The sequence below is a fragment of the Sus scrofa genome, chromosome 17 (genome assembly GCF_000003025.6).
Source record: "Sus scrofa isolate TJ Tabasco breed Duroc chromosome 17, Sscrofa11.1, whole genome shotgun sequence".
NCBI classification, from domain to species: domain Eukaryota; kingdom Metazoa; phylum Chordata; class Mammalia; order Artiodactyla; family Suidae; genus Sus; species Sus scrofa.
Window position 1 is genome coordinate 3,844,400 of NC_010459.5, and position 144,179 is coordinate 3,988,578.

Sequence of the window (144,179 nt, forward strand, 5' to 3'; positions counted from 1 at the left end):
GTAAGTCAGGAATGAATCTCATTTTTTTTTTCTTTTCTATACATGGATGACCAGTTTTCACAGTATAATAGAGAAAATCTTTTCCAACTTCCTATCATATATCAAACTTCCATATACACATTGGTTTACTCCAGGCTCTAAATTCTTTTCTATTGTTCAATTTGTTTATTCCAGATCCAATACCATCTTTTTTTTAGTATAGTATGATGGTATTTTACCCATTTTACCCATTCAGTTCTTTCCCTTCAAGGGTATCTTTTTGTTTTGTTTTGCTTTGTTTTTTCTCTTGTACGTAATTTTAGATTCACATGTCAAGTTCTACTGAAAAAACAAATGAACAAAAAGAAACAAACAAATTCTAAAATCCTGTTGCCAACTTAATCAGAATTGTGTTGAGTCTAGGTCAGTTGGGGAATAGCTGGGATTTTTTTTTTTTAATGAAATCCAAACTTTCTGTTCATGAAGAGATAATCTCTTGCTCCTTGTTTATAGCTTTCTTAATAGCGTAGTGACCTAGTGACCGCGGAAATGCACTTCTCTGATCTCTTACTGTTGAGAACAAAGTTGATGTATGAAGGCCCTGGTTGCTGTCTGCCTGGATGCATCACTAAGGTCAGGCAGATGACATTACACTTACTCACGGTTGCTCCCAGCTGATGATTGAACACACAGTCCTGATTAATTCATGTCTTTTCTGACAGGTAGCTTTGACTTAGGTTCTCCCCATTGACTTGGCAGAAACTTTCTTAGAACTGCTCTGGAACTTTACCTATCTTACCCAGTCATTCTTCCTTCCCTCATTTCTTCCACAGTATCAAACTTGCATCCCAGTTTAAGGCTCTCCGACTCTCTTTCCCCTTCAGATATTCCCCCTAAGCAATTGCTAATTACATCTTAGTGCCTGCCTCTTGGAGCACCCAAACACAAACAGTGACTTTCAAAAAGTCTTACAGTTTTCTTCCAAGTTGCTTGCAGACTTTTATGAGATTTTTAATAAACATTTAAGATTTAAAAATCAGGAGTTCCTGCTGTGGCACAGCAGGTCAAGGATCTGGTATTGCTGCAACTGTGGCATACACAGGTTGCAGCCGTGGCTCAGATTTGATCTCTGGCCTGCGAAATTTCATATGCTATGGATGTGCTCCCCCCCCCAAAAAAAAAAGATTTAAAAATTGTACCTCGTGATTGTTCTTGAGGTAGAGAATTGAACATAAGGACCAGCATATATGTTTAAAGACTTGCCAAATTAATGCTATCGCCTACCTAAAATACATAGAAAAGAAGCAGAAAGAGTGACTTTTATAATCATGTTCAAGTTCCTGTGGATATATGGAAACACACTGGCTGTCTTCCACCACCCTCTCATAGCTAAACCTGAAGTTGCAGGATAATGAAGGAAAATAGCATTCTTGACCCCTGCCAATAGAAGGAGACTAAGGAACAGGGAAGTAGAATCATAGAGCAGCTGAGCTCAGGGACGGCACTCACACCTGGTTCTATAAACCTCAAAGTGAAAAAAAATCAAGTTCTAGACCCAGTCTTGGCTTCTCGGCTTATCAGCTTCCATTTAGGGATGTTGCCATAGTGAGACAGATTCTGTGGCTCCAGCTCAGCGATTCTGGAGATGGCACTTCCGTGTTCCTGCAGAGACAAGAAACCCCTGCCAGTACATCCTAACAATTGATCCCCAAGTAATGAAGACCATTCTCTCAGAACTTGGTGGAGAAACAGTGGATGGGTTTATTCATAAATCTAGAAGGAAGTCAAGAATGATCATCTCCTCTTCCTGCTGACAAACAGCCTTTAGTTTGAGTACCTATCTAATCTCCAGGCAGGATGTTCTGAAACAACCTCGAGAGAATAATAGAAAAATCTCTTAGAATTCAATTGCTGCCTTTGTTAAGTGCAGCAGGGACACAGCAGCAGCACCAAATCCTTGGCTGCTATGGGGACTGTATCTACAATGATCCTTACTGCAAAGCTCAGAGGCTCATCACTGCCAAGCCTCAAAGCTAGGACCCCAGCTCTCATGCACCCCTGCCTTGGCGGGGTGATTAAGTTCATCCCAGTTGGATTCTGCCCCAACTATGAAGGCCCCAAGGTGGCCCAGAGCCATTTGTTTTCGTTCCATTCTTAACACCAGTCTGAGTTTCAATGGACCCTCTCCTTTTCTCAGTCTCCTCCCTTCCATTTCCCCTTGGGTCCAGAAGCCTCAGTCCTGTTATTTACGAGCAAATATGTTGATTACTGGTCTTCTCTTCTAGGACTAAATCAGACTGTAGTGCATCACATTTCCTGAGACTTCCAAAGAGCTAGCAGGTAACTGTGGTTCTTTTTTATAATTCTTATTAATGACCATGAGAGAGAAGACAGTGAGTCTGAAGAAGGGCGAGTGATTTGCCTGAGGTTACACGAGTTACCTCATAAAATGCAGAGTTAGGATTTGAACCCAGGTTTCCTGAACTTCAGATTCTGCACCTTGCCATTGTTTATGTCTTTCTATCATGCTATGCACTTGAATTGCCCGTTTCTGCATCCAACCCCCAGGCTTCGTCATCCTAACCGAGTCTTTTCAGATGCCTCGGTGCAAAGCGTATGATCAAACCCCAACCACTCTCTCAGTCAGCACGTCCCCGACCCCAGGGCTCATTGTGTCCTGGATAGAGCGGGGGTGTTTCCTCTCACCATCTCCTACTACTCTGCCTTATTGATAAATTCTCAAAAATTACAAAGGCTTGAAAATCCTGTTTCTATTACAACATTTCTTTCTGTTACTAAGCCCTTCGATTTATTTTCATTCTATACAAACTACTGATGCCGAGATGCCAGGATTATTATTATCTGAGAGAATATTCAGCTATAGAAAATGATTTAAACTAATTTATTATATTTTCTGTCTACTACTTAAGTTGTAAATTGCTTCCATTAGCTTTAATTTATTAAACTATGCCATGAGAAGTCAGGAAATGCTGAGAGAGCCCAGTTAGTATGCGCTGGCAGCAACACTCAGGAAAGGTTATGCCTCCTCAACTAAGCAGATGCTTAAGTCATTTAAAGCCTTATTTGAAAGTTCAAAAATGAAATTATTACTGCACAGAGATATCGACACAGTGCTTAGATAAAGGATATGATGGGAAACAATGAGTAATACTTTTTGGGAACAAAGACCTTCTGATGGTCTATTAATAATTCCATGCTAAAACTAATAGTTACTCATATTAACTTCCAAATGAAGCACTGTTGAGAAGCACTGGACTGTAATATTATGGATGATGTTTTAGTAGAATAAGGTAATAACAGAGTTGAACTATTTTCAAATGATAGCCAGAGAGATACTATAGGAGCAAGGAGTCTAGTGTGTAAGAGAGATAGGGAGTGGGTAGAGAGCTCCATTCCTTCCAGTTGCTGACTAGGATGCATAGAGGGCTGATATTTCAGTTGGGTCCATGTAATGAGTCACAGTACCAGAAATCAGGATGTATGGGGTTGTCGTATTTATGGACTCTCTTAATATAATCAGGGATATGTTAGGGTTTTTTTGGACCCAGCTAGACTGAAAGGCAGATCTGCTGACCTGGATTAATTGGGACCATCAGACCCAGGATCCCCAGGGTTCACCAGGCTGTCAGGGAACCCCTGGAATAATCAAGTATGGAAAAAGACATCCAGAAGTTACAACCACTGTGTTACAGTAGAAGTAATAAGAAATCCTCTTTTTTAAGGCACAAGGACACTCAGCATCCTTAGGAAACAGGATGGGTACCAGGTTTATGTCTGTGCTGACGATTTGAGATCACAGCTGCTGGTGGGGATTGGGCTTCTAACATGTTTGCTCCTATTTCAAGAACTACCCAGTCATTAAGTAATAGAGCCTGTTTATTGGCTAAACCTTCTGCAGATTATGAATGATAAACTCAATACCTCTATAACTAAGGCAATTCTTCCTGTCCACCTCTTACCAATTATATTTTATTCACTTATTTACCCCATTGTACCCACGTAAACGCTTGCCTTGTTTGAGTTCTTAGAAAATGGATGGTGATGTTTTTGAACCTCACCTACAAGATGAGCAAGAATATTGTGTTAGCAGAAGGTACCAGGTACACTTAGACAGATCACTGTATAAGATAAAGGATTGTTGGTAGATTTAGAGGAGATAAGAAGCCTCCTTAGTAAGGGACATTATGGAGTAAAACAAAGTAAAATGAAGATCTGTGATGCAAAGGCAATGATAGGCATTGGGTGCTGGGTTAGAGCCTGAGATGAATGAAAGCGTTGAGGAAAGAGGAAGGTGGCTGAGAAACAAAGGGGCAGTAAGGCTGTCCTGGGGCACATTCCCATGGTGGGGGCTTCAACAACAGGGATGTCTTTTGAATTCCTAATGTTACTGGGAATTTTATCTGATTCTTAGATTCCTCAGGCTTTTTGTTTGTGGTATTTGGGCATAAAGGAATTCAATTCATGTTCTTAGTAAGCAATGCAGGAAAATAAATGGACTCTTTCAGCATTAAGATGAACTCCAAATTTAACTCAGAAGCCGCAGGAAGGGGAATCCCAAGCTGACCAGGTGAAGAATCGATTCTGATTAGTTCCCCAGTAAAATCCTGGAGAGACTAGGAGGGACCCAGGTCCCCCTCTGTTGGTGGGGAAGGAAATCAATTTAATGTTTGGGTTTAATTTTACAAGACTTTCCATTTCCAGACTATAAAAATCAAGAAGAAATTCTTTACACAGCTTATCTTCCTACTTTGTAATTTGGTAGGTATTTGGTATATAAAAATACACCTATTCAAATCTAAAAGGACTTCTGATCACTATAAAAACATTTAAAATCCTTCAAAATAGAAGATTCCTTAAATTAGCCTCCTACTGTTTACTTTCATATCCTAAAAAATGTATCTGAGACTCTAGGGGTGGGGGAGCTAGAATTTCAACACTCAAGAATTGCAATGGATACACAGAACTCCATCCATCATCCTCATTACCGATGCTTTTAATAAAGTCCCCTTCAGCAATTGTCTTTTGATGTTGAGAAATCCTTCTTTCTAATGACTCCTTACATAACACTAGTCTTTAAAAACGACCCTGGACTATGCCTCACATTCTTTTATTGATTTTAACAACAAGCCTGTAAGTACTTTTATTATCCTCATATAAACATATGAGAAAATGAGGCTCATGGATTGACGTCTGTGGAGTTTAAACTCATACATGGGAACCACCACCAAATGCATATCTGACAATCAGCACAGGAGGTACCCGTAAGTGAAGCAGGGGTCCAGCCTCATGGTCTGTGCCAAAATTCTTTCCCTAAAACTTTCCACACAGCACTGTGTATTTTATATGCCAAGGTGGGCCCTGCTAAAGCCATTTCAGAAAAATATGGAAATTAAAGCAGAATCTCTATTACTAATGATGCTGGCACCTGGCAATGTCATAACATGAATTATACAATAAAGCAAGGCAATTATGCCAAAATGATTAATCAGAACTACTAAAAAAACTTATAGTATTATTATCATATATTAAAAATTCATCCTACACAGATGTATAATTCTATACTCAGAATTATACCAACCCAGACTCACTCCTCGAGAATAAAATAGAAACAAATTTTCTGTCTCTCTTTCACCTTCTCCTCCAAGACAGCAATAATAATAACGTTAATTTAAAATATTTAAACAGTGTACCCAGCTTTTTGTATCAAAATCTAATATTATCACAACAGTGGCCTGTAAAGTAGGAGTTGGGGTGTAAATATCTCGGTTTAAAGATGAATACATGTGAACCATAAAATCATCACCACCCTGCTTAATTTCACACTCCTCGTTATGGGCTTCCTGTAGCTCCAATCCAGATTTGGGGACCTGCTCTCAATGGCTGTGGAGTCACAGAGAGCACTGTCACTTTCAGTATGATGGAGCTCATTGTGGAGCTAAGCAGCTGCCTGTTATTTTGCATCCTGGCCCATCAAGCAGCAGATAACCAGCTTTCCACCCCCACCAACCACAATCAGCAGGCGCTACTGTTTCCCTCTCCACAGCTTTATACTGGGTCCAGATGCCTCTTAACTCCCCCTTAAAATCTCCTGAGTTGGAGTTCCTTTTCGTCTAGCAATTGGTTTGCTTGTTTTCAGCCCTTCCTGTCTTCCTCAGGTTGTTAAAGTTTTACCCTTTCGTGGCCCTGCATATCAGAACCTCCCCTGGACCTAATTACGTTCTTTAGATCACAACCACTTCCCAAGAAGGGCCCAGTTTCTTCCTTCTTTCTTTCTTGTTTCCTATGTCTCTGTAACTGCACAGCCTGGTGCGGATGGTTGTGTCCTGTCAGATGCTGGCTTACTCACTTGATGAGTAAGTGATTTGGACTAAGTTCTTAGCAGGCCTCCTCTAGGACAGGCCAGTGTTCCTCCACCAGCTTTTTTTTTTTTTTTTTTTTTTTTTTTTGCTATTTCTTGGGCCGCTCCCGTGGCATATGGAGGTTCCCAGGCTAGGGGTTGAATTGGAGCTGTAGCCCCCAGCCTACGCCACAGCAACGCCTGTGTCTGCAACCTACACCACAGCTCATGGCAACGCCAGATCATTAACCCACTGAGCAAGGGCAGGGATCGAACCCGAAACCTCATGGTTCCTAGTCGGATTCGTTAACCACTGCGCCATGACGGGAACTCCCCTTCCACCAGCTCTTAAATGAAACCCCAGGCCTTTTCTAGAGTGAGAGGAAAGGAAAGTAACAACAGAGATAGAATGGACGTAAAGAGAGAAAAGTACTCAGCACAGGGGTTGCTGTTTTAAAGGCAGAGGGAAGTAGAGTCATCTGGGGCTGTTTTTCCTTCGTCACCAGAGGTTTCTACTGTAGCTCAGGACCAGTCTCTGCAAATCCGTCTTTGTTTCTTCCCTTTCTTTTCTCTCTGAACTCCTATGGAGGCCTCGAGCTGCTTCGACATGGGGCAGCCCTGGAAACGTCCCCCTTCTTGTTTATGTTTTTAACTTTACAAGGTTAATTCCTTCATCAAATGAGACTAAGCTGATTCCCACAGCATTGCTCCCTCCCGAAAGATTCGAGTCAACGACACGTTTTCGATAACACAGCAAAACTTCTACATGAATTGACAGAGTACTGGCACATTTTGAACCCCATTTTGAAAGACACTTGGGTGTGTGGGGGTCTCAGGGTCATGCCTAAATGAAAAGGACCTAGTCTAGAAAACAAAAGAAACTTCAAAATCATTCCATTTCCTTACTTGTATTCACACCGTCAAACGTGCAAGGGCTAGTGATTATTAGGGGCACCCGAATAGCCCTGGAGGTAATTCCTGCTCACATCTGGTCCTCACAAGCACACCCCGAGTTTTAGGTCAATTACATGCAATCGTTCCCATTTCATGTGCGAGGGTTTGAGAATTTAGAGGGTTAATGATTTCCCTAAAGAACCTGCAGGTTATAAATGGGGGTTTTCCCTTTCCGCCCACTACACTAACCACATCACATGGCTTCCTAATACACTCTAGCCTTTTTGTGAAATGACAAATATGCTTGGTAAAAGCACTTAAATTTTTCATGAACTGCTTACACTTTTCATCTAGGAAGAGAATAATCCACAGACGGAGAATGTTATGCATTTGTGCTTCATCTTAACATGATAGAATTTTTTTCCATATAACGATGAAAAGATGTAAGACTGTAATTCTATTTCAAAATGGAAAATACAACAAATGGTGTTCTGGCATCAGAACTGTTTGTTCTGTTGTCACACTGGGAACATAAGTTTATGGGTGGAGCTCTCCCAATCATAACATGAGTGCCCAGCCACTGGTGGGAAATTTTTACATGTTGCATGTGCTCCTTGAATTTCTTCCTTTACTTCCTACAATGTGGAATGAAACTCTGTTTTTATGTAGGAAATCAACTTTAAATCTGAATATGAAGATAAAAATAACTGACTAGTATTACTACAGCCCCAAGAGACCTTTCACCCCTCAATTACATTGTTACCTCATTTCTTCAGCATAAGAGGTTTAAAAATATCATAAACAGACTTACCTTGTAATCAGAATTTTTGGTGTATAATGAAGTGGTGATGAGCAGACTTGCTTTTCCTTGGATCTCTTTTCTTCTTTTCCTTCTTTCCTCCCCTCTCTTCTTTCTTCCCTTCCTCTCTTTCCTCCTTCCTTCCTGCCTCCCTCCCTTTCTTCTTTCCTTTTTTATTCTAAACACACAGGTTATTCCTTTTAACCCCTAATCGCTCAGCAGCTAACCTGGATGTGACATATTAGCTAAATCAGCAAGCCTTGACTTCTTTAATAGGCCCTCATTCAGAGTAACAGCTGTGTTTTCACTTTATTCTGCTGTTGAACTTTTAGAGTAGGACAATTTTATGCAATTTAATAAAATATATGAGCAATTTATGTCATTAATTTTATCAGTCTTTTTGGAAAATGAGGGTAAGCATGACATATCAAAGACATTTTTTGAAAAAACTGAAATGTTTTCCAGTAGGTTTGATTGAACTTACTTGGCCCTAGGGAGGTACTTAATGGATGATTAACAAATGTATTTCAATCTCTCTTTTTTTTTTTCCCTTTTCTTTCTAACCTAAAATTATGCTAGGCATGTAATTCTAAAGCTTTGCACTCAGGGAACCCCAAAGAGCTTCAGGGTTACATTCAATTCTAGTGTTTTAAAAATTCTTTGTGGGCCTGACATTTTTGTAGAAAAACCTGCAGCACAGTACTTTATGCAATAAATTAACACATACTTTATGCAAAGGTTTTAAAACCTGACCCAAGTGTTTCAGTCTCAACATAGTGCTGCCTTCAGAAAGCAAGTTCAACAGCCAAAGTAATACAAAAAAATAATTCCATGTTTTATTTGTATGCTTTTCAAACTGGAAAAGAATCTAAATATGGCATCCACAGCTGCAGTTACCAAATTTCCTCTATTCCATCCCCCTTTTTTTGCCTAAGGCCATTGTGTCAAAACACAGAGCAACTTTTCCTTTGTTCCCTTTAAGAGATTCGGTCTTACACAATGTATATTGTGGTTGCTAAACAGTCAAGACAAGTCTTTTGTGTGTGTGTGCCTAACGCTGCTGGGCCTGCAGTCAGGAGGGTGGCTGGTAAGGAGGGAAGATGGATATGACCTGGGAGAGGAACAAGGAAGCCACATAGATGAACTGAAACCTGCATTAATTTCTCCAACCTCCAACTCTGACGACCCGGGCGGCCTGCAGGGGAAGGTGGTGAATTTACAAATTATGGGTCTCAACATACATCTGGCTATGGTGGGCGAGAAACTGCAGGAGGCCCCAGAGGGAAGTTCAGGAGCTACAGGCTCTGCTGTCCCGCAAACCAGGTCAGTCAGGGGAGCAGCACCATCAGTGTGTGCTGTGTGGGTGCCCTGCTGCCCCACAACAACTCTCTGAGCCTAGAAAGGACTATGGCTGCTGCTCAACTCTCAATTTCCCAACCCCATTCAAAATGGCTTTGGTGTTCCATGATAAGCCAGAACTACATAGGAGAGAGAGAGAGTTTGGGAAAATCTAGTTCTATAGTAGCTATATCGATGCAATATCAATCTAATATCAGAGCTCCCATGTGGCTCAGGGAGTTAAGGGACAGAGAGAGGAAATGAGGGTGGGAGGAAGAAAAGATCACCTGATCAGAATCACTGTAATCTACTTGCCTAGCCATCTAGCATCAAAACGAATGCAAAGTGTACATTAACTTTTTTAAGAAGGAAAAAAGAAGAAGGAAAAAGGAGGTAGAAAATGAGAAAACTAGTTGACGTTTGAGAACCAAACATATTTCACCTCAGTTATATGAATAAATAATTTCAGCGAAAACTTTCAGTTTTTTTGAAAATTGTGAACCATTGCGAACCGCGGTAGTCTGTACTCAGGTAGGGCATTGAACGAGGCATGTGGCTTTTACAAATCACATAGCAATACTTATTATTAAGAGGAAAATTGGTCATTTGAATCCTTGGTAATTTGTGGGTGGTCAGGATTGCTGTGAGGCTTATGTCCAAACCAATCACTGGAAGAGATGCAAACCTACCATCACTGGATTAGAATAATAACTACTAGTCACTCTCCAGGGTTAGAAAAACTCCAAGACCCATATTAACTAAATGAAATCATGATCCTCGCAGAAAACAGGAAGTATATAGCGGTCAAGTAGACAATTAGCAGTCTTTCCACAGAAAGTACAATGAAGAGATGGCTATGTTGAGATATTTTTGAAATCACTCAAATGGAATATACCAATTTTAGGAATATATGTTTGGTACTAGACACAGCTATTTTTCATCAGGCATAGAAAGTGACACAGTCTGTTTTTTTTGTTGTTGTTGTTTGTTTTTTAAACTCTACATTTATTTTCCACTTTTTCTTTGATGAACATTAGTAATAGACGTTTTAAGTCAATTTTCTTTAATCAAAACCTGGGAGAGGTGGGTTTGGTTGTTGTCGTTTGAATATGTTTTGGGTATTTGTGGGCTTTGTTTGATTATTTGTTGTTTTAGCTCCTGGCATTCAAAACACCAGCAGAACACAAGGCTAAAAGAACAGATACTTCAGTAACTATCCAAAACAAGGAATACAGTCTTTACCGAATTGTTCAGGGAAACAAATGGACTTCTATAACCTTCAACAAACAAACAAACAAAAACGCCAAATTATTGGGGTGGGAAGAGTCTGCTTTTTACACATACCACATTATAATATTCAAATATTCGATGTTCAAAATAGCACAAAAAAAAATTAATCATAAAGCATACAGAGAAATAGGAACATATGATCTATTGAAAGAACAAAATAACCTGACAGAAACAGTTACTGAAGAAGTTTGGATGTTAGGCTTATTTGATAAAGACTTTAAAACAACTCCTTAAACATGCTAAAAAAAAAAAAAAAGGCAAAGAACTAAAGGAAACTGAAAACAGTGTACTAACAAAATCAGGATATCAATAAAGATAAAACTTTTTAAAAAGCCAAATAGAAATTCTGGATCTTAAAAGTAGAATTCTAAAATGAAAAATTCACTTGGGGGATGTAATAGCACACTTAAGTAAGCATACGAAAAATCTGACAGAGGGCAATTGAAATTACTGAGTCTGAGAATTGAAGAGAAAGAAGGTACTGCAGTACACTCAAAATATGCATTACAGGAGTCCCAGAAATAGCAGAAAATGAGAGAGCTAAAGGAAGGAGGGAAGGAAGGCAGGGAGGGAGATATCAAGAAATGCGTAAAACTTCCCAAAGTTGATGGAAGAGATAAATATACTTCATCTAAGAAGCTCAACAATGTCCATGCAGTATAGATTCAAAGATAACCACCCAAAGACACACTATAATAAACTGTCAAAAGACAAAGAGAATCCTGAAAGCAGCAAGAGGCAGTAACTGGTCATGTACACGGGCCCTCAAGAAGACTAACAGCCTATTTCTCATTGGAAACCCTGAAGCCAGGGATGGGGTTTTAACGCTAAAACAACAACAACAACAAAAACTGTAACCAAGAATTCTCTATCTGGCAAAACGTCTTTCAAAAATAATCGAGTAATTAAAACATTCCCAGATAAACAACTAAGATAGTGTCTTACTACTGGACCACCCTATAAGAAATATTAAAGAGGTGTTCCTCAGTTTGAAATCAAAGAACACCAGAAATTAGCTTAAAGTCATAAGAAGAAATAAAGCAACAGGAGGAGGAAAGTAGTTCAAAAAAAAAAAAAAAGTTCTGATAAGCACTGATAATTGCAGGAACTTTGAATTTCCTACAGTAAACAGGTATTATTTATATTACCAGGTTATTTTTTTTCAATTTGAAAATAAAAATTTTACAAATTATCTAGATCATTGTTTTCTTCAGCTGGTACAATTGACACACAGTAAGAGAGATTAATTACCACAGATTACCCAGTTCTTAGAGAGAAATCATACCAAGTTTCCTTATTCTCATCATTGTTTCCTACTGAGCAGTGATGCCTTGATTCTCCCTTAGACTGGGGGTGAGATACTAGGCAAATCACCTTCTACCTAGACTTAGTTTCCTGACTGCAATTCTATAGAACAGAAATTATAACGCTTACATAAAGAAGGAAAACCAATCAATCTCTGACTGTATCTCTTTCACAAGAATGCTATAGCAAAAACAAAAAAAAAAACAGCCAAAAAAATTTAACATAGAAAATAAAAAGCCATGTCAAATAAGTGATATATGAGAGTAATTGATATGATAGTATCACACAACTTTCCCCTCCTCCAATCTACTAAAAAACAAGTATGAAACAAAAAAAAATCCTATACTAATTCAGCCAAATCCTCCCTGCCTTCACTACAGTGCTGGATTTATTTTTCTGGCTGCACCCACTACAGAAGTTCCTAGGCCAGGTAGTGAACTAGAGCCACGGCATCGATTGGACCAGCTGAAGTGACAATGCCAGACCCTTATCTCACTGAGACACATGGGAACTCTGGTTCTAGACTGCTGTTGGATCCATGTAGCTACAGTACAACTGGATTTTCCAAAATTCTCTCTCTGCTATGTAGTTCTGGTTTGTCATGGAACACCAAAGCCATTTTGCATGGGGTTGGGAAATGGAGAGTTTAGCAGCAGCCATAGTCCTTTCTAGGCTCAGAAAGTTGCTGCAGGGCAGCAGGGCACCCACACAGCACACACCAATGGTTCTGCTCCCCTGACGACCTGGTTTGTGGACAGCAGAGCCTGTAGCTCCTGAACTTCCCTCTGGGGCCTCCTGTGGTTCTCGCCCACCTCAGCCAGGTGTTATGTTGATTCCACCATAAGTTCATCACCTTCCACCGCAGGGCACCTGGGGCAGGAGTAAGACACTAATGCAGGTTTCAGCTCACCTATGTGGTTCCTTGTTCCCCCTCCCAGTTCATGTCCATCTTCCCTCCTAAACAGCCATCTCCTGATTGCAGACTCAGCATCAGGCAAAAAAACAACAGACTTGCCTTGACTACTTAGCAACCACAATCCACTATTGTGTCCTTCTTTCCCTTACCTTTTTTCTACTTCCTTCCTTCCTTACTTCCTCCTTTTCTTAACCAGATCACAGATCACTACTTCCAAAGGAGTGAAGGCAACCCCTTATTCCAAAGTAAATAAGCCCTAATATAACTGGCACAGTTCAATTCTTTTCTAGACTGGCCTGGCTTTAGTAGATTATTTCAATTAAAAAATGGCCTTTCAAATTATTAGTTTTAAAGATACAAATGTCTATGCCTAAGCAGAAAATCAGTCTCCATATACCCTATAGCAATATAAATTTCACAGCGCATCACACTGATCTCAGACATCTCATACAGGCTGATAATGCAAAGGACTCTTTTTAATAGCATCTGTGTACCATGTGAGGGAGATACCTGGATGCAGAATTGAGGACAGAGAATTAATAACTAGTTAAAAGTAGAGAGAACCAGGGTTTGAGACAGTCTGTCTAGATTCAGAGTTCATTCTCTTAATCACAAAATTACACTGGTGGGGAAAATCACCTATGTTCAACAAACAGAAGTATATGCCACGGTAAAATGCATTTTCAGCAGGCATCTCCAATCATTCCAGTTCCAAGATAACATTTTTTGCTTTTGAAAATGAGAGGGCAGTGAGTCTACCATCTTGTTACTATTTGTGAGGTGAGACTTCTGGAGATGAAAAAATGCTTAAACCCACGCTTTCGCTTATTACCATTAAGGAAGGACTGATAGAGTCATTCTGTATTAGTACTATTTTTAATCACATGTACCTCTAAGTTCAGTTTAGGAAACCTGAAAATTGTGTTTCTCAGTACTGGGATTAGATTCAGCTGAACTTTAAAAGCAATCACTGGTCTTTCTACCTGTATACTGAGACAGCAGGGCACAGTCTTTGGTTCCAGGTTGAACTTGGTACTACTTTGCTATGCTCAGCGTCATCAGCCCTCTAGGGCTGAAGATGCTGTTCTTTCTGGTTATAAATATGGACTCACTTCACTTCACGAAAGACTCCAAAGAAGGGTCATCGAAACTTTCTTCTGTACCCATAATATTTGCATTCTGTTAATTAAGATGGAGTAAGAAGAGAAATTTATCTTTTAAACAGTGTCCTAGAATTTACCATGCATAACGAATTGAGCTCCATGTTGAAACTGACTTTCTTTTTTGATTCACTAATTATTTTGATGCATATAGCGATGATGAGTCTGTGCTTTCTCTCATATGTCTTGCTTTCGACTAACTTTATGACTCAGTAAAACAAAAAACACTGGAGTCCTGTTGTGTGGCACACAGGATTAAAAACCCAACTAGGATCCATGAGGTTGCAGGTTCCATCTCTGGCCTTGCTAACCAGGTTAAAGATCCAGCTTTGCCGTGAGCCCTGGGGTAGGTCACAGATGTAGCTTGGATCCTGTGTTGCTGTGGCTGTGGCATAAGCCTGAAACTGCAGCTCCAATTCAAACCCTAGCCTGGAAACTTCCATATATCTCAGGTGTGGCCCTAAAAAGAAAAATGAAATAAAAAAACCAACTGTCAGTACATGACCATGTCAAATAAACATGTTATTAGCCATGTTACTAATAACCACATTACTATATGAGCAGGTGAAACCTGATAATTCTCCATCATGGCCAAAACATATCATGAACACAGCTATCTAATAGCCAAGTTATTGCACAGAGAACTTGATAATTGAAAAAGATTTCTTCTTTGAAAATGTATATGAATTGGAGATTTTGTAAACATGGCACAAAAGAAAACCTTCTTCTATCATTATTCAAAAAGTAATTACATTAAAATCCATGAAATAGATTACAAAGAAGACAAAAAAATAACAAAAAATTGTAATCTTGCTGTAAAATTCACATTTCAGCCAATGTTTAGAATGTGTTTCCATTTTGACACCTGTAATCTAGAAGTCTTAAACTTCAGTATATTCAATTCAATACATAAGTAATTATATTAGAAAATTCCATTTAAAAACCAAGTGAAGTTAAAAATGGCTCAAGGAGTTCCCTTCGTGGCTCAGCAATTAACGAACCCAACTAGGATCCATGAGGAGGTAGGTTTGATCCCTGGCATCGCTCAGTGGGTTAAGGCTCCAGCATTGTCATGAGCTGTGGTATAGGTGCAGACGTGGCTCAGATCCACGTTGTTGTGGCTGTGGCATAGGCCAGCAGCTGTACCTGCAATTCAGCACCTAGCCTGGTAACTTCCATATGCCACAGGTACGGTTCTAAAAAGAAAAAAAAAAAGGTTCAAATATAGACCTTAGCAAGGATTAAGGTGATTGATGTTTATCCAGTGATATATTTATATTCATTTATTTATTTTAAATTTTGTTTCTTTTTGGCTGCCCTCAAGGTGGCATGCAAAATTCCAGGACCAGGGATCAAATCCATGCTACAACAGTGGCAACACAGTATGCTTAACCCGCTGCACCACCTGGGGACTCCACAATGATTTTTAAATAGTCTCTTTCTTTAGACAATATTCTTAGTCTGTTAAATGTTCAATAAACTTGTTTTAATGAAGCAAAATAATAAAAATCATTTTGCAACAATTTCATAAATGTGAATGAAAATACGATACATTATGTAGTGCAGGTGACTCCAGCATCTTCAGCATGTGAACAGGTTCTCACACCCCACTGTCTAATATTACATTCTTCAATAGATGATTCTCTCCCAAAACAAAACACATCATTCAGCCATATTGGACCAGTACCTGCAAAAATCAGATACATTGTTACCAATAACTATAGTGTTTCTGTCAGAGTGACAGAGCCATTAATTTATTCACTAATTTAACAAATATGTGACCATTGTCTACATACAAGTTCTATGCTCTGTATTAAGATCCAAAAATTAATCCCCCTGCTCCAGAAAATTTTATATTCTGTCAGTGTGTAAACAACTAAAACATAAAGTAATATGAGCCATAAAAAGGTATATACACAGTTCTATGAAATCATAGATGAAAGAATGATTGGTTTTCTCTGAGGACTTAATAGTTTTATTTTTAAAAAACAAGGAAGGAAATAAGCTTTAATAATAATTGACATATACCAAGACCTAGTGATCTAAGTGTATCTGTAAGTGACAAATATGGAACATAAGTGATTCTGGAGTTCTTTTTTTAGCTTCTAGTGTATTTCAGTTCACATGTGTCTGGTTTTCCAAATATATTATCTTTTTTTTTTTTTTTTTTTTTTGTCTTTTTGCTATTTATTGGGCCGCTCCTGCGGCATATGGAGGTTCCCAGGCTAGGGGTCTAATCGGAGCTGTAGCCACTGGCCTACACCAGAGCCACAGCAACGTGGGATCCAAGCACGTCTGCAACCTACACCACAGCTCACGGCAACGCTGGATCGTTAACCCACTGAGCAAGGCAGGGATCGAACCCTCAACCTCATGGTTCCTAGTCGGATTGGTTAACCACTGCGCCACGACGGGAACTCCTATTATCTATTTTTAATTAAACTGAGTCTAATACAATCAGCAAAGGGCTTACAAAATATCCTGCAAGAAGACCATAGACTATTAATTGCAAACACAAGCAAACAAGAAAATGGCAGAGCTAATGCTTATTCTTTGTCAGACACATTAGCAGGAAAAACAAGGTCTGTCAGCTGTACCTAGCTGTCAGCCTTTTAGCAGATAATCAACTAAATAAACTGCACCACCACTTTCAAGATAAGGGCATTATTTTATCATTGAATAAGAAAACACTGTTTTTCTGAAAGGAATTCATGGCAAGTAAAGATAACTTTAAAATGAAAGTTTGGAAATGTTTTTCTGGTATTCTCTAAAGATTTTCTAAGTGCATATATAAAAGTTCTTTCTTTCATACTTAAGGCATTGGGGAACAGAACCTTCAAAACACTTCGAATGAATGATTTCATTAGGTCTTGTTAAATATATAATATTGCAAACCTCCTACTGAGTTCTCAAAATATTTAATGACATTAAGAAACTGATGATTTAGCAGTGAAATTTCAATAAGCACCTTTACAAAACTGGTGGATGGCAAATAAATATCTTAATATTGTCAGCATAATCAACAATGTATTTTTTCTACTTGGAACAATTTGATATTAAAAGTTCTCTTTTCAGTCATAAGAACTATACAAAGCATATTTAGAAATAAATTTAAAACTTAGAAACAGATTTTATGAATCTCTCAAAGGTAAATGAAGACTCATTTTTTAAAGAGGCATACATAATGGCACATATAACTATGTCACTCATACGGATTTTTCAAATGCTCTGTGAGTTCAATAGATAAACTAACAATACATGCATGGCTAATAATGTGTATAATTGCATAGTAGTATGTGCCTATAATATTGAATAAATTAGCAGATATTGGACATTTTATAATCACAATGTGGATAACATTTCACTGAACCTTAAAAAGTGAATGGAGGTCATCCATGCATCAAAAACAAGTCATTCAATACAGTGGGGCAGCATGAAAATTCTTGATGATTACAATAGGTAATATCTCCTGGCATCTAAAACACAATGCATATTAATGAGGGGAATAGGAGTCTTTGGGAAGGTTGGAGAGAAAGTTAAGACCGTACTATACAAATTTTTAAATTTTATACTGTGAGTCACCAAAAGAAATAACATCATCAGAACTATATTTTAGAATTGTATGTCTGGCAGAAATGTGGAAGCTGGAGTGAAGAAGAAAAAAAAAAAATCTGTAAGCCAAAAGAACAGTTAATAGGATGTTTATTAGACATTTTCTGTGGAGACCATGTTTTTATTTACTCTTAGAATGAAGAAAATTGTGATTTCCACATTTAAATAAATAGATGCATTCGCTTAATTTTTAAATAATTTGTGTCTTCACTAGAAATATTCAAATACAAGACAGATCATATTTAGGTTTACATTATCAAGGTAACTGGGAATACTGTATTTTTCATTTCATATAATAGCAGTTAAATCATCAGAATCCAAACAATGTTTCTATTATACAAGTAAAGGTTTTCCTGGGCTGATGATTTAAAGAGTTGTAACCTGAAGATCTGTTTTCTGAAATGTTTGTAACAGTATCAAGTCTTTTCAACTTGAAATTTTAAGGCAGACAAAAAGGAAAAGATTAGGGGGATATGATCTCAAAGTCAGAATGCTTGCCAGGAACACTTTTTGGCTTTCAAATCCCCCTAATGTGTTTGTGTTTGTATGTATGGCATGTTTGTGTATATGTGTTTATTTTAAATATATAAAGTCTACATGAATTTGTGAAAGCCCAAAGGGCTACTCAAAAACATAGGCAATAAAAAAGGACAAAATAATGCCATTTGCAGCAACATGATGGAACTAGAGACTCCCATACTGAATGAAGTCAGAAGAGAAAGACCCCATAAGATATCACTTATATGTGGAGTCTAGAATATGGCACAACTGATCTATCTACAAAACAGAAACAGATCATGAACATGGCAACAGACTTGTGTTTGCCAGGGGGAGGGGGAGGGTGTGGGATGGATTGGGAGTCTGGGGTTAGCAGATGCAAACTATTGCATTTGGAGTGGAGAAGCAATGAGATCCCGTTGTATAGCACAGGGAACTATATCCAATCACTTATGATGGAACATGATGGAGGATATTGTGAGAAAATGGATATATATATACATACAAATATATACATACATATATATGCATGTGTGTGTGTATAAAACTGGGTCACTATGCTGTACAGCAGAAATTGTTAGAACACAGTAAATAAACCACAATAAAAAAAAATTTTTAAAAGCAACAAAAAACCATAGTCAAGTCATAATGATTGCACAAAAAGTAAAACCACCCCCATGCTAATATGGAAGGGGGCCAAGAGAGTGGGACATTTATAAAATGTATGTATTACATTTATGAACATCTATAAATTGTATAAATAAACGCAAGTAAAACTTTTGGTGAAAGCCATGGCTCTGTTGTGACTGGGAGCACAAGAGAGTATGGATCCATGACCTCCGTGATCTCTGTACCCAGGGTGCTGTGATGCTTTCACTTTACATTTTGTAGCTAGAGTCACTAGATTTTTATCTCAGCAGTGCAGTTTTCTATTCCAGGAAAAGGGAATGAAGAGTGAGAATTCTCTCAATGGCTGATGCATCCCAAAGGGCCCCCCACAGGGGCACCACAAGATTGGCATCATTTCGTCAGTGTGCTAAATCGTGAACATGAGTTTTAGAAAACACGGTCAAGGGTTCAGGAACATTAGAATGCCAACGCTGTAGGGATAAGAAAGAACATTTATGCCCACTCTTTTAAGAATTAATTATGTGGCAGAGAACATTCAAAGTACTTTTGAGCTGTTATTGTATTCTCAAACAACTTTAAAAAGTTAATAAATGCCATTAAGCTGTCATTATACTGTTGAGGAAAGTGAAAATCAGAGAATACATAACTTTGCCCAAGGTCACATAGTTCATGCATGATGAAGCCGGTTTTCCCACCAGGCATCTGCCTAATGCCAGTGTCTTTAATTAGAGACTTACTGCAATCACCTACATTATTAGATTCGGTCATTTAACCAACCTCTTTTGAGTGCCTACGTGAGTGAAAAAAAAAGTCAGAATCCATTCCCTCATGAACTGACCTTCTAGGGAAGACTTCTGTTTTACGTAAATGTCGCAAATGAGGTCAAATGTAATTAGCGGCAAAGCTGATTCTTGTATTCAGAACCCTTAACTCATATTCTAGTCCTTTTTCTCACCAAGAACATATGCATGCGATAAATATATTTCATCATATTTCATCTGGTCTCTTGCTACATGGAAAAGATTCAGACACAGTGAAAATGCTAAGTATTTTCACATATAATTTTAAAAATTTACTTCTAATAACTTTGTAAAATATTGGCAATTATTTCCATTTGACAGGTAAATAATCTAAGGCTCAGAAAGGATGCATGTGTTTCTTAAAATAATGAGAGAACAGAGTCAAGCAAAAGAACACGATGATATTTAAAACTTGGCACTTCATTGACTACAAAAGAGGCTAAATAGAGTTATAAAAATAATTTTCAAAGATTTGCTGTTTTATTTTTATATTAATATATTCAAAACTATTGAGCCCAAGGAAAAAATTTAATACTCACTTCCATCTCCTTCCAAATTGATTTCTGCATTAAAAACTAAGGCAAAGGTAGCATAAAATTAATAAAATGTTCTCTTCATGTGCACCTCAAAGATTAAAAAACGGATCTGTTTTTATTTCTTTAGGTAATAACTGTTACTCAAGGATTTTTGTTGTTGCTGCTGTCATTATTATTTTTTTCCTCTAAGCTCTCCTTATCAGGATTGGAAACCTATGCAAGATTGATGTATATATTTTAGATATATTTTTTTTCTGTCCTTTTTATCATCCATTTATCTATCTACCAAGCCCCCTATATATCTACAATTCTTTTATAATAATTGTAAAAAGAGGACAAATTGACCGATTTTGCATTTTTTTTTTCCTGTCTTTTTGCCATTTCTTGGGCCGGCCGCTCCCACAGCATATGGAGGTCCCAGGATATGGGTCGAATCAGAGCTGTAGCTGCCAGCCTACACCAGAGCCATAGCAACGCAGGACCGAGCCGCGTCTGCAACCTACACCACAGCTCACGGCAATACCGGATCATTAACCCACTGAGCAAGGGCAGGGATCGAACCCGAAACCTCATGGTTCCTAGTCGGATTCTTTAACCACTGTGCCACGACGAGAACTCCTGATTTGTATTTCTAAAAGCAGACAATAATAATCACGTTGTCCATGGCTTCTGGATTTTCACAAGCTTGGTTTGTGATGCTGCCGAGTATGCTTGACAGATAACATTTCCTCTTAAACTCTCTTTTTAAAAGACAAATATTGGATTTCTTACTGTGTCTCATTGGTACCAAACCCAACTAGTATTCATGAGGACGCAGGTTCGATCCTTAGCCTCACTCAGTAGGTTAAGGATCCATTATTGCCGTGAGCTGCAGGGTAGGTCGCAGATGCAGTTTGGCTGCTGCATTGCTGTGGCTGTGTACGCCAGCAGCTGCAGCTCTAATTGGACCCCTAGCCTGGGATCTTACATATGCCAAAGGTGTGGCCCTGGAAATCAAAAATGTAAAATAAGATAAAAGAAAATGTTGAATTTCTTTGAGGAAATTGAGTTTCTTTTATCTTGAGGAACCACTGCTTTTATTAAAAAAAAAAAAGTAATATATTTCAAACATTAGCCAGATATATAGTGACATGATGAGATTTGAGATTACCTGCTGAATAGATAAGTGGAGAAGCAAAAATCGCTAATGGTTAAAGTCTCTGAATGAATTTTAATTAAATCCAGTCAGGGCTGGGTGACACGCATTTATATCACTTTTTAGACTTCTAGGTAGGAAGGCTTTGTCAACAGCTTCTTTTAGAAAAGCATCATGGGGTTTTTTGGATCAACATTAAAAGTGAAATGGAAATCAGAATAGAGAATTGATAAACTTAAGACTATAGTTCTAGATTCTAGTTTTGCAGTTCTGAAGAAGCCACTCATTTTCCCTGTTTTATTATATGTGCAGACTGGAAGACTGAGGCTCAAATAAGACCGCACTTACTTTTAAAATTCTATGATTCTAAGGAAGCAAGCTCTTTAGAAATTAAGTTCTTAAGGTTAAAGAACTTGGGAGGACATTCTGTCAGTGGAGAGACAAATTACAGAATAATGTGACTTCTGCCACAACCACCATAATAGGTGTATAAATGTGGGCAAGTTTTGTGACAGTTTTGTCAGCTTTAGTTTTTCTCTGGAAAATGGGTGTATAATTTCTATTTCTCACAGGAACTGTGAGCACTAAATGGGACCATGCAGTCAATACTTGATGAACAATATTATTCCATATTTAGTATTTATTGTCTTTGTTACCATAAGTAACAAAACAGATAAATTAAGAACCATAAAAACTCCATTTCAAGTTCTATAATACCCAACATCTAAACATTTACATTTTAAAACTTCCAGTGTGTAGGAAGCAGTACATAAGAATTGGCGTTCTGACTTTTGATATATTTTATCTTTGAGGAGTTCCCATTGTAGACTGATGGAAATGAATCTGATTAGCATCCAGGAGGACACAGGTCAGTCCCTGGCCTTGCTCAGTGGGTTAAGGATCTGGGTTGCCATGAGCTATTGTGTAGGTCACAGACGAGGCTCAGATCTGGCATTACTGTGGCTCTGGTGCAGGCCAGCACCTGTAGCTCCGATTCAACCCCCAGCCTGGGAACCTCCATATGCCATGGGTGTGGCACTAAATAAATAACAACAAAAAATGATAACAATAACAAATAAAATAAGATATATTTTACCTTAACATTGCTTTTACTCCCAATCACTAAAGATAGTTCAGAGACAGTTATTAGTATTATTATTATTTTTAGGGCCACACCTGTGGCATATGGAAGTTCCCAGACTAGGCACTGAATCAGAGCAGCAGCTGCTGGCCTATACCACAGCCACAGCAACGTGAGATCTTTAACCCCCTGAGAGAGGCCATGGATCAAACCTGCATCCTTGATACTAGTTGGGTTCGCTACCACTGAGCCACATGGGAACTCCCCAGAGTTATATTTTTGATCTCCTTCAGTTTATTCTTATAATTTTTAAAACCCACTCAGAAAATAGATTATGGAATGTGAAAGGAGTAATGAATAAAATATAGTGTTTATGTTTAGAATTTCCTTTTGTTTCTGTTTTAAGTTTGGAGTTTTACCACCAAATCCCATAAACTTAGGAGAAGATGGGACTCCAGGTCCAGTTCTTACATCCTGCATCAGCATACAGGCTCAGAAATGCCCATAGCAAAGGCCAGGAGTACCACCATGTCTGATAAAGCTCATCTAAGTTGGCTAAGAGAGACCACTGGGTAAGAGATTGCAAAGCTTGCATAGGGAAAGAAGCAAAGGGCTTACTCCCTATTCCTGCTCCATATCTTGGCAAGCACCAGAAACTTCTCAGAGCTTCCTTAATTTAACCTTTTTGACTACTCAGGAAAAAGAAAGAACATTCCGTTTTGTGCAAAAGGTGCATCCAGATGAAAGAACCCATTTAAAGGAGCATGCTTTAAGCTTTGTTCCTATAAATCATTTTGCTTGCAGCTGCAAAGCTAATTGTTCTTAAAGCTAATAAGGATTATCTCTGGTAAGCCAGGTTTGCTATTTTAAAGTCAGAAGGAAGAAAAAAAAAGGAGAGGGGGAGACCGTGTCCAGAAAACTGTATTGTTTCTCTAATGGGAGAATTATACAAAGGAGATAAATTTAAACTTTTCGTATTTCATTTTGATAATAATGTACAACATAGTATTAATATGATTCTTGTTACTTTTGTAAGAGAATGAATGACACATAATTAAAATTCTAATGCATCTTTTTCCTCTTTCTTTTACTCCTCCACTCACATTTCTAAGTTTCCTTTCCAGTCTCTGTTCTGCATTCAAAATTGCTTTTCCTTTGCCCCCTGAGTCAAGGTATAAATTTAAGGTGAAGTGGAAAAAGGAGGAGGAGATTAAACAGTTATACTAACAAGGTGGTTTACCATGCCTAATCCAAAAACAGTTTACGATGAAAGTTCGTTTTTTGTTTTGTCTTGTTTTTTATTTGTGTATGTGTGTCTTTTTAGGGCTGCACGCATGGCATATGGAGGTTCCCAGGCTAGGGGTCAAATCAGAGCTATAGCTGCTGGTCTACGCCACAGCCACAGCAACATGGGACCCCAGCTGCATCTGCAACCTACACCACAGCTCACAGGCAACGCTGGATCCTTAACTCACTGAGCAAGGCCAGGGATGGAATCTGTGTTCTCATGGATACTAGTTGGGTTTGTTAACCACTGAGCTAGGTCAGGAACTCTGCAAGCCTGTTTTTTAAAATGAAAAGCCGATCACATTTACTATCAGATTCTTTTTCTCAGGAACAAATCAGTTCTATTCTTTCTCCCAGCTCATCTTGCTTTATTATTTTAAAATTCTCAAAACCAGTCTTCGATTGTTTGGGACCGAGCTCTAGCTGGAGAGTGAAAACAAAAACCATGGTGCCTGTGGACTCAAGGGGGAAATTAGGAGCGCTGTTACACAGAACACATCTTAGATCATACCCCCTGCATGGTGGAAAAACACAGTCTTCTTTATGAGCCTTGGAACATCGCTAATGTCACTATAGGATACAGCGCCAATCAGACTTTCCTACCTTTCCAAGAGGATGGCAAATCAACTTGTAGTTCTACAGTTGGCATGTTGCTACCTGTGATTGTTGCTGCGCTGGAACAACGCTAGGAGTCAGGCTTTGCATTGGGCACTTTCTATATGCCAGTTCATTGAAGATTCAAAATAAATCAGCTGGGTTGTTATGGTTATTCTCATTTTATTGGAAAGCAAACAGAAACTCTGAGGCCTAAGTATCAGGGCTAAGGTTTCTACACCTATCTCCTTAGTTTAAAAAACGTTGAATCTCTCCAATTCACTTCACTAGGCACTGGAAAATGTGAGAGGAAAAAGCAAAATTCTGATCTATCTCATTTTATTCTAATAAAACTCTACTCTCATGTATAGAATCTCCAGTGAATATAAACACTCAGGCTCACTGAAAATGGACCCTCCTCTCAGAAAAATAGTCAATTATATGCAGAAAGCTCAAGGAACTGTCTCCGTCTAGCCAAATAAGTCATTTCACATGAGCCTTAACTACTGTTTCCTATTTAAATCATAAGCATGTTTCTTTGGCCAGGATTTCAGAATACTTATTTTCTTCCTTTCTTACCAGTGCTTTAGACTAGAAATCCCAAGAGGTATAAGCAAAAATGAATAAAAGCTGTGGGGAAAAGAATATTTTACTTGTGAGACCAGACCTTTAACTTAATGGAATCTTAAGATAATAGCCTCCCACTGTGTGTTTACCATCTAGGTTTGAAGTCTCAATGGAAGAACACCTTTCAAGGCCACAGCAAGGCTTCATATTCAGACAAGGAATAAGCTGGGGTATAACGTCTTATTCACTTTGCTATCTCATATTGTATTTTACCCAACCTCACTGGTTTCCTCTGATTTAAGGTACATGTACTACTGCCGTTGCTCTGAATTCGGTTTTCTCTTTGTCATAGATTGAAAGTTAACTTTAAGCTATAAGAGACTAGCAAAGTGGACTCTTGGGTTTGTTTCTTAAAGATATAAACCTAAATGCATACTTTTTAATTCCTTGGCTAATGGAAGCTGAAAAATAACTCAACTTATGGCAAAATATTTTAGTGTATTTTTCTCTTTTGAGATTGCAGGATTCTGCTAGTCCATGTTGATTAAATCACCTGGACAATTGGCAAACTATATTTCATTTTGTCTGCAAAGGCATGTCCTAAGAATTTAAACCATCCATGCTGTTGTTTCTAAGGCTGAAGAACTCATAACCATCTACCAGGTAAGTCACCATGGGTCAGAATTGCATGCTTTCTATTGGAACTGCACCTGTGTACCTCAGAGTTGCTAACTGCTACTTGGAATGTTTTATAAAATTGTGTATTTAAAATAAATGGCCTTTCATGCTATGGATCTTAGTTACTGTAGAAATGGATTCCGTCCCCATACAACACTGTGCAAACTCAGATTGGCAGTTTTGTCTTGCTAAACAATTAACTGATTCACTCACTGGTGACTAAGAGTTGGGGATTTTCTTCTTTTCCCCTTCTCTGGGGGAAAAAAAAAAAAATCTATCTGACCGATGTTTAAAACATTTCACTTTAGGAGGTAAATTTTACAGGTGCAAGGATGACTTTGGCCCCACGCTTTTCAAGTTGGGGAAGATATTCTGAAAGTGTGAAAGAAATGGAAAATTTGGAAATTCCAAAGATCTATTTGGAATATTATAGATATTTTCTGCTTCCTTTATTTCTTCTGCTGAATACTTTCGGAGTTCCTGTTGTGGCTCGGTGGATTAAAAACCTGACATAGTGTTGGTAAGGATGTGGGTTCTATCCCTGGCCTCACCTAGTATGTTAAGGATATGGTTTTGCTGCAAGCAAGCTGCAGTGTAGGTCACAGTTGCAGCTTGGACTCTCATTGTTGCTGTGGCTATGGCATAGGTGTGCAGCTGCAGCTCAGATTTGACACCTAGCACAGAAATTTCCATATGCTGCAGGTGCAGCCTTAAAAAAAACAGTAAGTAACTTTAAGACACAAATTAAAAACTGGTGGCTAGGGGCTAACCTGGGTGTAGACACTTTCAACATCATCATTCTCTTTTGTCTTATATTTAGCTTCTTTATGAAATTAAATTATCTTTCTGACTTCTAAAGATTTTAGACCCTGGATCCATCCTTAAATTCATCTCCTAAATATGATAAAATTAATTCACTTATGTAGAGGAATAAAGGATATAATTATGGGCTATTATTCATACTATTTATATGTTTAGCACGATGCCTGGCACATAGTTATTACTCAATATATTTTAGCACAATAGTACTTAATACATAATGATACTAAGAAGCCCATTTTATCCAGTTTAGTCTTTTGATACAACCTGACAAACTCCAGTATTTAATTAGTATACATAAGATTATCTGGTAATACTACCATTTTAGTAGTATTTTAGTACTATTTTAGTAATATTTAAAATACTACTATTTTATCTTTATAATTTGGCACACAATGTCCTACTGCTTATATCAATCTAGAAGAATAACACAAAATAAAGACGATCAATTTTTTTTTTTTTTTTTTTGGTTAACATCAACTTCAGAGACACCAATTATTTATCTCATATGGACAATAGAATAAACAAACAGGAAATAGTGACTTTAAAATTCTAGTTTACATATATATGGCTACTTTTTTCTAGTCAGTAATTCAGAATTGAAGTACTCATATATATTTAATTATACATAAAAACTATTTTAGGTTGCAGACTTAAAAAAAATGAGGCAGTAAAAACATCATGAGTAAACACTCAAATATTTTGTCCCCTACAAATTTTTTCCTAGCTCTTAAAAGATGTACATTCATAGGAGTGCCCATTGTGGCTCAGCAGGTTAAGAACCCTACTAGCATCCATGAGGATGCGGGATCCCTGGCCCTGCTCAGTGGGTTAAGGATCCAGCATTGCTGAGAGCTGTGGTTTAAGTCACAGATGTGGATTGGATCTGTCGTTGCTGTGGCTGCGGTGTAGTCTGGCAGCTGCAGCTCCAATTTGACCCCTAGCCTGGGAACTCCCATATGCCATAGGGGAGGCACTTAAAAAAAAAAAAAAAAAAAAAAAAGCTATACATTCATAGAACAGAATTCTGAGTCATCCAGATGAAAATACACAAATATACATGTAGCAGAGGAATTATTCAACTGAGGGAAAATAGGGGGGAATTGCTCTCTTCCTTTATTTCCCATCACATTCTTTTTTATTTTTTTATTTTTTTTGGTCTTCTTGCTATTTCTTGGGCCGCTCCTGCGGCATATGGAGGTACCCAGGCTAGGGGTTGAATCGGAGCTGTAGCCACCGCCTACGCCAGAGCCACAGCAACGCGGGATCCGAGCCGCGTCTACAACCTACACCACAGCTCACGGCAACGCCGGATCGTTAACCCACTGAGCAAGTGCAGGGACCGAACCCGCAACCTCATGGTTCCTAGTCGGATTCGTTAACCACTGCGCCACGACGGGAACTCCCCCATCACATTCTTTAAAGGAGAAGTCGTCATAATTAGTAGGCATAAAAAGCACAACATATGATTGCTTCTTTCTCTTTCATGGTTTTTCACTGTACATTCAGAAAATGGGTGCTCTGTCACAGAGGAATACTATATCTCAATCCTGTGTGATGTGACTAGGAGATAAATACAGAAGGTGGCATCCATCTCTCCAGTTCCACAGAAGAGAGAATGAGGGCATATATGAACCTGCCCAGACGCCCACAAGACCCAGATATGCCAACAAGTCATGCCTCGTCTATAATTCACCATCCCTATTTCTATTGTTCTAGCTTTTCCAGTCACTTTCTATATTTTCCTCAGTTATATTCTGACTGAGTATAAATTAAATTTGGACATTAGGAGTTGGCTGAGAGCAATGTTTTTTGTTTGCTGTTGTTGTTTTGTTTTGTTTTGTTTTTTGCCTCACCCACAGCATGCAGAAGTTCCCAGGCCAGGGATCAAATATCAGATTTTTTTTTTTTTTTTTTTTTGGTCTTTTTGTGATTTCTTGGGCCGCTCCGCGGCATATGGAGGTTCCCAGGCTAGGGCTCTAACCGGAGCTGTAGCCACCAGCCTACACCACAACCACAGCAACGTGGGATCCGAGCCACGTCTGCAACCTACACCACAGCTCACGGCAACGCCGGATCGTTAACCCACTGAGCAAGGCCAGGGATCAAACCTGCAACCTTATGGTTCCTTGTCGGATTCGCTAACCATTGAGCCACGACGGGAACTCCCAAATACCAGATTCTTAACCCACTGAGTCACCAGGGAACTCCAAGAGCAACTTTGGAAAAAAAAAAATCCCTTTAAAAAAAAATTTCTTGCTTTTCATTTCTACTTTCTAGGAAAGGCCTTTAAAAAATATCCTATTTCTTATTCTATATGTTCTTGTCTCTACTTTATTGTATATATTGTAGAATGCCTACATTTCATTAAAAAAAATTACCTGCTCCAAAGTAAGCTTGTTTATGCACATTTTTAACACCCTGGTATCCCAAACTCCTGCAGATGACCAGTCCACCACGCAATTCCCAGCGGTCATCACAAACTGTACCCCACTGGCCATCATGGAAAATTTCCACTCTGCCTTCGTGAGGGCCACTACCACCAACCAGACGAACTGTTTTAGATGGTTCTGTAATAGAAATATATGAGGGTTAATATTATATGCATTCATATATATTATATATATAATTTTATACATATAAAATATATATACTGACTACACACACGTCCACATACATATGTGTGTGTATCTTTATAATGCTTTTGTTTAAAAGCTTTTTAGCGCATTTCCAATAAGTTCAATTATTGGAATAAATATTACACTTTCTAGCACCACCTTTTGGTAAAGAGTTCAATTGCAAATATTGCATCGCTCAAATCTGAAGAGCAAAATCTATGCAGTTTGCTTTAACAGTTATATAGTTACATCAGAATACACCAAGGACTATGTTCCAGTGACTTTACATTTTAATGGCTACAAGTTTGTTAGATTTTTCATACTATTTTAAAAAATATAACAAAACGATTGTTTTCTTGACACATTAACCCATAAATTGGAACACTTCCAGTGACTTTCAATGATATAGGAGGTGGAGAAGATATTTTATAATAGTATAAACACAAAAGTATATGACCAAGTATTCTGTCCTTTAGCAAGAATAACGAGATAACTATAGTGACAACATTAATTTAGAAACAGCAAGAATAGTCCTTGTCATAAGGCCTCTGGATTTTGTTCCAAAGTATCTTACTTGTTTTGAAAAGGGATAAGGAGATAGAAGTAACACAATTTTTGTGTATTTTGAGCAATCACTAAAGCAGTACACTTTGGGAAGAAACACACTGTGTTTTCAAAGGTAAAAGTAATTTTGCTCTACAATGTCTAAGTAATCAAAATGGCCATATATTACGGTAAACTTTGATAAAAACTTGATCACATGCAGTGATTTATTTCAAATGAAATGGCCCTTTCCGTTTTTAAAACCAACATGCATTTTGAACTTAAGGACAGATGTAGTGTGTCACTGTAACTAGTATCAGTACAAAAATTTTCACTTGGAGCTAGATAATTTCTTTAAACAACTTGTACTAGTTTAGTAAGTATTTGTTTAAAAATCATTTGGCTGAAGAATCGAAAAAGGCAGAGACAGAAAATATTTTTAAAATTTTACTTAGTGCTAAATAAATATAACCATGTTTTCTAATAATAATAAAGCTCAGTGATAAACACAGTTCTAATTAATTACATCTTTCAAATGTAAATTTGAAGAATGCCATATTATAAAAAAGAAAGATGAATTGTTACAACAGAAATATTACTGTAATGTGAAAATGGAGATTTAGAGTATGGGTTTTCAGAGCTCAGTTAACTGAAGAGATATTCAGTAACTTTTTTTTTTCCTAATTGGAGTAAATTTTGTTGGGAAAATACTCCAACACGTAAAATAAATAAATAAATAAACCATTCCTACAAACTTGATTGAACCGCTCAGAAACATAAAAACACAAACATGTGTTAACATATATATTACAATTATAATTATTTTCTTGATTCTTTTAAAATATAATTCAATGTTAAATACCGAATTAATGTAACAATGCCAAGTGCATAACCCATTTGTCACTTAATAAACATGAGTTACAAACCTTTTTAAAAAGGAAAATAATTCACTATTTCAGTATGCAAACCTCTAGTTACTCCGTAAAATACCCGCGTGACCTAATCATCCACTGTAAAAGCCTAAGAAAATAGGAAATAAAAAATCCAGGAATGGACTGCATAAATTGTAAAGTAGTAAAGCCATGTAATAGAAATTAGGGCCACTCCCAAATGTTTATTTTCATAGACATAAAAAACATCCAAGCAAATTTATCATGATGCAATGACAAAACAGACATCACATTCAAACATGTGGTTCTATGAGCTTGACTGTCTTATTGCCCAAGCAAGTGTACAAGAGTGTTCTCACTGTGTATTCTTTACCTCTTACCCATCAAAAAATTCTATTAAAGAGCCTGGCTTGTCCCGAAACAGAGGCTCTCAAACTTCAAGTATGTGTCTTAGGCAGCCAGGGCTGCTATTAAAAAAAAAAAAAAAAAATTCCATAGACTGCATTTAACAACGTTTATTTCTCCACAGTTCCAAGAGCTGGAAAGTCCAAGATCAAGGTGCTGAGAGATGCAGGATTTGGCGTGACCAACTTCTTGGCTTGTGAATAGCTGCCTTCTTTCTGACTGTGGGCTCCTGTAGCCTTTCCTCAGCATGTGTTCATGGAAAAAAAAAAAAAAAAAAAGAGGTAGAGAACAAGCTCTCTGGTCTCTCTTGTTAGGGTACTAATTCATTGCAAGGACCCTACCCTCGTGACCTCATCTAATCCTAATTACCTCCCGAAGAGCCCACCTCCAGATACCATCACATGGCCTTCAGGGCTTTGACACATCAACAGAGGGAGGAGCATCACAGGTTGCTGGTCTCATGCCTAGAGTTTCTGACTAGGTCCTGAGTGAGACCTAAGACTTTGTACTCTTATAAGTTCCCAGGTGATGCTGATGCTGTTAATCCAGGAGCCACACTTTGCAAACCAGTAACCTAAATCACATTGCATATAGTATTTGAAATAGCTGCTGATGTTTTATATATGCCTTTGCCCTCATTTCTTCCAAAAAGAAGGGTTTGCCGATGTCTTCCAAAACCCTAGGCTTCTGGGATTTTGAAGGGGAATGAGTCCCCCTATTTGAATGCTTTAGAGCCAGATATGTTTGAGCATGCCTATGCTTATCTCTCACCTAAATATTTTCAGTTATAAATCAGCTACTGATAGCTGACCACACTTTGCTGATCCTGACCATCTCTGAACTGATAGAGTGAAAAGAAGCAGTCAATAGATTCATTCAAGTATCAGCATCACACATTCAACTACTCTGTTTTGGTGATGGAGAAAAGTTCATTTTATCACTTTGAACAGGCTCAACCATAACATGTTCTCTATAAAACAGCAGATCAGAATTTTCCCTGAATTTAGCCAACTCATCACTATGTGGATATAATTAATGCGTATGGTTTCTTTGGCGTCAAGCTAATTAGTCAGACAGATTGTTGTTTCCATTAGGAAATTTTTGCCTTGTACTTAAAGATTTCATTATTATGTATTTTCTTCTGGGTCACTGTCTTAATTATCCTCTTAACTTTATTAATGTAGGTTTTTCCAGATTCACATCAGATAAACAAAGATAATCTGACATTGTCTATGTGCCCACTGAATGACTCTGTATTAGTTATTACTTTGTAATTGGCTTAAAAAGAGAAATACAAATCAAAATGGAAATGACCACAGTGTTGCCTATGGAAACTGTGGATAAGATTGTATTGATCTGGAACAGCTGAACCAAGACTTGAACCACCTCAGGACTCCAACTTTTATCCCAGAGTCTCTCTGTTAAGTTGCTTCATTCTTTCCTTTGATTGCAAGCTGAATACCTTTGTTCGTGATAAGATAGGGCATGTAAGTTGACAACTCTTGAACTTATATTTAACAGTCTCTTTCTCAGTGACAGTTTTAAAATAGCCAGAGAAGTCCTCCTATGGCCTATTTTGGGCCAGATGCCCATCTATGGACTAAACAGCTTGGGTCAAAGACAGGGTCAGTTGTGTCAAATGGCATTTGTGGAGAAAGGGGGTGGGGGAGGAGAAAGCTGTTTCCTCCTTTAAGGTGAGTTTTGAGCAAAGACAGGGAGCCCAGTTCATAGAAGACATTTTAATAATCTTGATGTATTGATGGGTATTGATTACACTCTATTTAGTTCTTTTTCATATCCTTGACTGTAGGACATAACTGAAATTAAAAATCCAGTTGTTAGATAATCTGGATTTTAATTCTATCTCTGACACTGTATGAACTTATTAAAACATTCAACCTCTCTAGGACCAAATTTTCAAACTGTTAAATCAAGAAAATGATGTTTGCTCTTAGTTAAACTTATTTAAACACAACTTTTCAGTGCCAGGCATTTTCCTCAGTTCCAGGAATTATTTGAATAAAGCATGTACCTGGTCCTCAAGATTCAAGTAATTTTCAGGTATTATGAAAGTTAGAAAAATAGTTCATTCTTAAGTATAAATGTAAAATTTTAAAAGTTTTGGAAACTTACAGGTTTACATTGTATGGTGAAAGCATTAGAATGAATATATTATCTTGATATTAATCACCTTATTAATTACTTTTTTTTACTACTTCCCCTATTTAATCCTTATCCTTTCCAAAGAAGAGTTCTTAACCAGCTAGGATGAACTTTTGCAGATAGATGAAACCTAACCTATGGTAAGTGTATTTGACCTTAGTTATTTTCAAATATGATAAATTTTCCAAGAGACTTTTGGAAAGTAGCAGTGACCCAACAATGGCCCATAAGGCAATCCAAGCCTGTTGTCTATTTTGTAAATAAAGTTTTAGTGGAATGTAGCCACATCTGTTCGCATATATATTGTGTAGGGCTGCTTTTAGGCTACACAGCAGCGTTGAATAGTGTGATGGATGTGGGGCATGCAAAACAAAAATATTCACAGAAAAAGCTTGCCAGCCACTGGTATAATTGAAAATGCAAGACTAGTAGGACAGAGGATTTTAGTAGGGAAAGTCCTTCCCTAGAATAATGTTGGGATTAATTTCATTTACTTCTCCAGTTTAACCCTTTGAAAATTTCTCCACCCCTCTCTTTGCTTTCTACACTTCAGTTGTATAATTACATTTCCCAAATAAACCTCGCTCTCCTTTATTTCTGGGGCTTTGGTCCCTGTCTGGAAGGCTCCCTTAATTCCCCCATAGCACCTCTCACCCCCTACATCTCCCATTTTCTTCATTCTCAGCCAGGGGTTTGGATCCATTTCCCTTCTCAAGATTGCATAGCACCACTGACCCACAAAGCACAGCAAATGTGATTATTTTCTCCCTTAGACTAAGATCCTTAAATCTTTTTAGCACCTTACTGAATGAAGGTTTTCACTTAGTAGTCACTTGAAGAGTTATAGTATGAATGAATGAATAAATGAATGAATGAATTTGGAGCTCTGCATGATAAGTGAACTGCATTACTTGAGTGGATTAAATTGGCAAATGCTTAAAATATCAAACACTGAAAGAAATAAAATTTAACATTTCACCTGTCTCTAGAGAGAATACAATTTACTGCATTTCTATAGCAGTAAAGAAAATTGCAAAGGAAAGAATTATTTAACTGAGATAAACACGAGTCCTGGGGAAAAACAGCCTAGTTGTCCACTAAGAGCCCCCCAAGGTGGAATGGTCTGGTAGGAGGACTGATCAGATGCCTCACCCATTCCAAAATCTGATTGTATAGGTTTAAAAAATTTATCTTAGTGGCAGACTAATGTTAAACAGACTCTTGAGACTAAATGTTAATTCAATTTAAAACCAGAAATGTAATTGCCTCAAAAAACTGGAATATTTTTAACTACTTGACGAGGCCATTTTCTCTCTGTGGGCAATCTGCACACAAGAAGTCAAGTCCCAATCAGTGATTTATTCATTTAATTAATTTATTAATTTACAATGAGTCACAGCAGTGAGATTTTTGCCTCTGGGACTGGCCCATGCTCTTTGGTTAACCCATTTTTCTTTATATATGTTAATATATTCTAGCAGGTTAGGTGATCTTACATCTCTGCTCTGATTCACTGCAGTTTAACTTTCTAAAGCAATCTTACTATTCTTATTTCGTAGGTTTGGAGGAAGAGTAGAGTACTGATAATTTCTATATATTTTTTAAAGTCTCTATGGAAAATAAAAATCACATATAAAATATGTATTACACAAATAGCTCATTTATATTTCTATGGCCATAAGATATCAAACAAAAACAATAGAGCAGATAATTTACAGAAAGCTTTCTAATTAATCTGAGAAAATAACTTCAAATATAGTGAAAGTTCAGTGATTACTATTGTTTTCTTTACTGAAGCTTATTTTTAAAGAAAGAAATAAAGCAAATATATTAAATATCTCAGAGTAGAGGAATAGCTAAATTAATTATAGTACATATATTAGATGGATAGCTTTAGAGGCATTAAACATAACAAAAGAATCTTGTAGAAAATGGAAAAATACGATAATATAAAATTAAGTGACTATATTAACATTACTATTTCATTTTAAAATATCCCTAAATTTGATATATAAAAACACTGGAAGAAAGTATCCAAGTATATTGACAATAATTTTGTATATGGGACAGAAATTGAATACATAATATTTTTCTTATATTCTGTAATTATACTATTTTTTAAACTAAGATTAATTTAATTAAAATAAGTAGTAGCTATATATGCACTAATGTCTTTACTGTTTGAAAGGGTCCATGACTCAAGTAAAGCTGAAATTCATAAAACTGAGGGAAAGGACAAACTCAGAGTGAGAGATATTGTATAATGCTGTTTATATAAAATAACACAAAAAAACAGTACCATCTATTATATACACATATACACATATGTAGAAAACATATAAAAATAAAAATGGTAAGAAACATATAAACTCCCTGGTAAAAGTTTGTCCTGGAAAAGCAAGGGAGGCAGAGATAAATGGGGCTTCATTGTATTAGTTGATGTATTTCTTAAAAAACTATACATGTAGTGAGGATAAAATGACAGCATCTCTAAACTCCAAGTGTGTGCATGACTCTTTATTAGCTATTTGCTGTAAATGTTCTTCCTTATTTTTTTTTTTTGTATTTGAAATACACTTTTAAAATATTTATAGGAATGTTGCTGGAGACATACATGAGCTCTAAACAAATTATAAAAGTGCTTCATAAGCAAGTTTTTCCACAAAAGTTAAATGACATTATGAATCTACTAAACTCACTTAGACAAAATTCTAACCTGAAAAGAGAAGTCAGGAAGAATGTGAGCTCTGGAGTGTCTTTGCATGTCTCCATTACTGCTACTTGAGTGGAAGTAAAGCACTAAAGTTAAAATGATGTTTGAAAAGGGCAGTTAATGCAATTATTAGTATATTGTTTATGTCATTGTCATGTTTTCTCTCTTTTTGTATCATTCATTGGAATTAGGATTTGGGATTAAATTTATTACTCAATGGAAACTCAGATGTTATATTTGAGTTCCAAATATGACAAAGAAAATTTTTTAAAAAAGTCTTGTTGCAATTGACCTGGAAGTCTTTGCAAGATGGCAAAATTGCTCCAGAAAGGAAACTGACTTATTATTTAAGCTAAGACAATTAGCTTAATGAGGGATTTGGCTATGACAGAACAACCTGGATGTCAGATGTTTGGAGAGATTGGGAAAGTAATGTGAGAGATTTCAAATCTTTCTCTACAAGTCAGAGGACACAAGTATTTTGGAAATTCTGAGACAGGGTAAAGAGGAGAAACTAAACAGGAAAGATTCCAGTGCAAAGGGAGTGTGCAAAGTACTTAGATGGCAGGGGAGAGATTAAAAGAATGGCCAGTGAAGAAAACTGGGGTGTCTTACCTAGTTGGGAATTACAAAACAGTGACATCTAAGGTCCACACTGAGGTTGTAGACTCTTAAGCTTAAATTTTTCTGTTACACCTGAGTCTTCAGTAAAATCCTCTTAGCTCCCTAGGTGGAACTAGGGAACTTACTCGAATGACAGGAGAGATAAAATGCTCATAATGAATGAGTGGCGTGGGTGGAGAGTAGAGGCCAAAGACCCCAGGATATGCTAGTCTCCTATGGCTATTACAATAAATGCTCCCCAAATAGGCAGCTGAAAACAGAAATGTATTCTTACAGTTCTGGAAATCAGTGGTCTGAAATCAAGATGTTGGCAGGGCTGCTGCTTTGAAGGCTCTGGGGAGAAATCCTTACTGGTCTTAGCATTCTTTAGCGTGTAACTGTTTCACTCGAACCCCTGCCTCTGTCTCCACACGGTCTTCACTGGTCTGTATGGCATCCTCTTCTTATAAAGATGCCAAGCATTGGATTTAGGGTCCAGTGGAATCCAATACGACCTCATCTTGGTCTAACTACACCTGCAAAACTACTTTCTCTTTTTCTTTTTCTTTTTTTTTTTTTTTCTTTTTCTTTTTAGGGCCACACTTGCAGCATATGGGAGTTCCCAGAAGGCTAGGGGTTGAATCGGAGCTGCAGCTGCCAACCTACACCACAGCAACACAGAATCCAAGCCACGTCTTCGACCTACACCACAGCTCACAGCAATGCCAGATCCCCGACCCACCCAGCGAGGCCAGGGATTGAACCCTCATCCTCATGGATACCAGTCGGATCTTTTCCATCATGTCACAATGGGAACTCCCAAGACTCTCCTTTCAAATAGGTCATGCTCTGAGGTTTCAGGTGAACACGAATTTCTAGAAACCCTATTAAACCCAATATCACAGTGGTGGCAGGGATTTGAACAAGGAAATATAGAGGAATATAATTTTTTCATATTTTTATCAAACTACTTTAGACAGGAGGCACTGGAATGCCTTAGAACGTGAGATTGGTGTTAAAACAATTTTATTTAAATATTAAAGAATCCCCAAGATTTGAGGACTGCAGAATTAGCTGGGTAGCAGACACTTGGTTAAACTGGAAATTAGTAATTTAGCAAAGTCAGCTATGATTTTATACAACACCATAGTTCCAGCAGCTGAAAAACTAAACATATTAAAATTGAGATTCTTTGGGCCAAAATAAACTGTACTAAACTCAGATGATGTTAAGTAAATCTAACTTATGAGTAAGAATAGTTACTTCAATGTATGAAAGTTCAAACATATTTCTGACATTTATTTTGTCAGTTTATAGATGAAATCTTCAGATAGGACTTTAATTTTACTAAATATTAAGATGAAAGAAGAACTTGGAACTTAAAAATTGGACACTTGCCCCACAGGGATGTGATGGTCAGAAGTAATTTATGTGAAGAAAGAACAAAACTGCAAAATGGAGTGAGACAAGAAAAGCCAAGCATGGCTGTCAGAGCATCCACTGTTTTCTTCAAGGGACAGTATTCATATATTCTTATATTGAGATGTTTGTTTCAATTTAGAGCAATTTTTTTTTTTTTAGTGCTACACCCATGGCATATGGAAGTTCCCAGGCTAGGAGTCGAATTGGAGCTACAGCCACTGGCCTACATCACAGCATCACCAGATCCAAACCGTTTCTGTGACCTACACCACAGCTCATGGTAATGCCAGGTCCTTAAACCACTGAGCAGGGCCAGGGATCTAACCCTCATGGATATTAGTCAGGTTCATTACTGCTGAGCCACATTGGGAACTCTCTAGAGCAATCTTGTAATTATTTAATATTTCACTTCTAAGGGAGTCTTAGTTTCTAGAGTTACTCAGGAGGAAGTTTTTACTAAGGTACAAAGGGGAATTTTATTTACCTATGTATAAGGTATTTAAAATTTTGCTCATCATTTAAAACTGTAGGGCGTAAAAATAATCAAGTCACTTGCTAAGATACTGATCAGAGCTAATTTAGAAAACTCACATCATGAAATAGCATAAATTATATTGTCATTCTTTGTGATTACTGAAAATGTAGGCCTCTGCCCAGAACTCCTAGGAGCCCCGTGTCCCTCTTTATAAGCTGTTGAGACATTGACAAGTGATCTAGCCTCTTTGAGCCTTCATCTTCCCATGTATAAAATAAACATGATAACACCGATATCCCAGGATTAACAAATATGACAATACGGGAAAAATGTATTTTAAGCTGTAAAGTACTACATATATGGTAGTGGTAGAACCATTATATATATTTTATTCTTAAAGTTATTCTGGGAACCTGCGAAATCATAGACTATGGAGGATTTGAGCTGTGGTTCTTAGGGGAAAAAAATGTCCCAAATTTGACCCATTGAAGTTTAATCTGTCCAGGTATTGACAGGACTGACAACTTAGTCCAGAGTCTCTGACTTTTCATGAAGAAAAAATAATTTTTGAAAATAACTGAGTGTTTGCACCTTGAATTGGATTGGAAGGTAAACTGAAAGACAATATACCTTCTCCTTGGCATTGCATGCTGTGTGCTGTGTTTTGTTTGTGCTCATAACTGTTCAGGACTCTGTGAATTGTTATCAGATTGACTTACTGGAATGGATAGAAGACACTGGAATGTATGCTCCTCATCATTTCTGCCTTTGACAGGAGAGGTCATCGTTTGTGTCTAAGAGCTGTGCCCAAAAGTTGTAAGAGAGATCCCTTGATGCCTCAAAAATCCAACCAAGAAGCCATTTCCCGCTTCCAGAAAACACGGCTTACTTAGCTTAAATCTTGACTACTTTAGTGTCATCCAAGTAGATACTCTTAGATTCAAGAAAAAAACATGGGAGTTCCCGTCGCGGTGAGGGGAAACATATCTGCATAGGAACTATGATGTTTCGGGTTTAATCCCTGGCTTCGCTCAGTGGGTTAAGGATCCAGTGTTGCCATGAGCTGTGGTGTAGGCCACAGACACAGCTTGGATCTGGTGTTGCCGTGGCTGTGGTGTAGGCCAGCGGCTGTAGCTCTGATTCAACCCTAGCCTGGGAACCTCTATATGCCGTGGGTCTAGCCATAAAAAGAAAAGAAAAGAAAGAAAAAAACATGGGATTGTTTATTTTGTTTGGGTAATAGAGAAAAATAAATCTATAAAATATGGTATATCTCAACATGTGCGTTCTTAGGTTGAGGGACTAAAGGCTTTATATCCACAGAGGATCGGCAGGAACACAAGCAAAAAAAAAAAAAAAAAAGTGGAGGCAGGATCTTCCTTGTTTTGAAAGTTCCAGCCATGCTTTGAATCTGCAAAGACTCAGATAAGACGCTGAGATCAAAGCTTGGAATCTTCCTGCTATGGTCTGAATTGGAGACAGGGCCTCTACGGAGTTATTAAGATTAAATGAGGTCATGAATGTGGGGTCCTAATCCTATAGGACTGGTGTCTTGAATGAACCTTGACCTTAGACTTCCAGCCCCAGAACTGTAAGGAATAGATTTCTGGAGTTTCTGTTGTGGCTTAGTGAAAACGAACCTGACTAGTATCCATGAGGATGCGGGTTCGAGCACTGGCCTTGCTCAGTGGGTTAAGGATTGTTGCTGTGAGCTGTGCTGTAAGTCACAGCTGAGGCATGGGTACTGCTTTGCTGTGGCTGTGGTTAGGCCAGCAGATGCAGCTCTGATTGGACCCTTACCCTGGGAACTTCCATATGCTGCACCTGTGGCCCTAAAAGGCCAAAAAGAAAAAGAAAAAAAAAAGAAAAGAAGATAAATAGATTTCTGCTGGTTCAGCCACTCAGTCTACGTGTTCTGTTTGGGCAGCCCCAGGAGACTAATATACTTCTCCCTTTTTTTAATATATATTTATGTTTTATGTTTTTGATTATTTGCAAATAAAAAATGAGAAATAAAGTATCTAAGTGGGTATAAACTTGAAAATATGAGCTGACTCTATAAAAGAAAATTAAGCAGCCAGATCTGCTATGTTGTGATCTGAACACATTAAAAACCCCTCTTTTCCCCAAATAATCACTTTGTCACAGGAATACCTACTTTAAAGGCTTAGAAGATTCTTATTAAAAAATGACAAAAGTATTAAAGACCTACAAGACATCTCAGAACAGGAATAATAATTATTCATTTGGCTACTTTCTGTGATTAATGAGTTCTTTTGCATGTTATTTTCATTTAGAAATAGCATTTCTAGTAGGTAACAGGGCTCAATGTGAATATAACAGTAGAGATTTGGGCAGAAGATGTTTTGGAACAGAACAGATAATAATTTCATAGGAAACGAATGAACTATGCTATAAGCCATGTAGAGTTTTTGTAAAAGTACTGTGCCTAGAAACTGAATATGGATATTCAGTTAAAAGAATTTACCTGTCTTTCAGCATTTCTAAGAAACAAAAATTTGTAATTATGCAAAACATCATCAAGAACAAGGCTGTTTGTCATTTTGCTAAACAAAATCACTTTAGGATTCTTTTAACTAGTTCCCTGTAATGAGCATCTGAAAGGCTGCTGGGATTTGGGTACTTTACTTTGCAGTGGATTAAGCAGGATATGAGTAAGAATTCAGGGGAAGCAGGGGAGGAGAGTAACTGTAATACTCCAGGAAAGGGGCCAGATCTGTAGGTTAGGCTACATGGGGAGAGATTTCCAGGATACTTTCAGGTGCAAGCAAGTAACTGCTATTCTGGGGACTCTGGCCTTGAGATTGACATCGCAGGGCAGTGCACTGCCAAATAAGCCAGGTGGAGGGGGCAAGTAATAGGCTGAGAAACTATATACTTGGAAGGTGTGCTTTAATTGCAACAAAATCAACAGCCTTGTGTTAGTAGTGTAAGACTAAATTTACTGCAAAGCAAGAAGCCAGGGGCCAGTTCTCTGAAGGAGGTGGGAAAGCACTGAGTCAGGTTGTGCAGAAATGGGAAGTGGTGTGCCTGGTCTCTATTCCATCTGAATTCCACCACATAACTGGATGCGTTTCAAATTTTGAGGATGCAGGAGACCTGGCTGGAACTTTATTGATTTTTTTTTTCTTTTTGTTCCCTCTCGTTAGCTCTGGTGAGAGTCAGATTCTGAGTCATCTGGGATAGGTCCTAAACAGGATGTGTGAGTGCTAACTGCTGGATTCATTCCTGATTTAAATCTCTATTTCCATTTCCAAGACATATTAGTTATATACACTATTAAGGAACACATTGATTATGTTAATGGAACACTATGTGTTTTTAGCAACCATGTGTAGAATCATATTAAGCTTGAAAAACCACATAATTGTCAAGAAAGAGCAGCATTCGTCTGAGTTACCTGGAGCCATCTCTGCCCGGGTACAGTCTGCTCTGCTGAAGCACAGCTGGGGCTACTGAGAAAAGGACAGTGTGAAGTTAAACAAGAGACACACTAAAAAAAAGAGGGACATCAAAACAGACACATTGCACTGAAAAAATGTTCACATTGAGCCAGTTACTGAAACACAGATAGAATATTAACAGGAAGCTCCTTCCCCTGGCACACATGAGTAACTCTCAGTATGATAATGGGAGCTTGGTGAGCATTCCGGGAAGACTCTGTTTCCGAGTTAATATACCTGGGGGAGAGCCTGGAGGCAATCACTGGAGTGAGAGATGAAGGAGGAAACATAAACAAAGACTAATTGAGAATGCTTTATTGGAATTTAACCTAACAGAATTCATACCAGGAACTTTCGTCTCCTTAAGATCCTCAAATGATTAGGCTCATTCTAGAAAACAAAATGGCTCATTACAAATCTTTCTCTCCCTTCCTTCTTTCTCTCTCTAGAGCCTCCACACAATATATTTGTAGTATTTATATACGTACGAATAAATAGAAAACTAGTGTGGGGGTATTGAATGAAGTCGTAGTTACAAACAGGGACTTGGCGGACCAATTCACCAGGCTTTACATTTCTGTTCACTTAGTTGTGAGCTTCAGTTTCTAATCTATAAAATGGGAAGGATAATAGGATTTACCTCCAAGGCTCTTGTGAAGATCAGATGAGATAATGCACTAAAGTCCCTGGTGCAGAGCACATGTTTTCTAAATGCTTATTATTATAACTATTTCATGGTTGGAGGAGAAGCCTTGACTTGGGCCAACTGAATGCTTTGAGAAAGACCTGAATTTCATTTAAGACTATGCTGAGTCCGCAAGTCAAAGTGAAAGACAAATGAAATCAAATGAAAGACAAATGAAATCAAATGAAAGATAAATTGGTATATCATATCATTCTCTGAGTTTCCAAATAAAACATTTACGCTAAACTCATATCTTGATTATAGTCTCATGGGGCAAAAAACACAGCTGAAAACATTAACAAATGACATGTTAGTAATCGGTATGTTTGGGACAGAGTCTCACACAGTGTTTAATTTTACAGCAGGAATTCCCTTTGACTGAAACACATACACTCCAAAGTTAGGCTGAGAAGAGAGCAAACTATTAAGATGTGTTAGAACTTAGTGACGACTTTTCTCTTTTATTATTGAATTTGGTATCATTTGTGCATTTGAACGGGGCACCTACTTTTGTCTAAAGAAAGAAGCCGTTCTCTACTTTGGAAAGTTTGGGTTAGTATTTCATACACTTAAGAATCTCTTTGTAGTCTGGGGTGCCAGATAAATTGGGAACTGAATCCTTGGGAACTGTCTCCCAGGATCCCTGGGACTGGGGGCCATCCTGTGGCTCATGTGAAACACGGTCTGCTGGAAGAGAAAAGGGTCTCCAGGTGATACCTGTCCCCTGGTGCAGAATGGGGTAGGAGGTCCCATCCAGTGCAGCCATGGACAAGAGATTTAACTCATCTATAAATGTCTATATTAGCTGGCTAGTCAGCCTTGCCAGTTTGCTAATACTGAAGACAGTCTGATTCCCACCTGCCCCCATTTCCTGGAGACTTTGGTGTCAAGTTAGCAAAGACAACTCTAATTTGTTTCAACCCTTCTTAGAGCTTTCTCCTCTGCAGCATCTTTGGCTCATGCTTTGCTCCTCAGAGCATGGAACTCCTGTTTTATTAGCCTGACATTTTGTTCTGACCTCTGTTGACAGCTTCTGGCCTCCAGCATGTACTCTGTTTAGTCGCTCCTTTTATTTATAACTTACACTCTTTTGCTCGGCCCAGACAAACTCACTGATTTTTGATCTGGTCACACTTGCCTTGTTCTATTTAATGTATGATCTTATCTGATTCTCTGACATCTCTCTTTTTGTCCATGGCATTTATTTGGCTTCTCGCATTTTCATTTTGCTCTCACTCCTGTTCTGATTACAGATTTTTAAATGTCTGCATTATACCAGCGAGGAAAAGCAGTTCCAGCCCAGAGAGACCAGTGGGAACTATAGCTTATGGGTTTAAGGCACTTTATGATTTTTCAGAGCATCTGCATACACACAATATCTTATGTGACCCTCACCACAACCCTGTGAGGTAGGTATCCATTACACCGCCCATTTTACGGAGGAGAGGGAAGAGATGGGGAGAGACACATAGAGACACCACTTAGAATGCTACTAGAAACCTAATGTTGTAAGTCCCAGGACTCTATGTTAAACCTTGAAGGAAAGGAGAGTTGTCAAAAATTCAGTCTGCTGATTAATAGAGAGATGTTCAAAACTAACATGGAATCCCCATCTTTCCTTTTTTGGTTTGCCTTTTCTTACTTTTTCTCCTTTCTAATGAGCCCTAATCCAGCTCTTTCTTCATCTACGTGAAATATCTCCAGGATCCATACTGGATACTTAAAGCAGAATGCAGAAAGAGTTGTTTTTAAAAGAAATTTTTTTTTTTGCAGTTTTTATTCATTGACATCACTAACACACTTAGAAACTTTCTAATTTACATGTGCTTTTACCAAGGATATTAAATGCAGCAGGGTGAAAAGAGTTTTTTAGAATAAAAAAACTTCAGCATTATTTTTTTTTATGACCAAAATATTCTTGCTTGAAACAGGTAATTTAAGGAAACAAACTTTGCTTTCTGGTTGAAAAATGTTAAATGAACTGCCCCAGCTCCACTTTACCTTACTATAAAACTTGGGGGAAAATGCTATAAATTGGAGAATAAGAAGACAAGAAGGTAAACTAAGCAAATCAAAGTCAACTTACTGTCTTAAAACTCTAAGGAATTTAAAAATCTTGATCTCCTCTTAACACCTATGGAACTCTGTTCCTCCCCCCGCCCCCCCCCCCCGCCTCATAGTCTGCTGTCTTGTCTGAGTGCCTGTTTACATGTCCAGTAGAACTTTCAGGGAGAATTATCTCTGTAAGGCCTGGAGACAATTGCTATCCTATCAGTGGTTTACTCCAACTCCAGGAGGTACACACTAAACATATGTGAAATGAAAAAATGGATTCTTTTCTGGCATCCCTATCTCTGGTTGAGACTAGTTTTTGAATATAAAGAACCCTCATGTAATCAGTATTCATGCAATTTCAATTGGAACCCAATAGGTTAAACTGGGTTCAGGAGGCAATGCAAGAGTGGGTGGCAGAAGGCTCCCAGCCTAGCTCTGAGAATGGGTAGGAGCACAGCCAATCACTATATGGGTGGCAGAAGGCTCCCAGCCTGGCTCTGAGAATGGGTAGGAACACAGCCAATCAGTATATGGGTGGCACCCCAGCTCGGGGATGAAGGGATGGTGGGGTACTAGATGGGGAGAGGTATGAGCATGAGGCCTGAACAGCACCAAGGACCAGGAGAGGAAGCCATGAGGAAGCCCGGCACCACACGGGAACGGGGTCGTTGGGAGGCGCCACAGAGGGATCTTGGAGTCAGGTGTGCTGATGACTTGTCCGGAGGTGAAGGGCCTTTTAGTGAGCTGGTAGCACAGGGTGTCCTGCCCAACCCACCTGATCTTAAAAGGGGGCTGCCCTAATACGATCAGGGAGTTATGCTGGTCCTGACACATATATAAAAGAGGAAATTAGTGATTATTTTCATCATATTTAAATTATGCATGAAAAATATTAAAAATGTATGCTAAAATAATTCAATATAAATTTTCATATACCAGGATTAATCAAAGATGTGGGGAATCAGGCACGTTCATACACAGTACATTGGTACAACCTTTACGGAGCCATATGCAAGAATCCATCAAATTGAAAAAATGCATGTCACCTTTGAACTATTGATTCTACTTTGAGCAAACTCTCTATTAAAAAATATTCCAACAAGATCATGTATGAGAATACTGAATCTAGGATTGTTTCTAAAAACCACACTAAAGCAAACAGAAATCATCAAGTGCTCATGACTGGGGAACTGCATGATATATTATGGTAATTACAATAGAGTTATATCATAGAATAAAGTGTATCCATTGAGAGAGAAGAGCCATATACACTGACATGGCAGATGACTGGCATATTAACTTAAGGAGAAAACAGAACACACTGTATAGACATTTCTATATGTCATTCTTTCCGTTCTTTTGAAACATTAATGAGATTACATACTCTCCATGGAGGGTTGGGGAGAGCCTGGAGAGGAATCTGGAGGCTATGTACATTTATACACAGAAATCTCTCTCTTAATATTTCCTCAAAGATAGTAAGCACATAAACTTAAAACAGCCATGAAAACATCTCTAACTGAAAACATTTCTGAACATACCTGAAAAAAAAAATGTTCAAAGCATTTGATAAACTCAGGTAACAAAAGACACCATGGGTGTTTTGTTGACAGACTCCAAAATAAAATAATTAATTAATTAATTAATTAAAAAAATAAAGGCATCCTTCATTTGCCAAGCTTGACCAGATTCAAGGTTAAGAAGTTCAGAAAGTCTTAGGAAGAGAAGAAAAGAAGATAAAGAAGAACTAAAAATGAATGTTGAGATAAAAAAGGCAGATAGGAAAGAGACAGAGAGGAGCTCAATGAAAATAAATGGAGTGACAAGGAGAAAGGGGAAGAAATGGAATAAAAAGTAAACAGCAGACAAAAGTAATCACATTAAATAGACACAAAGGAGAAATTTTCCTATTGTTTCTACTATGTTAATATACAATATGGAAACAAATGTGGAAAGCATCACGTGGTTACACTTTAAAGGCTGCCCTGAATGCTGGTGACCCTAAGTTGCTGGAATGTGGCATCCATACAGAGTATTAAGTTAAAATAATTATTTTTGCTGAGAAACTCATATTGAATTTTTTAAACAATAATTGCAGCTGAGAACTACTAGATTTGGGGGTCCATTAAAGGATTTGCCGCAGTATATCTAAAATAGACCCCTGATGGGTAAAGGCTATGATTGCTATGTGTATCGCCTATTCTCTCTCTCACCCACACCACACACGCACACACACCCCCACACACACACCCCACATGTAGCTTTTACTGGAGAACAGGGTAGAAACCCTTGGCTTCTGAGAAGTCAAGAGTGGATTCTTCATTCCTTTTCATAATCGTACATTCCATCTGGTAGATTCGGCCTAGACACACAACCTCTGACATACAGCACTGTGAATATTGAAGATATCTTACCTAATATTTAGTTTTAAGGTCTAATTTACAGACTCTCTACTTGGAACATGAGGTCAGCGTTCTAGCCACAGAGATCTCTGTTGTGAAATCTATTCTGTTATAGTTTTGAAGGTCCAGGATATTGAATACACATTTTGCTTTTTATTAAAACAAAACACAAAAAAAAACCTGCTGTCAGAGAATTACCTTGTCAAGATTCTTAGAGTGTACAAATTCCTACATGTAACATTTCAGCTCTTTCAGTTAGCAGGTAAGGAGACTATAATTGTTTCTATTCATAAGCTTGATTTTCCTGCAGCAGATTTAAATTGGCTTGAAAATGGAACAATTTTCTGTGTGGAATTTTTAGAAAATTATGCTCATCACAAAAACTATATACAAATGGGTAATGAGATTTAGAGTTGTATAATTTAATCTATTTGTTTTACTCCAATTAGCACAATTTATCTGTAGAAAAATGTGGCTGACATCCAGAGAATCTCTATGGATCAATGCTGAGGTTCTCAACATTTGCTTCAAGGCCAGACCACCACCATCACAAGCTTGGTTACTACAAAGCTGTGCACCCAAAACCAAGAAACTATCAACTTACTTAGCATGCTTCCACTCCCTTTTTCTCCCTTCTGGCCTTTTTGTCCAGGATTTCCTTAAAAATAAGTAAATAAATTAATTAATTAATTAAATTAAGGCAATTCACATGGCTCAACTTAAACAGAAACAGAACATAAGGTCATCTAGAATATCAATGTATCGCAAACTACAGATATTCAAACATCATAATGATAATGATAGCGATCATTTTAGAAGCCCTATTATGAATTTGGCATTTTCTGGATAGTTTCGTTATGTACATGACCTCTAATTACTTACCAGGCTATTTAAGTGTTGCATTTTCCTAAAGTAGTCAAAACTGAGGCATTAAATCAGTTTTGTTTGGGGATTATTCATGTTCCTTTTTTCCTCTTTCTTTGTGCCTTCCTCCCTCTCCCAGGAAGCCCTATCTCATCCCAAACCTTGTTTTTCTATTCCCATTACAACTGGTCTCTTGTTTTCTATTTCTCTAGTGTGCGGCTTTGCAAAGATTTGGCTCTGAATAAATTTCTGGGAGTGCTGAGTAACCTGATTACCGCAGTCCTCAGGGGAAGTTAGAAAGGTCTGAGGGGTGTCTGAGTTGGTAGGTAGGGCAGGTAGTTACTTTTGACTCCTAGAAGCCCCCTTCACATATGAAGAGGTGTGGTACAGATGCTATTTTAATAAGGGTTAGGACTTCAGATACATACAGAAGCATTTCTTAGAATCTGCTCTTTGCTGATGGGTTGCTATTTTATCCACAGTTCCACTTGTAAAGGTGTATCCAGAGGATCACCCCTTAGAACCAAGAAGAGATTTCAATGGTGTCAATTGCATCTCATTAATGTTCTTGATTTCCTCCAACAAAATCCATTCTCTTTCCATCCACAATCTCAGAGAGCATAGTTCAAAAAACATGGGCTTTGGAATAATAAGTAGAATTTTACAATCTCTATCTTGAATTATTTTTCCCTTTCCATTTATTAGGTATATGGCCCAGAATATCCAAAACCCATTCTGAGCTAAAGTTTATTCTTTTGTCAAATGAAAAAATAATACCCTCCCTGCAGAGTTGCCTGAAAATTAGCAACAATGTTAAAAAAAAAAGGGCCTTGCCTGTAAGAGTTGCATATAAGAGATGGTAGCTGTTATTAGTTTTATAACATCCCTTAGCTAGAACCAACTCTGTGATTTTACTCTCAGTGAATGAGAGAATTTTGTCATTCCAGTTCACTTTTTATGGTACAGTTATTTTAAATTTTATTTTGCAGCTTTAATCTTTATCTTGGGTATCATTTTTTTGTCTAGTTTACTTTGCTTCACCTGTGCTTTGTTTTTGAACACTTGTCCTTATTCCTCTCTTAGAAAAGATTATTTGATCCTCAATTTACCAGATTTAAAAAATACAAAATGTGTGATGAGTAACATGAATTGAGATTTAGCACTTAAAAACTCAGTTATTTCCAATTAAAATTTTATTGTGAATATTTCATGAAATATGAACCATAACTTATAGAGTATGATGAAGTCTAACTGTTTTGCACATATGATTACACTGTACCTCATTAAATTCAATTTTTAATTGCAGTTCAATCATTTCAGATAATATTAAACTGGCAAGAATCACTAATTTAACACCAAGTACCCAAAATCTTTTTATTTATTTATTTATTTATTTTTGACTGTAGGGTTTTATGAGATATAGTATCAAAGTCTTAGGTTTCTTAAGAAAAAAAATCTAAGTAAACAAAAATGGGGGGGTGTTTAAATGGTATAATTGATCAGTTCTAATTGTTTTCAGTGAATATAATACAATAAACACTGAATTTTATCATTCTAGCATTATTTTCACAATTAGAAAATAAGCAAAAAAATATTTTTGGAAGTCTTTTCATACTACAATTTGTTCTGGATATTTTAATAATAGAACGGTTCAAGCCAGAGATCTGAATAAATTACTGACTTTTGTTCTTAAAAATAAAAATAAATGTCATTTTAGCGTGATTAAGAGATTTCCTCACAAATAACACTTGGAAATCTTTTTTTACACTTGAACACACTTGAACACATTCCTAGAGAACAGGAATGCCTCTCTCTTTTATAATGACACAGTAGGCTGAAAAAATGCATCCAGGAGTTCCCATTGCTGCTCAGTGGGTTTCGAACCCAACTAGTATCCATGAGGATGTGGGTTCAATCCCTGGCCTCGCTCAGTGGTTTAAGGAGCCGGCATTGCTGTGAGCTGTGATGTACGACATAGATGCAGCCTGGATTGCCCATTGCTGTGGCTGTGGTGTAGGCAGGCAGCTGCAGCTCTAATTTGACCCCTAGCGCCCAGGAACTTCCATGTGCCAAGGGTGTGGCCCTAAAAAAAAAAAAAAAAAAAAAAAAAAAAAACAAAAAACAAGCTTTGTCAAAACCTGGAGTTCACCACCTCCTCTCAGATGTCACACTTCCATAGAAAAAGAACTTACATTTCTTGAAGTCATTGAAAAATAAGGAGTAGATGGTGTATAATATACCAACATCCTAACATTAAAGTAAGTATAAGAGGAGGTATTTTCAGTGACATCATTATGCTTTCAAGCATTTTTTAGTGCCTCTTATATGAGCTAGGCACTAGGTTCCCCATCTTCACATGCAGGCATAATTAGCCCAACCAAACTCTTCTCAGCTACTTCAATTTCTGATGTGACCATTCTCTGTCCTCTGCCTAAGGCTTCCTCGTATTTCCTGAATTCTTCACCTTCAACCTTCTTCTTAACCTCACACTATATTTTTAACCCTTCTTTCTTCTGTATCTTCAACCACTCCTCCACTTTATCTTGCCATCAGCATTAAAAGAGTATTAAAATTCACTTTCAAGGAAAAAAAAAACAATCAAATGAAAAAACTGATCTCCTTCCCCCCCACCCTCTCTGCGGAAACAGACTGCACAAGAGTTGGCTCTACCCCACCTACCCCATCTACAACCCTCATCACTGGACACCTCTGAGCATTCCTCAATCTGCTTCCATCCCACTTCACCCCCCTAAAACTGCCCTCAATAAAGGCAACATTCTTGCAGTAATAGAGGCAAACAACTTTCTGTAGACTTTATCTTACTTAACCAACTTTTGAAACTTCCTCAATCTACTGCTTTGCTCTTATTGTTCAGCCTGTACTTCTGATACTACTTAAAACTTTATCCTATGTGCCATCTCTTCTTTATCCTAGGTGCCTCTCTTTTCACCGTTGCCATAAAATATTATTAAAATCAATGATTATTAACATGCATTGATTTCAGTGAACATTTATATGAGCATAGCAACAATTTTGTCTTTCTACCTCTGGATTCTCCTCTGAGCTATGAACCCATATATTCAATTTTCTATAAATATCTCCATGAATTGCATTGAGAAAGTGTTCAGTAATTGTCTGTCAAATATTAAATGAATAGTTATGTCTATAGATATAGACACTCCTAATAAAGACTATAACTCATCCTTAGAATTAAACTCTGAATGGACTCTAAGAGTCTAACTGGAGAGAAGCATGTTATTTACATTGCTGGAAAATCTAGTTTAGTGAGGTTATACCCAGGAACTTTGAAGATATGTAAGGTTACATTTCAATTAAATCCTCAAAGATTTCTGCAGTTAAGTTTGTCAGATGATAAATGCTCTATAGTTCTGCTATGGATCCAGACAACATAAAGTCACGCCTTTCTCTTCTTATATTTGTGTAACTTATTAGTTAATAACTGTGTCTTATTTACCTCCCATCTCCCTGTACTAAGCACACCTATCACATGTGGAAGGAAGAGGGCACAGTAGGGAAGAAAAAGAGAGCAGGAGAGAAATCAGGAGAACATAAACGAAGCTACTACTTCTTAAATTTCTTGCTTTGAAATCTGTTCATGCTTTGATATTACTCAGATAGCCCAGTCTCTGTCATTAACTAGAATATGACAACTATTAGATTTTATTTCTAATTTTATCACTTTCTGTGGACTCTTATAGAGGAAGGAATCATTCACTGTTTTAATTAACACTAGTACCAGGCACTGCTGCTTATATTTCTATCCAGTTTGAGTCTTTTAATAAGGAACTCATGTCCTGAGAATATCTTTTGTCATGGGATTTATTACCTCTACTCTTGTTTTTATTCTTACAGAGTTTCTCCTTCTCCACTTTTCTTTACCTGCAGATGTGGTTCTCAAAGTGTGGTCCCTGGATCAGCATCATCACCATCCCTTGGAAACTTGTGAAGAATGAACAGTTTCGAGGGAGCCCAACTCCCAACCTATTGTATCAGAAACTCTGGGGGTGGAGTCCAGTAGGACTTTTTAATAGGCCCTGCAGTTAATTCTAATACCTGCCAAAGTTTGAGAACCACAAAGCTAAAAAATTATATGCTTCTTTAGGTCAACTCTAAAACAAATTTCTTTATAACACCTTGTTTTGCCCTATAGAATTAATCACTCTACTTTCTAATTCCAGAGCTTCAATTACCTTTGTCCTACTTTACACATGTTTATTACTTACCACTTTGCAATATAGCTAATTGCTTCTGCATTTTCCCGTCCTCTGCTTCTTGAGGGCAGCACTATGCTATATTCATCTCCAGCATACAGTGAACCCTCATAAAATTGTGTTCAATAATTGTGTGAATAAAGAAAAGAGTACTCTCTTAAGGACTTTAACTAATGGGTATTTGTTGAGCTTGAGAGTAAAAAAAAAAAAAAAAAAAAAAAAAAAAAAAAAAAAAAAAAAAAAAAAAAAAAAAACTAAAGCTTTTATAGGCTGCAGCTAAGAACTAACATGTATATCCAGCTTGCTTTGTAACAGGAACTGTTTGAAGCCCTTGAAGATATCTATTAATTCATTTAATTTTTACAGAAATTCAAAAATGGGGGTCTTTCATTGGCTCTGTGCTGCATATAAGAAAACTGAGTACACTGAGGCTAAGGATTCAAATCTAGAATTCAAGTATGGACTATGCTATCTCTGTAAAGCACAAATACATACCATGCTATTCCTATATTTCCCAGGAAGGTGAAGAAAATAATACACATGGAATGATGATGTACCACCATGAAGTTCAAACCACTTTGACAAATGATTAACCCCCAAAATGAACATCCTAAGGTTAGCTACTTCACATAAATTTTACAGAATCATGCTTTTAATTAAATTTTTGAAGAGAGGTTGTTATGAGGAAATTTTGGGGAGAAAACTCCTCAAGGGTTGGGACCTAGCTTATCTTATATGCCCAACCACAAGCATAATGTATGAGAAAATGTAGGTTCTCAGTAAATGAGATAAGTTGCTTCTCATTAAATCAGTTCAGTTGTGCTACAGTCACATGTCTTGCCTGTGGTTTATTCCTGACTTCTTCCCTGACCACACTGAAGGAAAGGCTGTGCATAACTGACAAGTGGTTGTGAGAGAGGGAGGCCTTCTTAACATTCCTAAAACTTCTGCCACTTTTCCTTTTTTTGTGCAGACTCTCTAGAAAGATAAATTAATAACTCTCATTTACTCATAGCTCATAGTGATACTAATTTGTAAAGTTAACCCTTATAAGTTAATGTAAATGGGAAGTTACAAATAGACCATGCTAAAAGAGTTCCAAACAAAATCTTACCAGAATTTGGCCAGAAATAATAAATGATTACCTATTTGAGATTGATAGTAGACTGATAGACTATTTTAACTTTAAATTTGACAGAAAAAATACATTTTCTTACTTCACAGAATTATTTTGATTATCTTGGAATCTATAAATAGTTTTATAACACTGCCAAATTCCAAGTTTGTAAATGTATTTATCTATTGAACACAAATTGCCCATTAGGAAATTCTGCAATCCCTGCATGATTTTGATAATTTCAAACAAATTAACAGACTCTTCACATGTTGCCAAAAAGGCCTGATTAAAGATAGATAGTTTTAGAGATGATTGGTATATAAATACACTGTTCAGTTCAGGTAATCAGATCGCTGGTGGAGACTGATTGTAGCTTGCTTATTTGTAGCTAGCTGATTTTTCTCCATGCCTAATTGCCATTGACACAGTCCATAAACACTGATACTATTAGAAATACCTCAACACATCTATTAGAATTGTTCAGATCCCAAACACTGACAGCACCAAATGCCAGGGAGGAGGTAGAGCAAAAGAATTTTCATTTGTTGCTTGTAGGAGTGCAAAAATAGCACAATCACTTTGGAAGATAATTTGGCAATTTCTTAACAAAATTATTTACAGCATTACCATACAATCCAGCAATCGCATGTCTAGGTAAACACTTATCCACACAAAAATATGCATATGAATGCTTGCAGCAGCTTTCACTGATTGCTGAGACTTAGAAGCAACCAAGATGACCTTCAATAGGTGAATGGATAAACAAATTGTGGTACATCCAAACATTAGAATATACTGAACAGCAAATGCTAAATGAGCTATCAGGCCACTAAAAGATATGGAGAACTTTAAATACATATTTCTAAGTGGAATAAGCCGGTCTGAAAAGATTACATACAGCGTGATTCCCACAATATGACATTCTGCAAAGAGCAAAACTATGGAGACAGTAACAAAATCAGTGGTTGCCAAGGGTTTGGGTGGGAAGAGTGTGGTGATGAGCAGGTGGACCACAGGGCATTTTTAGGGCAGTGAAACTACTCTGTAGGATACAATAGATGTACATTCACGGTCTGATACACTTGCAAAACCCACAGAATGTATGACACTGAGAGTGATCCCTAAAATAGACTGCTGACTTCAGTTAAATACAATGTATCAATGTCAATTACAATTACAGTTGTGGCAAAATCAATTAGAATGCCATCAGTTCTAACAAATGCACCCCACTAATGCAAGATGTTAATGATAGGGAAAACTGAACGTGGGTAGGTCCTACATGAGAACTGGATTTTCTGGCAATCTTTCTATAAACCTAAAAATATTCTAAAAACCATAATCTATTACCAAAAAGAAAAAAAAAAAAACCCTCAGTGATAAAGATCCTTTTCTACCAACTTTGAAATTAGGAAACAATAAGCCTGCTCCCCTCTAAAATTTCTGTGTGACGTTCACAATTCAAACTTAGGTGTAAGGAGTAGAAATAATATCATCATGTATGTAAATTTTAAAGGGCCTGATCCATATTATCATACCTAACATATACTAGCAGGCAGTTTATCCTGCAAAGCACAGGATTTCAGGTCTACCTGTATTTTGCTCACTGTAACATAACAGGTTATAGTCAGTTTTGGTTAAAGGGTTGTTAATGCTTTGCTTGTTTGTCTTTCTTTGCCAGTCTTTCCACTCTTTAAGACAGATACCATTCTTCATGGTGATTTATAGTGGTGTGGAGTTGACAGATCCTCTGCTGTGGTTTTTATATTAAACTATTTTCCTTCAGGACATAGAAACTTTCCTCAGGTAGACAGAAATCATATGCAAAACGTTTCAGACCACAAAATCAACTGCATGTGAGCGCTACTCTATACTACAATGACCACTGCTTTTGTTATTTGAGAAATTGAAAGATCTATGATCTGGTGTTCATGCTGCATATCCTATGAAGAAAATGCATATTATCATAATACCTGGCCTCCCGGTCTTCCCCATTGGTCCTGGGAATCCTCGACTTCCAGGAAAGCCAATTGATCCCCGATCACCTTTAAGACCTGGAGGACCTACATGGTTAATGAAGGAAAAAAAGTGATAATAATCAATTTTTAATAAAGAGTCAAAAGTATAAAGAAACAATCCAGTTTCATTAATGATTATGAAAGAGGTCAATCTCCAAATGGAGGAATAATATCATTCCTAAAATGTCATGTGTATTATCGTATTATCGATAGATAATATCAATGGTAAGTAGAAACATGGTTGTGGATATTCAATATGTAATGCATTGTTATTACGGTAAAAACACATGACAAAAACACAAAGACAAGTCCTAGTGTTTTAACCAGAAGGCTTATTAGTCTAATCAGGAATCAGTAAGTAGCAAAATTTTGATATTGTTGAAATAACTTTGAACTGTGTAGGCTGAATATTGAATTCTTAAGATTTGTCCCAGAAAAAGCACAACTCAAGCAGTGAGGAGTATTTATTTAAAAAAAAAAAAAAAAAAAAAAAAAAAAAAGTTCCCGTCGTGGCGCAGTGGTTAACGAATCCGACTAGGAACCATGAGGTTGCGGGTTCGGTCCCTGCCCTTGCTTAGTGGGTTAAAGGATCTGGTGTTGCCGTGAGCTGTGGTGTAGGTTGCAGACGCAGCTCGGATCCCACATTGCTGTGGCTCTGGCATAGGCCGGCGGCTACAGCTCCGATTTGACTCCTAGCCTGGGAACCTCCATATGCCGCAGGAGCGGCCCAAAGAAATAGCAAAAAGACAAAAAAAGACAAAAACAAAAAAACCTGAAAAAGAAAAATAGACCAAAACTGAGGTCGTAGTTCAGGAATATATTACTTTATCTCTCATGGACTTGTTTTTACATATTACATTGTAATCCCAACAATAATGTAACCATATATGTGTGTGTATGTGTATACATGCATGTGTATGTAGTCACAAAGATTCATTATAGGTATATATTATACACACATACAAATGCAGGGTTTTACATGCTTAAATGAGAACAGTATTTTTCTCCCAAACCACTGTGGTGACAATGAAAATTCATACGAAAACATACATACACACACATGTACACATATATAATATATTGCTATATTAGTGTATATGTATATACAATTTTGTAGTATACATTGGCTGATGGATTTCACAGAATACAGAAAAAAAAAAGACAACATCAGTTCTCAAGACAGACCAATAAAGTAATAGTTATATCTTTTTTCATTGTCCAAGTCAGGCAGTTAAGACCTTTGTACTTATTAAGATATGTTACTCAAATTTACAAATAAAAACACTGACTCTAAATTCTCTGTCTCTCTCTCTTTTATAATCTTAGAACATTCCCCACTCCTTGTAGAGAACCACTCACTAGTTACTCCTCTTTTTACAATTCTCTCCATTAATTCAACCAAAATATATTGAATAAGCATATCATGCCAATTCCCATACATTCCTGGATTTAAAAATGTTCTTATCCAAACAGATCTTCAAGGGTAGAGATGGATGGTAAGATAGTTAATGAAAAACAGATAAGGTCATTTTGGTGATGACAGTTTTAGAAAAATGGAGAAATGTTATGGGGTCAGAAAGAGCCTCTCCAACGATGCCTCTCCGACTACACCTCAGTGACATTCAGAACACAGCTGTTCAACAAGGAATTATGTTACAGTTTCAATGGGTGAACAAGTTAATCTATAAATGAAGTACATGTGATACTTTCACAGAAATTCCTTGATCATTAGACTTCTATTACAGGAGATGTTCAAAAAGACTCTATAGGGCCCTCAGAGTTATAGGACTGTTGGTTTAATGACATTTGAAAATGTAACCCTTAAACATAAGCCTACCATTATTGAATTTTATGCCAAGAGATCTGATTCTCTGAACCTTTCAGGAGGCAGGGAACTAATTTTCTATAAAAATCAGTGGCAAAGGGAAAGAGTCTGCCATCTGCTTCTAACTCAAAGACAACACAAGTACATTTTACACAGAATTCCGGCCATGGAATGTTAGTGTGATTTTACAAGGGATCCTGAGACTAATTTGCATGCTTCTGACTACATGATAATTAAAAGGAAATTTTGTGAATTAAACTGTGGAGTTAATTCAGCAAGCAAATCTTACCATGTCCTTTTTCATATAACATGAACTTTTTTTTTTTTTTTTTTTTTTTCTTTTTAGGGCCACACTAGTGGCATACAGAAGTTCCCAGGCTAGGGGTTAAATTAGAGGTCTGCTGCCGGCCTACACCACAACCAGAGCAATATGGGATCCAAGCCATGTCTGTGACCTACACCGCAGCTCACAGCAATGCCAGATCCCCAACCCACTGATCGAGGCCAGAGGTTGAATAATGTGCATTTTCATGGATATTACTTGGATTTGTTTCTGCCATGTCACAATGGGAACTCTCTACAATTAATTTTTTTTTTACAACATGAAGCTTGTTTTAGATGTGTGTCATTTTTTAATACACTTGATTGTATAGAATGCAGCCTTTTCTGAATTCTTACACATGGGTGTTTATTTGGTCAAAAAATCCAAAGCTGGCAAGATCACCAAGATTCAACTATTTATGTAAGGCTGGTCTGGATCTTTATCCATATATCCTGTGTCCCAGCTCTCCAGCCAGGCTTCTTTCTGTGCTGGAGGAGACTGGATAAGAACATGGGCTCTGCTCTCATGCTCATGAGTTTAATACTGTGTCTGCTGCCTGCCAGCTGCTAATTGATCCTGGGCAAGTCATTTAACCTCTCTGTGCATCTGTAAAACAGGTGTACTATTTGTCCCTACATCATAAGTTTGATATGATGTTTAAAAGAGTTAATAAATGTAAAAGAGCTGGAAAATGCTTGCCACATGATAAATGCATTGTGTTAGGTCTTCTGCTTCTTCCTCCTCCTTACCTCCCCCCGCCTTCTTCTTTTCCTTCTTTGTCACAGTAATGTAATCATTATTTCACCAGATCTTTGTTCTAGTTAGCATGACATTTTTATTTATTTTTTTGTTTGTTTATTTATTTATTACTTATTTATTGGCTATGCCTGCGGCATACAGAACATTTAAAAGTTCCTGGGGCCAGGGATTGAACCCACGCCACAGCAGTGACCTAAGCCACAGCAGTGACCCATTAGGCCATCAGGGAAATCCAGCAGTGACATTTTGGGACTCCTGGCATAATTTCTAACCTGTAGAAGAAACCTGCTTTCAATACCCAGGCACAAGCAAAAACATACAGGCTGGTGACATTTCTTACTAAAATGGGCATCTTAGGAAGCACTGTCCTTATTGAAGAGTGATCCAGAGAAACATCTGGGCCACAGAATTGAGAGGGGTATGAAGATTAATAAAATAGGGTTCCTTTCTTCCAGTCTTCACAGTTGGGATGGATTTTATTCTCCCCCAAAGGCCTGACTCCTGTGGTAGAAAATTCAGGTTATGGATGAAAAGTAAATAGCACTGGTTAATGATGAAAATTCAGCATCTAGAGATGCCTTTGGTTCTCTTGTCAAGGCATCATAGGTTGGTAACCTCTCCCATGCCTACAGGTCAGGCTGCTCTGGGACTGACCCCATTGGGCAGAAGCAGAAAGGTTCCTTTAGGCACTAAAGCAGTATCCTTTCTTGAAAACATTGCTATCATGGGGGAATAACCCTAAACGTTGCCCCCAAAGAATTTCAAATTAGATTAAGAATCCTTGATCACGACACTCATCACCTGATCCACTTACTTGTCATACTGTAAGTACTGTCATCTCTGTGCATGTACCTCATAGAAACTTGGGGAGTACCAGATGCTCAGAAAACATTTTTTTCAATAAAAGGTGACAGGTCATTCTCACTGGCATGCTGCCAAGGAAATGGCACTTCAAAATGGATGTCTGTTATATTACTTTGAGATTAGAGTTTAACATACTATCCACCCCAGTACGTGAGTAACCACTACATTTAATGTATTGATTACTTAATAGGATAAGCACTTATTTTTCTCAGATTTTCATATCATGGTTGTGAGTCAAGCTGAGTTTAGTGCACTGGAAGGGAATGTATAGGTGGGGTTTTCATAAACCTGCTTAAAACAGGAGTTCTCATTATAGCTCAGTGGAAACAAACCTGACTGGTATTCATGAGGATGTGTGTTTGATTCCTGGCCCCACTCATTGGGTTAAGGATCCTATCTTGCCACGAGCTGTGGTGTAGGTCACAGACATAGCTTGGATCCTGCATTGCTGTGACTGTAGCTTTGATTCAATACCTAACCTGGGAACTTCTACATGCTGTAGATGCAGGTCCTAAAAGAAAGAAAGAAAGAAAGACAGAGAGAAAAAAAGAAAGAAAGAAAGAGAGAGAGAGAGAGAGAGAGAGAAGAGAAAGAAAGAAAGAAGGAAAGAAGAAGGAAGAAAGAAATAGAGGAAGAAAAGAAAGAAAAAAAGAGGGAAAAAGAAAAAACACCCAAAACAAAAAACCTGCTCAAATCAGGAAGTAGAAGTAGAATTATCATGACAGTCCATCACATACTCTTAACTTCCTGATTCCATACCAAATACAGGGCAAACAGGCAATATGGCAGAGAACAGAACAGAATGCAACAATTAAGTAGGAGAGATGCTTGGTAACTGGAGTATTTTTGCTGCAATGTGCAAATCAGATGGCAACCTAATAATCTAAAAGAGTCAATTTATCACCCCAACAATGAAATATACCTCTCTTTCCTGATGGCCAGACATTGCTTATTTGTGTATACGAGCAGTACCAAAAGCAACAGACTAAATCCTCACTTAAAGAATCAAAGCAGCTTTGCAATGTTATCTGCTCAGGGTATTAACAAACACTGAAACTTTTAAATCCCTCTTTCCATTTCATACATCCATAGTTAGAAACACCTGCAAAAGATTTTCCCAAGATGAAGCTCTGTATGGCAAGTTGTAGCCCAGACTGAACTTTTATGGTTGAGTTATAAAGCTTTGACAATTGCAATTTGTAATGGAGGAACTGACAGACCTTTGATAATAGCTGCTCTGGCAGATGATAAAACTCTGGTTACTTCCCCCACTGATGACATTAATGCACCATTGCTAAGATCCGCTGAATGCTAGTCAAGTAGAGAGACTTTTCTGAATAAAGAATCTTACCTGGCAGTACTTTCAAAGACATACAAACAATTCAATTTTTTTTCCTTTAAAAGATTTTTAAAACTTTTTTTAAAAATGTAAACTTTATATGTTGGCTTTTTAAGCACTATGCTGTAAAGGGCAGGCTTGTGTCGCATTCATCCTTTTCATTTTTTAAATTGTTTTTTCTGGTGTAACCTGGCCTGCTCGATACATTGATCAGAATGAAGAACATTTTATGTAATCAAAAGACAGAAAAATAAGATGAAGTCCATAGTATTTAGACATTTTTTTAGATAGCACAAACCATTCTAGTTATAATTAGAGCACGCACTATATTTTCCCCTTGCAAAAAGCATGCAGGTATTTGATTTCTAGCCATGAATAACATGATCATGTTATTGTTATTGCCCTCTTTATTTTTTTAGAGAGCAAAGAAAGTTCATGCTCTTTCTCCTTTTCTGTCTTCTATTATCTTCTTTCAAAATATTACTTTGGAGATTACAAAATAGAGAGTAGGAAATAATTTGAAACAATTTTTGCTCTAAGTAAGATATAGAGAGAAGCTGACAGCAAAGGTAAAAGTCATCTGAATTTTGGTCAATATTTAAATTGAAATTGCATAGGTTTAAGCAGATATAGTCCAGTTAAGGACTACATAGGAATATAATCCAATTTGCCTTTGATTCACATTATTATTTTGTATCTTAAAAGCTCAATAATTTGTAAATATATTCAACGTGAAGACAATGTTTGTATTCTTCTTCACCTGTGACCTAAAGCTAGGTCTGCCAAATATTATTTGTGGCCAGTAGTATTGACAGCACATCCTAGACTTACGAAATACCCAGGTTGTTAAAGCACTTAACTTTCTTCAAAAATCAAGAGTCAGTAGCTACCATTCAGTACATGATAGTGATTAGGCTACTGGACCATTTAATGTCCCCTCAATACACACATACATACATACACCATAAAGGGAACCAATCAAATAGCTCATTTGCCCTTCACATGTACATGGATGTATATTGTCTAGCCCTGTGGTATATGACGGACTAGTTACTATGACCATACCTAGTGGACCTGGAATGCCGCGTGGACCAACTTCTCCAGCAGGACCTCTATCTCCTTTTTCACCTGGAGGTCCAGGAGGACCTTTAAAAAATAAAGGACAATTACTGATCAAAGTTTTAAAACACAGGCAAAACGGATTTGTCATTATTAAGACAGTTACATAGGTAAATCCAAAGATTTTGATTTGTTGCACAATTACACAGAATGTAAAAGACTGGCCTTCCTTGAATGGAAGCACACCCTGCTACTGAGTAGCACAGTGAGATAGCCCAAGTTAGACAACCTAATTATAAATGAAATACTTCTGTGTGCCCAGTGCTGTTCTAGGTTGGGAAATCCTGGGGACAGAGAAAAGACACGGAGACTTCATTTCCCCTCGGGATTGAAGACCATGAAGAAAAAGGGGGGACTGAAACCAAGCAGGACCTGAGGGCTCCTCCAGGGTACAAAAGCCCCTGCAAGTCTCTTCTTTCTTGTTTGTTTAAAAAAATAATAATAATAATAATAAAAAGGCTTTTGTCTTCTAATCCTTCTCTGAGCTCCAAAGAGCAGGCACAAATTAACAATTAGAGAAGTGAGAGAAGACAGAAATAAAGGAAAAGCAGGTCAGCAAGAGCAGTACTGTCAGCTTAAACAGTATCAGTGGTGATAACACAGACTCCTAGCTGCTCCTCAAGGGATATTCATAACCATCTGATGCACATCTTTGAGATGTTCTACAGAAATTAAGATACCACCCCTACACCCAGGTGTAAGATGGGGACTACATGCTAATCTCTAGCACCTTCGACCCCAGACTGGCTGGAACCAGGTTGATGATTAAGATTTCTGGAACATCACCCTGTTTTGTCACCTCACTACCAAGCAGATGTCACTATATTGAGTTAGATGCTCTGTGGAAAACAAATAAGTGAAGTCATCTGTGAAATCCTCAAGGGAAACAAAAATCCACACAAAGTAGACAACCAAACATCATGTTGTTAAAAATAATACCCCCAGTTGTTTGTTAGAGAGACACAGATCAGCATGAGGAGCAGAAGCTGAAAAGACCTTATTGAAGAGGTAGGATTTGAAGGGCATTTTGAAGAAAGGATAGAGTGAGATGGCAGAGAATCCTGAGTAAATGGGAGAGGTGTAGGGAAGGGGAGAACATGAAAGTGAGTAATGGGATGAATTTTCAAGTAAAATATTAAGTAGAATCCCTAGCTAGATACAGATGTTATAAAATAAGTTGGAAAGGTTGTTGGAAAACTGACTTCTTAGCCTTGCAATTATCCAGATGTCCCCCTAGGACTGAGTTTGATCAACAGTGATTTAGTCATTTGAATTTTCCATGCCCAGCAAAACAGATATCGAGCGATTACATCTTTAGAATAATGACACTGAATAGGTCTTTAAACTTACAGGTATTTCTACTAGTTTTCCCTCTTGTAGATGGAGTGCAGAAGGCAAAGATTATTCCCTTCATTTAAAGCAGAACACCTAGCAATTTCTTTTCAATTCCAAAAGGAAGAAACAAACCTGAATGTACCACAGAATTATCAAATAGTGACACTTCAAAAGAGACAGTTTCCATTTTCGTGGTTCAGTCACACTGCTCAGGGACAACACACAACTCTACTTAGCATCACTGGTGAGAGGGCACTTGTTTACAAGTTTTTATCAGGTGGGGAGATAGAATATCTGAAAAATTCTAAGGGGGGAGCCACATAAATAGATAATCTCATAAGTATATTTTGTCCAATTTCTTTGCTTCTTTTGAAATCCTTGTCCCTGCTTCTCTCCATTTTTCTGATGTTTCTGAGTTTTCAAGATCCAACTTGGGTTTTAGGACCTTCCTTCCCTGGGTACTTAATTTTCGCAATATCATTGCTCTTCTCAATAGCACATTTTCCATTTCTCTTACACACCATTGGGCTGTAATGTTTTATTGGATTTTCATTACAAAATACGACATACTGTAAGTTAGTATAATAGTATAATGAGTAACTTATTATAGGAAATACAAAATTTGAGAAAAATATGAGGAAAAATAGAATTCATAATTCTATCATCTTAAGAGAATAACATTAATAAATTTGCTGTTTGTGTTGTACATATTTTTGAAAAAGCATTATGCAAACTACATAATAATTATGCAAACTACACACTCCTGTGGATTGAGTAGCTGTAGTAGTTGGAGTAACAACTAGTATACTTTCCTAAGCAATAGCTGAATGTTGGAAACACAAGTAGGGGTTACACAAAAAAATGGTCATGGTTCTATGTCAGTGGGTATCTCCGCATCTCCCACTCCATGCAGAATGTAGTTCTTCCCAACAAAGGGGTTTTAACTTCTACAACTGTGGACACAGCTACAGTTCATTCATCTCTACTCATTGACAAAAGAAGGGGCAAGCAGGACAGAAAGACTCTGCTTTGCAACCTGAAAGTTGCTGAGAAAATGGAAATGGAAGGGGAGCAATTCCTGGATGGCATTTTGGGGAAAAAAAAATGTGCACACAGAGACTGTGATTTAGTGATTAGGGCTCTAGTGCAAGACACAGACATTCTAGGAAAAAACAGGTATGACACAAGAAACAAGGGACACAGACTAGTTCTGGGCTCTTACTCTCTGACATTAAGATTTTTCACCATTTCTTTAAATAAGTAAGAAATGGATCTCTTTCATAATCACTAACTATTCTTTCAATTATTTTTCAGGTTATGATGTATAGTAACTGTATACAGCTCAAATGTTAGAGCATTAATTTAATCATAACCAATACATCTCTGTTATTTTTATAAAATATCCTTCTCTATTTTTACATAAAAATACTGATACCAGGTACCTGAATCCCAGAGTAAGAAAACCAGGTAGAGGCTTTCCTTAAAGAGTTGTAACCACAGTTTTATTGTTATGTTACTGTCTTGTTACATTATTCTTCATGTAACATTAATCTCACCTATGATATTGTTTTTAATTTGTGTTAAGTTGTTATAGCTCATCCACTGCCTAGGACAAAATGTGGAAAGTATTTCAGTCAGTTTTTTTTTTTTTTTGTCTTTTTAGCTATTTCTTGGGCTGCTACCGCAGCATATGGAGGTTCCCAGGCTAGGGGTCAAATCGGAGCTGTAGCCACCGGCCTACGCCAGAGCCACAGCAACGCGGGATCCAAGCCGCGTCTGCAACCTACACCACAGCTCACAGCAACGCCAGATCATTAACCCACTGAGCAAGGGCAGGGACTGAACCCGCAACCTCATGGTTCCTAGTCGGATTCGTTAACCACTGCGCCACAATGGGAACTCCCCGGTTTTATTGTCTTTTAGATATTTTGGAGGGATGGAAACACACAGATCATATACTATTATTCTCTTAGTTTCTTGTGTAGAACTTTTGAGGACATTATCAATATAACGCTCTCATGCTACCTTCCAAAGCTGGTCTCCTCTCCAATCCCGCTGTCATTTACATCCTTATCATCCTGAAGCTGGACTAAACTAGAGTTTAAACAAAAAACAAAACAAAAAAACCTGGTCTGAATATATTTTGTCTCTTCCATCCTTGTATTGCCCTCAATTTCAGTGTTTTTTTGTTTGTTTGTGTTGTTTTGTTTTGTTTTGTTTTTGCTTTTTAGGGCCACCTCTCCGGCACATGGAGATTCCCAAGCTAGGGGTCAAATCGAAGCAGCTGCTGGCCTATACCATGGTCACAGCAAAGTCAGATATGAGCCATGCCTGTGACCTACACCACAGCTCATGGCAATGCAGGATCCTTAACAGACTGAGTGAGGCCAGGGATTAAACCTGCGTCCTCATGGATGCTAGTAAGATTTGTTTCTGCAGAGCCATGATGAGAACTCCCAATTTCAGTTTAAAAACAAAAAACTGCATCAACTGTAAAGCAGTGTACCCATATTTTCTGCCACATTATGGAAAAAATAATGCAGAACTTTGTCAGGGGACTTCAAGTCTATTGTAGTCACTTTCTTTGTTTTGAGTTACTATTTAACCTTTCGAATTTCTGTTCCACAATCACATCAACAACCAACTCCGTGTATCAATAAATGGAAATAACGTTACCTGTCAGCTCTCTTGCTAATATATGTCAAGGAACACTGGATTAATATTGACCAAAATGACTAGGTATCTAGATATACTTTAAAATGAAAGTAAATGGCTTTTATTTATTTTTATTGATTTTTCTTTTTTTATTTTTAGGGCCACAGGTGCTGCATATGGAAGTTCCCAGACTAGGGATTGGATCAGAGCTGCAACCTATGCCACAGCCACAGCAACATGGGATCTGAAACATGTCTGAGATCTACACCACAGCTCATAGCAATGCAGAGTCCTTAACTCACTGAGCGAGGCCAGGGATTGAACCTGCATCCTCATGGATGCTAGTTGGGTGTGTTTCCACTGAGCTACAACACGAACTCCAGCATATACTTTTTAATGGCACATTCATTCTTCCAGATTTCCAAGCTGGTCAGAGAGAATGCCAAATGGAAAATGAGAAAAGGGGTCAGAGAAGAAAAGGAGTGTCATAGCAAGTAGGAGTTCAGAATTTATTCCAAGTCCAATGGGAAGATACTGGAAAGTTTGGGAGAGAAAAGATCTAATAATGTATTCTATTATTATTATTATTATTATTATTATAGCCATCTCCATGGCATGAGGAAGTTTCCAGGCTAGGGACCAAACCCATGCCACAGCAGTGACCCAAGCCACTACAGTGCAACACCAGATACTTAACCCTCTGTGCAATAAGAGAACTCTTTTCTTATTATTTTTGATAGCACTCTTTGGCTCTAGGTAGAATGCATTAAGATTAGATTCAGGGAAAGAAACTGGGAAGTTGATGAAGTGCACCAGACTGGAACACAGATGCTTTAATTAGAGTAGTAGCAGAGGAGATAGTGAGAGGAGTTTTATTTGAAATAATGTATGATGCAAGAGGAGTTAACAGAATGGGAGAAAATCTTTGCAAGTGAATCGACTGACAAGGGATTAATCTCCAAGATTTATAAACAACTTCTGCAGCTCCATACCAAAAAAACAAATAACCCCATCCAAAAATGGGCAGAAGATCTAAGCAGACAATTTTCCAAAGAAGACATACAGATGGCCGAGAAACACATGAAAAGATGTTCAGTGTCACTCATTATTAGAGAAATGCAAATCAAAACCACGATGAGGTACCACCTTACACCAGCCAGAATGGCCATCATCCAAAAGTCTACAAACAATAAGTGCTGGAGAGGGTGTGGAGAAAAAGGAACCCTAGTACACTGTTGGTGGGATTGTCAATTGGTGCAACCACTGTGGAAAGCAGTATGGAGATTCCTCAGAAAACTAAACATAGAACTACCATTTGACCCAGCAATCCCACTCCTGGGCATCTATCCAGAGAAAACCACGACTCACAAAGACACAGGTACTCCAATGTTCATTGCAGCACTCTTTAAAATAGCCAAGACATGGAAACAACCTAAATGTCCATCGACAGAGGAGTGGATCCAGAAGATGTGGTACACATACACAATGGCATATTACTCAGCCATTAAAAAGAACAAAGTACCAGCATTTTTAGCAACATGGACGGACTAGAAACTATCACGCTAAGTGAAGTCAGCCATACAATGGGACACCAACATCAAATGCTTTCACCGACATGTGGAATCTGAAAAAAGGACAGACTGAACTTCTTTGCAGAACAGATGCTGACTCACGGACATTGAAAAACTTATGGTCTCCAGAGGAGACAGTTTGGTGGGTGGGGGGATGTGCTTGGGTTATGGGATGGAAATCCTGTGAAATTAGATTGTTATGATCATTATACAACTACAGATGTGATAAATTCATTTGAGTAAAAAAAAAAAAAAAAAACCTCCCGACAATATTCAAATATAAGGTTGAAAACTGCTGTTCTCAAACAATGGGGTATGCTCAAAAGAATAGAATTAAAGGTGGAAAATACACACGGATTATAAGGAAAAAAAAAAGGAGTTAACAGCAGTCCTATATAGATTGGAGATAGGAGGTGAGAGAAAGAAAGATCTTGAGTTACTTGTTGAACAATGACTCAACTGACAGATAAGACTGGGAAAGCAACAGAGTCAAAAGGTGAATGGGGGGAGGATGCTCATGATTTAAGGATTTGTCATTGGATTTGTAAAGTCTGGGATATTTATTTGAAATCCCAAATATTATTGTCTAATTGTTAGATAACTAGTTCATTTTTTCTTTACCATTTGTTTAATGTAATAATTAAAGAATACATGTAATATGTTTTTTATAAGTAGGCTATAAAGCACAATAATAAATAGAATACATGTGAAATATCACAATCCAACAAACAGCTATCTATATAGGTGCTCCTCCATCTCACATGTCTACTTCCTTTGGAAAAATAATCACTAACCTGAATTTTGGATTTCTCATTTTCTTTCATTTTAAAAACCATTCTCATTACATGCATATGTACTTGTAAATATACATTATTTACTTTTGCTAAATTGTGAGCATTAGTAATAAAAACTGTAATATATATATATATATATATATAGTCCTCTAGGAATTTTTTCTTTCTTTTTTGGCTGCTCCCATGGCATGTGGAAGTTCCCCACTCAGGTCTGAATCTGGGCTACAGCTGCGACCTACACCACAAACCTGGCAATGCTGGATCCTTGACCCACTGTGCTGGGCTGGAGATGGAACTGGCACCTCCACAGACACAAGCTGAATCATTAACCCATTGTGCCACGCTGGGAACACCAGTTTTCTGGGAATTATTTTTAAGATTTTTCTTTTCTTATAAAAACTTGGACATTAAGACTTCTTATCTATCCTAAACTCACATTACATAAAATTAAATCACATGAATTTCTTTTTCTCTTATTACTAAGATAAAACAATTGAAATTGTAGAGCTTAACCAATACTGTAGCTAGAATAAGATCCAATGTGAATTTAACTAGAGATACAGAGGAAAAAATAGAACTGTAAGGAGGCAATATTCAATGAAATTGAAGCAGAAATGATACCAAATTTATGATAGACTTAAATCCACAAATATAAGTAGATTTAGGAAGAAAATGAAGTAAAAGGAGTGCAAAATGGAAAAATTGTCAATATAAAAAAATACAGGCTAGTGCAATTGTTTTTGTTAAAGAAAAAGAGGATGGCAAGAAGTGTAGTGTAGTGTAATGATTTTCAAAGCAACAGGAAATGCCAGAAACCAGAAAAAAATAGAAATAACTAAAATAATTGTCACCCTAAGAAATATATAGGCAGTAAGACAATTTTAAAGATCAAGGACAAAATAGAAAAAAAATGAAATCAAAAGATCCCACAACCACTGGACTTTCACTAAAATGAAACTGCAAAAAATGTACTTCAGGAAGAACAATGATCCCAAAAGAGATCCCAGATGTGCATTTAGAAGGAGGAAAAAATTGGTAAATGTATGGGCAAATCTACTAACTACTATCTGTAAAATGGAGAAAAATAAGGACTAAATTCTCGGTTTAAAAAATACATAAAATAGAAATGAGCTATACTCAAAAACAGCAGGAAACCAGGGAAGGGGGTTAATCAGAGCATTTTTGTTAATTGTGTATTTCAGGATTAAAGGTGAAGATACTGATCAACTTGTGACTTTAGGATAATTTTTAAGGACAATTATCAGCAAAATAAAAATAAGTATAAAAGTTTCCAAAATATTCTTGGTGCCTTTGATAGAGATAAAAATTTAATGAGAAAAATCTCAAACAATCTAAAAGTTGACAAGAAAGGAAAGAGAAAGGAATATAGAACTGGATGAAAAGAGAGCACAATATAAGGCAAAAGGGAAAAGAGCCAGATTTCATAGTAAATTTTTTTTTTAATTTATCCTTTGTCTTTTTTAGGACCACACCAGCAGTATATGGAAGTACCCAGGCCAGGGGTTGAATCGGAGCTGTAACCGCCAACCTATGCCACAGCCACAGCAATGCCAGATCCGAGCCACATCTGCAACCTACGCCACAGCTCATGGCAATGCAGGATTCTTAACCCACTGAGCAAGGCCAGGAATCAAACCTGCATCCTCATGAATGCTAGTCTGATTCACTTCTGCTGAGCCACAATGGGAACTCCCTTCACAGTAAATTTTGAAAACTGTTCTTTACAGGAGACAAACTTAATACCAAAGATACCAAAAGACTGAAAGTTAAATACGAAAAAAGTATTTAAGATATAAATAACCATTAAAAGCTGGTGTGGAAATATGAATGACATATACACTAACTGAAAAATAAGTAAGATTCCATTCACCTTGTTTTACTCACAGGAACTAAAGAAGAAATTGACAAATTCATTGTTATTTTGGAGAATTCAGAAGACATTCCTAACTAATAACACAATCAATTAGGTAAGACAAAGGAAAGAATCCAGAATTTTAAGCAGAGGGACAGATAGAAAACTTGTATCTTATAGAAAACTTATATTCATCTTCCATACATATGAGATATTCTGAACAATAACTCATTAAACCTTCAGAGCAATTTCTTTCTTTTTTAATCACTTTCTGTTTAAAAGATACCAAGATACTGTTATCTTAACAAGTGTTGATATGATCTCAAGATGCCTTTCTCTGGATATTTGCAGTAAATGCATGCTCCAAAACCATAGTTAAAATTTCAAATACCAAATTGCTATATATATATATATACATATATATATATATATATCAGTACATTTTAATATATCATTTTCAGGAGGAATGAAAAGATATTTTACCTTGAACTAAAGTGATATTTTTCAGTGTCTGAGAATGCTCCCAGTCCTTCAGCCTAAGATCATTCGTGACATTATTCAACAGTTTCACTTCTCCTTTTATTTCCTGTTCCAAATGCGCTTGTTTCTCGTTCAGAGACATAATTTCTGCTGACACATTGTACACACGCTCCTCTAATTTACTCATCTCCTGTGAAACATGAGCAAACATCCACAATTTTTGTTACACACGTAATTATCAAATACACAAGTTTAAGAAGCCCTGGAAAATGTCAGTATTATAGGAATGTTATGGAATAGAAATATGGAACTTGAAGAACTATATTAAAGCGCCATTTTGAGTTATTTGATTTTAAAGGATTTCCTCTTTTAAATAAATAGCTCAATTTTCACACCACTTCCCAGAAAAAAAAATGGTTAAATATATATCGAAGGTATGCTTCTCTCAAATACACAGATGTCAAAATGCTAAAGATAAAATATAAAAACTTGCCAAATGGTTTTTAGTTGAGCTGAAGTAAAATTATATATACTTAAAGTAATTTCAGTTCTATGAATCTGATAGATTTGTATGTTAAATTGTTTATAGCAATGGCACCAGTTAATGCCATAATCCTCAGTGGTAATGAACATTAAGGATAGCTTGTCAGTATAGCTAGTTCAATATATCTCAACTAGTATATTAACAATACTTTGCTTTCAACTTTTATTACCTCTGCATTTGAGATTTCATTATTATTTTGTTCTCAAATGCAAATATTTTGTATATATTTACATTTATGCATATAATATAGAGATTGTAAACAAGAGAGATCATATTATACTCTGGAATGTTATTTTTCACTTAATAATACAGTAAAGAATATTCACCTCTTAAAATACCTAGAAACTGCCTTATTTTCTATAATTTAATAGAATCATATTGCATGCATTTTTCATAATTTATTTGATTCCTATTGATGGAAGTTTGAGCTGCACATTTTTTTCAACTTTAATGCTGCACCATTTTATATATATATTTACATACTTAACACAATTGCTTCTATGGGCTTCTTGGAATTGGATCTGATCTAAGGGACTAAATATTATCATTTTTGTTCAGTACTGCCATACTACCATCCAGATATGGGACTGTTTTAAAAATCTTACTCATGGGGAGTTCCCATTGTGGCGCAGTAGAAACGAATCCAATTAGGAACCGTGAGGTGTCAGGTTCAATCTTTGGCCTCACTCAGGGGGTTAAGGGTCCAGCATTGCCATGAGCTATGGTGGAGGTCACAGATGCAGCTTGGATCATGCGTTGCTCTGGCTGTAGTATAGAACATCCATATGCCATAGGTATGGCCCTAAAAAGCAAAAAAAAAAAAAAAAAAAAAAAAAAAAAAGAAAAAAAAACCTTACTCATTGTATATCAGCGTCTACTCTTTATAGTCAAATACTGATTATATTTTCATCAAACATACTGATTAAATATTTTATATTTCATCAAATATATTGATGAGACCCAGTATTTGAGTACTGAGTAGTGAAATACTTGCTTCATCAATATATTTCACTTTTCAGAATGAGTAAATGTAATAAATTCTTGTTTAATTTGCTTTTAGAATTATGAAGTTAAATAGCGAATTGTAAAGATTTTAACAACATTGTTCTTTATGACTTTAACTTTCAGATCTTTTTCTTGGTTTTCCTTTGGGTGCTGGGTGTTCTCTTTCCAATGTATCTAACCTTCTCAACTATACTGCTAAGGTTTCTGTCTCTGTTCTATTTTTATAGCACCCTCTGTCTTCATGGTATGCTCTATACTTTTCCAACGGCTTTTATGTTTAACAGTTGAGAGATTCTCATTTCCCATTTGCACAAAGAAGTATAACAGTATTGTTCCTTAATGCCACTATGAAGGCAAAATTACACTTCCCTTAACTAGACTGGACAAGTTGAGGTGGGAGGGTCAAGAGACAAGTAAAACCTTAGGAAAGACATGAATGGATATTCAGATTTGCCTCTACAATAGCACAGTTCAGAAGCAGAGAGATAATCAGCTTTTGCTGTTTTAACTGTGCCTGCCTCCATCCAAAACATTTTCCTGGATTAGAATGTTTCTCCCCTCTAACTCCTTCTCTGGCATTTTCTGTTCAATTTGGTATAAAGGTGCAAGAGTAGTGAACATGAATGTTTGTAGAGGACATCAACATGATAAATATACTCAGCTTAATTCTGGTGGCTACAGATTGTTCCAGCTACTTCACGCAGTTCCCAATATCCTCAGAGCAAAGGTCAGGGGATTAGCAGCAGGTGGTGTGTTACTTAAAACCCAGGAATGGTCCACGTTTTTCATACCGAAAGGGATGTCTTTCATCCCTTATTTGAAAATTGAGTATGGATTTCACTTGAAATAATTTTTATTGGGAAGAGAGAAAGAGCCTGGCATATTTTCCTTTTAAGTCCTATCCAGCATCTGCACACAGAATACACACTCTACCACTCACAGCACTGCTGGAAACAGGCATTTACTTTCACGTCCTTACAGTCCTTTCTAGGTACAAAGGAAATGATAAATTCCACCTCTTTCTTTTATTTCATGTCAGTGTTCTTTTTTTTTTTTTCTTTCAAATTAATGCCTGTTCTGTCCTTGATAAATGTTAGGTACCACCAGTAGGTATGACTTATAACATTTTTCCTCAAGCAGGATTTACTAACTCAGCCATCCACTTAATTTCCTTGCATCAACCTAAAGATTCAAAGATTAATAATTTTTTTGAATAAAATTGCTTTAAACAATGGGAATGAGATTCCTAATATTGCTTTTAGTGAGCAAGTATGTGTACACACATACATATGTACAATGACCTAGTTTCACATCTCTGCAAATGACTATTGACTTAAAAAAAAAAATAGCCTTGGAAATTCTTCCAATCCCTTGCACCCCCATTTTTTACACTGGGACCTCTTCTAAAACCTAGGCATAATCTATCCAAACTCAAACAGCTCACAGGTCAAACAAGTTCAGGATTTCTGCTGCTTTCCAAATGGTTTCCAATTTGTTTCCAATTCCCAATTTTCATGGGTTCATAGACAGCCCCTCATCTCTGCTGGATTGGGGGCATTGCCAACATCAAAGAGAATCCTATTCTTTCATCACATTCACCTTCTTTTTCTCCTCACCCCATCTCATGGCTCCTCTGATCCTATTTCCACATGAAGTAATATTTATCCTCCCTTCCTCTTTCCCTCTGATTTAATCAGTTTCTACTCCCTTAGCTGATAATTTATTTTCCTCTGTCTCCCATGTTTCTCAGCCCTGTGGACAGTTTCTTCTTTGTACATTTTCTCTAACCCCTCCATAGCCTGAGCCCTTGATAACTCCAGTAGCGTTTGATACACTCAGATTTGTGTTAACTGTTGGTAAACACCAACAGTCTTTTTGGAATATGTGGCAAGTATCAGAGACAGACGATCAAGGTTGGTGTTGGGATGAGGGTTCCCAACAGAGTGCCCATATGTAAACAGTAATGCCATTGTTTCCCAGTGACTGTATCTTACAAATAACAAATGTACAGAGTATTTTTTTGACCTGTTTAATCTATTCTCTAGTTAATGACTTAGTTGGTTTTCACCTGATGTTACAACTTAAAAGCTTCTCCTTGCTTTAAGTGACATATATTTTTATAAATCACTACTGTATAATATGGTATCTATAGAGAAAACAACTTCACTAATTAAGAATGTGTCTATTTAAGGAAAATCTACTACAAAGACGCCAACATTACTTAGCCAATGGTGGAAGATTTATAGCTTTCACTTTGGTTTTGATCTTAGGGCTTAGATGCTTTGTAATACGAAAATTGTTTTTTATATAAGTAGTGTAGTTTTAGTTATATGTTTATTTTGCAATGGAGAGGGATGATTATAATTACTCAAAAACAAAAATAATCCAATTTTGAAATAAGCGACTTGCTTCTTTCTTACCAATACAAAGTAACTTAGTGGGCTGGTCATGGAATAGCCTAGAGCAAAGGTGAGAAAATTATGTTCTGTGGGTCAAAGTCTATTTGGGTAAATAGAGACCTACTGGATCACATTTTCACTCATTTGCCTACATATTGTCTACAACTACTTTTGTGTGACAATGGCAGAGTTGATAAGATGCAAAAGAGACCAGGTAGTCCCCAAGGTCTAAATGTTGTATCTGGGCCTTTGCAAAGAAACTTTTATTAGCAACCTGTATAGAATACATCTTGCTCCCTTGTCTTGTGTATTTGATCCCATGATGGTAGTAAGATGTTGTACATGCGATTCAAATGTTAATTCTTTAATTATAGTTATCTTTATACATTAACACTTAAGGGCACTTCTTGGGGGTGACAAAATCATCATTTTAAAAAGTAGATTTTGGGGAGTTCTCATTGTGGCTCAGTGGAAATGATTCTGGCTAGTATCCATGAGGATACAGGTTAGATCCCTGGCCTCGCTCATTGGGTTAAGGATCCAGTGTTGCTGCGAGCTGAGGTGTAGGTTGCAGACATGGCTCGGATCTGGCGATGCCATGGCTATGGGGTAGGCCAGTGGCTACAGCTTCGATCTGACCCCTAGCCTGGGAACCTCCATATGATGCAGGTGCAGCCCTAAAAAGACCAAAAAATAAAATAAAATAAAAATAAATAAAAAGTAGATTTTGTGAGTTACCCATGTAAATAAGGTTTCCATATGTTTGGTGATGACAAAATTTTGGATTTATTATAAAATTTAGAGAATGTCCTGCTATATAGCATAGGGAACTATATCCAGTAACTTGTGATAGAACATGATGGAGGACAATATGAGAAAAATAATGTATATATACGTATGACTGGGTCACTTTGCTGTGCAGCAGAAATTCACAGAACATTGGTGTGTTGGGTTTTTTTGTTTTGTTTTTGTTTTTGTCTTTATGTCTTTTAGGGTTGCACCCACGGCATATGGAGGTTCCCAGACTAGGGGTCAGATCAGAGCCGTAGCTGCCAGCCTACACCACAGCCACAGCAAAGCCAGATCTGAGTCGCGTCTGCGACCTACACCACAGCTCTCAGCAATGCAGGATCCTTAACCCACTGAGCGAGGCCAGGGATCAAACCTGAATCCTCATGGATGCTAGTTGGGTTTGTTAACCACTGAGCCACAACAGGAACTCCTGAACATTGTAAATCAAATATACTTTATTTTTTTTTTAAATTACAGTATCTACTTGTCCAAATCTCCTCAGGTATTGTAACTATAATTGGTTTAGATAGTCTCAAGAGGCATCCTAACAGTAGCTATAAAATTAAAATACCTTAGGAGAGTCTATGGTCAATGAAAAAACAAACTCCTCCTTTCACTAAGAATCTAGAGAAGGCGCTAATTAAGACCATTCGAAACCTGGTAAGGTTGCCAGAGGAATCAGAGTAAGTAGGATGATGTTGAAACAGGGTTTGCAACTTTTTTCCCCTGGACTATCTGAAGAGACAGAATCTAGATGGGTTCAATTCCAGCATGTGACCTTCCAATACAGAAAGTCTTACCTCTTGTTGTTTAAATGTATTCTCTTGGACTTTGCCTTTCAGTGTTTCGACACTGAGCTGCAAATCAAGCAATGTGGTGTTCAGACTTATTAATGACTTAGAGATTTCATTTATTACATTTCCATGTTCCTGAATGAAGGAAAGCAAGTTATTTAGCTGGGAAAGGACATCATTAAATCTTTGATCAGTCATTGCAGTGAAATTTTGGAAATGCTCGGATTCTACGAGATTGGCTTCATTATCTGAAAGATACTGAATTCTCTTCTCCATGTTGCTCATATGTTCTGTAACGACGTCACGAAATCTCATGTCATTTTCACTGTCATTTCCTTTTCCTGCACTAATTGAGCCAACTGCACAATTCTTCATTTCCCATTTCAGGAGATGAGCTGCATATTAAGATAAAAATAAAGAGAGAGATATTCTGTATCCTTAAATACATCCACCACTCCATTCCCTATCACTTTATCCCATCCCGCTGTAACAATCTGAACACTACATGAAATCAAGTAGTTATTTTAAATATACAAAGTGTGAGCCAAGGCAGGCATTATTGCTGAGAGGGAAAATTTTCTCACATTAGAATTTATTCCATGATAAAGTCATTCTTTCTAAATTACTGCTTAGAAGAATCTTCTGGGCCATTGCCTTTGGTTTTGACAGTAAGAGTCAACTCTACAGATTATGAAGTACATTCTGTCCTGGTGCTCAGATGTGCTGTTAGGATAAAATGAGATAATGCTTAACAGTGTGTCTGAAGTAAGCGTGTTGACTATGTTAGTTATTATAAAGATAAATGATAATATGACAAAAACAGTATGTAGTAAGAGTAGAAGTATTAGTGTTGTCCACTGTTTAAACACATTGTTGGCTCATCTTTCTTATCCTATCATTAAACTAGCAGAAAATTATCATTTTCAGTTTCTAGAGACCTAATTTACTGTTGCTAAAATAGGAAATTGGGCAAATGTGGTATTTTTTACTTTAAAAATATTTTATAAGACTCCTCATTACTCAATATAAAATACATATTTACAGCAGAAAATTTAGAAAAGACAAATAATAAGGAAAAATAATTTGCCATTACTCTTACCATCTGAATTAAGTGTTAACATTTTGGTATTTACATATCAAGTCTCTGTTCGCACTATTATTCATTACAGAAAGCAAGATTTTATATACAATCTGGAAACAACCTTTGAATTTTTACTCTACCATGGAGACTTGACTATTACTTAATATTGTTTTACACAAATAATTTTAATAACTACATTGTATTCTATATGAGACTCTATCAGAATTATTCAACAAAAACCCTACATTAGTTTGCTTCAATTTCTGCTAATATATTCAAGACTTTGATGAACAATTTGATTAGTAATTATTTCCTAGAGAAAAAAATTCTATTAATTAAGATATCTGGGGGCATACAGAGCTGAAGATATATATCTCCAAGTGGCCATATGGTCTCTAAACAAGCTAATTATCCCTCTGAAAGGATCTGGAGCAATATGTTTATAGTTTCAAAAAAAGAAAAGTATAAACATTACTTTTGCAGATAAAAATAATAGATAATTATACACACTGGAGTGTTAAATACCATTTTATTTCTAGTCAGTGATGATTAAGATTTTATTGTTTTTTCCTATATCCATATCTATATTATTTATATACTTAACTATATATCAGTCTCTTATTCATATTAATTTAAATCCATAAGATTTTCCATATTTGACCATTTGAGCAATAAAGAGTAACTTCATATGTTTTAAAAGTATACCTACATAAACAGCTATATCTACTGTCAGGTATTTTTTTAATAAAAATGATGTGGAAGTAGTATCAGCTTTATAGGTTTTTTGACACTTAAGTGGGATAAGACCTGAAAAACATTTAATTCCACACTGATCTCAGGGTACCTGTTATACAAATGAGAGCTTAGTGTTTGCACAGGAACAAGCTACCTGATTCTGGAATCCAGTCCTACTCTTAAACTAATAGCTGGGTTTCTCTGGGCAAGTTATTTATCTTCTTGCTTAGGTTTCCTCAAATATCTAAAAGTTAACTTTTGCAGTTGTGTTGAGGGTGAAGGAGAGGAGGCATGTAAATCTCAAAGCACAAAGATGGCCCAAATGAAAACTCTACTTAAGTTAAAGTACCGTATCCTTGAAAGACATCATCTTAGTTACAGACTCTTCACCACCTTTACTTAAAAAAGCTGTTTGATGATGGTTGCCACTATAATGGCAGCTATTATTACTTTATTTATTTATTTATTTATTCATTTATTTATTTTGCATTTTAGGGCCGCACTCACAGCATATGGAAATTCCCTGGCTAGGAGTTAATCAGAGCTTCAGCTGCTGGCCTACACCACAGCCACAGCAACACGGGATCCTAGCTGCATCTGTAACCTACACCACAGCTCACAGCAACACAGGTTCCTTTAACCCACTGAGCGAGGCTGGGGATCAAACCTGAATCCTCATGGATACCAGTCAGGCTCATTACCAACTGAGCCACAGTGGGAAATTGCAAGCTATAATTTTGTTAAGAATAAGTATTAAATTACATATGCAATTAAATCCCAATTTTTAAAAAATGCATTATATTTTCCGAGATATTCGCTTTAAAACTAACTTAACTGAATTAATAAGATATGGAACATTTTGATGTAATCCACAAGAGAAGCCATATTGAGTGTGCCTTGTTTTACACTTTTAAATTTATAGATTAAAATGGACAAAATAGTATATTTCTTAGTTGGATATCACCACATTTTTTATATTAAGTATAGGGAGCAAATTTTGGATTGACAACATTCACATGTTCATCAATTCAATCATCAATTCTATGATCATCAATTCATCAATTCTATATTCATCAATTGTTAATGATTTACTTATTAAGCACTTACTATATAGGCACAGCTTGAGCAACTCTGGGAATACAAAACTGACTGGGAATGGATTATGATTTTAAAATCAGAAACTTTAACAATATTTGCAAAAATTATCTCAAAGTTGTCTCTCCCTTAAATTTTTTTCTTTTATGATGAGTACTGCTTTTTTAGGTAGCAGTTAATAATCCACATTCTGGAAGAGAACTGCTTGGATTATCAATTCTTCTCCTTTCCTTTATAAATTGTGCCCTTGAGCAAATTAATCTGTCCATGCTACCATTTCACAATCTGTATAAATGGGATAATGCTAGTCAGTGTTTACATAATTAAACAAGCTGCTACATGTGAAGTACTTAGATCTTTTCCTAGCACATAATAAATATTTGATAATTTTCAAATTTTAATTATTATTAATATGTTGGATTCAGCATCTTCATGCCTAATGTTGATAACAAAAGGGACTTAATATTTTGTAATATAAAAAAATTGGGAATAGGTTGGGTGTTCCATGACAAAGGTCGTATCTCTGCTTTATTTTAGTAGGCATAGTGATCTAATTACTCAACTGTACAATTTTACTTTCACTAGAAATACTTTTTTTTTAAGGCCACACCTGTGGCATATTGAAGATCTCAGGCTAGGGGTCGAATCCGAGCTGCAGCTGCTGGTCTATACCACAGCCACAGCAACCACAGATCCGAGCCGCATCTGTGATCTACATGGCTACTCATGGCAGCACTGGATGCTTAACCAACTGAACAAGGCCAGGGATTGGTTCTTCATCCTCATAGACACTATGCTGTGTTTTTAACCTGTTGAGCCACGATGGGAACTCCTATGTACTTTTTATTTCATATGGGTAAAGCAAATCATTTTCACAGTATGAAAAGGGAAGACTTGACAAAATATTACGTGACCAAGGGTTTTTCTTCAACACTAAGTTCCACATGAATAAAGGCTACATTTTGCTGATAGACTTTTTTTTTTTTTTTTTTTTTTTTGTCTTTTGTCTTTTTAAGGCATTACCCACAGCATATGGAGCTTCCCAGACTAGAGGTCGAATTGGAACTGTTGCTGCCGGCCTATGCCACAGCCACAGCAATGTGGGATCCAAGCTGCGTCTGTGACCTACCACAGCTCACAGCAATGCCAGATCTTTAACCCACTGAGCAAGGCCAGGGATCAAACCCACATCCTCATGGATGCTAATTGGGTTCATTAACCACTGGGCCATGACAGGAACTCCAGATTTAAAAATACAATATTGTTTGTGTTCCCAAATCTCAAATGAAAAAAAAATTTAATCCTTACTTTAAAAAATGTTTAACTCTGTATCACAAATCACAAAGCTAAGAATATCAGAGTTTGTATTTTCATATGTTCATTTCTTTCATATGTTCATTATCAGAGAGATGGCATTTTAGAATTTTCTATTTCACATTTGAAAGAGGAAAAACTTTTATGACTTGTGCAAAGACCCACAGACAAAGTTGATATTTGATTTTACAGACCTGCTAATATCTTCTTCTACCTAAATTTTATATTATTTTGAGTCAAAGGATCTTCAGTATATCAGTGACAATTTATATACATTAATCCTAGATTAAATGTCCAGAGACATTGTTATATGTTATTATACTATGATAGTGATCTAGTAGCTTCTTTAAGAAAAGGTAATATGTGGTAGTTTATCAGGTTAAAGACACTGCATTTTCACTGCTGTGGTGTGGATCGGATCCTTGGCCCAGCAATTTTGGCATGACATGGGTGTAGCCAAAACAAACAAAAACGAAAAACAAAAATAAAAGAAAGCAAAAAAAGTAGCATGTGGAAAAATATTTTACAGTTACTAAATCATTCAGTGTATAAGACTCTTTAGAGTTTTCATGTACATTTTATTTCATATACTGATTTATATTTGCCAAAATAGAGTAATTTCTATCATTTCAGAGAAATGTTTTGTCTATTTTTGAAATTCTTTGATATCAGGTGGAGATACGTATTATATCTTAACTTCTTTATAGAAAATATTCCAATCTATAACTTGCCGCTATAAATGGATTACCATTTGCTTATTATTCAAGTATGAGAGATACAGGGAAATCTGTTCAAAATTCTGGTGAATTTGAGTGCTAAGGTGACTATAAGATTTGAGTATTTTTAGCTTTTCGTCAATGTTAACAAGTTCCTGCTGTAGTTTTACAAAACAAAACTACTTCAGATCAATCACTGTCAACCCTAGAACAAATGTGTTGACCTGCTAGTATCTTCCAATAGCCCAGAGACTCTGAATTTAATTAGAATCCAAAGTCTTTTTGTCCGCAGAGGCAGCTCCCAGGCCTGGTAGAAAGAAACTTCACTCCCTGGGGTTGGCTCTGCAGGCCACGTTTTTTACAAAAGTGCTGAAATTTACCCAAATTCTAAATGGCCAATAGCTAATGATCCCAAATAATGACATAACTTTCAGTTTTATGCATTTCTCACTACAGATGAGCATATACATAAACAACATATAGATAACCTCCATTCATTGGGAATTCATTGTTTAAAAACAAACACATCAGTTTATTTTACCTAGATGGCTATGGTTGGTTTGATTAGTTGAGGGTTCACTTTGTTGTGGTTGTTTTTTGTTTTTAATGGTCAAAGTAGGAGTTAACGTTTACCTATGAAAAAATATTTTTCTGTCTACCATTATGGCAACCCTATTTTGTGCTGTTGTTTATTAGCTGACCATATTTTGTTCTAAAGACCCAATTGCACTGGGAGACGGTAGAACACAGAGGTTAGGAGTCAGGAGTCATGGGTGGGAACTCCAGCTCTACCACTGAGCTGTTTCCTTTTGTGGATGATAAGGATAAGCATATGTTTGCTCAAGGGTAACTATAAGGTGTATTAAGGTCATGTGTATAGTCCAGTGCCTGAACAGAGCCAACGTTCTAAAATAGCTATTGTTACGGTTGTTGTTTTCATTGTCATTTCTTACCTAGCAAAATTCTACTAAGTAAGAAATTAGGTTGCCTCTTGTCAGAGGAGGTTTGGCCTTGTATTAGGAGCATTTTCTTGCTAAGCTGATTAGCATGCACATAAAAACACATCTTATTCCCTGCCTCTCTCTTGTTAGCATATGTCCAGATTTTTCACCACTCACAGAGAAGAGGAGAGGTACAAGGCATATCGATTCAAATGTCAATCAAAATCATCACAAATGCTACAGAGGGGGATGACTTTACAGACTTGTTTGAGTTATCATGCAAGCCATCCACTCCTGTAAACCCTCAAGTTTATCCCCAATTCAAACCAAACTCTCCAAAAAAGTATGTGCCTGACAAACATCATGTAGAACCCAAGTAAATTGCTCCATTATTTTTTGCTTTGAAAGGATGCTATCAGATTATTTTTAGAGATATTTTAAATAAAACCCTTAGGAAATATGTGGCCATTATTTTATAAGGTCTCCTCTCTTTGAAGACTTACAGGAAGATTTTTCTGTTCTTAGTATTTAAAGTGTTTTTTCCAGAGCAACTGGCTTATTTTTATATTTTAGGCATTTTTAATGTAAATGACCACAATGGCAACTAGAATACTTACCATGAAATTTGTAATGCACCACTAGAAATATATAGGATTTATAGGATAATACTTTTGAAATGGTTTGTTTATCTTACCTCCACATATCCATATTAAATGAAAAAGTAGATTCTGCAAAGTTTATAAGCTAAAAAAAAAAAAGAAAAGAAATAGCATAGGAAATTTCCATTTTCCTCTGCTCTTTCTTTTTTTTAAAAAAAAATTTAATAACTTTGCAGAATCTACTTTTTTCTTTCAATAAATTTGAGGAACACTTTCTAATGTGAAGTTTCCCTTACAAATATCCCATATACAAAAGACTGAATGCTTCTTTTTTGTGCCTGCAATAAGTAATTCACAGGATGAGTTGCTGAGTTGCAGAAGTCTAGAGTACTGTACCTGCCAGTACTCCAATGATAGGCACCAGCACGACAAACACAAGGAGATAAAGGGCAATCAGTGCAGCTTTGAAAGACTTCATTTTCTCTTGAAGCGTTGGGCCATTTTTAGGATCTAAAACACAAAAGCCCAACCCACTATTAGAAAACATACTCTTCTTACGTGGTAGAGTTAAACAATGGAATTTTTCTCAGCCACAAAAAAGAATGAAATGCCATTTTCAGCAACATGGATGGATCTTGAGTTTACACTAAGTGAAATAAATCAGAGAGACTAATATCATGTTGTCACTTACAGGTGGAATCCAAAAAAAAAAAAAAAGATACAAATGAACTAATTTACAAAACAGAAATAAATCCACAGACATCAAAAACAAACTCGTGGTTACCAAAGGGGAAAGGGATGTGGGGGATTAAACTAGGAGTTTGGGATTAATATATACACACTATCATATATCAAATAAATAACAGGGACCTACTATATAGCATAAGGAGCTATACTCAATATTCTATAATAACCTATAAGGGAAAAGAATATAAACAAGTATGTTACACAAATATACACATGGTGTATACCTGAAAGTAACAGAACACTGTAAATCAGTGATGTTTCGATTTTAAAAAGTTTAAAGTAAAATAAAACTTATTCTTCTTAATTAAAATTCTATATCTCTAATTACATTGTTACTATCAAACCTATTAGAATAAAAAGGGAACAAAAAAACAGATTCTCATTTATTCAGTAGGAAGCAAAAGGGACAGTCATAGGAGAAGCCAATATAGGCATTGCTAAGAACATTTGATTTTATTATCCATTAACTAAGAATCCAGGACAAAGTTACTGTCCTCTATAAGTTGTACTTGTCTCATAACCTGTACAACTCTATAGGTTGTACTTGTCTCATAATTTATCAAGCATAAGTTGGTAAATTTTAATACTGATATCACACCAATATATATGCAACCATAAATTTTATTGTTTCACATGGGAATATATTCTGGGTGAAAATAAAATTCCTCAAGCAACTATATAATTTTTTTCAGATTTTAAGTGAGGTAAGAGAAACATTATTGCCTATGATAATTATGCAAATTCTCTTTTCTAATTCCATCTCAATTTTATATTTGGATGCCTCATGATTTGAATACAATGTAAAAATGAAAAAAATTAAATAAGAAAATGATGCACATCTTGATTAAACTTTGGAATGGATCAATAAATCTCATCCTCTGGTTGTTTCAGAACATATTAATATTTTAGTACTATTTGCATAGCATAATTAGATGCTAATTATGATGTAGAAGGGAATCTTACTTGCAGAGGAAGGCATTTTTCTGATTTGGTGAATAAATCCATATTTTTTTCCTATGGACGTTGCTTTTATTATTTAATAAAAAAAAAGAAATGTCATTTTCAGGTTGTAAACCCCTAAATTAGAAGTTTAGACATTGTTTGATAATGTTCTATCAGGGACTGCATGAAAAAGGAGAAAAAAATTAAGTAAAGAAAAAATAAAATAAAGAGAAGGTGGGGAAAAGCAAAGGACAAAAAGAGAAGGAAAAACTATAGTACAAGCAAGATGGGATATTCCATCTGCCAAGCTAATTATGTTGAAATCCAGCTTGGCACATAGAATATACACATTTAGGGTAAGTCTCCAGACCATAATTTTACATAGTGTCACAAACTCTAAGGACAGTCTCCACAGGCACCCCACCTTTCTCCCACTTACTTGGAGGAAGCAAAGCTGTCATTGAGCGAGCATCGAACTTGACAGATTCCATACAACTGTCAGTGTCCTCCGGTTGATCAGGAAAGCTATGCCACTGTTCCATACTTCTAACAAACGCATGGAAAAATACGTTAATTATACATGGAATTGCCAGGGCCCTTTAGCATAATGTTTCAAACTAAAATTTAGAATCGAAATCCAATTTTAGCAAGGGAATGGTGTCATTAACTAGTTAAAAGTATATATATCTGCCATATAGAACAACATATTACACCTATTTAGATTTTCATTTTCACATTGAAAGACAAACTTATGTGGAACCCGTACCTGTGATTGCAGGTGTGTGTTCTTTTAGAGTGAGATGTAACTTTGCTGTCTTAGCTTAAAAGATTTTTTTTCCCATGTGGCAGAAAACTGTTTAACTGGGAAAAAAAAAAAAAAAAAAAAGAATTCCCCTTATAAGAAAAAGTAGTGCAAAAGTTGGAGTAAATATTTCCTGTGATCATTTATCAGAAGTTCCGAATAGAACAAACTATAATGAGAAATTTGGAACAAATATTTCCTGTGATCTTTTATTGGAGCTTTATGAGCCAAGTTTCCTTTTGCCAAAGCATCTATTTATACCTTTAGAAAGATAGTTTAGTCACTAGATTAGGAGCCACATGGAAAAGATAGTTTTTCATTACCTTTCTTACCCTTTCCTTTCTTTTCCCTTTTTTTGTTTTTTTCTAATTTCTTCTTTTTCTTTCTAGTATATTTTTCTGTCAGGGCTTCCCTCACTATATAAGTTGGCAGAATCTCAAATATGTGATTGTACCTTTTTTAAGCACAATCTATATTTTATGACACAGTCTATGTCTATGTCTCTTTAAGATGCATCAGAATCATCTGAAAGGCTTAATTTAAAACAGATTGAAATATCCACTCCCCCCCACACACATCCATCCCCTCCCCTCAAAGATTTTGATATTTAGGGTGGGGGTTAAGAGTTTGCAATTCCAACAAGTTCTTTAGTGAAGCTGCTGTTGCCAGCAGCTAAGGATCACATTTTAAGAACATTTGCCATGAAAAGAAAAGACTTTTTCTTGGAAACAGTTCAGTTCATTTGACTGATAAGTTTAGCATAGAGCCAACAGCTTCTGGTCATTATTTATCTCCTGTAATGCTGAGTTATGGATTTAGCACAGCTGAAGTTAACTTTGTGCACTGGCAGCTCCAGGACACTGAACTCATCTCTCCTCCAGAAGACGAAGGACAACCATTCATATGCAAACATTCACCCTGCTCTGGGAAGAGGTATTGACAAGAAAGGATGTGACTCAAGTCCTGTCGATATATTTTTTGAAGTATTACCAAGGTGATTCTGTATTTTGCAGTCTGCAGTTTATGCATGCATCATTTGGTAAATTGGTCTTAGTTTTTTGTAAATCCCATCGATCTGGCTGTGTTTCCCTGTGTTCCTTAAATGACTCAGCTGCGGTAGAGGAAGAGGGCAGAGGGGGAAGTTACAGAACCTACATCCTCTTTTCTTAGGCAGAGGTAAAGTGAAAGAAATAAACAAGAATCTGGGAACATTGACCATCACAGAAACCCAAACTGTTTAATTCAGATCCAGATCCTCCTGCCGTTTTCCCTTTTTTGATTCATTCTGTTATTTGATTTGGATAAGTTTTACACTTACCATGCAAAACAAATGAACAAATAATTTTTAAAAATGAGATGACAATAAAACTTAGCTAAATTCATTTTAAAACTGTAGTTCAAAGCAACTGGAACTGTGGAAAAATTTTTAAACTTTGAACTCAGTTTATAAAGGATGGGTCACAAAGTATGCACCCCGCTGTGTATCTAGAAATCTTTTCCTCAGTTTGCTTACTGCCCCCTTCTCCGTGTGTTTGACTATGCCTTTGGCTCTGATAGTTTCAATATTATAGCTCAATTTTCACTTAAATACAAAGGAATATTGCTTATATTACTCAATCATCTGGATAAGAATTTTTTTTTTTTTTTATTTTAGGGCTGCACCCAAGGCATATGGATGTTCCCAGGCTAGAGATCAAAACAGAGGTGTAGCTGCCAGCCTATGCCACAGCCACAGCCACACCAAAGCCAGATCCAAGCCACGTCTTCAACCTACACCGAAGCTCATGGGAACACCAAATCCTTAACCCACTGATTGAGGCCAGGGATTGAACCCAGATCCACATGGATACTAGTCAGAATCACTACTGCTAAGCCATGACAGGAACTGCCTAGGTGAGAATAGCTTTGGAAAAAGAGTGAAAACTTTGAAATTGATAATTCTCTCCAGACTGTGAACTATGTAAGAGGTGAAACAATATGTTTTTGTTCAATATTGTGTTACCGGAACTTAAAACAACCTGGGATATAGAATATATTTAATAAATATTTGTCAAATGAATGATCTGATTTGTTTTGTATACGATACTGGTCTTGGGAGGTCCCATTATGGCTCAGTGGTTAACAAACCCGACCAGTTTCCATGAGGACACTGGCTCGATCCCTGGCCACGCTCAGTGGTTTAAGGATCCAGCATTGCTGTGAGTTGTGGTATAGGTTCCAGACGTGGCTCAGATCTGGTGTTGCTGTGGCTGTGTCATAGGCTGTCGGCCACAGCTCGGATTCAACCCCTGGACTGGGAACCTCCATATGCTGTGGGTGCGGCCCTAAATAGACAAAAGAAAAAAAAAAAAAAGTTATTAGTCTCATATAGTTTTGCTTTTTTTTTTTTTAAAGATAGATGTTTGGAGATGGGGTGCTGCAAAAATGATGTTTGTTTCTTCTTCTTCTTCTTCTTTTTTTTATTTTTTTATTTTTTTTTCATTTTTGGCTGCATATGGAATTTCCAGCCAGGGATCAGATTAAGCCACAGCTGTGACCTACACTGCAACAGTGAAAAAGTCAGATCCTTAACCCACTGTGCCAGGCAAGGGATCATACCTGCTTCCTTGTGCCACAGTGGGAACTCGAGGGTCTGCTTATTCTCATAGAAAACTTACTGGTAAAGCTTCTGCCCATAATCCTGACTTTTTGTACTCCACATGCGTACTCATTTGACATTTTGTTGAACATGAACCAAATCTTAGGACTGGGTGACTATGTTATGCCATCAAGACACTGTCACTTTCTCTCGCCTGTTCCTAACCAGCATTCCTTTTTATTCTGCTTATTCCAACTGGCAAGTAGTTAAGCCACATCCCATTGTATTCTCAATGAAACATTATGAGCATTTTGGTTGGGACAATTCTGTCTTGCAAAGGACTGTCTTAGTTGTATAGGAAGCTTATCACCCCTGGCTGCTACCCATTAAATGTCAACAGTGTCTCCTCATCATTACATCCCGCTTCCCCTGCAAAACTCCAAAAACTTTATCCTCACACATTGCTAAACACCCATCCCTCTCTGAGAACCACTCTTCAACCTGGATCACCATGGTGGATGATAAGTAAGGAATTTTAATTCCCTCATAGTTTCAGCAACAATACAGATTCCTCAAAGGCAAAATTAGGGTGGTGGTTAAAAAAAAAAAAAAAAAAAAAAAAAAAAAAAAAGGTGGCTGCCAGGAGTTCCAGAAGAGGGAGGGAGGGACGCCTGGGTGCGACACACAGGATTTCAGGGACATGAAAATAGTCTACATGATACTGTAATGATGGATGGATGTCATTATACATTTGTCCAAACACACAGAATATATAGCACAGGGAACCCTAAGCTAAACTATGGGTTTTAGTTAATAATGTATAAATATTAACTCACCAGTTATAACACATAGACCATTCTAAAGCACAAAGTTAAGAGAGTTAACTGGGAAGGAACTTTCTGCTCCATTTTTCTCTGAACTTAAAATGTCCCCCAAATAAAGTCTACTTAAAAAAAAAAAAAAAATACAGGTTCTGAGTTCCCGCCATGGTGCAGCAGAAATAAATCCGACTAGAAACCATAGGGCTGTGGGTTTGATCTCTGGCCTCACTCAGTGGGTTAAGGATCTGGCGTTGCTGTGAGCTGTGGTGTAGGCCAGCAGCTGTAGTGCTGATTCGACCCCTAACCTGGGAACCTCCATATGCCCCAGGTGTGGCCCTAAAAAAAGACAAAAGACAAAAAAAAAAAAAAAATACAGGTTCCTTAAATTATTTCATGGATATCTTTCAAATCACTCTTTGTGTGTTTAGTTTTTTAAAAATATGTATTACAGACCTATCACAACTTATGTGATTGCCTTTTTATAGAAAACTTTAACATTCTGGAATTTTAAGGAGAAAACATATAGCAAACCCAGAATAATAATACACTGATCTAATCCTGGTCTCAATAAAGCAGGATGAATGTTATTTTTATCCACATACTTGCTCAGAACCTCCACAGGTACTTTTTGTGAGTGTGAGTGTGTGTGTGTGTGTGTGTGTGTGTGCGCGCGCGCGCACTTTTTAGGGCTGCACTGCACTTGTGGCATATGGAAGTTCCCAGGCTAGGGGTCAAATCAGAGGTACAGCTGCTGGCCTACACTGCAGCCTCAGCCAAACCAGATCCAAGCTGCGTGTGCAAACTGCACCATAGCTCACGGCAACGTTGGATCCCTGACCCACTGAGTGAGGCCAGGGATCAAACCCACATCCTCAATGATACTAGTTGGTTTCACTTCTGCTGCACTATAATGGGAAGATCTTCCACATGTACTTTTAAATAACTTTGCACTATATAACCCGCAAGGCCTCCTTGGCTTAAAATGTTTCTTGGAAGAAAGAATCTCATTTTTTAAAATGGCTCTAGAAGGCTAGATGCTATATCATAAATACAACAACAACAACAAATAAAAGGCATGTATTGAGATAATTTAAATTAATGACTTTAAGATGGAAATATCTGTCCCTTCACGAAGGCCAGTTCAACAAATTCCTGTCCTCTGTTGTTATATCGAACACCATGCAAATCTCTAGGATTCCAAAGTCAATATGTACAGAATAGTCTCAGCCATCAGAGATCTTATGTACTAATACAGAAGATCAAAATTTTTATAGATATGCACACAAACCACAGGCATAGTCCAAAGAGAGGAGACTCATTCTTTTGGGAAAGTGTATCATCCAGGTGGGGACATAGAGAAAATGACACTTTATCAGAGTTTTGAACAAGGAGCAGGCATTTGTCGTGAGACTATTCCAGGGGTGGAAAGTGTGTGAAAGGACGTGAAGGCAGGAAGAACATGGGGATAAAAGCACATCAGCATCGTGGAATCAGGAGCCCTGGGCAGAGGGTCAGAAGAGGAGCCCAGAGAAGGCATGAAGCTGCAGGCTTTCTGCTTTTCAATTTCTTCCTTCATTTTTCTGATGGCTTAAATTGACCTGGCCTTCACAACCTAGCCAAAATATAACATTGAACGTATACCCACACAAATGAAAAAAAAAAAAAATCCTTTGTTTTGGTAATAGTGACCTAAGTTATATTACTAGCGATAAAAAAATACACGGTCCATTAAATAGTTTGCTTATTTCCCTTTCACCCTGAAACAGCACTCAATTTTGTTCTTCCTTATTCCTCTACATCTTTATCTTTTATGGGCTTATACAGATGATTATACATATTTTGTAGATTACTATATTTCAAATGATGATTTCTCTGGGTATATTTACTAAAACTTTGAAAAAGAAGACCCTCTAAAAAATACTGACTAGTGAATTAGGCTAAGTGACCATATCTAGGTTATAGAGGTATAGAGGACTGAAAAGGAGAACAACATTAAAATCTGGTAGGTGGAATGATGAAAGAAAAATAGTCCCCCCTTCCTATCCTTGAGTACACCATGAGTTTTCTTTGTTTTCTAGAACAATCTATAACAGGGATATATGAGTATATCATTTAAAGAAAAAAGATTAGGTTAATTATTGATGAAGCAGTCTTAAGATTGATGGCATTTTCTGTTACTACTTTCTTAGTCTCCACACTCTTTCTGACAATCTCAACTACTTCCATAGCTTGAATACTACCTACATACAGACAAAGCCAAAATATCCAGCTCAGATCTCAAGTCTCAGAATCAGACTTTTCTTTTTTTATAATATAGCCAGCTACCATGGTGTACTTTCCACATCAAGCTAACTTTTCTTTTTCTAGGATCTTTGATGTTAGCATGCCAAACATGATGTTTGATACAAGCATGTTGATGTTTGTATTATTGTAAATAATAAACATTATTATTACTATATGTTTATTACTATAATCATTCATTATTTTTTACTATTTTTCATGTAGTGAGGCATACAGGACAGCCAGGCATATGGCAATACAGTTTCAATATGCTAGTGCTAGAAAAGCATGGCAGTCCTAATCCGAGGCCAGGGTTCTATTTTAGATCACTCTCACCCAAAGACTCCTATCTCATGGCACAGCAACTCCTGACTTCCTCAAAGCCATTCCTCCCACTCTCTCCCAGTACTCATATTGCAGTTTATTTTTATCTACCCAAATGGGCATCTTTGACAATTGAGGAGCAAAACCAAGAGATAGTAAAGAGGAGGAAATGTAAAAGAATTGATGAACAGGCATCGAAACATAGCACTTTCACAAAGAAAAGGACAAAAAAATCAAACAATAGAAAATATTTTTCAGGGAAAGATAGAACCTTGAGAACAAACATTTTTAGTGGGCAAGTAAGGAAAGAATGTCAGCACTGAAAATAAGAGAGACATTTGACACTACGGTCGAGACAAGAAGTCAAAGTTAGTCAAGGTGTGCCCGGTCGTCCATAACCTGCCATGTGGAACAGGAGATGTTTGACTTGTATGGTGGAGGCAGAAGCAGATTCCTGAGAGATCAATAAGCAGTAAATGTATGAAAGTGAAAGGCCTTTAGCGTATATGGGAAATCTGGTCGTGTTCATGCTTTTCTGTTGAGAAGAGGTAACTGACAATGTACTGAGATGGTCCAGACAGCAGTATTTTTCCTTGCTTATTCCTCTTCATCTCCCAAACTATCAACACTGGAGTGTGCCTGCTCTCAGTTCTTGTCCTCTTTTCCTCTTTATTCACCCCCGTGGTGAGCTCACTAGTCTCATTGTTTTAAATACCATCTCCAAGGCTGATGGCTGTTCATATTTATCTCCTGCCCAAACCACTCCTTTCAACTCCAAATCTGGAGGTACACGCATCACTACCTGGATTTCTAATAATCCACTACCTGGGTTACCCCAAACCCAGGAATCTCCTTGACCCCACTCCTTGTCCTCCACATCCACTCTACCATCAGATCTTGTTGATTTGTTTTCCAGTCTGCCATCAGATCTATGAAGAAGCTGATGGCCTCTCATCACCTACACTCCTACCAGCTTGGCTTAAGCACCATAATCTTTCTCACCAGAACTATTTCAATAGTTCCCCACCTGATCTCTCAGCTTCCTTCTTATTCTTTCCATTATTCTTATTCTTTCCATTTTATTCGCCATACAGCCTCTACAGAGTTCCTCTTTAAAAAGTAAGTCAGATCATGTCATTCTACTCAAAACCCTTGAACACCTTTCCGTCTCTTCTGCGTCCTGACTAAAAGCTCACTCACTCAGGTAGACATTTCTCCAGCATCAGATTTAAAATTGCCACCCAGCCCTTTCACTTCCTCTTCTCCTGCCTACCTTGCTTCCTCCATGCCCCACAAAACTTATTACCCTCTAACATGAAGTGTGTTCTCCTTATTTATCTATTGTCTGTCTCTTTTCACCCCAGTTAGATCCATGATTCAGGAGTTTTTATCTCTTTGGTGCAATAACCAGAGAATTCCTACCACTTAGTAAGTGTTAATCACATATATTAAGTACATTAGAAGAAATTCCATAAATAAATGAAAGATAAAATATTTTGCAAGATGATTGGATTTTATACCTGGGGTTATGCCTCAAGAAAAATTTGTATTTCACTGATATGGAAATGTAAATATCCTGCTACCCACTGGGAAATAAAAGGTTTTTCTCTGAATTGTATGTAAATAGGAAACTGAAAGAAAAAAATCTCACCCCAAAGTTCCCACTTTTGCCTGAAAGGCATTCCTTAGACTTACCAGATACTCTGAGTTCTTTTCTCTAATCACCGTCAGAATAATTTTTCAATAATGTTAGAGAACATAGACATGTGAGGTTTTGTTAGCAGCTGGTGAACAATTCATAAAAATGTGACTTGAAATGTCTTTTCCAAAGTTAGGAGGAAAAGTTACTTCACATAAAGTTACAACTTCTTACCAAATGTCAATGCACTGAAAAAGAACCATGAAATCTTTTGAGCTTGTATAATCTATTAAAAGCATGTTCTCATGAGAAGTGAAACACATCTCTGCAATATCAGCTTTTCATTAAGTGGGTAAAACGTTTACAGAGGCTACAGCAGGAAAACCCAAATGAAAGAATATCAGTGTTATTCCGTTTAGAAACATATTCTTTTTCCCTCCTGTTTTTGCTAAAAAAAAAAAAAAAAAAAATTAATACTATTAAAGGTAAATTGGGACAAAATTTCTATCATACCATCATTTTAATATAAGAAAAAATTTGAATGTATCCATGCTACGTAATTGATATAGTGTATATTATCATTTGGTCTTAAACATTTCCCTTAAAATCATATCAACAATAAATGTTTCAAATTAAAAATGATGGGCTATAGAGTAATTCATAACATATATGTATCTTATTTATGTAGCCATTTTCCTATAATTCTTTTAAAAATCTTTCCTTCTTCTTTGGAGGGCACTGTTTTACTAATATAGATGATAATGATGTTATAAATATTTTCATAATTTAGCTTCCTTGTTTTGAAATGTTTCTTTAGGATAATTTACCATATGTTGAACAACCAGGTGACAGGAAAACTATCTCAAACTTCTTAGTATCTACTGTTTGACTGTTTTTTAAAAGGATCATACACATGTACACAAATTCCAGTTATTTATGTCTTAAACCAAATGTACCCCTACTCAATAACAATGTTTATTTTAGAATCATTTAGATTTTAGCAAGAGTTAAATAAAACCTCAAAGTAACTTTCATTTGAAATTTTTTGGTTTTAGTTTTAGTGTGGAAAGGATATTTCCACGTAATTATTTATTCCTTATTTTTCTTCTTGAGTTTTTGTTTGCTCATACATCCCCAGGGTATCTTTCTTTATATAGATATGAAAAAACTCTTTGATGAAGTACATATTTAATGCACATTCTTTCCTATAAGGCTATTTTTTTTTCTTTCTTTCTTTTTTCTTTTATTTTCAAGGGCTGCACTTGCAGCATATGGAAGTTCGTGGGCTAGGGGTTGAATTAGAGCTTCAGCTAGGGATCCAATTAGAGCTGCAGCTGAGGCCTAAACCACAGCCACGGCAATCCAGATCTGAGCTATGTCTATGACCTACACCACAGCTTGTGGCAACGCCAGATCCTTAACCCACTGAGCAAGGCCAAGGATTGAACCCGTATCCTCATGGATACCAGTTGGGTTCTCAACCTGCTAAGCCACGATGGAAACTCCTCTTCTAAGACTATTTCTTATTCAGATTTATCATCAAACTCTCAGTGTTAATTTTACAGTTAAGATTTGGGGTAATAAGAACTTTGTAACCTTATTATTTAAAAACCTTACTATTTAAAAACAAAAATTTTATAGCTCCCTTCTGGCTCAGGGGGTTAAGAATCTCACATAGTATCTATGAAGATGTGGGTTTGATCCTTGGCCTCACTCAGTGGATAAGCTGTGGCATAGGTCACAGATGTTGCTTAGTTTGCTGTGTCTGTAGCAGAAGCTGGCAGGCCTGTAGCTGTAGCTCTGATTTGACCCCTAGCCTGGGAACTTCCACATACCACAGGTGTGGCTGTGAAAAATATATAAATAAACAAAACCAGATTTTTCTGTAAACAGTTAAAAATGTTCATAAACACAAAATTAATGAATCACTATTATTTTAAAATATCAATTTTTTTAAAAAATGTGAACTTTTCTTATTTTATCTTTACAACTGTTCCATGAAGTATTTTCCCCATTTGACATGTTGGGAAACCAAGATCTAAACATCTAAGTAACTAGTTAATATTGCACAAGTAAGAGCGCAGAGAAGCTGAGATCTGAAGATAGGCAGTGTCCTACCAGAATAACCACTTCTAACCATCACATTAAACACTTACAATCTCAGTTTTATGACTTTTTATCACTGTTCTCACATGGCCAATGAGAATGCTAGCCCCCATTTTATGCCGCATTAATCTTAACCATGCTTCAAGATGAACTTAAATTCTAACACCTCTATGAAGGTTTTTCTTAATAGTTCTTTCTCCCTTTGAACAAACTGTGGCCTCTCCTGTATTCCCATAGTAGTTAACTGCGGCATTTTCACAATACTTAGTGCTCCAATTATATTATATTATTCCTGTTTGCCTTAGATCATGATCTTCCTGAAGACAGAGACCATATTTTATGTTTGTATCCCTTTCCTATTTCTAGTTCAGGGAAGTGCATATAGGAGATGCCTAACCATATCTGGTATATGAGCAATAAATGTAATAACTATTATTAGGTTAAAATCAAAAGTATTATGTGAAAACTAAGAAGATGAGACCAATTAAAATATATTTAATTATATTTTGAATAAAGTCAGTAATTTTTAATAAAATATGCACAATTGAATGCCAAAAATCTTTTGCTAGTTCAACCTGCAAAATGTATAGTATATTTCAGATATATTCATGCACAGATACACATTTTTCACTCCTGGAAAACCTAACCAGAATCTCTATTTTTTTTATCATTGAAACAAATCAAATTATTAGTGATAGGATAAAATATTCTATTAGAAATTATCAATTTTATATATATATGTAAAATCAATAAACATAACTATATATATCACTCATCACATACATAGCACATAGAGACACACAGAGTTGAGACATATTCAATAGAAGCAATTTGGAAAAAAAACCTTAAAATAAACTTCTTTTACCTTGTGTCCTAAACACGGCAGCACTGATTTATCCACTTCCCTCTCTTAACAAATGAAGCCTAAAACCTTTATCACATAATATTTCAGCAGGACACATGAAGAAAGGAAATGACACATTTGCATGTTGAAAATCCTTCTTAATGCATTTCAATAGCACTCTCCTTGGTGCACAAGTTTGCAAAATCTAATTTTGTCAGATAACTCATTCCTCTTCCCATCTAGGATATGACAAAAGAAAAAGAGAAGTAAAATGAAAAAAAAACAGGAGTCATTGTAATAGCGTACATAACATATGGAAGATTAATCTTTTCCTTTTTATAAGATATGTCTGCCTTCTAGAACATTCTCATTATTATTTATCTCCTATTAACCTCATTATCTTCCACTAATTCTCATGATCTCTTTCCTACTGTACAATGTTGAGGGAAAACTCAATCTTTAAGTGATCCATTTTTCTTAATCTTTTTTCCTCTATTTCTTATCTCTAGTGTCAAACATAAAACCTATGAGAAAAGGATATGGACGCCTATTAAAAATACTAATCCCATATCACTCACCTCAGCTCCGTCTCTGATGATGTTAGCATTATCTGTACATATCTTCTGAGACCCTGAAGAGGTGTTTATCCCCCTAGGAGAATAATAGGGACAAGGGGGTCCTAAGCATGGGATCAGGGGAAAGGCATGCCCTACATCTTCTAGCTCTGTCGGAGTTTTACACTTTGCACCTATCTCATTTATTTTATCACTTTCAAGCTCCAGTAGGACACACAGAAACATACAACATTACACTAATGAGCTAATTTTTAGATCTGATTCTTTTGGGGGAAGGCGTTAGTTTATAGTCCATGGGCATTTCTTGGCACTCCAAACAGGGAGAGACCTCACTTTTTTTTTAAATGAATTTTTTTTTTTTTTTTAATGTATGCATTAAGCACATGGAAGTTCCCAGGCCAAGGACTGAATCTGAGCCACAGCTGTGGCAATGCTGACCCACTGCACTTGCCCAGGGATGGAGTATGCATCACAGTGGGAACTCTGGGATCCCATTTTCTAAAAAAAAGATGTCCAGGAGGATCTTGCCACACCCGTAAGCACCACAGAACACTATCCCTTCGAAGACAACATGCCTACTAGAGAGAATGCAGCAACAGTACACAGTATTTGAGAGAAAGAAAGGAGCAGGATAATGCCACCATTCTTAGTACTGCAAAGACAAAAAGCAGCGGTAAACGAGGCCGTGAACCAGTAGCACAAATGCTGCCTTTAGACAAGAGTAGGATCACGGACGTGGATCCAGGCTGGACTGTACAAGTTTAAGTTTATGGCTATTTTCTGAGTGAAGAGGAATTGGATGCTAACATCAGAACTCACTCTAATTCCTTTAGAGTTATTTATACATGCGTCATTATAAATAATAGTCATTTTGGAATCTTTAAAAAAATCTAGACTTTAAGAACCCCATATGTTTTTAAATTTACATACCTCTGTCCAAATTTAAAAAATTTAAAAACGTATGTCCTCTAATCTCTACAGGGTTAGAAAAGTCAGACTCTGGAAATAACAAGCTAAGACACCAACTTTCCAAAATTCTATCCTAATGAGGTTTACTTCTGTCTGAGTAGACTTTATTTCTAGGATGTCTCTGTAATACTGTTATGTATACTTCTTTACATCCACAATGCTAACCACATCTCCATTTGATTATTTTCACATTCTTCAGTCAATATAATCATTCATTTAAAAAAAGACACTTTAGTGTGTGTGTATATAATATATAATATCATATAATGTACCATATGATACTATCTATTAGGTCTTACTATACCTAAGACACTTACCAGGGAACCAGGTAGAATATCAAGCTACCTGGTCAGGCAATCAGGTCAAGCTAATGATTAATTGAAAGAACAGAGGGAGGGAATGGAGCTTTACATTTACTGATTCATTTCAATTCATAACTTTGTTAGGTCATTTTTTCTGATTAACTTGAGAAGTAGATATTAAGTCAACTTGTCAAGATCGTAGAGTCATCAGAGCTGATATCCAAACCCAGTTAAGTCCGATTTCAAAACTTGGCAAAATACACATTTTCTCAGTCTGCGGTCAGTGTACGTTATTATCAAGGGCCCATATCACAAATGTTCTATTATCAAAACTATAACATGGGCACGTTCCAGACCATCAGAATAGTAGCTTTACCATCAGTTACTGCCATGGGATTCCAATTATTCACTTCTATTGCTTATGAACATCTGTTTCTGGAGTGAAGGCTCTATACATTGGTCCAGTGTTCAAGTAAAGTTTCACAATCAGAGAAATAGTTTGGAAGAACTGACTCGAGTGGCCCAGTGCTCACGGTGGTAGACGCATGCAAGCTGAACTCACAGGAAGATATATTTTTTTTACTCATTAACGGATACTTTTGAATGTCTAAAAATTGCAGTAAGTTCATACAAGGAACATGATACCATATATTTATGTGATAAATTTGCACAGTGATAATATTTATTTCTGAACTCAATAATTAGATAGTAAAATTACTATTTTAATAATTATATAAGTTTAATAATGTTGCAATGGACACATCTCTCCATGTGAATATAATGCTTTGTTGAACTATCAAAACATACCTCACCAAAACTGATACTGAAAAATGGCATCCTATAACCTGACCCCCTTGCTGTACAGTGGGAAAAGAAAAAAAAAAAAAAAAAAAGAAAGAAAAATGGCATCCTAGTGGAGGTTTTGATGATCAGAAACAGAAAAAAAGGAAAAACTTTGATGTTATCAGTATCATTTTATATAACTTTACATGAACAGAAGTTTCCTGCAAAAGTATTACTGAAGTTAAAATACATAAACTAAGTAGAGTATTAGAACTTAGTCTATCTCCCTTCTGTTAAGTCTATCGACAATGTTTCAATTCAACCACAGGATCCTAAAGTGATGTTGTTGATTAAAGTTTTAGTATTTTTGTAGGGTTTTTAAGCTTACAATTGCATTATATTTGTAAGCCAAAGTTGGTTAAGAATTATAGATCTATGGCGTTTAGTCTAAATTTATATTTCTATGTTTTAGCACATAATTATAATAAAATAACACTCAGTGAGGTAGAGGGATCCATATATTTATTTTCCCTGGAGAAAATACACTCTCCCATACAGTCAGTTTTTAAAAGAAAATGCATGAAAGACTACAGGTCCTGCCCTGATATCCGAAGGGCTTGGAAGTCTCTACAACAAGAAAAAAGTTGATCAAACTGAAAATCAAGGACTTTCCCTGGTGCCAATTGAAGTCTCACTCAAGTTTTAGAAATGTAAATACAAACAAACAAACAAAAACTTCACAGCTGAGTTCAGCTTACCTGGAGCAGAAGCTGCTAGAATCATAAACCGGGGAGATCCTTAAATGGTAATTTGGCTGAACTGCTGGAGACTGAGTAATGCCAGTGTGAGCATGAGAGACTCTGGGCAGTGCAGTCTAAAGGGGACCCCCAACTTTCTTGGACTTTACCTCCAGGAATCCCACCAGGTGCTTCTGGTGAAGAGCCAAGAAAAATCATACTGATTGCCTCTGGCAGAGTGAAGGCAAAGTAATTGTTTTTAGACACACTCAGAGCATTCTCCGTAAGACTCACTCTCCAGAGAAAAGCCTTTACCTTATCTCTTCCGGGCCACTGACGGGAAGTGACCCTCCTCCTGCTTCCTTCCCATCCACCTTAAGACAGAGGGGGAAGCGCTTCCCAGGAAACCCTTGGGAACACTCCCCCCCCACCACCCGGTACCTACCAGTTGGATAACAGTGGATCACAGCTGAAAGAGCTGCAAATTTTTCTTTTAAGGGAGGTTTACAGGGAAAACTACAGAGAAGACCAAAACAAGAACACTGGAGGAAATTTTAGCCTCTGACAACTCCAGCTCCAGCAAACATTACACACGGTTTGTAATGGGTTATCCTGATAACTCCTAGATGGGTTATCAGAAAACTTCGCATGAATAGGTCTGTTTACCTCAGCTATACCTGACTGAGTAGAGCTTTCATTACCTCCAGCTTTCTATGCAAAGTTAAAACACATGCTAAAAGTCATAAAGTGGGTATCAGGCCCTCAAAGTCACAGGCTTCTTGGATAGTTAGGGAAGTGGAGGGGGTAGATGTCACAAAACACCAATGACTAATTTCCTCGCAAGTTCAGCTGTCTCCCCAAAGCACATTAACAATTCACCCCTTCCTCGTGATTCATGTCTTAATAAAGAGACACAAAAATGCCAACTAAGAAGAAAAAGTGAATGTGAACTCATTTTAAATGATATTTTAAAAACATGAATGCACTCTACCCTGAATTTAGGGAAGTCTGGTTTCAGAATGAAAATGACAGACTTTAAATAAGTTTAAATAAGCTTAAAAGCAGTAAAAGTGACAATGAATTTAAGCCTGAACAAAATTTATCAAGCAAATTCTTATCCAGAAGTTTCCTGGAATCACTATGAGATGTCAGCCTTGGAGTTCCTGTCAAGGCACATCGGACTAGAATCCATGAGGATGGGAATTTGATCCCTGGCCTTGGTCAGCGGTTTAAGGATCTGGCGTTGCTGTGAGCTGTGGTGTAGGTCGCAGATGTGGCTTAGATCCCGTGTTGCTGTGAGCTGTGGTGTAGGTCGCAGATGTGGCTTAGATCCCGTGTTGCTGTGAGCTGTGGTGTAGGTCGCAGATGTGGCTTAGATCCCGTGTTGCTGTGGCTGTGGTGTAGGTCGCAGATGTGGCTTAGATCCCGTGTTGCTGTGGCTGTGGTGTAGGCTGGCAGCTGCAGTTCCCATTCAAGCCCTAGCCTGGGAACTTCCCTATGCCCAGGGTGCAGGCCTAAAAAAAAAAGAACAACAACAAAAAGAGATCTCAGCCTAGGGGCTTGGAAAAAGCGCAGGTTTTCTACTACAGCTAAGAGAACTGGGGCAAGATGAGCATCATTCACTTTATAGCAACTTCACATGTGCCGTATTCTTTCCTTTTAGTAGCCAAAAACTCCTCATTTTGAAATGAGAGAACTTAAATCTCTTCAAAACAAATTACCTAGGGTCACTTGGCCAGTGACAGAGCCTGAACTAGAACCTATATTCTATGATGTTCTTTCCACTCTACCGCTCTGATCACTTGGCTTTCATGAACATCATAATTACTCATCTCTACATCTCCATTTTCTCCCATGTCTTCAGGAGCCACTGCGGATGATTTCCAGGAATTCCTTTTGCTGTTTGATCTGCACATATTAGTTTTCAGAGAATAAAAGGCTCTCTTGTTTCATTTCCAAATCTCTTGGAAGCGCCACTCCTTAGCAAGCTGTGACTAGGAACCAAAAAGGGAAAGTTATTCTGAGCACTGTAGTTCCTGGGATCTCCTCTGGGGCACAGAAAAAAAAAAAAAAAAAAAAAAAAAAACAGTAAAAACAACGCATAGTGAAACCAAAGTAGTGGTGCACATCTCCATAGTCTGACAACTCAGAAAAGACACTTACCAACTGAAGAGGGAGAGGACAGTGAATTGCTGAAAAGGAAGAAGGAACATCCTGGGTGGAGGAAAGAGTGCATGCAAATGCCTGAGAAAGACAGGAAGGTGAAGGTGAAGAGCATCAAAGACTAGAGCGAGGCCAACACGGCTGGGGTGAAAAAGGCAAAAGGTGGCAAGCAAGGTCCCAGCTGAGGCTGGGCATTAGGTAGGAGGCCATGGATTGAGGAGTTTATATTAAAAGAGGTGGAAAGACATTAATGATTTTGAATTGGGATGAATGGGGCACATCTGGATTTTACAAGTTGACTGTTCACAATGTGGTGAATACATTGGAGGTGGGAGCAGTCATTGAGCGCAAGTCGACTAGTTAGGAAGTCACTTCAGGGGTGTCAGGGAAAGCAGATGGCAGCCTGGACCAGGGTGGTGTCAGTGGTAAGGGAAAGTGGAAAGAGATATTAACAGGCAAATGTAATGGGACTTGATAATGGATTCGATGGTGAGAGATGGTGGGCTTAAATTTTTCTAATCCACTGCTCCAGATCCACTCTCCACCTTTCTCTACCCTCCTATTTTCCTCAGCAGGCTAATTTTCTGGATGAAGCACATGGCTCTCTTGACCTCTGGCTTCTGATGAGGTTTGGCAAATGGGTAGATCAGCAGACTTGTGAGAGGGAGAGTTAGTTCTTTATATTAATTGTCTATAAATGAATAAAATTTTGTTGTGTGTCTTTTTAGGGCCACACTGGGGCATATGGAGATTCCCAGGCTAGGGGTTGAATTGGAGCTATAGCCACTGGCCTAAGCCACAGCCACAGCAACGATGGATCCAAGCCACATTTGCGACCTACATACACCACAGCTCTTGACAATGCTGGATCCTTAACCCACTAAGCAAGGCTAGGAATTGAACCTGTGTCCTCATGGATGCTAGTCAGATTTGTTTCTGCTGAGCTATGACAGGAACTCCAAAGAAACTAATAAATATTTATTATCTGGGAATGTTGGGTAGTCTCTAAAAGAACTATTTTATCCATATAGGCAGAATATGTCTAGGTCTGGTAGGCAGAAACATAACGCTCTTTATTGTGGAGGTTTCAATATCATACCCATGTCCAAAACTGTGATAGTTTTAAAAATTCCACTACTTTTTAAGAATAACCAATACTTGGTGACAGGACTTGATGGTAGGCAGAATTTTGCCTTCCCTCAAAAAAAAAAAAAAAAAAATAGCCACAGCCTAATTCCCAGAAGAATGTTATGTTACAGGGCAAAGGGGAACTAAGTTTGCACATAGAGTTAAGCCACAGGGTGGTGGAACAGGTGGTTCACAGTTCCTGCAACTAAGGATTAATTGGCACAGGATGGCTATAGGTCTTACCCATGGTTTCATGGGGCTTTGTGCTTCTCAGAGACCAGGAGGAAGAGCCATCAAATACTGTCACTTCCAACTTGAACGTCTTCAGAGCAACAACTGGGAAGGAAAAAAAAAGTCCTGGCAACACCTGTTCAGATGCGTACGGTTCACATGAGGAAGCTCTGGACACTTCTACTCATGACATTTCTCTGGATGGTGCTGGGAGAAATGAAGGCAGAACATAGCCACAGGGGCAACTGTTACTTTGGAAGTTGTGGGGACAGTCAAAGGTCCAGGAATGTGCCAAGAGGTGTTCTAGAACCTTCAGATGTGTAGAGATCAGTCACACATGCTGCTGGGTCTATTGTGGAAACACCTGCTAGGAAAAGAGAGTGAGTTTAGAGATGTGTGGGGGGAAAAAAAGAAAGAAAATGACAATCTGATTGACAAAATGACTTTCTCTGGTGAAAGCCAGCCACTTTCCTCCCCCAGCACTACATTTGCAGAGTAATCTTGCAGCAGAGATAGAAGTGACTTCGGAGCCAAACTACGTGGGCGCTCTCTCAACAAGGATGATCTGGGAATTGCTAATGAGTTTCCAATATTTCCAGAACAGAGGCAAACACTGGAACCTCCCGACATGGCTGCTTCCAGGGAGGAGTCTGATCCTCATTGGAATAAACACTTACGTAGAATGTGGATTTACCCTTCTTGGTTTGATTGCTTTTCCCAGCACCAGACAACACATACAATGAACCCCTCATTCAGCACTGATGTATTCCATGTAACATTGCTTCTGACCAAGGATCATATTTTATAAATGGCTCCAAGTTCAAGCTTCAGGAATGGGCTCAGATTGGTTAAGTTTGATGAGGGACCCATCACTAGATCAATCACTTTCCACTAGAGGTAGGTTTTACAAGAACCCCAACACTCTCACAAAAAAATGGTTGGATTATAAGGAATATGTCTCAGAAGAGGAATGCTAGGCAGAACACCCCAGCATTATTTTTCCATTATCCTAAATTTCATACTTATCATAGTGTTGACTTTTTACCTATCTATTCCTGTTTTGCAAACAAAATAACAACATGCATATTCTCAATATATATTTTTAATTAAAATATTTTTTGATAATAATACCTTACAATAATACATTCATTAGGACACAAATTATAACTATTCTTTTTGACCTCACACTGGCAGGCCCTTAATAGAAGAAAAATTGCAAGAAATATTGCACAGGTTCTCTCATTTCATTACTTTCAATGATCTTATATTCTAGACAGAATAATATCAGCCCAGTTTAGGAGTTCCCATCATGGCGCAGTGGTTGACGAATCCGACTAGGAACCATGAGGTTGTGGGTTCGATCCCTGCCCTTGCTCAGTAGGTTAAGGATCCAGCGTTGATGTGAGCTGTGGTGTAGGTCACAGACGTGGCTCGGATCCCCCGTTGCTGTGGCTCTGGTGTAGGCCAGTGGCTACAGCTCCGATGAGACCCCTAGCCTGGGAACCTCCATATGCTTTGGGAAGCAGCCCTAGAAAAGGCAAAAAGACCAAAATAAATAAATAAAGAAAGAAAGAATAACATTAGCCCAGTTTAAAAGTGAGAAAACAAAGGCTCAGAGAAGATAACTTCCCTTGCTAAGGGAAGAGACCCATTTTGTTGCTGTAAACCCTACATTTTGAGTATATATCTTCTGGGGAGGCAAGGGTCCATGAGGCTGCAAGCTCAAGATTTTTCTTCCTGTTCCTTGATAACTGGAGTGCAAGCCATGACGCAGGCCCAGAAAATGACTCAATCCTGCCTGAGTTTTGAGTCTTGAGAAAAATAAGACAGATTTTTAGGAGAGAAAGGTAGGAGATAGTTCATACTAATAGTAGGAATGAGATCCAGAGAAATGGTTATTATCAAGTATCCTATACGAGTGAGGCTATGAACAGCATCCTTAATTGAAGACAGACTTGGGCTACTTCTGTCCTCAAGCTGGGCTCTCTAGCCTTCTCACTAATACTGTGAGGCACCAGATAGTCCCTGAGCAAATTTTTTTTTGCTGCTTACATTAGCGAGAGTCCTTCCTTTGACAATGGTTATGATAACCAAATAGAAGCGGCTATAGAGTAACCAGATGTACTGATTATTCGTCTCTGGCTAATCACTCTTGCACACTTGTCTGGGAATTTTTCTTTTTCCTTTTTTTTTAACTCTAATCTGTTTGATAAAAGTTCAAAGTTTAGTAGTTTCAATGGTTCCCATGTTTATAAATAACGTGCTATCTCAACTGAATCATGGGCAGTATGCATAAAAAATTCTTAAAAGGAGATCCTGCTGAATAGCATTGAGAACTATGTCTAGATACTCATGTTGCAACAGAACAAAGGGTGGGGGAAAAAATGTAATTGTAATGTATACTTGTAAGGATAACCTGACCCCCTTGCTGTACAGTGGGAAAATTAAAAAAAAAAAAATTCTTAAAAATTGGTCATCTTCTATTTCTCTTTGTTAGGTATGTAATATGAATGGAGATATACTTGTGATCTTTAGTAATGATCCATTGAAAAACACGCACTCAATCCTTAGTGACTTAGACATAAACACCCTAATTTGTCATCACTACAATGAAAAGAACCAATAGAACACTGTTAATTAGGTTCAGATGCCTAAAGAGATCTTATAGAATCCTGCAGCTCTCTTCAGGACAAGAATGTCATCCAACTAAGGAAAACATGAAGCATGAATAAAGATGAAAGGACATAGCAACCTTTTATCATCAGCCAAAGTGAAGAAACTCCACAAAGGATAAGAGCAATACCATTTTCTGCAGAATAGTCCAAAGATTTGGCTGATGCAGAAAAATCAAGAAATGAAGAAATGGAACTCATGTAACCTGTTTATGTTTTTTAGAGTTCCCTCTGTGGCACAGTGGGATAAGAATTCAGGGTTGCTCTGTGGAGGCTTGTGTCATTGAGTTGCAGGATTGATCCCCAGCACAGTGAGTTAAGGATCCAGCATTGCTGCAGTTCTGGGGTAGGCCACAGCTGTAGCTTGGATTCAGTCCCTGGCCCAGGAACTTCCATATGCTGTGGGTTTGGGGAAAAAAAGATTGCATTTTTCTTTGTAATATACATGTCAATTGCAGTGCTTAATCTTGAGACTTCTCCTAGTTAGATATGAATACAAATTATCTTAAGAAAATTTCTTTGCAAAGCAAAAGGTTTTTGAAATTTAAATGAGTTCTTGCCCATCTGTCATAATACTTACAGCAAATTTACAGACTTCACATTGCATAGGTCTTAACCAAAAGGGACAGTCTTCCTTGGCTGTTTTTACATCACATGGAGATTTTATTTGTTTATTTGCTCATTTTATTTTGTTTTCACTGTCATAGACAGTGGCATATCAAATATTCTAGCCTGTTTCCAAAACCTATACCCAAAACACTATATTTCCTATGTTTTAAAATATCTACTAGCTGAGGCAGATTAAAGCTCAGAAAATTGTTGATGACGTTATTGTATTTATGTCTCAAAATAAACTCTTTGCATCCAAATCACTTGATATATTCATACAACATAGGAAAAAATGAGAAAGGTTAGATAGGACAGAGTATATATCCGCTAGCAAAAAACTATTCAATAAAGAAACATGATATTACTTAAGAAACTCATGATAGAAACTTCCATGTTTTTCAGGAATTAAACATTTTTATTTTCTTATGATAACTTACTTATTATTATATATAACATTCTTTACTTAGAGAACATGGAAGACAAAGTAGGGACACTGAGAAAGGCTGCCAAAATTTTGAATCCTGCCTCTGGAAATTGTTAACTAGGACATCAGGCAAATTATTTCAACTCAGTTTATCATCAGTAAAGTGACGTTTTTAAAAAGATACATTGGAACTGAATAAATTCATATTTGTAAAGCAGGTAGAACAGTGCTTGGCATCTAGTAAAATGCTGTGTAAGAATATTGTTACAATGTATATAGTAAATTAAAATGTTAAAATTTGAAAATGTAAAACCAACATTGAATCCTTTTCCTTAATATTACAACACTTTTTCCTAAAAGAGTAATCTCATAGGAGATATTCACTGATTAGCAAAATTCTTTTATCTCTGATAACTTATTTTTACTACTGGCATGCTACTTTACCCAGTAAATTCAACTGAGGAGTACACTTTGATGAAAACGAGATGAGTTGTCATATTTACTATTCTCTTATTTCTCTCCTGACAGAAATATCTTTATCCTTGATAATTCAGCAATTTAATGACTTAACTCTTAAGCTGGTTGGAAAGATTCTTGTTACCAGTTACCATAATGATTAATTTCCTCATGAAGTCTAGCATCTTAACATCGTGGGGAAAAAAAATCACAAATTCTAAAGCCAAACAATCTTGCTTCAAATTCTGCATCTACTTTTATTAGCTATGTAACTTTGGGCAAGTTACTTAAGTTCATACCACTGCAGTCTTCCTCATATCTAAAACAGGATAAAAGAGAAGGTTATCTCATACATCTACTGTGAAAATTGAATAAGTTTATCACTACGCCTTCACAGAGCAGAGAATCAAGTGTTCATTGTATTATAATAATACCAATAATGCTAATAATTATTATATTTTAGTCTTTGTGTCCATTTTGGGGCCTATGAAATGCATTTTTGTTGGATTTTTTGTAGTTGTCAACTTCTTCAGCACTATATATCAAAAAATATGTTTATTGAAGATCTATTAGGAGTTGGCTGCTCTGACAGACATGTGGGTGAAATAAATATTAACAATAAAATACCCATTGCTTTTTGGTTTAAATCTAGAAGGGTCATGTGGAAAGCATTGCCAGTACTCACCAACAGTGAGTTCTCCTCTCTGTCCTGGATATTTGGTAAATCATACTTTCCAGCCCACTGTTGTGACCATGTGACTATTACGGCTAAAATAGAACATGAACAGAGTAATGTGAGTCATTTGTGTCTCAGACAATGAAAAGTGCAAGTTCATGCAGAGAGGCTTACTGGAATCTTAGTAAACATTATTCAGTATTGAATTACACATTGTAAAGAAAGTGATATGATGCCAAAAATAACATGCCATAACATGCATAAAACATTTAAATTAGTATTTTATTGGAATGAAGTCATGCTGCTTTGGAATTAGGCATTTGTTAACAGAGTGTATATGCTACAAAGACTAAATCATTTACTGTCTGACCATTTATGAGCAAGTTTGCTAAACCCTGCTTACAGAGTTAAGACTTTCTAATAATTTATCCATTTTTTAATATTTTGAATTTCACTCAAGAGTTCAGTGTACCAAAACAGAGACCTAATGATCTCTAAAGTATTGAGGAGTTGTAAGCAAAAAGGTATTTAATTCAGGGAATAAAATATATTTCTATACAATTGTTGAAAGATTTGAAGGAGCCAAATCTACATTGGACTTTTGGAATGTCTCCCAGACAGTTTAGGAGTGAACTTTCAGGGTACCTACCACCTTTGAGGTATCTAAAGAAAAGATCTGGGCCCAAAGAGGAAGACCGAGGACTCTGACTCTTAAACTGCTTCTCAGACAAAGAACTGAATATTGAAAACTTATCTCCAAAACTTCACTGCAGGAAAGTTGTACAGTTCCATTATCTCCTTCTAATATGCAAAACTGTTATTCTAATTAGATAATTTGCACCCAGGCTTCACCTGCAAAGGAATCTGGAGAATGTAAAATGCAGTGGATTTTTAGTTTGTTGTTTGTTTGTTTGCTTTAAATCTCTGTATCTAGGAGAAGAGTGGACTGAACAGACTTTCAGTGAGCCAATATTGAGAACCTAGCTGGTCATGTAGTAAAATCAATAATTATGCTAATTAAAATTACTTGATCAAGACATTTGGTACCAAAACAGACATACAGACCAATAGAACAGGAGAACCCAGAAATAAACCCAGGCTCCTATGATCAATTAATCTTCCACAAAGGATGCAAGAATATAAAATGGGGAAAAGATGGTCTCTTCAGCATGTGGTGCTGGGAAAACTGGGAAGCTGCATGTAAATCACTGAAACTAGAACACACCCTCACGCCATGCACAAAAATAAACTCAAAATGGCTTAAAGACTTAAATATAAGATAAGACACCATCACTCCTAGAAGACAACATAGGCAAAACATTCTCTGACAGCAACCTTATAAATGCTTTCTTAGGTCAGTCTCCCAAGGCAACAGAAATAAACAAATGGGATCTAATCAAACTGACAAGCATTTTCACAGCAAAGGAAAGCATAAAAAAAAAAAAAAAACCTACATAATGGGAGAAAATAGTTTCAAATGATGCAACTGACAAGGGCTCAATCTCTAAAATATACAAAGAACTTATACAACTCAACTGCAAAAACACCAACAACCCATCAAAAAATGGGCAAAAGACCTGAATAGACATTTCCCCAAAGAAGGATACACAGATGGCCAATTGACACATGAAAAAATGCTCAATATCACTAATTATTAGAGAAATGCAAATCAAAACTACTATGAGGTACCACCTCACACCAGTCAGAATAGCCATCATTAATAAGTCAACAAATAACCAATGCTGGAGAGGGTGTGGAGAAAAGGGAACCCTCCTGCACTGTCGGTGGGAATGCAAATTGGTACAACCACTATGGAAAACAGTATAGAGGTACCTCAGAAAAGTAAATATAGAACTATCATATGACCCAGTGTTGCCAGAGGCCAGCTCTGGCAGCCAGGGAGTGTACACTTTTTCCCGATAGGAGAGGGACACGGCATCCGTGAATATACAAACATGGAGACAGCCTCTTTGTCTCTTCTTTCAGGGCACTGGACTGCTCAAATTTTATTGGCAACAGTGGTTGATTATATAGACAGTTTTTCACTACAGATTACATCACAGTGTTAAAAGTGCATTGGTTAACTATTACATGGTATAGCAGCTATACATCATGTTTTAAGATCTTTGTTTTAACTAAACTTAGTGGGTACAATTTAGGGGCAATTAAGCACTATACATCATGTTTTAAGATCTCTATCTTAACTAAACTTAGTGAGTACAATTTAAGGGCAATTAGGTACACAATACATCGTGTGGAAAGGAGGAGACTCAGTACAAATAATCCCATGGCCAGCCAGTCTTTACAATTTGAAGAGGTCACAAACACAAGAATTTGGCATTTACAAATTTTGTTTTTAGACTGGTGCTTATCTTTAAAGTGTTATGGCAGGGAGACAGTGTAAGAAAATATAACTATCTATCACTTAAAAGCTTTTAAAATCAAGGACAAAACTCACAGCTAGGTTTCTTGGATAATATATGTCTAACTTTTATGGACCTCATTAAAATCCTAACTCTAAAGTTTACTATATAACTAGTTAATAGATAAACACTATGTTTTAACTAAGTTGGAATTTAAATAGGGGAAAGTCCTTCAGGATGAAATTCTTATTATATTATTGTTGTAACTTTGTTAAATCACAAATCACCACAGGAAAATAAGAATGGGAAATAAGAATAATAAGTAAATAATCAGGAAAGACTGAGGAAAACTGAATAACAAATAAAACAGGAAAGAATAGGTCACCTGAGAAGCAATCCATGTTCTCCAGCACAAACATGGAAATTGTTTTCCCAGGAAAGCCCCAATTCTTCCCCATCAACATCAGAATGAGAGCTGTGTCACCTGAGGCCTGCCCTCTGCTTGTACCGTGCAGGCAGGCTTTTATCCTGACCAGAAGCCCACCTTTGGCTTGTACTGTTCAGATGAGCTCCCTTCCTTGGTTAGGAGCCTGCCTTCAGGTTTTTTTTGCCATCAGGCAAGGTTCTTTTATTTATTTATTTTTTTTTTGAGTCCCTGCATCTTCTTGGCTCCCCGCAACCCAGCAATCCCACTCTTGGGCATATATCCAGACAAAACTTTCCTTGAAAAAGACACATTCACCAGCATGTTCACTGCAGCACTATTCACGATAGCCAAGCCATGGAAACAACCTAAATGTTCATCAACAGGTAAATGGATTAATAAGATGTGTTATATATACACAACGGAATACTATTCAGTCATAAAAAATAACAGAATAATTCCATTTGCAGCAACATGGATGAAAATAGAAACTCTGATACTAAGTGAAGTAAGTCAGAAAGAGAAAAACAAATACCATATGATATCACTCATATCTGGAATCTAATATATGGCACAAACGAACCTATCTACAGAAAAGAAACAAATTCACAGACTTGGGGAACAGACTTGTGGTTGCCAAGGGGGAGGGAGGGGAAGGGAGGGGGATGGACGGGGAGTTTGGAGTTAGTAGATGCAAACTATTGCATTTGGAGTGGATAAGCAATGAGACCCTGCTGTATAGCACAGGGAACTATATCTAGTCACTTGTAATGGAACATGATGGAGAGTATTGTAAGAAAAAGAATATATATATATTATTTTATATATATATATACATACACACACACACACACACACACACACACACACACATATATATATATGAATGACTGGGTTACTTTGCTACATAGCAGAAATTGACAGAACATTGCAAATCAACTATAATAGAAAAAATAAAAATATTTAAAAAATTACTTAATCAGAGGATGAATAGTACATACCCTTACTTCACTTAGTGTGAAGTAAATGTATGGGAAGTAAGTGAAGAAGGGAAGTAAGTGTGTTACCAATTATATGTGAAACCTATAAAAAATAGCAAACTAGTGAAGATAACAAAAAAGAAATAGATTCGCATATCGAACAAACTAGTGGTTCTGGTGGGGAGAGGGAAGTGGGGAGGAACAGTATTGAGGTAGGATATTAAGGAATACAAACTATTATACATAAAATAAGCCTCAGAGTATATATTGTACAATACAGGGAATATAGCCAATAGTATAGCTATAAATGGAGTATAACCTTCAGAAATTGTGAACCATCTGCAACATATAATATAGTTCAAGCCAAAGTTATAGGGCTTTTCAGGTTATATATTCTCTTCAGTACTAAGCTTATTACTTTGTGTCTTTTATGACATTTATTTTTTCTATGTTTTCAAATATATTGTCTTAATGATATTCATAATATTTTTAAATGTTTTCCTTTTTTTATACTGATTACTCAGGTGAGAGTATTATTCTTTCATTTACCTTCTCAAAGAAAAAGAACTTTTGCTTTGATTGATATTTCTCTACTGCTTTTCTGTTTTTAATTTCATTAATTTCTGGTCTCATCTTTATTATGTCTTTTATATTTTAGGTTAAGTTTGCCCTAATTTTTTAATGTAATGACAGTCACAAATTCTTCTCTAATAATGTCGTTTAGCAGCATTTTACAAATTTTTGATGGTAGTATTTCCATTTTTATCTAGTTCCAAGTATTTTCTGATTTTCCATTAATATTCTCTTTGACCCATGAGTTACACAAAAATATGCTGTTCGATTTCCAAGTATTGGGAATATTAGTGATATTCTTTTTGTTTTTGCTTTTTTAATTTCAGACTATTACTATTAGACACATTTTTATGGTTTCAATACTTATATATTTATTGAGACTTGTTTCATGATCTCAAGTATCATCTCTTGGTACATAGTCTGTATATTTTAAAAGAATGCGTGTCTGCTATTTGGTGAATATGCTATAAATGTCAACCAGGTCTAACTATAGTTCAAATATTTCTACCAATTTCTATTTCTTGTTTGAACTATTGAGAAAAGGATATTCAAACCTCTATCTATAGATTTGTCTATTTTTCCTTCAGATATAAGAGGTTTTGCTTCATGTATTTTATGTCTCTGCTTTTATATTTTTACATATTTATGATTTTTATGTCCTGAATTGACCACATTATTATGAAAGGTTTCTCTAAAACTTGTTGATATTTATTTAAATTTACTTTTTTGATATTAGCATATCCAATGTCCATGTGTGTGGATGTGTGTGTGTTGATATGGAATATTGTTTTCTGTCCTTTAACCTACTAGTGACTTTGAATAGGCCATCTTCACTTTGAATGATACTAACACGACTTTTAATTATCACTGTTAAAGTAACAAGAGTGGGAAAAGATGAAGTCACACACGCTAAGCCCCACCTCAGCAAAGCAACACTTGACTGCTTTCATGCCCAGGTCTCCCAGTAAAGGAGGTCCTATGTTAACCAATTGACAATTGCTTGCTCAGCACAAGTTAACTAACCCAGCTCCAAGACTACCCTTGGCAACATGTAAGTCAAGTACTCTACTTTACGTAGTTAGTAGATATGCAGTAACCAAGATGGCTATGTCCACTCTCACCACTTTTTAAAATATTATTAGGAATCAAAGCTGCAGAAATTAGGCAAGAAAAAAAAAAAGACATCCAAATTGAAAAGTAGAAGTAAAAATACTACTTTTGTAGACGACATGGTATATTTAGAAAAACTTAAAGACCCCATCAAAAAACTATTAGAAATAATAAGCAAATACATTAAAGTTGCATGATACAAACAAAATGAATACATAAAAGTCTATTATAGTTCAATATGCTGACAGCAAACTATTAGAGATATTAAGAAAACAATCTCATTTATAACTGCATCAAAAATAAGAAAATATCTAGGAATGAATTTAATCAAGTGGGGGAAAGACATGCATATTGATATAAGATATTAATAAAAAAATCAAAAACAAATAAATGGAAAGGTATCCTATGCTCATGGATTGGAAGAATCAATATTAAAATGTCCATACTACCCAAAGCAATCTACAGATTATATCCGATTCTTATCAAAATTGCAACATTTTTCAGGGAATAACATTAAAATTTGTGTGGAAATCCAAAAGAGCAAACATAGCCAAAGTAACCTTGAGAAAGAAAGAAGAACAAAGCTGGAGGCATCATGCTCCTTGATTTCAACAATGCTTCAAAGTTATAGTAATCAAAATTATATGATATTGACATTTTATTGACACATAGGTCAATGAAACAGAATAGAGAGCCCAGAAGTAATGCATAAATGGTCTATTAATTTACCACAAAGGAGCTAAGACTATAACATGAGGGAAGGGCAGTCGGTTCAGTAGTGTTGAAAAAACTGTAAAGCTACATGCAAAAGAATGAAACTGGACCACTCTCTTAGACCATTTACAAAAAATGGAGTAATGATTTGAACATAAGAGCTGAAACCATAGAACTCCAAAAACAAAACATAGGGAGCAAGCTTCTTGACATAGGTCTTTGAGATTATTTTTTGAATCTGATACCAAAAGCAAGAGTAATAAGAGTAAAAATAAACAAGTTGGGTTTACTTCAAAGTAAAAAGCTTCTGTCAAACAAAACTAAAAACAAAATTAAAAGGCAAATTACTGAATGGGTGAAATTATTTTCAAATCATATATTTGATAAGGAGCTAATATCCAAAATACGTAAAGAATTCATACAACTCAACAACAAAAAGCTAAACAATCTGATTTAAAAATGGGCAGATGAACCCAGATACCTACAACAAATACTAACAGACATAAAGGGAGAAAATGATGGGGATACAGTAATAGCAGGAGACTTTAACACCCCAGTCACATCAATGGACAGATCCTCTAGACAGAAAATCAATAAGGCAATAGAGATCCTAAAGGACACAATAGAAAACTTAGACTTAATCGACATTTTCAGGACATTACATCCAAAAAAATCAGAATATACATCTTTCTCAAGTGCACATGGAACATTCTCAAGGACTGATCATGTGCTGGGGCACAAAGCTAACCTCAACAAATTTAACAGTATAGAAATTATTTCACGTGTCTTCTCTGATCACAATGGCATGAAAGTAGAAATTGACCACAGAAAAGAAATGAGAAAAAACTAACTACATGGAGACTAACCAACATGCTACTAAAAAACAAAGTGGTCAATGAGAAATCAAGAAGGAAATTAAAAAATACCTTGAGACAAATGATAATGAAGACACAACCACTCAAAATCTATGGGATGCCACAAAAGCAGTGCTCAAAGGGAAATTCAGAGCAATATTTGCCTTCCTTGAAAAAGAAGCTGTCAAATCTCAAACTGACAGCTTAACCCGCCACCTAAATGAATTAGAAAAAGAACAAACAAAATGTAAAGTCAGAAGAAGGAAGGAAATCATAAAGATCAGAGAGGAAATCAATAAAACAGAGATTCAAAAAACAATAGACGGGGTCACCATGCTGTACAGTAAAAAACTGACAGAAAACTGTAACCAGTGGAAATGGAAAAAAAAAATCATTAAAAAAATAGAAAAATCAATAAAACCAAGAGCTTGTTCTTTGAAAAGGTAAACAAAATTGACAAACCTCTGGCCAGACTCACCAAGAAGAGGAGAGAAAAAACCCAAATAAACAAAATAAGAAATGAAAAAGGAGAAATCACAACGGATATAGCAGAAATACAAAAAACTATAAGAGCATACTATGAACAATTGTATGCCAATAAATTTGACAACCGAGAAGAAATGAAAACTTTCTAGAGACTTACAGCCTGCCAAAACTGAATCAAGAAGAAATAGATCAACTGAACAGACTGATCACTAGAAATGAAATTATATCATAAAAATACTCCCTACCAATAAAAGTCCAGGACCAGATGGCATCACAGGCCAATTCTACCAGATGTACAAAGAGGAATTTATATCCATCCTCCTTTAACTTTGAAGAAGAAGGAACACTCCCAAAGACATTTATCATGCCACCATCACCCTAATTCCAAAACCAAAGATACCACAGGGAAAAAAAAAAAAAAAAACTATAGGCCAATATCTTTGATGAATATAGATGCAAAAATTCTCAACAAAATTTTAGCCAATTGAATCCAACAACATATATAAAAGATCATACACCACGACCAGGTGGGATTCATCCCAGGTTCACAAGGATGGTTCCACATATGCAAATCCAAGCGTCATACACCACATTAGCAAAAGAAAAGTAAAAAACTACATGATCATCTCAATAGATGCAGAGAAAGCATTTGACAAAATCCAACATCCATTCATGATAAAAATTCTTAGCAAAGTGGGTATAGAGGGAACATACCTCAACATAATCAAAGCCATTATGACAAACCCACAGCAAATATACTCAATGGAGAAAAGCTGAAAGCCTTCCCACTAAAATTGGGAACAAGACAAGGATGCCCACTCTCACCACTGTTATTCAACATAGTATTGGAGGTCCTAGCCACAGCAGTCAGACAAACAAAGAAATAAAAGGTAACCAAATTGGAAGAGAAGAGGTAAAAATGTCACTATATGCAGATGGCATGATACCATATATAGAAAACCTGAAAGACTCAACCCAAAAACTACTTGAACTGATCAACAAAATCAGCACAGTAGCAGGACATAAGATTAACATCCAGAAATCAGTCGCATTTCTCTATACTAACAATGAAATATTAGAAAAGGAATACAGAAATACAATACCTACAAAAATTGCACCCCAAAAAATCAAATACCTGGGAATAAACCTGACCAAGGAGGTGAAAGACTTATAACTGAGAACTATAAAACATTAATCAAGGAAATTAAAGAAGACTCAAAGAAAGGGAAAGATATTTGATTCTCCTGGGTTGGAAAAATTAATATTGTAAAAATGGCCATACTGCCCAAAGCTATCTACAGATTCAAAGCAATCCTTATTAAATTACCCATGACATTTTTTATAGAACTAGAACAAACAATCCAACATTTCATATGGAACCACAAAAGACCCAGAATTGCCAAAGCAATCCTGAGGAACAAAATCCAAGCAGGAGGCCTAACTCTCCCAGACCTCAGGCAATATTACAATTCCACAGTAATCAAGACAGTGTGGTACTGGTATCAAAACAGACATCAGACCAATGGAACAGAAGAGAGAACCCAGAAATAAACCCAGTCTCCTACGATCAATTAATCTTTGACAAAAGAGGCAAGAATATAAGATGGGGAAAAGAAGTCTTTTCAGCAAATGATGCTTAGAAAACTGGACAGCCAAATGTAGATCAGTGAAATTGAAACATACCTTCACACCATGTACAAAAATAAACTCAAAATGGTTTAAAGACTTAAATATAAGACAAGACACCTTCAAACTCCTGGAGGAAAACATTCTCTGACATCAACCTTACAAATGTTTTCTCAGGCCAGTCTCCCAAAGCAGCAGAAATAAAAGCAAAAATAAAGAAGTGGGACCTAATCAAACTGAAAAGCATTTGCAAAACAAGGAAATCATTAAAAAAAACTTACAGAATGGTAGAAAATAGTCTCAAATTATGCAGCTGACAAGGGCTTAATCTCTAACATATACAACGAACTTATACATCTCAACAGAAAAAAAAAAAAAAAAAAACCCAATTGAAAAATGGGCAAAAGACCTGAAAAGACATTTCTCCAAGGAAAATATGCAGGTGGCCAATAAGCACATGAAAAAATGCTCAACATCACTGATTATTAGAGAAATACAAATCAAAACCACTATTAGGTACCACCTCACTCCAGTCAGAATGGCCATCAAGTCCACAAATAACAAACGCTGGATTGGGTGTGGAGAAAAGGGTACCCTCCTGCACTCTTGGTGGGAATGCAAATTGTTACAACCACTATGGAAAACAGTATGGAGGTACCTCAGAAAAGTATACATAGAACTACCATATGACCCAGCAATCCCATTCTTGGGCATATATCCAGACAAAACTTTCCTTGAAAAAGACACATGCACCCGCATGTTTATTGCAGCACTATTCCAATAGCCAAGCCATGGAAACAAACTAAATGTCCACAGACAGAAGAATGGGTTAAGAACATGTGGTACATATACACAATTCAATATACTCAGCCATAAAAAAGAACAAAAGAATGCCATTTGCAGCAACATGAATGGAACTAGAGACTCTCGTATTAAGTGAAGTCAAGTCAGAAAGAGAAAGACAAATAGCATATGATATCACTTATATCTGGAATCTAATATATGGCACAAATAAAACTTTCTACAGAAAAGAAAATTATGGACATGGAGAACAGACTTATGGTTGCCAAGGGGGAAGGGGATGGGGAGGGAGCAGGATGGACTAGAAGTTTGGGGTTAAAAGATGCAAACTGTTGCCTTTGAAATGGATAAGCAATGAGATCCTGCCATATAGCATTGGGAATTATATCTAGTCACTTATGATGGAACATGATAATGTGAGAAAAAAATGTATACATGTATGGGTGACTGGGTCACCCTGCTGTACAGTAGAAAATTGACAGAACACTGTAAACCAGCTATAATGGAAAAAATAAAAATCATTATTAAAAAAAGAAAATGGGCAGATGATTTAAGTAGACATTTTCCCAAAGAATATGTACAGATGGCCAACAAACCTGTGAAAAAATGCTTATTATTAATAACCAGGGAAATGCAAAACAAAACCATATTAAGATATCACCTCACATCTGCTAGAACGGTAATCATCAAAAAGATAAGAAATAACAAGTGTAGTAAGAATGTGGAGAAAAGGGAATGCCTATTCACTATAGTGGGAATGTAAATTGGTGTAACCTTTATGGAAAACAGTACGGAAGTTCCTCAAAAAAATTAGAAATAGAACTTCCATATGATTCAGCCATTCCAGTTCTGAGTATCTATCCCAAAATGAAAACCACTAAAATATATATATATATATATAGCCATTTTAATTACAGCATTATTTACAATACCCAAGACATGGAAGCAACTTAAGTGTCCATCAATGGATGAATAAAAAAATGTGGTACACACACACACACACACACACACACACACACACACAAAATGTAGTATTTTCTAACCATAAAAGGTGAAATCTTGCCATGTAGGACAACATAGTTGGACTTCAAATTCACTACGCTAAGCAAAATGTCAGGAAAAGAAAGACAAATACCATGGTCTCTTATATAATCCAATAAAATCAAAAGCCAAGACGAACCAAGCCCACAGATACGCAGGACAGATTGGTAGCTTCTAGAGGTGAAGGTATGCAAGTGGTAGAAACGGGTAAAGTGGAGGGCAATTTTTTTTTAATCATAAAGAAATAGTTCCTGTGAGGATCTTTGTCTCCTCTAATAATATGAGTCTTTGTTTAGTGGAAAAGTTAAAAAAAATTAAAGCTGACATTGAGAATTAAAAAAATAAAAAATAGGAGTTCCCACCGTGGCGCAGTGGTTAACGAATCCGACTAGGAATCATGAGGCTGCGGGTTGGGTCCCTGCCCTTGCTCAGTGGGTTAACGATCCGGCGTTGCCGTGAGCTGTGGTGTAGGTTGCAGACGCGGCTCGGATCCCAAGTTGCTGTGGCTCTGGCGTAGGCCGGTGACTGCAGCTCTGATTCGACCCCTAGCCTGGGAACCTCCATATGCCGCCGGAGCGGCCCAAGAAGTAGCAAAAAGCCAAAAAGCCAAAAAAAAATAAAAATAAAAAAAATAAATAAAATAATAAATAAATAAATAAATAAAAAATACATGGAACTCTTGTGTCTTTTCATATTACTTAATTAAATTTGCTTACCACATTTTCAACTTTCATGGTTCTACATTACCATTCAGAGTGAGGACTGTTTATGTTCATAAGCAGGTATTTTTACCAGACAGTGAAATGATGTCTTATCCAACTGACAGTCTGCACAAAATGTGAAACATAACAGAATTAAGATATGATAATGACAGTCTACACAAAGAAAAATATCATTTGTAGATTATTTCCTTCTAAAATATCAGACACAATGACAGAAAAACTCTAAGTACATTGCTTTGATTGAACTCTGCCAGCAAGATTGTATTGTTTTATAAGTTGTGATCTGAAAGATCGTGATCAAGAAACTAAATACAAACACATTGTTTTTAAAATCAAACAATTTATAATTAAACTAAACTGATGGACTTAATGACAGTTTAATCAAAGGCCTAGTGAATATTCAAATGAAGAAGATCTCAAACGATTTAATTGGAATTCTTTGACATGGTTAAATGAGTTTGCTTAGCCTGCTTTCACATTGTGGGTCCCCTTTATCTATAAGCAATATCAATATTGACAGTTCCCATGGTACCATGATAGCATTTGCTCAGCATTTGTAGATGTGTGCACATAGATTAAAAGACAAGTCGGGTTTTAATCCCCTCACTTCTGAGATGGCTTTGCCCCTACCCTGCTTTTATGTCATAGAATTGTAAATCTCTGATTTTTGCTAAGGCATTAATGTTCGTTTGTTTCAGGCTTCTCCCTCCTTCTGAGGATTTCTTACACCTTGCGCCTCCTCCTTTATAAAATTAATTTTCTTGTTGTGTAAACATTTGATGTAGACTCTAGAAGTTCACACTTATCAACACTAGAACATTTATTTGACTTCATTTCTAGTTTCAAAAGCTCAAATATTGTTCAAAAATGCAATTAGAACAATGCATAGTATAGGGCTCCTCCATCCAACCCAACTCTGGCAGTTTGGAGGTTATAAGAAGAGAGAAGTTTGGCTTAATCCATGTGGTGGGATTAGTGCCCTTAAAAGCAAACAGACACCAGTGCTCTCTGCCATTTGAGAACACAGTGAAAACTCAGGGACCTGTAAGTCAGAAAGAGGACTGTCACCAAGCACCCATCAGACTGGCACCCTAAGCTCAGACCTCCAGCCTCTGGAGCATGAGCATAAATGTTTGTTTAAGTTAACTGATGTTTTGCTATAATAGCAGCCCAAGATGCAAGAAACATAATACACAGTCTCTTGCTCTCTTATTTCTTTTCTTCTGGTTATCTGTCTTTGACAGCTTTTTACCATTCTTTTTTCTTGATGTTTTGTAGACAATGATATGTATATGGCTGTTTTTTTGTTTGTTTGTTTGTTTGTTTGTTTTAATCCTTATTACATGATGTGTTCTGGTAAAACTCACATCTTTCCTTCTGGAAATCTCTTTTTCTCTCCATTTTCAACTTTTCTGTTCCCAGAACTATTCTTAGGTTTATATTGGAGCTTTCCAATCTATTGTCTATATAATTCTAATGCTTCTTTTCCAATATTTATTTTTATCCTTATATAAGTATGCAATGAATACATTAAAATATATTGGCCTTATTTAGGATAATTCTTTTCAAATTTCCTGGTTTACTTTATGGAAATTATTCTTCCCTTTATCTCTGAAGATTTTAAAAATATTTTAAAGTTACTTAGCACTGTGGTTTAAAAATATTTTTAGTTTGAAAACATTGCTTTCTTCTTGCTGTTTATTTTTTTGTTTTTTTTCTTTCTTGGTATTAGTTTTCCTCATAGGATTTGTAATTTCAGCTTGAAAGTGTAGGGGAACAAACTTTGCTACCCCCAAATGTTTTTTTGGCATCTGAGTGAGTTTGAGCTGAAAACAATCAGGCCCAAAAGACTCAAGGAGAACCTCTGACCTTCCGCCAGCTGCCTAAACAATGTAGAGAGAGGACCTGTCCCAGAAAGGGCACCAGCACCATAGACAACTGTGGTGTGAACTGGGTGTGTGAACAGGGGGAACCTAGCACAGTCTGGTTGTTACAATCCTTCTCTGTGGCCCACTGCCTTGCAGGGCCCAGCAAACCATTGTTTACCAAACTGTTGCTTTTCCAAGGGAGATGATTTTCCTTTTGCCCCTTTGTAGTCAAAAAACACTACCCCCCATATCCTCTTTTGGCTTTAGCTGTAAAAAGTATTTAAGATGAGGGCTTCAGACTTTATGGCAAGTTAATCCATTCTCCTGGATCTCGTTCATGGATATATGTTGTTAAACTTTTGTTTGATTTTCTCCTGTTAATCTGTCTTACATCAGTTTCATTCTCAGACCAGCCAGAAAAACAGATGTGTAGAGGAAATTTCTTCCTCCCTGACAAAAGCTTATCTTGATTGGAACATTATTCCTCTCTTTCCTTCTACATATCGCTATTATTGAGGAGACTTATGGCCTCCCAACCAGCAAGAAAATGAAGTAAGAAGTCACATCCTTGGCCGATAGTCATGGGTTCTCAACTAATCGATGGATTCATTCACTGAGTCAGCATGTGATTGACTGTAGTTCTTGTCAGGTGTTTACTGGTTTTCCCCCTGAATTGCAACTGATCAACTTCACAGAGCCACAGGCCAGGAGAGGGTCCAGGCTTTTTCAGATTTATGTCACATCAGAGCTTTTCTTCCCCTTATCTTTTACCTTCTTCTCTCTCCCCAGTGGTAACCACCAGTTTAATCTCTGTGAGTCTGTTTCTGTTTTGTTATATTCATTTGTTCTATTTTTAGAATTCACAAAGAAGAGATAACAAAATATTTGTCTTTCTCTGATGTAATTCATTTAGCAGAAAATCCTTCAGTTCCATCAATGGGATTGCAAATGGCAAAATTTTATTCTTTTTCGTGGCTCAGAAGTAGTCTATTGTGTGTGTATGTATATCACATCCTTTATATCCATTCATCAGCTGATGAATAGTTTGCTTCTATAAACTGGCAATTGTAAATAGGGTCTCTATGAACATTGAGGTGTGTGTATCTTCCAATTGGTGTGTTCAGATTGTTTGGATATATGCTCAGGAGTGGAACTGCTGGATCATATGGTAGATCTATTTCTAGTTTTTTGAAGAACTTCCATGCTATTTCTACAGTGGCTGCACCAATTTACATTGGTACTAGGTCTCCCTTTTCTTCATACCTCACCAACATTTATTATTTGTAGACTTCCTGATAACAGTCATTCTGACAGGTGCCAGGTAATACCTCACTGTGGTTTTAATTTTGCAATTCTTTGACGATTAGCAGCAGTGACTATCTTTTCATGTGCCTGCTGGCTATCTGTATCTCTTCCTTAGAAAAAATGACTAGTCATATCTTCCACCCATATTTTTGACATTGAGTTATATGATGACAGTCATATCTTTATAGCACTCACAGGTTATCAATTTCTTCTAAGTTTGTTTAGTTGATGACACATAATATTAAACACACTCATTTGTTCCCTTATGGTTTCTTAACTCTACACTTTTTTAAAGACCCCAATTTTAAAATTCTAAAAAGGTACCTATTTTATTTTTATTCAGATTCAACACATTCAGAAAATATCAAAGGCTCATTTATGTTTTTTTTAATTCATTTTTTTAATGCTTTTTAGGGCCACACCTGCAATGTATGGAAGTTCCCAGGCTATGGGTTGAATTGGAGTTGCAGCTAACAGCCCTACCACAGCCACAGCAATGCAGAATCTGAGCCTTGTCTGCGACCTACACCACAGCTCATGGCAACGCCAGATACTTAACACACTAAGCAAAGCCAGGAATCAAACCCGCATCCTCATGGATACTAGTCAGGTTCATTACTGCTGAGCCACAGCAGGAACTCCTAAATTGTTTTATAATTTATAGGTATTCTTCATCTTTTTATACACATCATTTTTATAAAAATTATTTTATATTTACTTCGACAAAATTTACTTTCCTTATAAGTTATGACTTAAAGTTTATAACTTACAGCCTCTTTTACAGACACAAAGAAATGTATCTCTCTATAATTTTATTACTAGTAATAATTTTACTATGAGATTATATATTTTACTTATGAGAAACTGTATCAAAATACAGGTTGTACAGGCATAGAAAATGCAGTGCAGAATTGTAAACACTTGGCCAGTTTCACTTAGTAATGAAAGGACAAAATAACAGTTTTTTCTGATCTTTTCTTATTTTCTGGAACATTTTTGGGGAAATATCTACTGGTGGTTATTTAGAAAAGTCCCAACAAGATTCAAACATTCTGTATCTTCCTTTACAAAATAACCTGGCTTCTTACCTGCCTTCTGCTCTGCTTTCTCCCTGGAATAGCATGCCCAAAATCTCTTACATTAAAACTAGTGCCTCAGATTCTAAAGACTGTTGGACAGTGTTGGCAAAGAGCTATCCTGGCAGATGTTCACTAGCATTCTAAGAATTGAGAAAAGAAAATGTGAGAAGAGAAAATGTGTGGAAAATATTCATGCTACTTGTCAAATACCAGTTTAAAGATTTTCATCTTAAAGTTGCAAAGTAAAGGCCTCCCAAATCTTTGGGTTCAAGCAAGTCTCAAAAAAAAAAAAAAAAAAAAAAAAAAAAAAAAAAAAAAGAATAGGAATTTTATTCTTAAAAGTGATAGTAGGAGTTCCTGTCGTGGTGAAGCGGAAACAAATCCGACTAGGAACCATGAGGTTGTGGGTTCCGTCCCTGGTCTTGCTCAGTGGGTTAGGGATCTAGCGTTGCCGTGAGCTGTGGTGCAGGTCATAGACGCAACTCGGACCTGGTGTTGCTGTGGCTCCAGTGTAGGCTGGGAGCAACAGCTCCAATTGGACCCCTGGCTTGGGAACCTCCATATGCCACTGGTGCAGCCCTAAAAGGACAAAAGGAAAAAAAAAAAAAAGTCCAAATGCCCTGAATGAACAATAATCGGTATTTAACAACTACAACAAAAAAGTGGTAGTAGAAGTGCAATATTTTAAGACAAATCATTGAATATAAGGCAATTTTAGAGTGTTTATTGCTGATTCTATAACAGACCACATATATTGTAAGTAATAAGTTTATATATCATGTGAAAACTAGGAATACCATAATTGAAGTTGAAAAATTTTCTATGATTATATGATTAAATGATATATACATGTATATATTCAACTTGCAAAATTTTCAAAAAATGGTAAATTTATTTCGTATTTTTACATTCTGGAAATATATAAATAGTATATAATTTGAATATTTATAAAATTACAAATTCACTTGCATTCTCTTAAAATTTATGGGTGAAAGGGATCAAAAGGTATAAAATAAGTTATAAAATAAGCCACTGGGGGAAAAATAAATGTTTTATTAATTACTGTTTTGTCACATTTCCTGGTAATCAATTTTCTCAATTCAAACAATACTTATTATTTAATTAAGATCATAGTATGTGTATATATTTTATTGTTTTTTACATTTCATCTTCTATGTGTACCTTTTTCTATGTTTCTAGATAGTCTTAGAAAAACATTTTATTTGTCTAATATGCCACTATTTTTACTGATTTTCTTTAACATTTCTGTATTTTCGAAATATAGATTGCTTTGAGGCTTAAATATTATAAATAGCACTTTAATAAAATTTCTTACATACAAAATCATATATATATAATTATTTTACTAGTTCTGAATCATAAGTTAGAATTCTAATCCCTTGCATTAGACAAAGATTATAGCCTTTATCCATTGTAGTAAGCAATGAAACCTTGGAATATCATTTCTTTTTCTTTTAAGGAGATTTTAGTGAAAAAAATTATTATGCATCTTAACTACAGAAAGTAAGCAATATAACAGGGCAAAAAAATAAAGTAAAGCTTCCTTTTTTCTGGCCCCCTCCAAAACTGGAATTTTTATAATCAAGTGGACTTCTTGGTTAAAGCATATGAATCAAGTGTCAGGATGTACGTGTTAATTTACATTTCACCCAGCAAGATAAGATTTGCCTGTTTTACACAGCCAGTATTAATATAATCAATTATTTAAACATAACGTTTGCCAATTTTATAAGTGACTTGTAGTCTTTGTTTTACTTTACCTTTATTTGATTACTACTGAGGTGCCTCATATTTCACATACTTAAAGTTAATTCGAAACTTTATGTGAACTTTCAGTACTTTTCTGCTTGCTCATTATTTTTTCTAATATCAGAGTTTTTCATATCTCTTTCTATGTTAAGTAGAATAACTCTGCAAAATGCTCTTTACAGGTTTCTTTTTTTTGCTGCCACTTGCCGCTTTTTGACATTCAAACACAATCTCCCAGTTCTGTGGGTCAGGATATCTGCAGAAGCTCAGCTGGATGGTTTGGCTGAGGTCAAGACACTTCCTTCTCCTGAAGGCTGATGAGCTGCGTATCTGCTATCAGCTCATTCACATGGATGTTTTGTGGAAGCCCCAGTTCCCAGCTCCTGCAGGCAGGAGGCCTAATTCACTTACCCTGTGAGAGTCTCCACAGATGAGAATCCTTATGACCTGGCCTCTGGTTTCTTCCAGCTCCTGTGTTCCAAAAGGAAGAGTGAGAATAATGTCACTCTGCTATTTAGGACTGGGTGCCACACATCACTTTTGCTCTAGTCTGTGCACCAGAAGTGAGTCTCTAGGTGCAATGTACACTCACGCAGAGGGAATCTAAGCTCAGCTCCTTGAAATCAGTAGAGAATTTGTAGAATTGTTTTAAAACCTCCAGGAACAGGTCTGAAGTACTCAATAGTTGGATAGAAAATGATGTGGAGACTGGATCAAGTTGCACCAAGATTTCATGGAATGAGAGAAAATACAAAATACAATATTGCCACCCAGAAAAGGAAGGAGGGCTTCTGGGTGGCAAAATGCACAATGTCCACTTTTTATTATTTATTGTATTCTATTTTTTGTCTTTTGAGGGCCGCACTCGCGGCATATGGAGGTTCCCAGGCTAGGGGTCCAATTGGAGCTGTTGCTGCCGGCCTATGCCACAGCCACAGCAACGCGGGATCCGAGCCATGTCGGTGACCTACAACACAGCTCAGGGCAATGCCAGATCCTTAACCCACTGAGCGAGGCCAGGCATCGAACCCACAACCTCATGGTTCCTATTCAGATTCGTTTCCGCTGTGCCACGAAGGCAACTCCATGCCCACTTTTTAAAAACAAAATCCTATTTACTTTTCTATATTAACACCTACTTTTATCTTTATTATTTTCTCTCACCTTTGGGATTTGTTTTTATATCTCTTTTCTAAATTGTTGAATAAATACTTCACTAATTTTTTTTTTTTTAATTTTATGGCCACACCCAAGGCATATGGAAGTTCCTAGGCCAGGGGTCAAATCCAAGCCGCAGCTGTGACCTACATTACTTAGTGTAGGTCATTAATGTAAGATACTTAACCTGCTGCACAACAGGAACTCCAATTTGTGTGATATATTAACTTTGCCTTTAGGAGTTCCCACCGTGGTAGAGCGGAAACGAATCCAACAAGGAACCATGAGGGTGTGGGTTCAATCCCTGGCCTCACTCAGTAGGTTAAGGATCTGGCATTGCTGTGAGCTGATGTAGGTCACAGATGTGGCTCAGATCCTGTGTTGCTATGGCTGTGGCCAGCATCCGCAGCTCTGATTTGACCCCTAATCTAGTAGGAACATCCATACCCTGCAGGTGTGGCCCTAAAAAACAAAAAATAAAAAAACAAAACAAAACCTTGCCTTTAAGAATAGCATTGGTCTTACCTCAAGTTTTTATTATTCTTTAGTTTAAATACAGGTATGTATATATATTATTATACATATTTATATTTAGGTAATAACATACCTACAGTATACTAAACTTAAGCATACAACAAAAATTTCTTTTTCAATTTTTTCATATGCACATGTCCATGGAATCAGTACCTAGATTGGAGTAAGAAATATTTTCAGGTCCCTCTTTCCTCTTTCCAGTCCATATGCCTCTCTCCTACTGAGGTTTTCTGACTTCCATAACCATAGAGTAGCTTTGCAATATCTTCTACTTCATGTAAATGAAACATCTTTTACATTTTTCACCTTTAGTGCTTTGATTCTTACAATTTTCTAGAAAGAAATAATAAGTATACTGCTTCTCTTAGCTTTGAAGTTTTTGGGGGAGAGATGGTTAAGCTTTTGTTTTTAATATCTTTAATATTACCTTTTTAGTTGGGGAATGTGATTTTTAAAAACAGTTACATAGTACTAAAATTCTTGAAAATCTGTTCTACATTTTCAGAGAAAGGAAAGGAATTTCTAACTTTCATTTCATAGCCTAAAAGTCATATTATTATTGCTTTTGTAGAGGTTTTGCTGAATTAAAGCCAGTGTATCACATTTCATATAATGAGCTGATATCTGTAGCATGTGTCCATTTTTACAAATAAGCCTTTACCATACAGTATCATTAATCCATCACAGAGCAAAGGCTAGTTTTCCTAGGATAACATTTAATTTGATTGAAAATTTGATTTTAGATTTGGATTTAAAGCAATTTTAATTAACTTTTAATTTTTATCAACATTAATTTCCACTGAATTTATCTTTTAATTCTAACAAACTTACAGTATATTAGCCATTCTTTCCATTGTTTACGTGAAATAGACTGCCAGATATTTCTCCAGCAAAGATGGGTTTATTGGTGATTAGAAGAGAACTAAAATTCAGCACCTGCAACTGTGCAAGTTCCCATAAAAGAAGGGAAGGAGAACAATTTTATAGAATTAAAATGGAGTTAAGAGGACTTCAGTAAAAAGAATCCATGGTGTTTCTTCTTTTTTATTTTAATTTTTCCATTATAATTGATTTACAGTATTCTGTCAATTTTTACTGTACAGCAAAGTGACCCAGGCACTTTTCTCACATTATCCTCTGTCAAGTTCCATCAGAAGTGACTAGTTATAGTTCCCGGTGCTATACAGCAGGATCTCATTGCTTATCCATTCCAAAGGCAACAGTTTGTTTGCATCCACTATCCCCAAACTCCCAGTACATCCCACTCCTTCCTCCCTTCCCCTTGGCAAACAAAAGTCTATTCTCCAAGTCCATGAGTTTACTTTCTGTGCAAACGTTCATTTGTGTCATGTATTAGATTCCAAATATAAGTGATATCATATAGTATTTGTCTTTCTCTTTCTGACTTACTTCACTTAGTATGAGAGTCACTAATTCCATCCATATTGCTGCAAATGGCATTATTCTGTTATTTTTTACATCTGAGCACTATTCCATTGTGTATATATACCATATCTTAATCCATTCATCTGTTGAAGGACATTTAAGTTGTTTCTACGGCTTGGCTATTGTGAATAGTGCTGCAATGAACATACAGGTACATGTATCTTTTTCAATGAAAGTTTTGTCCAGATGTATGCCTAAGAGTGGGATTTCTGGGTCATATGGCAGTTCTATATTTACTTTTCTGAGGTACCTCCATACTGTTTTCCATAGTGGTTGTACCAATTTGCATTCCCACCAACAGTGCAGGAGGGTTTCCTTTTCTCCACACCCTCTCCAGCATTTGTTATTTATTGACTTGTTAACGATGGCCCTTCTGACAAGTGTGAGGGGGTACCTCATAGTAGTTTTGATTTGCATTTCTCTAATAATTAGTGGTGTTGAATTGAGCAATTTTTCATGTTCCTATTGGCCATCTGTGTATCTTCTTTGGGGAAATGTCTATTCAGGTCTTTTGCCCATTTTTTGATTGGGTTGTTGATTTTTTTGCTGTTGAGTTGTATAAATTGTTTATAAATTTTAGAGATTAAGGCCTTGTCATTTGCATTATTTGAAACTATTTTTTCCAATTCCTTAGGATGCCTTTTTTTTTTTTTTTTTTTTATGGTTTCCTTTGCTGTGCAAAAGCTTGTCAGTTTGATTAGGCCCTATTGGCTTATTTTTGCTTTTATTTCTGTTGCCTTTGGAGACTGACCTTACATTTGTACAGTTTCTGTCAGAGAATGTTTTGCCTATGTTTTCTTCTAGGACTTTGATGGTGTCTTGTCTTACATTTAAGTCGTTAAGCCATCCTGAGTATTTTTGTGCGTGGTATCAGGGTGTGTTCCAGTTTCATTGATTTGCATGTAGCTACCCAGCTTTCCCATTACCAATTGCTGAAAAGACTTCTTTTCCCCATTTTATATTCTTGCCTCCTTTGTCAAAGATTAATTGACTGTTGGTGTCTGGATTTATTTCTGTTCCATTGATCTGTAGATCCGTTTTAATACAAGTACCACACTGTCAGGCTACCGTAGCTTTGCAATATTGCCTGAGGTCTAGGAGAGTTATGCCTCCTGCTTGGTTTTTGTTCCTCAGGCTTGCTTTGGCAATTATGGGTCTTTGACGGTTCCATATAAATTTTGGGATTATTGTTATAGTTCTGTGAAAACTGTCATGGGTGATTTGATAGGATAGCATTGAATCTGTAGGTTGCTTTGGGTAGCATGGCCATTTTTATAATATTAATTCTTCCAACCCAGGAGCATGAAATATCTTTCCATTTCTTTCAATCTTTATTTTCCTTGCATAATATATTATAGTTCTCAGCATATAAGTCTTTCACCTCCTTGGTCAGGTTTATTCCCATGTATTTGATTTTCTGTGGTTCAATTTTAGAAGGTATTGTATTTTTGTATTGCTTTTCTAATATTTCATTGTTAATATACATAAATGCAACCAATTTCTGAATGTTAATCTTACCTCCTGCTACTTTGCTGAATTTGTTGATCAGTTTAGGTAGTTTTTATGTGGAGCCTTTAGGGTTTTCTAGTATACTATCATCATCTGTGTACAGTGACAATTTTACCTCTTCTCTTCCAATTTGGATATATTTTATTTCTTTTGTTTGTCAGATTACTGTGGCCAGGACTTCCAATACTAAGTTGAATAAAAGTGGTGAGAGTGGGCATCCTTGTCTTGTTTCAGATTTTAGGAGGAAGGCTTTCAGCTTTTCTCCATTGAGTATTATATTTGCTGTGGGTTTGTCATAAATGGCTTTGATTATGTTGAGGTATGTTCCCTCTATACCCACTTCGGTAAGACTTTTTATCATGAATGGATGTTGGATTTTTGTCAAATGCTTTTTCTGGATTTATTGAGATGATCATGTAGTTTTTGACTTTTCTTTTGTTAATGTGGTGTATGATGCTTGATTGATTTGCATATGTTTAACCATCCTTGTGAACCTGGGATGAATCCCACTTGGTATTGGTGTATGATCTTTTTACGTGGTGTTGGATTTGGTTGGCTAAAATTTTGCTGAGAATTTTTGTGTCCATATTCATCAAAGATACTGGCCTATAATTTTCTTTTTTGTTAGTATCTTTGGTTTTGGTATTAGGGTGATGGTGGCTTAATAGAATGTCTTTGGGAGTGTTCCTTTTTCTTCAAACTTTAGTTTAAGGAGGATAGATATTAGTTCCTCTTTGTATGTTTGGTGGAACTCACCTGTGAAGCCATCTGGTCCTGGACATTTGTTTGTAGGGAGCATTTTTATTACATATTCAATTTCATTTCTGCTGATTGGTCTATTCAAGTGATCTATTTCTTCTTGATTCAGTTTTGGCAGGCTGTATGTCCCTAGAAAGTTGTCTATTTCTTCTAGGTCGTCAAATCTGTTGGCATATAATTGTTCATATTATTCTCATACTATCTATTTGTATTTCTGTATCATCCATTGAGATTTCTCCTTTTTCATTTCATACATTATTTATTTGAGTTCTTTCTCTCCTTTTCTTGGTAAGTCTGGTCAGAGGTTTTTCAATTTTGCTTACTCTATCAAAGAACCAGTTCTTGGTTTTATTGATTTTTTTCTATTGTTTTTTTGAATCTCTATTGGTTTCCTCTCTGATCTTTATGATTTCCTTCCTTTTGCTGATTTGGAGTTTTGTTTGTTATTTCCGTAATTCTTTTAGGTGGTGGGTTAAGTTGTGAGATTTTTCTTCTTTTCTGAGGATGGCCTGTATTTCTATGAACTTCCCTCTAAGCACTGCTTTTGTGGCATCCCATAGATTTTAAATGGTTGTGTCTTCATTATCATTTGTCTCAAGGTATTTTTTCATTTCCCTTTTGATTTCCTCATTGACCCATTAGTTTTTTAGTAGCATGTTGTTTAGTCTCTATGTAGTCAGAGTCCTTGGCTTTTCAATGCCTTTGTCCCTGCCAGGAAAGAAGAGTCTTTACCCTTCCTTTTGGGCTCTGCTATCATTACAGGGCCTGAGAGCTTCCCTTTCTGGTCTCCTGACTTTATTTAATTGAAGTTTCTGTTTCACAGACATCTCTCCAAAACGTTTTAGCATTTTCAAAGTCTAATTCTCTGGTTCATTTCACATTCCTTATATCCCTATTAACATTTGTACATAAATTTTATTTTTTTAACTTTTAATTTGTTTTCAGATTTTTTTAAGGGCTGCACCTGTGGCATATGGAAGTTCCCAGCTAGGTGTAGAATCAGAGCTCTAGGTGCCAGCCTACACCACAGTCACAGCAACACCAGATGTGAGCCATGTCTGTGAGGTATACCACAGCTCAGAGTAACGCCGGTTCCTTAACCCACTGATTGAGGCCAGGTATTAATCCCACATCCTCATGGATTCTAGTTGGGTTCATTTCCCCTGAGCTGCAATGGGAACTCCTAAAATTTGTAAATAAATTTTAATAGACTAGATCTGAAGCTTCTTATAACAGGCTTCCTTTTATTTTGAAATTTATTATAATTTTAAACATCGTGTTTGGGGCTTTATGTTGTTTCCATTTAAAGAAAAACAAAGATGCATGCCACTATCTGATTTATTCAACATTTGAAACCCCAGGTTGGACATTTAGATTAGTCTAGATAATCATCTGGAAAATAGTAAGACATATTTTCGGAAAACTATGAGATGGTAATTGCGCTTGTTCCTCTCTAATTGCTTTCTCTACCCTAAGGTGCACATTTGGAACTGAGCACATTTGAAACTTCTCCCCAGGTTGCTGGCCTCCTGAATAAAGCAAACTTTCCTTTCCAACCAATGCTTATCTCTCAAGTATTGTCTTTTGAGTGGTGATCAGACAAACCTGATTTTAGTAACATATTGACAAAATCATATTAAGTTCAAACAACATCTAATAGACTTCTCCTTACTATAATAATAATATAATTTATATGATATTACAGAGATGTGTACTATTAAAAGTAATGCTTTATTGTGAAACATTTGAAATATACATTAGAAACCTCTTGTGTACCAGTGCACAGTCTGGGCCCCAATTTTTGCTCTGACTTCTACTAAAGCATCCAGTTTACAATGAGCTTCATCCACAACTAGACACCTCCCACATTTTCCCAATATCTTATCATGTACCTCTTGCTTCCTATGCCAGAGGTTTCCCATTCATGGTCATAGGGATAGAGCAGGATAGTTACCCAAGACGTTGTAGAAGTCCCAGCAGGACACCATAGAGAGGGAAACCTAGGGAACTTTGGGAGATCACTATAAGTCAATAGCTCAAGAAAGCCATCAGTGTGTCATGGAATGAAGCAGGCGTACTTAACTATAAAACCATAAATAAAAGCACGAGCTATGCCTCAGATCATAATTGAAAGATAAAATGAGGCCCAAATTAAAGTTCAACAAGATAATGATCCTTAGAACCATGGACAGGAATTTAAGGGAAAGAGGACATTCCAAAGCAGGATACCCTCATTATACAGAAACCTGACATGATTCCACATATTTTAGCAGATGTTTTACCATTCTGCTGATTTGAATAAGCACATGACAGTCCTAGTTTGCTCTCCTAGGGTCAAATACTCTCTTCCCAGAAATGAAGGAGGAGCTACTTGACCAACTTGATAAAATACCCTTGTACTGTTTTAACTCCTTCCTTTTTCCTCTTTCCTGGTCTCTCTCTAGGATCCGCCAAAACAAACAAACAAACAAACAAACAAAAAAAAAACTAAACAAACACAAATAAAAAAACCACTTGCTCATGAGTGTTTATATCAGGTTTTTCTTGAGGATGGGAAGTGGGGGAGGGTAGCTAATATCAAATAAATGACACTAAATTATTCTATATAAGTACACATTTTATTTCTCTGGCTTGAGGTGAAGCTGAAACAGAGAATGAATAAGAATGATCATAAGCCATTCACCAAGATGAAACCTTTCCTCACCTGACAACTCTCCTCTCCCACTGTTTGAAACCCTTCATGTGCTTCCACCTGTCCTGGGTCACCTGGCTTATCATGTACGGAGTTAGAGAAGTACTTTGTGTCTAGGCATACAGTAGACTATTGGCTCTACCACATAGCTTTTTAATCTTTCACCTTCCTTTATATACAATCCAGAGTAAATGTTAATGATAAATGTTCAAATGAATGGATTAAAAAATAATCATACTCAATCTTAGGTAGTCTTTCAGGCACCAAGGAGCTAAATTAATTTCTTCCTCCACTGAATGATAGTTTAGATGGAAGAAAACTTTCTGAGCATCAGAGGACAGAGTGTCTTCTTTCCTCCTCATCTCCTCTTTATGGAAGGCAGCAAGATGAGCTTCCATAGGTTTTACTATAATTGGCCATAACAGTTTGGGATTAAATATCACTTTAGAAATATGACAGTAGTGCATTGTAACCAATTAATAAATTGTATCTAAAAATATCAGTATAGACTAAATTGTAATATTAAATGTAGGTATTCTTTTATGGCAACTACGATGTATAAATAAGATAGTTTTTATCTTTAGGCAGAATGAGAATCACATCATGAATAAGAATCACTACTTGAAAACTTTTTAAAAAGTTCTTAACTTTATACAAAATTAGTTACCATATTACAGTGTTTACACATATTTAAACATAGCTTGATGTAAATATATATATATATGGGATGTAAATATATATGTAAATATTTATGTGTGGGATGGACCTTTAATGTCAAAATAACTTAAACAGTGAGGCCAAGTCTACATAAAAATACAGGATGGAAATAAAACATTTGATGCTTTTGCTCATATGTAACTTACTATGGCTCAATATTTATAAACCACTACAAGTGCATTTTAATGTGACAATATAAAGATCAAAATAAAAATATTATTCTAAATCATTTAAAATGTATAAGAAATCTATATCTACATCAAGATTTTATTCCCAAGAAAACTGTCTAAACTTGACTTACTGTGAAGAAAGTATATACTAATAGTTACTCCAGGTCTTTATGGCTCCATATACAATAAATGGATGTGTCAACTTAGAAAATGTACAACCTGGGAGCTCCCATTGTGGCTCAGTGGTAATAAACGTGATATGATCCATGAGGACACAGGTTCAATCCCTGGCCTCTCTCAGTGAGTTAAAGATCCAGCATTGCCTTGAGCTGTGATGTGGGTCACAGATGCAGCTTGGATCCCATTGCTGTGGCTGTGGTGTAGGCTGACAACTGTAGCTGTGATTCAACCCCTAGCCTAGGAACTTCCATATGCTGCAGGTGTGGCCTATAAAGCAAAACAAAAACAAAAACAAACAAACAAACAAAATCATGACTGAAAGTTGGAAGTTAAATTTTATTTGTGGCAAACTTGGCCACTTAAGCCCAGGAGACAGCATCTTAGGTACCCCCGAGAAACTACTCCAAGGAGGCAAGGGGGGAGCTAAGATATATAGGAGTTTTCGCAACAGGGAAAGGTAGCAGGAATAAAAGAGGTCTGAGCTCACTGAAACCATTCCTTTGATAAGCACCTCAGCTATTAGGCCATTATCCTGAGTTTTCACAGTCCTCAGGGACCACCTACTCACACTTCACCCTTGGAGATGACTGCTTTTGCAATGACTGTGAAATACTACCGCAAAGAGGTGGGTGGGGGAGGATAATATCAGTATATATGATAAAGGTGAGGGGGAGGTGCATGCAGCCATGCACATTTTACAAAAAGTTTGTTGCTGGTCTTGGGAAGGTTACTACTAGTCATGAGGAGCAGACATCACCAATGAAGGATTTTGGTGTTTTTCTAGATATGAGTAGATGCAAGAATTGGGTTCATAAAATCTTTTCCTAAAAATATCTGACTATTTGAAGACCTGTTCTTCCAGGCTTCCCAGAGCACAGAGTGCCTCATTCCTGATCCACCTAAGCTATCAGGTGTGCAGTAGTTGCATCTCAGTGTCATGATTTTCATGCAGGTTATGTAGTGGCAAGGCCAATCCAGTTCACAGATGAGAAAGTAAAATGGCATTTGCAACCTCTCTTTTGTTTTGTTAATCTATGAAAATTTGGAAAACAGAGAAACATAAGGAAATAAATTTAAGTTATCCATAAAACTACTGAGAATATACTACTGCAACTAAATTCATATGTATTTCAGGTATTTTTTTTTTTCCTTAGGCCGGCACCTGCAGCATGCAGATGTTCCCACACCACAGCCACAGCAATACAGGATCCGAGCTGCATCTGCAACCTACGCCACAGCTTATGGGAATGCCCCACCCTTAACTTTCTGAAAAAGGCCAGGGATCAAACCCACAACCTCATGGTTCCTATCAGACTCATTTCCACTATGCTACAATGGGAACTCCCCTATTTCAGGTATTTTTGTATACATACAAATACATGCATTTTAAGTGGATCAAATGACTGTGCCATTTTTCTCCACATTCATCTTCAGAACTCCTCCCTTTTTAGCTTCACTCCCAATTTGTATTTCATCTTTACATACTTGCTCAAATCTTCCTCATCCTGTGTGCAGAAGGTGGAATCAAAGAGGCAAGGCTAAGAGGGACCCTGGTTTCAGACCATTTTTCTATTAACAAGAATCATAGCAAATGCATCAGATGGAAGGATTAGCACTGGAATCTGATAATTCAGCTTGTTCCACAGTGCCGTGTAAATTATACCATCTCTAGGCTGTTCTGTATTTTGTTTCAAAAATCAAACTAACAGCAGGAGATTTGCTGAAGAAAACAGTACATTGCAAACTTGTCATTTCCATCTAGTTTTTCTCGAGAAATTTGGCCACATCAGTGTTATCTGGTCCCTTTTCTGTCACTCCATATTTTGCATATGATGAGACTGAGTGTAGAATATAATCAACTGGGGTTGGGGTCAGATTTTTATTTTTGAAACCCATGTCAGAGAAAATGCACCATTATTTTTGTCTTTTCATTTTCTTGTCTCTTCATTGCAAATAACTACTTCTAACTAATTAGAATGTAAGTTGAAAACAAATTTTTATTTCTTACACATTTCTATTCTAATGAATACATTTATAATCTTTAAAAATATATGTTTCTCTTAAAACATTGTGTTTCAAGCTCACATTGTCATACAGCATTTTTCAACTTCAGCTCAGATGCTCTGCTCAATGGTGATTTTTCTTGTTTGTACCCAATGGAGGATCTCTTAACTTTTTGCCTACGAAAAGCTTCCTTTTGCTATTTTTTTTTTTTTTTTTTTTTTTTTCTGCTTGGATTGTATCTATCGCTGTAGCCACACCAGAGCCACACCCACCAAGCTAGTCAAGCAGATCTTACCATGAAAGCAGACAACGCACTCATGTCATCGATTTTTACCATGCGCCAAAACTCCCTTTGCTATTTTTAACACCAAATTCAATAACTTCAATAGATTTGCATTTCTAATCTATGAATTTCTTAAGAACATATATCTATATCCATTTTATAGGTTGTGCCACAATTGAACATATAGAAAAAATAGAATCTCAATAAGTGCATGAAGTGCTGTCCTTATGCATGTTATTTCCACAACTCAATAGAAAACAAAAGTACACATATACCTGAACTTCCTAAATTATTGATGTAAATATACACTCCATCTACATGCTATGTGTGTGTACAGATTCATCCTGAAGCCTTCAGAACTTACATCGATCTTGGGTTTGGGTTTTTCCTCAGCCTTATCTAGAACAATTCTATAAGTTGGGTAAGAGAAAATTCTCCACTTCTTTATGAACTTTTGAAATAGCTAAGGGGTCAAAAGTTATTGTTTTATTTGTAATTAGAGATAATTTTATGTGTTTTTATCCAACTCTTTGCTAGAAAGAAAGCAATACAACAAAATGAATCAAAGACTTTTTTTTTTTCCAAAAGAATGCTAAATTCAAAGTCAATAGCTTGATTTTATGTATTTTTTTTTTACTACAGATATTTTTATTGGCTTTCTTACTGAGGCTACAAATTAAACATTTATGACATAATTAAAATTATCCTTAGAGGAGTTCCTGTCGTGGCGCAGCAGAAACAAATCCGACTTGTAGCCATGAGGTTGTGGGTTCCATCCCTGACCTCTCTCAGTGGGTTGAGAATCCGGCATTGCCATAAGCTATGGTGTAGTCACAGACATGGCTCAGATCTGGCATTGCTGTGGCTGTGTCATAGGCCAGCGGCTACAGCTCCAAAGGACCCCTAGCCTGGGAACTGCATGTGCCATGGGTGTGGCCATAAAAAGCAAATAATAATAATAATAATAAAATTATCCTTAGTATCTCTATTAAATAAGTTCTTTAAGAATCATTTGAATTGTACATTTTCCTATAAATTGACTCTTAGGTTATTTTGCATTTAGGGTTAATATAAATAATGTTGCTATAAATATTATCATATATGTGTCTTTGTATGTCCCCATTACATAAAAAGTATCTAATAACATTAACTTTTTTTTTTGGTGAACACTGAAAGAGCAAAATTTATAGATAACATGGTATGTGAATATTCAGATTTAGTAGATAATGATGAGCAACTTTACAAAATATTTGCACCAATTTGTACTTATGCTATTAGGAAGTAGGTTTTAGGTGTTCTGTATTCTCATAATTTGTTATTGTTTTGCCTTTTTCATTTTAGCCACTCCGTTATACGTGTGATTTTAATTTGCCTTTATCTGATAACTAATCAATTTCAGCACCATTTAATATGTTTATTGGCTTTCAAATAACATCTTCATGAAATGTTGTCTGTGTTTTTTCTCTGTTTTTCTATTGGGTTTATACTTTGCCTTTTTGATTTACAAGGGATTTTTTTTCTATGTTTTGAATAAGTCCTTTGTCAAAAATGTATAGCAAATATCTTTCAGGAGAGTAGTTGACTTTTCTCTTTCTTTAATTTTGTAGCTTTTTGAAGTAATATTTGCCTACATTAAGGCCTTGGGAGTATTCATTTATGTTTTCCCCTAAAAGTTTTATTATTTTATTTTAATATTAGATTATACAGCTGGAACTGATGGTTATATTTTGTGGAATATAGATTTGATTCAGTCTTCTCCATGTAGATCTAATTAACCTAGAACTACTTATTTAAAAGACACTCCTGGAGTTTCCATTGTAGCTCAGTAGGTTAAGAACCCTACTAATATACATGAGGTTATGGATCTGATCCCTAGCCTTGCTCAGTGGCTTACAGATCTGGCATTGCTGCGAGCTGTGGCATGGGTCACAGATGTGGCTCAAAACTGGTGTTGCTGTGGCTGTGGCATAGGCTGGCGGCTGTAGTGCCGATTCAACCCCTAGACCGGTAACTTCCATATGTCCCAGGTGCAACCCTAAAAGGAAAACAATCAAACCAAAAACATTCCCTTCTCAAGAGGACTGCATTTTGTCTTATGTCAAAAATCAAATGACATCTCTGTATGGGTTTGCTTCCGGATTTTTTTTTCTGGAATTTTTGGGTTCTTTTTCTGGAACTTTCTGGGTTCTTTTTCCAGGAATTTCCTCATCAAGGTGTTGAACTGAAGCTTCAGCTGTCAACCTATGCCTCAGCCACAGCAACATGAGATCCAAGCCGCATCTGCAACCTACACCACAGCTCAAGGCAACACCGGATCCTTAACCCATGAAGTGAGGCCAGGGATCGAACCTGCATCCTCATGGATGCTAATCAAGTTTGTTTCTGCTAAGCGACAATTGGGACCTCCATTAAATACCTAATTAACCATGAAGTTCTTGCTGTATTATTAGCTAATATCAGAAACATAGAATCCATTCACAATTCAATTTATTTTTCAAAACAGTTTTATATCTCAGAACACAATAGTTATTTTTGTAACTTCTTATCTTTAATTAGGTTATCAATGTTTTCGCCTCCTAATGCAGCTGATGAAGAGCTCACACTTAGAGTAGACATGACAACAAAACAATTTTATTATCCCCTTGTCCTTAACTGTATTCAACATGTGGTTTCTCTTCGTGAGTATCATAGGACACTTGGCCATTCACTGTAGTTAAAGTTAAAACTAGATAATAGAAACTCTGGATAGGCTTAATTAGAAACATACTGTTCATTTCAATACTCTGAAAAGGAAATAAGGCCACTACCGGCACCCCTGCATTAAGAAACAGATATTTATCTCAAGATAACCCTGATACAGCATGTGACACAAGGAACAAAAAAAAAACCTGCCACTTGAATATAAAATAGAAAGTAAATTTTAATTGTTTCTTGCTTCTTTTTTCTAAAATGAAAAACAAATAGAACTTCTACTTCCAGTCTTGATGGAGTAACAGAAACTAGATTTCTCCTGCTTGAAACAACTCTAAAACTATATAAAATATGTGATAACAGTTTTCAGATATTAACTCAAGGCAACAATCCTCAGACAGGGGAAAACTACAAGGTGACCCTCCCCCACTGGTTGGCTTACTGTCCAGCTGACGTGCAGAAAGAAGCATGAATGGTTTAACCCAAAGAACAAGAACCTGTTAATTGTGGAACCTGTTGAGATGGTGCAGGAAATTGAATGAACTGAGGATAGATGGAGAAGCCAGCATTTGTTAATCTTGCTTATTCTTTGCTCTGTATTTAAATATACTTTAGACATGTCTTTCAAAGCCATATCCTTGACCTGCTGAACATTCTCTCTTAAATATTTCTTTGCCCTAGAATTGCACAAACCTCCCTCCAATTTTTATTAAGTGGTGCCCCTCCCCCCTTTTGCGTGTCTGCTTTCAATATTTTTATGAAAGCCTCGGTAAAAATAATTTAGAAATAACTTTGAAAACTTTCATAAAAATCTTGCTAGTGTATCTATTGGCTATCTGATTCTATGTGAAAACCATTTGTCTGATGATCTAAATCTAAAGAATCAAATAAAAGAGAATCATGTAATTTTGTCTCATGTTCATAGGAAACGACAATCTTGTAGAGGATAATACACTTCATATGTTCCTTCCCATCATCACCATGAATAAGCAATTGGCGATTAAGAAAAGTGATTTGGAAAACTCACCTGATCCAAGAAAGTAAAACAAACAAACAAACAAAAAAACCTGGATTTGCTTTTTCATATTTGATTAAGGCATAAATTTACAGCATAATTTTACTTTCTATTATTTCATCAATTGATTCAAAATTAGGTAGCCATCAACATTTTTAGCTTTAAGAAAATGTAGTGTATGTTAAGATAAATATAAGCAAATGGACACATTTCTCACACTAATGATGTCAGATAATAGGTCCACATTTCTGTCTCAGAATTCTGAACTCCAACTGACATTAAGTCAAGATGAAATATATATATATATATAATATTTCGTTTATTTACTTATAAGGGCCATACCCATGGCATATGTAAGTACTCAGGCCAGGGATCAAACCTGCACCAGAGTAACAGCCCTAGCTCCTGCAGTGACAATGCCAGTTCCTTAACCCACTGTGCCACAAGGGAACTCTGCTGAGGAAAAATATTAGATTGTATGAATAAAGAAGAAATGAGAAAATAAGTCTCACTGATTTTAACAGAACATACAGCAGCATTTGATATAAGGACTATTTTTCAAGGGTAATAAAAAAAAACTTAACTAGTTATCTCAGCAACTTAGACTGAAAAGTTTGGCTTCTATGGCACTTCACTCCCAGTATATGGGAGTCCTTTTTGCGATGTATGCCAGCCCACAAAATGGGCAAACAATATTGAACAAAGGAGCAAGGTGATGATAAGGAGAGCTGGGTTTTTCCCATACACTTCATGTCTCGCTGTGGAACACTTCAGTAAGTAGAGTAGAATCATAATCTTCTGACTTCACTCAATGACATTTTCTACTAAGCACTATGCAGCCCCATCTAACAGAGGTGATGATACTCATGAGCTGAGTCTCCCTAAGTTTTGGCAAATGGGTCTCCTAACTGATGGGCATGGATAGGGAGCAGGAAATGTGGTAGCTTTCAGGGTTAATACTGATTAAATCCCAGAGTCATGAGTAGAAAATAAATCTGAATTTCTTACCTTTCTCTGTCTAAATTTTTATCATTATAGAAGCAAAGAATTGCCCCCACATCTTCCTTGCAAAGTTTACTAAGTAACATTTTATAAATTGTTAAGTTTGTTCATTGGAAGCCAGATATATCTGCTAGGACAGGAGCTAAAATAGGACAAGTATAAAGTAAAACTTATTTTATGATTCTGAATCCTTTTATAATGACATATGCCTACACACACACACACACACACACACACACACACACACACACACACGTATGTTATAGACATTGTTTTTCTCACCGAATGTGGTGCTTTGAAGAATCCAAATGGGAAAAAAAATCTATTCTAAAGTCTACTTCTAACCTCTTGATTAGGATAATTTTCAACTCTAAATAAGAATTTGACATAATGGAGACTTTGTCTCTCTAAGCATCAGGTTCCTCATCTTTAAAATAGGGGTGCTAATAGCTCTCATGAACATGACTTGGCTGTGCTCCCTTCGCCAATCTGCGGCTTCCATTAGCAGCAGAGACAGACTGGGTCCTTTCCAAACAGCATGAATGTTGAAACCAAGAACTGCAGTCCTCTCCCAAACTGGGACTACTTTATGTTAAATGGCCCATCTACTGCAAGGATGTTACATAAGATGGCAGGGTCGAAAATTTCACTGGTTTAGTAATTTGTAAAACAGATCAGAATTTCTTTACATTCCTGATCGATTAAAAACAGTCCAACGTTGTCTCTAACTCATTAATTCAAGACCTACCATTCTAACAGAAGCATACTTAATAAATGAACCTAATTATATTCACCAAGGTGCTCATGTCACCTCTCTTAAAGAAGAGATAATTGACAATATCCTTTAGAAAATTCATAGTGCATATTCTTGAAATGAGCTAAAAAAAGATGTATCTGAGAATTCAGAACAGAACAGGAAACTCAGCCTTCCCTCCAAGGTAGGATCTATGGAATCTGTTTTTTTCCCTTTAAAAATTATAACTTTCACATATACTAAATATCAATTTATGTTCTGCTATATTTTGCTTATACTTTTGGGTTAATTATTTTTATACATTATTGCATACTACATTTTTTTCAATTTATAAAGGTAAAGTGGATGTTGGTTCAGCAATTGGTATCTCCATAAAAGAAAAGCCTAAATATATCAGTGGTATTTTTTTGTTTATAGGGCTGCACCTACAGTATATGCAAATTCCTGAGGCAGGGGTTGAATTGGAGCTGCAGCTGCAGGCCTGTTCAACAGGTACAACAACACTGGATTTTCACTGCATCTGTGACCTATGCCACAGCTTGCGGCAACACCAGATCCTTAACCCACTGAGGGAGGCCAGGGATTGAACCTGCATCCTCACAGAGAATACCTCAAGTTCTTAACCCTCTAAGCCACAACGGGAACTCTATTAGTGGTATTTGACAGAATAGAAGTCAAGGAAAGTAAATGGCCATATAATAAAGGCAAATAGCAAAAACCTATCCAAAGGACAGAATTGTTTTAAACAAAAATATAAATGTTTGCATACTTATTAACACGTTATTTATTTTCTTTAAAAACTACTATGACTCAAATTGTGTTGGGCTCTGCAGATGCAAAAATGAGGGCATAATTCTGATTTCAGAAGCTTCCATTTTAAGGTTACAATATACATTAGGAAAATACATGCACAATAGGAAAAAAAGAAGATTAAAGTCCATTACTAAGAGTCCCTATATCATAAGAGTACAGAGTTTGTAATCAGAACATTTCACAGGGACACTGAGATTGGATTTCTATGGGGAGGGGAGAGTTCTAATTAACAAGCAGAGCTAAATAAAAGGAGATTATGGAACAGAAAAAGGGTTTCTGGAGTTCCCCTCGTGGCGCAGTGGTTAATGAATCCGACTAGGAACCATGAGGTTGCGGGTTCAGTCCCTGCCCTTGCTCAGTGGGTTAATGTGAGCTGTGGTGTAGGTTGCAGACGCGGCTCAGATCCTGCGTTGCAGTGGCTCTGGCGTAGGCCAGCGGCTGCAGCTCCGATTTGACCCCTAGCCTGGGAACCTCCATATTCCGCGGGAGCGGCCAGAAGAAATAGCAAAAAGACACACACACACAAAAAAAAAAAAAAAAAAAAAAGAAAAAGGGTTTCTGTGTAGAGAAAAAGACAAAAATAAAATAAGGTGGTAGTATGGCAGTAGATATAGAAAAAAATATAATGTTTAGGAAACTGCAAATAATTGAGTATGAAAAAAATGAGGACAAGAGAAAAACATATACAAATTTTTTTATAATTTTGGGTTGAGAAAAAATTTTCTAAAAAAAAAAAACTTTCTAATCCTTGATACCATGATACCATATTAGGCAGCAAAGGATGGAGAAGTTGGTTTGTATCTTAACTAATAAGAGTGACCTGGGGGGCAGAGCAACTTGGCAGAGGAGTAAGAGGTCGAGTTCACCTTCTCCCACAAATGCATCAAAAAAATACATCTACATGTAAAACGACTTACACAGAATATCAACTAAATGCTGGCAGAAGAAATTAAACCTCCAAAAAGGGCAAGAAACTCTTGACATAACTGAGTAGAAAAAAAGAAAAAGAAGAGGGAGAGAGAAAAGGAATCAGGATGATACTACCATTCCTGAGAGGGAGCTGTGCAGGAGAAAAGGAACCCACATCCTGGGAAGCCACCTAACTGACAGGGAGGTCAGCTGAGATGGAGGGACTTCGAAGTCACTGAGAAAAGTGCATTAGCTGGACTGAGGAGGGCAAAGCAGAGTGAGAGCCGTGCAGATCATCTGAACCACCAGCCAGGACACCAGAGCCTGAGATGCTCAGGCTGGGGCTGGGCACTGAGACTTAGACTCCAGAGGTCCTTCCCTGGGAGAGGGCTGGGGTTGGCAGTGTGGAGACAGCCTAAGGGGCTAAGGAGCATTGTGCCATGAGCGGGGAAGCAGTGTGCTACCGGCTGAGGAGTGGAATGCCATGGTCTGCAGGAGAGGCAAGGCGCCATCGCTGGGGAGAATGAGAGGAGGAGGGAAGGACTACCATAGGAAACTCCCTGCATTGGAGTATCTGCCTGCATGTCCCTGGGCTCTCAGAGGCGGGGCAGCTCTGGCACAGGCTGTGGGTTGCAAGAAGCCTCTTGCTCACTTAAAGGAGACTGGGTGCTTCTTGTGCAGGCTACCAGTGGCCAGGCACCTCTTGTGTGGGCTAAGGACATCAGAGGGCTAAGTGCAACGTGGTGACTCTTGCATGATCTACATGCAGCAGGCGGTCAACTGGGAGGCCAGAGGGAGGCATGGCTTGCCGTCATTGGAGGCCCATGAGTCTGTTCCACCTGCAGCCCCATACATTGTTGTTCTCACTCCCCTGGGAACACACCTGCCCTGCAGCTGTCACTGCCAAATGCCCTGGGCTGCACCCAGACACTTGGTCACTGTCCCTTCCCAAGACCCTACAGCTAGGAGCAGTTGGTACATCATATCCTGTGTGGGATAAGTGGGACGGGGTGCTTCTTGCATGGTCTGCAGATGGCAGGGGCAAAATGACGCAGTTATCTCTGACTCCAGAGGTGGCCATGGCCCACCCACTGGGGATACCTGAATAAAATCATTTGTAGTCCCA

At 36.8% G+C, this 144,179-nt stretch overlaps 1 protein-coding gene across 8 annotated transcripts; it reads right to left on the reverse strand.

Moving 5' to 3' along the window:
• Positions 15,504 to 95,213, reverse strand: MSR1 (macrophage scavenger receptor 1). 8 transcript variants are annotated; one of them, XM_021077262.1, is made up of 12 exons: positions 94,998 to 95,213; positions 92,083 to 92,274; positions 84,349 to 84,443; positions 84,022 to 84,128; positions 82,290 to 82,403; positions 75,419 to 75,807; positions 69,882 to 70,068; positions 61,117 to 61,197; positions 54,898 to 54,987; positions 47,319 to 47,372; positions 28,658 to 28,846; positions 15,504 to 15,726 (listed from the first exon to the last, which is right to left on the reverse strand). In XM_021077262.1, the coding sequence occupies exons 4-12, from the start codon at positions 84,122 to 84,124 to the stop codon at positions 15,593 to 15,595; spliced, it is 1,341 nt and encodes a 446-aa protein (XP_020932921.1). In that variant the 5' UTR covers positions 84,125 to 84,128; positions 84,349 to 84,443; positions 92,083 to 92,274; positions 94,998 to 95,213; the 3' UTR covers positions 15,504 to 15,592.

Bases quoted from the DNA above. Each gene is read 5' to 3' on its own strand.
- MSR1 (XM_005672637.3), bottom strand. From the start codon at position 84,124: ATGGAACAGTGGCATAGCTTTCCTGATCAACCGGAGGACACTGACAGT. The intron at 61,198-69,881 runs GTAAAATATCTT...TATTTTTTAAAG, and splicing joins AAATATCACTTTAGTTCAAG to GTCCTCCTGGACCTCCAGGT. The intron at 54,988-61,116 runs GTATGGTCATAG...TTAACCATGTAG, and splicing joins CGGCATTCCAGGTCCACTAG to GTCCTCCAGGTCTTAAAGGT.